Raw genomic sequence first — 144179 nt, 5'->3', positions numbered from 1 at the left:
GTCAGACTGATTTGCATATAGCCATGTCTGAACTGGGGTGGCTGAGTGAACTAAAGAATGGTGATGGATTAAACCCAGATCAGTTGACTGGGGGTGAGTGTTTGATTTGTTCAAACGCTCCGTCCATCATCCCCTTTTGTATCGCTTTGTTCGCCCTAAGTCTGGCAGGGTATACTCAGACGTGAGTCCCTTGTTCACTTGGCCACTGGATTCAAGATAGCCTGGCTGATGAGGATTATGAATCCGAAACCGGTCCCAGGATGCTTGTTTCCGGTCCAGGGAAGACATGGCTTGGCAGTTCGGGCTGGACTGTTCCCATAAGGCACAGGGTCAGACTGATTTGCATATAGCCATGTCTGAACTGGGGTGGCTGAGTGAACTAAAGAATGGTGATGGATTAAACCCAGATCAGTTGACTGGGGGTGAGTGTTTGATTTGTTCAAACGCTCCGTCCATCATCCCCTTTTGTATCGCTTTGTTCGCCCTAAGTGTGGCAGGGTATACTCAGACGTGAGTCCCTTGTTCACTTGGCCACTGGATTCAAGATAGCCTGGCTGATGAGGATTATGAATCCGAAACCGGTCCCAGGATGCTTGTTTCCGGTCCAGGGAAGACATGGCTTGGCAGTTCGGGCTGGACTGTTCCCATAAGGCACAGGGTCAGACTGATTTGCATATAGCCATGTCTGAACTGGGGTGGCTGAGTGAACTAAAGAATGGTGATGGATTAAACCCAGATCAGTTGACTGGGGGTGAGTGTTTGATTTGTTCAAACGCTCTGTCCATCATCCCCTTTTGTATCGCTTTGTTCGCCCTAAGTGTGGCAGGGTATACTCAGACGTGAGTCCCTTGTTCACTTGGCCACTGGATTCAAGATAGCCTGGCTGATGAGGATTATGAATCCGAAACCGGTCCCTGGATGCTTGTTTCCGGTCCAGGGAAGACATGGCTTGGCAGTTCGGGCTGGACTGTTCCCATAAGGCACAGGGTCAGACTGATTTGCATATAGCCATGTCTGAACTGGGGTGGCTGAGTGAACTAAAGAATGGTGATGGATTAAACCCAGATCAGTTGACTGGGGGTGAGTGTTTGATTTGTTCAAACGCTCCGTCCATCATCCCCTTTTGTATCGCTTTGTTCGCCCTAAGTGTGGCAGGGTATACTCAGACGTGAGTCCCTTGTTCACTTGGCCACTGGATTCAAGATAGCCTGGCTGATGAGGATTATGAATCCGAAACCGGTCCCAGGATGCTTGTTTCCGGTCCAGGGAAGACATGGCTTGGCAGTTCGGGCTGGACTGTTCCCATAAGGCACAGGGTCCGACTGATTTGCATATAGCCATGTCTGAACTGGGGTGGCTGAGTGAACTAAAGAATGGTGATGGATTAAACCCAGATCAGTTGACTGGGGGTGAGTGTTTGATTTGTTCAAACGCTCCGTCCATCATCCCCTTTTGTATCGCTTTGTTCGCCCTAAGTGTGGCAGGGTATACTCAGACGTGAGTCCCTTGTTCACTTGGCCACTGGATTCAAGATAGCCTGGCTGATGAGGATTATGAATCCGAAACCGGTCCCAGGATGCTTGTTTCCGGTCCAGGGAAGACATGGCTTGGCAGTTCGGGCTGGACTGTTCCCATAAGGCACAGGGTCAGACTGATTTGCATATAGCCATGTCTGAACTGGGGTGGCTGAGTGAACTAAAGAATGGTGATGGATTAAACCCAGATCAGTTGACTGGGGGTGAGTGTTTGATTTGTTCAAACTCTCCGTCCATCATCCCCTTTTGTATCGCTTTGTTCGCCCTAAGTGTGGCAGGGTATACTCAGACGTGAGTCCCTTGTTCACTTGGCCACTGGATTCAAGATAGCCTGGCTGATGAGGATTATGAATCCGAAACCGGTCCCAGGATGCTTGTTTCCGGTCCAGGGAAGACATGGCTTGGCAGTTCGGGCTGGACTGTTCCCATAAGGCACAGGGTCAGACTGATTTGCATATAGCCATGTCTGAACTGGGGTGGCTGAGTGAACTAAAGAATGGTGATGGATTAAACCCAGATCAGTTGACTGGGGGTGAGTGTTTGATTTGTTCAAACGCTCCATCCATCATCCCCTTTTGTATCCCTTTGTTCGCCCTAAGTGTGGCAGGGTATACTCAGACGTGAGTCCCTTGTTCACTTGGCCACTGGATTCAAGATAGCCTGGCTGATGAGGATTATGAATCCGAAACCGGTCCCAGGATGCTTGTTTCCGGTCCAGGGAAGACATGGCTTGGCAGTTCGGGCTGGACTGTTCCTATAAGGCACAGGGTCCGACTGATTTGCATATAGCCATGTCTGAACTAAGGTGGCTGAGTGAACTAAAGAATGGTGATGGATTAAACCCAGATCAGTTGACTGGGGGTGAGTGTTTGATTTGTTCAAACGCTCCGTCCATCATCCCCTTTTGTATCGCTTTGTTCGCCCTAAGTGTGGCAGGGTATACTCAGACGTGAGTCCCTTGTTCACTTGGCCACTGGATTCAAGATAGCCTGGCTGATGAGGATTATGAATCCGAAACCGGTCCCAGGATGCTTGTTTCCGGTCCAGGGAAGACATGGCTTGGCAGTTCGGGCTGGACTGTTCCCATAAGGCACAGGGTCAGACTGATTTGCATATAGCCATGTCTGAACTGGGGTGGCTGAGTGAACTAAAGAATGGTGATGGATTAAACCCAGATCAGTTGACTGGGGGTGAGTGTTTGATTTGTTCAAACTCTCCGTCCATCATCCCCTTTTGTATCGCTTTGTTCGCCCTAAGTGTGGCAGGGTATACTCAGACGTGAGTCCCTTGTTCACTTGGCCACTGGATTCAAGATAGCCTGGCTGATGAGGATTATGAATCCGAAACCGGTCCCAGGATGCTTGTTTCCGGTCCAGGGAAGACATGGCTTGGCAGTTCGGGCTGGACTGTTCCCATAAGGCACTGGGTCAGACTGATTTGCATATAGCCATGTCTGAACTGGGGTGGCTGAGTGAACCAAAGAATGGTGATGGATTAAACCCAGATCAGTTGACTCGGGGTGAGTGTTTGATTTGTTCAAACGCTCCATCCATCATCCCCTTTTGTATCCCTTTGTTCGCCCTAAGTGTGGCAGGGTATACTCAGACGTGAGTCCCTTGTTCACTTGGCCACTGGATTCAAGATAGCCTGGCTGATGAGGATTATGAATCCGAAACCGGTCCCAGGATGCTTGTTTCCGGTCCTGGGAAGACATGGCTTGGCAGTTCGGGCTGGACTGTTCCCATAAGGCACAGGGTCAGACTGATTTGCATATAGCCATGTCTGAACTGGGGTGGCTGAGTGAACTAAAGAATGGTGATGGATTAAACCCAGATCAGTTGACTGGGGGTGAGTGTTTGATTTGTTCAAACGCTCCGTCCATCATCCCCTTTTATATCGCTTTGTTCGCCCTAAGTGTGGCAGGGTATACTCAGACGTGAGTCCCTTGTTCACTTGGCCACTGGATTCAAGATAGCCTGGCTGATGAGGATTATGAATCCGAAACCGGTCCCAGGATGCTTGTTTCCGGTCCAGGGAAGACATGGCTTGGCAGTTCGGGCTGGACTGTTCCCATAAGGCACAGGGTCAGACTGATTTGCATATAGCCATGTCTGAACTGGGGTGGCTGAGTGAACTAAAGAATGGTGATGGATTAAACCCAGATCAGTTGACTGGGGGTGAGTGTTTGATTTGTTCAAACGCTCCGTCCATCATCCCCTTTTGTATCGCTTTGTTCGCCCTAAGTGTGGCAGGGTATACTCAGACGTGAGTCCCTTGTTCACTTGGCCACTGGATTCAAGATAGCCTGGCTGATGAGGACTATGAATCCGAAACCGGTCCCAGGATGCTTGTTTCCGGTCCAGGGAAGACATGGCTTGGCAGTTCAGGCTGGACTGTTCCCATAAGGCACAGGGTCAGACTGATTTGCATATAGCCATGTCTGCACTGGGGTGGCTGAGTGAACTAAAGAATGGTGATGGATTAAACCCAGATCAGTTGACTGGGGGTGAGTGTTTGATTTGTTCAAACGCTTCGTCCATCATCCCCTTTTGTATCGCTTTGTTCGCCCTAAGTGTGGCAGGGTATACTCAGACGTGAGTCCCTTGTTCACTTGGCCACTGGATTCAAGATAGCCTGGCTGATGAGGATTATGAATCCGAAACCGGTCCCAGGATGCTTGTTTCCGGTCCAGGGAAGACATGGCTTGGCAGTTCGGGCTGGACTGTTCCCATAAGGCACAGGGTCAGACTGATTTGCATATAGCCATGTCTGAACTGGGGCGGCTGAGTGAACTAAAGAATGGTGATGGATTAAACCCAGATCAGTTGACTGGGGGTGAGTGTTTGATTTGTTCAAACGCTCCGTCCATCATCCCCTTTTGTATCGCTTTGTTCGCCCTAAGTCTGGCAGGGTATACTCAGACGTGAGTCCCTTGTTCACTTGGCCACTGGATTCAAGATAGCCTGGCTGATGAGGATTATGAATCCGAAACCGGTCCCAGGATGCTTGTTTCCGGTCCAGGGAAGACATGGCTTGGCAGTTCGGGCTGGACTGTTCCCATAAGGCACAGGGTCAGACTGATTTGCATATAGCCATGTCTGAACTGGGGTGGCTGAGTGAACTAAAGAATGGTGATGGATTAAACCCAGATCAGTTGACTGGGGGTGAGTGTTTGATTTGTTCAAACGCTCCGTCCATCATCCCCTTTTGTATCGCTTTGTTCGCCCTAAGTGTGGCAGGGTATACTCAGACGTGAGTCCCTTGTTCACTTGGCCACTGGATTCAAGATAGCCTGGCTGATGAGGATTATGAATACGAAACCGGTCCCAGGATGCTTGTTTCCGGTCCAGGGAAGACATGGCTTGGCAGTTCGGGCTGGACTGTTCCCATAAGGCACAGGGTCAGACTGATTTGCATATAGCCATGTCTGAACTGGGGTGGCTGAGTGAACTAAAGAATGGTGATGGATTAAACCCAGATCAGTTGACTGGGGGTGAGTGTTTGATTTGTTCAAACGCTCCGTCCATCATCCCCTTTTGTATCGCTTTGTTCGCCCTAAGTGTGGCAGGGTATACTCAGACGTGAGTCCCTTGTTCACTTGGCCACTGGATTCAAGATAGCCTGGCTGATGAGGATTATGAATCCGAAACCGGTCCCAGGATGCTTGTTTCCGGTCCAGGGAAGACATGGCTTGGCAGTTCGGGCTGGACTGTTCCCATAAGGCACAGGGTCAGACTGATTTGCATATAGCCATGTCTGAACTGGGGTGGCTGAGTGAACTAAAGAATGGTGATGGATTAAACCCAGATCAGTTGACTGGGGGTGAGTGTTTGATTTGTTCAAACGCTCCGTCCATCATCCCCTTTTGTATCGCTTTGTTCGCCCTAAGTCTGGCAGGGTATACTCAGACGTGAGTCCCTTGTTCACTTGGCCACTGGATTCAAGATAGCCTGGCTGATGAGGATTATGAATCCGAAACCGGTCCCAGGATGCTTGTTTCCGGTCCAGGGAAGACATGGCTTGGCAGTTCGGGCTGGACTGTTCCCATAAGGCACAGGGTCAGACTGATTTGCATATAGCCATGTCTGAACTGGGGTGGCTGAGTGAACTAAAGAATGGTGATGGATTAAACCCAGATCAGTTGACTGGGGGTGAGTGTTTGATTTGTTCAAACTCTCCGTCCATCATCCCCTTTTTTATCGCTTTGTTCGCCCTAAGTGTGGCAGGGTATACTGAGACGTGAGTCCCTTGTTCACTTGGCCACTGGATTCAAGATAGCCTGGCTGATGAGGATTATGAATACGAAACCGGTCCCAGGATGCTTGTTTCCGGTCCAGGGAAGACATGGCTTGGCAGTTTGGGCTGGACTGTTCCCATAAGGCACAGGGTCAGACTGATTTGCATATAGCCATGTCTGAACTGGGGTGGCTGAGTGAACTAAAGAATGGTGATGGATTAAACCCAGATCAGTTGACTCGGGGTGAGTGTTTGATTTGTTCAAACGCTCCATCCATCATCCCCTTTTGTATCGCTTTGTTCGCCCTAAGTGTGGCAGGGTATACTCAGACGTGAGTCCCTTGTTCACTTGGCCACTGGATTCAAGATAGCCTGGCTGATGAGGATTATGAATCCGAAACCGGTCCCAGGATGCTTGTTTCCGGTCCAGGGAAGACATGGCTTGGCAGTTCGGGCTGGACTGTTCCCATAAGGCACAGGGTCCGACTGATTTGCATATAGCCATGTCTGAACTAAGGTGGCTGAGTGAACTAAAGAATGGTGATGGATTAAACCCAGATCAGTTGACTGGGGGTGAGTGTTTGATTTGTTCAAACGCTCTGTCCATCATCCCCTTTTGTATCGCTTTGTTCGCCCTAAGTGTGGCAGGGTATACTCAGACGTGAGTCCCTTGTTCACTTGGCCACTGGATTCAAGATAGCCTGGCTGATGAGGATTATGAATCCGAAACCGGTCCCTGGATGCTTGTTTCCGGTCCAGGGAAGACATGGCTTGGCAGTTCGGGCTGGACTGTTCCCATAAGGCACAGGGTCAGACTGATTTGCATATAGCCATGTCTGAACTGGGGTGGCTGAGTGAACTAAAGAATGGTGATGGATTAAACCCAGATCAGTTGACTGGGGGTGAGTGTTTGATTTGTTCAAACGCTCCGTCCATCATCCCCTTTTGTATCGCTTTGTTCGCCCTAAGTGTGGCAGGGTATACTCAGACGTGAGTCCCTTGTTCACTTGGCCACTGGATTCAAGATAGCCTGGCTGATGAGGATTATGAATCCGAAACCGGTCCCAGGATGCTTGTTTCCGGTCCAGGGAAGACATGGCTTGGCAGTTCGGGCTGGACTGTTCCCATAAGGCACAGGGTCCGACTGATTTGCATATAGCCATGTCTGAACTGGGGTGGCTGAGTGAACTAAAGAATGGTGATGGATTAAACCCAGATCAGTTGACTGGGGGTGAGTGTTTGATTTGTTCAAACGCTCCGTCCATCATCCCCTTTTGTATCGCTTTGTTCGCCCTAAGTGTGGCAGGGTATACTCAGACGTGAGTCCCTTGTTCACTTGGCCACTGGATTCAAGATAGCCTGGCTGATGAGGATTATGAATCCGAAACCGGTCCCAGGATGCTTGTTTCCGGTCCAGGGAAGACATGGCTTGGCAGTTCGGGCTGGACTGTTCCCATAAGGCACAGGGTCAGACTGATTTGCATATAGCCATGTCTGAACTGGGGTGGCTGAGTGAACTAAAGAATGATGATGGATTAAACCCAGATCAGTTGACTGGGGGTGAGTGTTTGATTTGTTCAAACTCTCCGTCCATCATCCCCTTTTGTATCGCTTTGTTCGCCCTAAGTGTGGCAGGGTATACTCAGACGTGAGTCCCTTGTTCACTTGGCCACTGGATTCAAGATAGCCTGGCTGATGAGGATTATGAATCCGAAACCGGTCCCAGGATGCTTGTTTCCGGTCCAGGGAAGACATGGCTTGGCAGTTCATAAGGCACAGGGTCAGACTGATTTGCATATAGCCATGTCTGAACTGGGGTGGCTGAGTGAACTAAAGAATGGTGATGGATTAAACCCAGATCAGTTGACTGGGGGTGAGTGTTTGATTTGTTCAAACGCTCTGTCCATCATCCCCTTTTGTATCGCTTTGTTCGCCCTAAGTGTGGCAGGGTATACTCAGACGTGAGTCCCTTGTTCACTTGGCCACTGGATTCAAGATAGCCTGGCTGATGAGGATTATGAATCCGAAACCGGTCCCTGGATGCTTGTTTCCGGTCCAGGGAAGACATGGCTTGGCAGTTCGGGCTGGACTGTTCCCATAAGGCACAGGGTCAGACTGATTTGCATATAGCCATGTCTGAACTGGGGTGGCTGAGTGAACTAAAGAATGGTGATGGATTAAACCCAGATCAGTTGACTGGGGGTGAGTGTTTGATTTGTTCAAACGCTCCGTCCATCATCCCCTTTTGTATCGCTTTGTTCGCCCTAAGTGTGGCAGGGTATACTCAGACGTGAGTCCCTTGTTCACTTGGCCACTGGATTCAAGATAGCCTGGCTGATGAGGATTATGAATCCGAAACCGGTCCCAGGATGCTTGTTTCCGGTCCAGGGAAGACATGGCTTGGCAGTTCGGGCTGGACTGTTCCCATAAGGCACAGGGTCCGACTGATTTGCATATAGCCATGTCTGAACTGGGGTGGCTGAGTGAACTAAAGAATGGTGATGGATTAAACCCAGATCAGTTGACTGGGGGTGAGTGTTTGATTTGTTCAAACGCTCCGTCCATCATCCCCTTTTGTATCGCTTTGTTCGCCCTAAGTGTGGCAGGGTATACTCAGACGTGAGTCCCTTGTTCACTTGGCCACTGGATTCAAGATAGCCTGGCTGATGAGGATTATGAATCCGAAACCGGTCCCAGGATGCTTGTTTCCGGTCCAGGGAAGACATGGCTTGGCAGTTCGGGCTGGACTGTTCCCATAAGGCACAGGGTCAGACTGATTTGCATATAGCCATGTCTGAACTGGGGTGGCTGAGTGAACTAAAGAATGGTGATGGATTAAACCCAGATCAGTTGACTGGGGGTGAGTGTTTGATTTGTTCAAACTCTCCGTCCATCATCCCCTTTTGTATCGCTTTGTTCGCCCTAAGTGTGGCAGGGTATACTCAGACGTGAGTCCCTTGTTCACTTGGCCACTGGATTCAAGATAGCCTGGCTGATGAGGATTATGAATCCGAAACCGGTCCCAGGATGCTTGTTTCCGGTCCACGGAAGACATGGCTTGGCAGTTCGGGCTGGACTGTTCCCATAAGGCACAGGGTCAGACTGATTTGCATATAGCCATGTCTGAACTGGGGTGGCTGAGTGAACTAAAGAATGGTGATGGATTAAACCCAGATCAGTTGACTGGGGGTGAGTGTTTGATTTGTTCAAACTCTCCGTCCATCATCCCCTTTTGTATCGCTTTGTTCGCCCTAAGTGTGGCAGGGTATACTCAGACGTGAGTCCCTTGTTCACTTGGCCACTGGATTCAAGATAGCCTGGCTGATGAGGATTATGAATCCGAAACCGGTCCCAGGATGCTTGTTTCCGGTCCAGGGAAGACATGGCTTGGCAGTTCGGGCTGGACTGTTCCCATAAGGCACTGGGTCAGACTGATTTGCATATAGCCATGTCTGAACTGGGGTGGCTGAGTGAACCAAAGAATGGTGATGGATTAAACCCAGATCAGTTGACTCGGGGTGAGTGTTTGATTTGTTCAAACGCTCCATCCATCATCCCCTTTTGTATCGCTTTGTTCGCCCTAAGTGTGGCAGGGTATACTCAGACGTGAGTCCCTTGTTCACTTGGCCACTGGATTCAAGATAGCCTGGCTGATGAGGATTATGAATCCGAAACCGGTCCCAGGATGCTTGTTTCCGGTCCAGGGAAGACATGGCTTGGCAGTTCGGGCTGGACTGTTCCCATAAGGCACAGGGTCAGACTGATTTGCATATAGCCATGTCTGAACTGGGGTGGCTGAGTGAACTAAAGAATGGTGATGGATTAAACCCAGATCAGTTGACTGGGGGTGAGTGTTTGATTTGTTCAAACTCTCCGTCCATCATCCCCTTTTGTATCGCTTTGTTCGCCCTAAGTGTGGCAGGGTATACTCAGACGTGAGTCCCTTGTTCACTTGGCCACTGGATTCAAGATAGCCTGGCTGATGAGGATTATGAATCCGAAACCGGTCCCAGGATGCTTGTTTCCGGTCCAGGGAAGACATGGCTTGGCAGTTCGGGCTGGACTGTTCCCATAAGGCACTGGGTCAGACTGATTTGCATATAGCCATGTCTGAACTGGGGTGGCTGAGTGAACCAAAGAATGGTGATGGATTAAACCCAGATCAGTTGACTCGGGGTGAGTGTTTGATTTGTTCAAACGCTCCATCCATCATCCCCTTTTGTATCCCTTTGTTCGCCCTAAGTGTGGCAGGGTATACTCAGACGTGAGTCCCTTGTTCACTTGGCCACTGGATTCAAGATAGCCTGGCTGATGAGGATTATGAATCCGAAACCGGTCCCAGGATGCTTGTTTCCGGTCCTGGGAAGACATGGCTTGGCAGTTCGGGCTGGACTGTTCCCATAAGGCACAGGGTCAGACTGATTTGCATATAGCCATGTCTGAACTGGGGTGGCTGAGTGAACTAAAGAATGGTGATGGATTAAACCCAGATCAGTTGACTGGGGATGAGTGTTTGATTTGTTCAAACGCTCCGTCCATCATCCCCTTTTGTATCGCTTTGTTCGCCCTAAGTGTGGCAGGGTATACTCAGACGTGAGTCCCTTGTTCACTTGGCCACTGGATTCAAGATAGCCTGGCTGATGAGGATTATGAATCCGAAACCGGTCCCAGGATGCTTGTTTCCGGTCCAGGGAAGACATGGCTTGGCAGTTCGGGCTGGACTGTTCCCATAAGGCACAGGGTCAGACTGATTTGCATATAGCCATGTCTGAACTGGGGTGGCTGAGTGAACTAAAGAATGGTGATGGATTAAACCCAGATCAGTTGACTGGGGGTGAGTGTTTGATTTGTTCAAACGCTCCGTCCATCATCCCCTTTTGTATCGCTTTGTTTGCCCTAAGTCTGGCAGGGTATACTCAGACGTGAGTCCCTTGTTCACTTGGCCACTGGATTCAAGGTAGCCTGGCTGATGAGGATTATGAATCCGAAACCGGTCCCAGGATGCTTGTTTCCGGTCCAGGGAAGACATGGCTTGGCAGTTCGGGCTGGACTGTTCCCATAAGGCACAGGGTCAGACTGATTTGCATATAGCCATGTCTGAACTGGGGTGGCTGAGTGAACTAAAGAATGGTGATGGATTAAACCCAGATCAGTTGACTGGGGGTGAGTGTTTGATTTGTTCAAACGCTCCGTCCATCATCCCCTTTTGTATCGCTTTGTTCGCCCTAAGTCTGGCAGGGTATACTCAGACGTGAGTCCCTTGTTCACTTGGCCACTGGATTCAAGATAGCCTGGCTGATGAGGATTATGAATCCGAAACCGGTCCCAGGATGCTTGTTTCCGGTCCAGGGAAGACATGGCTTGGCAGTTCGGGCTGGACTGTTCCCATAAGGCACAGGGTCAGACTGATTTGCATATAGCCATGTCTGAACTGGGGTGGCTGAGTGAACTAAAGAATGGTGATGGATTAAACCCAGATCAGTTGACTGGGGGTGAGTGTTTGATTTGTTCAAACGCTCCGTCCATCATCCCCTTTTGTATCGCTTTGCTCGCCCTAAGTGTGGCAGGGTATACTCAGACGTGAGTCCCTTGTTCACTTGGCCACTGGATTCAAGATAGCCTGGCTGATGAGGATTATGAATCCGAAACCGGTCCCAGGATGCTTGTTTCCGGTCCAGGGAAGACATGGCTTGGCAGTTCGGGCTGGACTGTTCCCATAAGGCACAGGGTCAGACTGATTTGCATATAGCCATGTCTGAACTGGGGTGGCTGAGTGAACTAAAGAATGGTGATGGATTAAACCCAGATCAGTTGACTGGGGGTGAGTGTTTGATTTGTTCAAACGCTCCGTCCATCATCCCCTTTTGTATCGCTTTGTTCGCCCTAAGTCTGGCAGGGTATACTCAGACGTGAGTCCCTTGTTCACTTGGCCACTGGATTCAAGATAGCCTGGCTGATGAGGATTATGAATCCGAAACCGGTCCCAGGATGCTTGTTTCCGGTCCAGGGAAGACATGGCTTGGCAGTTCGGGCTGGACTGTTCCCATAAGGCACAGGGTCAGACTGATTTGCATATAGCCATGTCTGAACTGGGGTGGCTGAGTGAACTAAAGAATGGTGATGGATTAAACCCAGATCAGTTGACTGGGGGGGAGTGTTTGATTTGTTCAAACTCTCCGTCCATCATCCCCTTTTGTATCGCTTTGTTCGCCCTAAGTGTGGCAGGGTATACTCAGACGTGAGTCCCTTGTTCACTTGGCCACTGGATTCAAGATAGCCTGGCTGATGAGGATTATGAATACGAAACCGGTCCCAGGATGCTTGTTTCCGGTCCAGGGAAGACATGGCTTGGCAGTTCGGGCTGGACTGTTCCCATAAGGCACTGGGTCAGACTGATTTGCATATAGCCATGTCTGAACTGGGGTGGCTGAGTGAACTAAAGAATGGTGATGGATTAAACCCAGATCAGTTGACTCGGGGTGAGTGTTTGATTTGTTCAAACGCTCCATCCATCATCCCCTTTTGTATCGCTTTGTTCGCCCTAAGTGTGGCAGGGTATACTCAGACGTGAGTCCCTTGTTCACTTGGCCACTGGATTCAAGATAGCCTGGCTGATGAGGATTATGAATCCGAAACTGGTCCCAGGATGCTTGTTTCCGGTCCAGGGAAGACATGGCTTGGCAGTTCGGGCTGGACTGTTCCCATAAGGCACAGGGTCAAACTGATTTGCATATAGCCATGTCTGAACTGGGGCGGCTGAGTGAACTAAAGAATGGTGATGGATTAAACCCAGATCAGTTGACTGGGGGTGAGTGTTTGATTTGTTCAAACGCTCCGTCCATCATCCCCTTTTGTATCGCTTTGTTCGCCCTAAGTGTGGCAGGGTATACTCAGACGTGAGTCCCTTGTTCACTTGGCCACTGGATTCAAGATAGCCTGGCTGATGAGGATTATGAATTCGAAACCGGTCCCAGGATGCTTGTTTCCGGTCCAGGAAAGACATGGCTTGGCAGTTCGGGCTGGACTGTTCCCATAAGGCACAGGGTCAGACTGATTTGCATATAGCCATGTCTGAACTGGGGTGGCTGAGTGAACTAAAGAATGGTGATGGATTAAACCCAGATCAGTTGACTGGGGGTGAGTGTTTGATTTGTTCAAACGCTCCGTCCATCATCCCCTTTTGTATCGCTTTGTTCGCCCTAAGTGTGGCAGGGTATACTCAGACGTGAGTCCCTTGTTCACTTGGCCACTGGGTTCAAGATAGCCTGGCTGATGAGGATTATGAATCCGAAACCGGTCCCAGGATGCTTGTTTCCGGTCCAGGGAAGACATGGCTTGGCAGTTCGGGCTGGACTGTTCCCATAAGGCACTGGGTCAGACTGATTTGCATATAGCCATGTCTGAACTGGGGTGGCTGAGTGAACTAAAGAATGGTGATGGATTAAACCCAGATCAGTTGACTCGGGGTGAGTGTTTGATTTGTTCAAACGCTCCATCCATCATCCCCTTTTGTATCCCTTTGTTCGCCCTAAGTGTGGCAGGGTATACTCAGACGTGAGTCCCTTGTTCACTTGGCCACTGGATTCAAGATAGCCTGGCTGATGAGGATTATGAATCCGAAACCGGTCCCAGGATGCTTGTTTCCGGTCCAGGGAAGACATGGCTTGGCAGTTCGGGCTGGACTGTTCCTATAAGGCACAGGGTCCGACTGATTTGCATATAGCCATGTCTGAACTAAGGTGGCTGAGTGAACTAAAGAATGGTGATGGATTAAACCCAGATCAGTTGACTGGGGGTGAGTGTTTGATTTGTTCAAACGCTCCGTCCATCATCCCCTTTTGTATCGCTTTGTTCGCCCTAAGTGTGGCAGGGTATACTTAGACGTGAGTCCCTTGTTCACTTGGCCACTGGATTCAAGATAGCCTGGCTGATGAGGATTATGAATCCGAAACCAGTCCCAGGATGCTTGTTTCCGGTCCAGGGAAGACATGGCTTGGCAGTTCGGGCTGGACTGTTCCCATAAGGCACAGGGTCAGACTGATTTGCATATAGCCATGTCTGAACTGGGGTGGCTGAGTGAACTAAAGAATGGTGATGGATTAAACCCAGATCAGTTGACTGGGGGTGAGTGTTTGATTTGTTCAAACGCTCCGTCCATCATCCCCTTTTGTATCGCTTTGTTCGCCCTAAGTGTGGCAGGGTATACTCAGACGTGAGTCCCTTGTTCACTTGGCCACTGGATTCAAGATAGCCTGGCTGATGAGGATTATGAATCCGAAACCGGTCCCAGGATGCTTGTTTCCGGTCCAGGGAAGACATGGCTTGGCAGTTCGGGCTGGACTGTTCCCATAAGGCACAGGGTCAGACTGATTTGCATATAGCCATGTCTGAACTGGGGTGGCTGAGTGAACTAAAGAATGGTGATGGATTAAACCCAGATCAGTTGACTGGGGGTGAGTGTTTGATTTGTTCAAACGCTCCGTCCATCATCCCCTTTTGTATCGCTTTGTTCGCCCTAAGTGTGGCAGGGTATACTCAGACGTGAGTCCCTTGTTCACTTGGCCACTGGATTCAAGATAGCCTGGCTGATGAGGATTATGAATCCGAAACCGGTCCCAGGATGCTTGTTTCCAGTCCAGGGAAGACATGGCTTGGCAGTTCGGGCTGGACTGTTCCCATAAGGCACAGGGTCAGACTGATTTGCATATAGCCATGTCTGAACTGGGGTGGCTGAGTGAACTAAAGAATGGTGATGGATTAAACCCAGATCAGTTGACTGGGGGTGAGTGTTTGATTTGTTCAAACGCTCCGTCCATCATCCCCTTTTGTAGAACTTTAAAAATACCCTTCTCCTTCTAAAATTTGTAGTAGAATGATTTACCTTTATATCTAAGATATTTATTATACCAACTTGTGGAGGATAAGAAACATTGAAAAGGGGTGAAATCATTAGAAAATATATTATATAATAAACTCTGAGAATATCTTAAAATAGGGTTATGTGACACCAAAGTGCTGTTGGACATAAAAAGTACATTTTGAAAAGTAAAATCCTTTAATAAAGAGCGTTCATAAACAATCCATCTAGGAATAGGGATGTCAGCAAAATCATAGGATAGAGCAAAGGCTTGCTTAATTAAAAAAGCTGAGTGATAAGCTCTAAAATTAGGGAAACGGACACCACCCTCAGATTTAGGACAAATAAGCCTGGTAAGAGCAATACGTGGGTGTTTCTTGTTCCACAAAATTTTTATACACGTGGAATTAATTTGAAAAAAAAGGAGAGAGGAATTCGAATGGGTAGCATAGATAATGTGTAGAGAACATGAGGGACAATCATCATTTTTATAGTATCCAGCCTACCCTACCAGGAAAGAAATAAGGGAGACCAAGGGGTCCATTACGATGTCGGACGGTTTGCCTCCGCCAGGCTGGCGGTGGCCACCGCCGGCCTGGCGGAGGCAAACCGCCCGACATCGCAAGCCCAAATCCCCCCGCCATATTAGGATGGCGGAGGGGAAGGTGGCGGTGCAAAATACCGCCCGCCTGTTGTCCGCCCCGGTCGCCTTACGGCCGGGGCGGAAAACAAGTAACATGCAGGCGGTGTCTGTTAGACACCGCCTGCAATATTACTATGGGCTGTCTTCAAGGTGATTGCGGCGGGGGCCCCCTGTGGGCCCCCAGAGTGATGGCCAGAGGGGGGTGGCACACGGGGGGGTACCTGTGGTACCCCCCTGCATTTGCATAATCGCAGCGGCAGGCACCGCGCGGTGCCTGCCGCTTCGATTGTGCAAATGCGTGAATTTGTCTTTAACATTGTGGCGGGCGGTGCAGTGAGCACCGCCCGCCACAATGTTAAATTGAGGAATGCGCCCACCACTGTGGCGGGCGCATCCTAATGGCAATGTCGGGACCCCCGCCCTTTAGGCGGGCGGTCCCGAGTTCCGCTAGGGTGGCGGGCGGGCAAAGCCCGCTCGATATCCTAATGTGCCCCCAAGTATGAAGAAGTGATTGAATTTTTGTGAGTAATGAATTAAACCTGTATTTAAGTGTGGTGTGCAGAGAGGAGGAGAACCAAATACCAAGGTATTTAATTTTAGTAGGGCACCAAGTAAAATTGGTATCATTAAACATAAATTGATAACAGATGGAATTTAAAGATAAAACTTCTGTCTTTGAGAGATTTCATTTATACCCAGAAATACTAGAATATAATTGGACCTCTTCCATAAAGGGCGGGAGTGAGTCAGTAGGGTTTGACATTCTAAATTAAGATATCATCTGCATAGGCAGATATTTTGGTCTCAATGGAATTATGAATATAGCCAGATATATGTGAATTAATACGAATACGCTCCAGGAAAGGTTTGAGGCAGGAGACAAAAAGTAAAGGCGAAAGTGGGCATCCCTGCCTTGTACCTCTGGACAAAGAAAAAAAATTAGAATAATGGTTATTGAAAAAAATACTAGCCCGAGGACAGGAATATAATAATTTAATAAAATATATGAAAGTAGGGCCAAAACCAAACCATTGAAGAGTTTTAAACATAAATTGCCAGTTAATCCGATCAAATGCTTTTTCGGCGTCCAGGGACAATGCTGCAAGAGGAGACTTATATGTTTTAGCATATGAGATAATATTTGCGAACATTCGTGCATTATCTGATGCCAATCTACCCTTGACAAATCCAACTTGATCAATTTTAACCAATAAAGGAATAATCGTTTCAAGTCTTGACGCAAGAATCTTGGCAAATATTTTACAGTCATAATTTATTAGAGATATAGGCCGGAAATGTTTACACTGAGTATGATCTTTATCTGGTTTGGGGATGATAACAATTAAGGCATCCATAAAGGAACCAGAAGCTTTGGCATCTTTAATAAAATAATTAAAAAGTGCTAGAAGGTGAGGAACAAAAGTGGAGGTGAAAGTAGTATAAAATTCAACGGATAAACCATCAAGACCAGGAGCTTTGGATTTTTTTCAGAGAATTAATAGCATTAACTATTTATTGAGAAGTAATCTCTCTCTCTAATTCATTACATTTATCTGGGATAGATGGGGAGAAGGAAGGCCCGAGAAAAAGGTATTGAAATTTTGATTAGAGGGAAATGTATCATCAGAATAGAGAGATTTATAAAATTCATGAAAGACTTCTGCAATATCTTCATCTGATGACACCATTTTTTTAGTAGATTCGTTAAAGATGGGGCCAATATTTTTACATTCAGATTTAACTTTCAGGTAATTGGTAAGCATTTTACCCGCTTTATTTTGACCACCATGATATTTGGATTTAATTTTGAGAAGAATATTACAAGCTTCAATCGTAGCTAGTTTATTGAGTTCAGATTTGGCCTTAATTAATTCATGGAGAGTAGAAGGTGATTTGGAGATGTAATATGTGTGTTCTAGTAATTTGAGATGGTGTAATTGGTCAGCATATTTTTTCCGCATAACCTTCTTTTTGGATCACTGAAAGAATATCGATGACACAAATATAGACTTACCAAAATATCGACTAAAAAATATAGAATGCAAAAATATCGAACCCCTATCTCCAAACAGGTAAGTACAAAAATATTGAATCAAAAATATTGTTGTAAAAAATATAGTTAGTCAAAATATCGAATTTTTTAAATGTCTTAAAAGTAATTGAAAATTAATGAAATAATAAATATAATTAACTTAAACATACTTAAAATACTTAAATAACCTTAAAATTAATAAATATGTAATGTAACAGAATTTTTTTTTAAATTTTTTAATACACATATATATCTAAACATAATATTAATAAAAAATATACAATATTTTTACCGTAGGATAGCGGGAGGGTTACATTTACTATTACCACTCCAGAGAGTGCAACAGTAGGGAAAGCGTTGGATAGCATAGGCATATAATTTACTATTCCCACTCCAGTGAGTGCAACAGTAGGGAAAGCATTGGATAGTGGGCGGGTAAAAATTACTATTCCCACTCCAGAGAGTGCAACAATAGGGAAAGCGTTGGATAGCATAGGGGTAAAAATTACTGTTCCCACTCCAGAGAGTGCACAAGTAGGGAAAGCGTTGGATAGGGTAGGCATAGAATTTACTATTCCCACTCCAGTAAATGCAACAGTAGGGAAAGCATTGGATAGCGGGAGGGTAAAAATTACTATTCCCACTCCAGAGAGTGCAACAGTAGGGAAAGCGTTGGATAGCGTAGAGGTAAAAATTACTATTCCCACTCCAGTGAGTGCAACAGTAGGGAAAGCGTTTGTTAGCGTAGGGGTAAAAATTACTATTCCCACTCCAGAGAGTGCAACAGTAGGGAAAGCGTTGGATAACGTAGGCATACAATTTACTATTCCCACTCCAGTGAGTGCAATAGTAGGAAAAGCATTGGATAGCGGGCGGGTAAAAAAAATTACTATTCCCACTCCAGAGAGTGCAACAGTAGGGAAAGCGTTGGATAGCGTAGGAGTAAATACTTCATATATGAATAAAAATAAATTAAATATTAATACCAATTACAAATTAATTAAAAGTAATTAATAATTTTATATAATATAATAATGAATCAATTAAAATTCAAATAAAAATGTATTATTAAAAATTATTACCTATTAATAGAAATTATTTACAAATTAACAATTAAAAAGTAATTAAAATGACAACAAAAAACAATAAATAAATTAAAATATTTAATTAATTACAATTAAATTACTTCCCACCCTATTCCCCTATAAACACACAACCCGCAACAGAAAATACATTAATAAAATTAACATAATTATCAATTAATTAAAATTAATTACCAATTATATTTTAATTACCAATTAAAAATTGAAATAACCAATTAAAAATTGAAATAACAATTAATTCAAAATAAATAACGATAAATAAATAATTTTTTAAAATTATTTATCATTAAATTACTTTCCACCCTATTCCCCTATAAACTCACAACCCGCTACAGAAAATAAATAAATTAATAAAATTAACATAATTATCAATTAACAAATAATTAAAATTAATTACCAATTATATTTTAATTAATTACCAATTAACAATTAATTAACAATTAATTCAAAATAAATACAAATAAATAAATTAACATATTTAATTAATTATAATTAAATTACTTCCCACCCTATTCCCCTATAATAAACCCACAACCCGCTACAGAATTATATTAAGCAAAAATTAAATACCATAAAATTAATTAATTAAAATAAATTATAAAATAAATATACACTTTTCACACATATACTAACATAAAAAATCACTTTGAAAATTGGATATTATTAAAAAATTGATATTAACTTACTTAAAATTCGATATTTTTGTTGTCTATATTCTTTCCATTCTATATTTGTGTTCTCTATATTCTGTTCATTCGATATTTTGAATTCGATATTACTGCTATTCTATTCGATATTTTTGCAGTCTATATTCTGTCAATTCGATATTGTGTACATTTTATATTTTTAATTCGATATTAATGCAAATCGATATTAAAAACTCGATATTTTGAGTGTATACCCTTCTTTTTGGTGGAGACATATGAAATAGTGAAAGCACGAAAAGAGGCTTTAAAGGCATACCAATTGCGATTCTCCTATTAAAATGACCAGAGAATCTGGATTTCATTAAAGACACGGAGGCTGACATTATGCATTATCCTTTAATAGCAACTCACAACATCATAAAGGATAAAGTTCTAGAGTTAACAACACTGAACAAAGGATGTATCCAGGAGATGATCTGCCTCTTTTAAAAGAATCCCAGCAGGAAAGAACTTCAAAAACTGAGAGATCCGGGTAACAGGAAAGAACTTCATAGGCTGAGAGATCCAGGTAGAGCTTGAAAACATCATGGAAGAAACTTCAGCAAGTCAAAGGCCAGCCGGTTAAACGGAATTGCCTGAAAGAAAGAAATGATTAAGAACCAAGAGCCTAAAGAGCTATCTCATCACATAGACATAATAATAGATTAAAAACAATTGAAGCAATCAATAAGATCATGAACAATATATCAAAAGATGTAATAAGTTCATAAAAGACATCCCAAAAGTTGTAAAAGGGAGGAGGGAGGGATAATGTCAGCCTCCGTGTCTTTAATGAAATCCAGATTCTCTGGTCATGTTAATAGGAGAATCGCAATTTCATTACAAGACCGGAGGCTACATTATGCATGTTTGTAGCCCCGAAGGACAACATCAGACATATGCTCGATAGGCTTGCAATAATGACGAGAAAAGGTATTAGCATTTGACCAGTCAGCAGCTTTCAGGATATCATCCAACTTACCACCTGACCAGAAGGATTTACTGGCCATAGCTCCTCTAATAGAATGTGCTTGAAACTTAGAGAGGTCGATACCAGCAAGATTCATGGTAGATTTAACCCATCTAGCTATGGAGGTGGAAGAAACAGGTTTAAAAGGTTTCACAAAAGAAACTAAAAGTTGATTTGCATCATTAGGGCGTAGGAGAGACATCCTAGCGTCATATTCTTTCATACAAGCAACCACACAAAGTTTAGGCAAACTGTCAAAACGAGGATAAAAGATAAAATCTGACATGGTTTTAGTTCTTCTTAGTAATTCAAACTTGACACCAAAAATATCATAACATCTATTTGAAATGTCTAAGCTTCTGATGTCAGATACTCTCCTACAGGAGACTAAACATAAGAGTGTTGCGAGTTTAAAGGAGAGAAACTTTCTATTAAGGGAAGAATTATCTGGCCAAGAACAAAAAAGGTCTAAAATACACTTGACATCCCAAAGGGTCTGGTATTTAGGTCTAGGGGGTCTTCTTAGCCTTATACTCTTGAGGACTCTATAAATGATAGGATTTTTACCTACCGATTTACCGTTGATAGGAGAATGACCCGCGGAGATTGCGGATCTAAAGCAATTAATAGAACGATAGGAAAGGCCTCTGTCAAATTGTTCGACCAGAAAATTTACGATATTCACAACAGGAGTCTCCACGGGATCCAGACTCCTTTCCAGGCACCAATGAAACCATTTCTTCCAAATGTTGTTATATCTAAGGTGTGTTCCAGGTGCCCAAGATTCTCCGAGAAGAGAGAGAGCTGTCGACGAAAGTCCAGACAGCTCGTTAGATTGCCTGACACTTTCCAGGCAAGAAGGTTCAAATTCCCCTCGAGAATAAGATGATGATCTTCCCCGTCTGCGTTTGAGACCAGACCTGGAGAGGCTGGGATCAGAAAGGGAATGTCGCATGCTAGTTCCAGGGCTGTCGGGAACCAAGCTTGGGACAGCCAAAAAGGAGTTATTAGGATCAGAAGGCATTGTTCCGATCTGACTTTCTGAAGGACCCTCTGAATCATGGCGAAAGGAGGGAAGGCATAACCCAGGAAGTGAGACCAAGGTTGGAGAAACGCGTTCACAGCAAGAACGCCCGGGTCTGGCATCCAACTGAAGTAGTTGGGAAGTTGGAAGGTAAGCCTGCTGGCAAACAAATCCACGTCTATGGGACCCCAAAGGTGGAAGAGGGAATTGAAGACGTTCACATCGAGTTTCCAGTCCGAGAAGTCTATAAGGAATCTTGAATTCCAATCTGCAGAAATGTTCGATTTCCCGGGAAGATATTCCGCCCTGAGGGAAATTTTGTGTTCCAGACAGAACATCCAAAGTTTCCTGGCAAGATTGGAGAGGTCTGCAGATCTCGTCCCTCCAAGGCGATTGATATAGGCCACAGCGGAAACGTTGTCCATTTTCAGAACAACGGACCTCCCTTGGATGGAGTGTTTGAAGCTCATAAGAGCGCATAAACCAGCCGTCAATTCCAGAAAATGTATGTGTTGAGAAGATTCCGACAGGGTCCAAACCCCACCGGTGTTCTGGTCTTCCAAACGAGCACCCCAGCCATGAAGACTGGCATCTGATTCTAGGACAAAATCCGGGGATGAGCCGAAGATAGCTTTGCCGTTCCAGGCGTCTAAGTTCTCCAGCCACCAAAAGAGCTCTGCTCTCGCATCTGGATCCAGAGACACAAGATCCCCATACCACAGACCTGAATTGAGGGCTTTTCTCTTTATTCTCTGAAGCGCGCGGTAGTTCAGAGGGCCGGGAAAAATAGCCTGGATGGAAGAAGAAAGGAGCCCAAGAAGTCTGGCTAGTTCGCGGAGAGTTAAAGACTCTTGTTTCAAGACGGACCTGATCTCCTTCCGGATCTTGGCAATCTTCTTGGCAGGAAGAAGGAGAAGGCATTTCAAGGTGTCTAGGGTGAAACCGAGGAATTCTATAATTCTGCAGGAAGAGAGAATGGATTTCTCTCTGTTGATGATGAATCCTAGGCTCTCTATTAAGTTCATGGAAGTTTCTAGATCTCTTAGGAGGTCTGAATGGGATTGGGACATGATAAGAATATCGTCCGGGTAAATGATGAGGCGGATACCTCTCTCTCTTAGGATTGTAACGACACACTTCATGATCTTGGTAAAACACCAAGGGGCAGAAGAGAGGCCGAAGGGAAGAGCTTGGAACTGGTAAAGACGTTCTTTCCAAGCAAATTGAAGGAAAGGTTGATGTTCCTTGTACATAGGGATGGTGAAGTAGGCGTCCTTCAGGTCTAACTTGACCATCCAATCTCCTTCAAGAAGGAGATCCCTCAGGAGGTGGATACCCTCCATTTTGAAGTGACGATAAACCAGAAATTTGTTGACTCCTCGAAGGTTTATTACAGGTCTCCACCCTTTGTCCTTTTTCTGAACAAGAAACAGTGTGCTTATGAATCTTGCATCGGACCAGGGAACCTCCACTATTGCGTCTTTTTTGAGCATAGAAATAATTTCTTCCTCCACGATCTTTTCTTGATCTTCTGAAAGGACGAAGGGCTGGGGTAAGCGTGATTGGAGGGGAATCTGTAAGAAGTCTATCTTGAAGCCCATGACGGTTTCTAAAACCCATGGATCTTGGGTAATTGAATCCCAAACGTGATAAAACTGTTTTAGTCTGCCCCCTACTATGGGAGGGAAAGAAGAAGAAGGAGTAGTACTTACTTGTAGAATTGGAGGTGTTGGGAGTACCCCGACCTCTCGAACCACGGTTTCTTGGACCTCTTCCTCTTTGGGAGAAGAAGGGTTGTCTAGGGGGGTAGAAGCCCCTTCCTGTTCCTCTGAAGGACGAATAGGGTCGTTGGTTGCCTCGGCCGGAAGAGCGACCCCTTCTACCGGCCTGACCAAAAAGGTTGGTGTTGAATACCCGTCTCAGGTTATTTTGAGCTCTATCAAGAGCAGTGAAGGTGGATACATATTTACCAATCTCCTTGATTATATCCTCTCCGAAAAGAAGGCCTTTGGGGTTCTGGGAGGGTTCCTTCTCCGCCATGTCACCTAATTTGGGGTTGATTTTGTTTAGAATGGACCTCCTCCTTTCAACGTTCAAACTTGAATTAGCGTTGCCAAGGAGAACGATGGCCCTTTGGCTCCATCCTCGAATGAGATCAACATTCAAGGGGGTAGAGGAGAGGTGGGATTGTTCGGCCATATCCAGGATTCTGAGAAGGGGTCCTAAGACGTCTAAAAGGCGGTCTTGGCAGCCTTTAAGGGCTCTCTCCAATCCTTTTCTGGGGTCTCGCCCTAATTTAAATAGGAATTTGATAAGGTTTGGATCCAGGTTTGGAGTTTGACAGACCCTCTCATCAATGGAAGGTCTGGGGGATTCAGATCTCATTGTGTTTCTAGTGTTTCTATCCAAAAGGTTTCTCAACCAGCGTGTGACAAATTTGGAAACATGATCCTGTGGGAACCACTTCGAACTATTAGGGTGAGAGATGTTTAGGGGAGAAAACATCTCTTCTCCAATAGGGTTCAAAATAGTATTTTTTGAGGTAGGTTCCGGATCAGATTGGGAGTTAAGATCATGTTGGACCTCATCCAGGTCAAAGACGAATTCGTCTGAGGGGTCTTTGGAGGAGTTGTCATCAAAGGAGGAGGAAGAGGAGTCAAGACCAATATTCTTTTTTTGATTAGCACTATTCCAAAGTGTGCCGCGAGGGACACCGTACATATTTGTGCCGCCATGGGCACCGGTCAAGGGAGTGTCCCGAGGGACATCAGGTTCAAGTGGGGCGCGGTGCCCTCCCATCCAAAGTGAGGTGCTAGGACCTCCTGTACTATGAAAGGCGCTAGGGAAAGAGGCTCGCCAGCAGACATATGAAATAGTGAAAGCACGAAAAGAGGCTTTAAAGGCATACCAATTATTAGAGACAGAGGTATCCATTGGATTATTAAAGTTAAAAAATTCATTGATAAATGTGGTGGCTTCTTTAATATAAGTAGTGTCAGATAATAAAAAGCCATTGAGTTTCCAGTGACTAAATTTAGGGGAAGAAAGTGAGAGGTCAAGTACAGCATGTATGGGGGCATGATCAGAGATAAAAATTGAACCAATTTCTGAAGATTGAATAGAAGGGAGCAGAGATTTACTAACTAGAACATAATCAATCCTGGAACGAGTATGGTGCACATTAGAAAAAAAGTATATTCAAGCACATCAGGATTATGTGTCTTCCAAACATCATAAAATGGACGAGAGGTGTTGGCTGATTGAAATGCTTTGTGAGATTTATCGGGGTTAAACTTACATTTAGATAATCTATCTGAAAAAGGGTCAATCCATTGGTTAAGATCACAGCAACAATAATATCAGGGCAATCAATGGAAGAGATAAAAATTTTAATTTCATTCCAAAACTTGGGGTCTGGTTTGACAGGACCATAAATATTCAACAGAATTTGGGTTTTGTTGTGTATAACAACCTTTGCCATCACCCAACGTCCACCATCATCACATTGTGTAGACAAAATGTGTACAGATAATGATTTATGAAATAATATGGCAACACCCCCTTTTTTATTCAATGCAGGTGAATAAACAAGTTGTCCCACCCAATTTCTCTTCAATTTAAGCGATTCTGCATCGGAGAATGAGTTTCTTGAAGAAAATAAACTTGAGAGTCAAGCTTGGATAAATGACATAGTACCTTCTGTCTTTTGACGGGGTGTCCAAGACCACGGACGTTCCACGTAACGAACGTACACATAATGGAGGGTTAGGAAGGTAAAATACATGTGGAGTCGAGACACATCAGGAGCACAGCTACAAAAAATGAAACAGCACTCGAGATACATACGAAAAAGAGTAATGCAAAAACAAAAACATACAGTACCATTATACACAGACAACAAATTGAATATATTGAAAAATTGAAAAAAAATTGATGAGATGATAGGAAAATAGAAAAAAGGCACACACGACCAGAAGAGAGGACTAAGAATGAAGTCAAGAAAAAGAAGAGAAAGAAAAAGAGAGAAGGAAAGAATAAACAACTCAGGAAAATTTAACGAGAGGGTAGGAAAAAAAAAGGATATAGAGAGAGGGAGGGAAAGAAAGAAAAGAAATTAGAGGAAAAATTGAAAGCAGAGAGGAGAGGAAAGGGTACAACAAACAAACAGATCATGGTGAAACAACCAGACCTGTAAGGAAAGAGGAAGAAAAAGAGGTGGGAGCATGTTGACGCAAAGGATAGCGGATCTCAGAAATAGAGATAAAAGAGAAAATAGAAAAAGAGCCTCATCTTAATAAGAAACAGAAAGGAGAAATAGGCAAAGCAAGAAAGAGAAAGGTGAATAAACATAAAACAAAGGAGTTTATTCGTTGTAAAAGAACATGACTGAAAGGTTAGAAAAATTAGATATTAGTGTCCATTCCATTGGAAGATAAATTGTGAAGAAAAAGTTTGAGTTTCTCTGAATCATCGAAGGAGCGTGAGCCGCCATCATAGGTGATCTTGCAAAGACATGGATGGAGTATTCCATACTGAATATTAAGATGTCTCATTTGAGGACACAGGGCGAGGAATTCCTTATGAAACGCGTTGGTTGCATTAGAAATATCCTGCTAAATGAAGATATTATGACCAGACCAAATAAGACGACGTTTGAGTTTAGCTGCCTTTAAAACAGTCATTAGTTCAGTAAATTCTAGAAAGAGCATGATGATACCACGTGGTTTTGCAGCATTAGTGGTCAAGCGTCCCAGACGATGAGCTCTTTGGAAGTTGAGGAGATTAGCTGAAGACGGAAGACCTAGAATCTCAGGAAGAAATTTCTGAAGAAATAGAACCATATTAGGACCTTCAACATTTTCCGGAAGGCCGTACAGGCGTAGGTTATTTCTACAATTTCGAGGTCCTCTGTATGGATTTTTAGTTTATGAATTTCTTGCTCCAATATTGGAAGTTTTGTAGATACGTCTTGTAAGTCACTAACACGTTGTTCCAATTCTGTCACTTTGCCTTCCATAACAATCCATCTCTCTTCAATTTGTTTTAGTTTTTCGTTTGTTGCAGACATAAAAGGTTGAAGACCCCGAACTTCACCTAGAATAGAATCCAGAACTGGGTTCTGAGATGAATGAATAGGAGACGGTGGATCATTTTTATGTCTCTTTGGTTTAGTACCCGTTACAGAGGACCTGGCAGAATGGGTATCATGAGCCATTGTGATAGAAAAAAAGAGACACCAAAAAAAGAAACTGCGCAGAGAACTTCCAAAATGAAAAATATTGCCATATAGCTGGGAAATACTTGAAAGAGGTAAAACTAGCAACAATGCAGACACAAATCATGCCATGTGAGCAGCAGGTCGAATAGAGCACACTTCACTTGAAAAAGAAAAAAAAAAGCTGTTTAGTGAGGATATATCTTCCTGTCAGAGCAAAGCGGAGGTACACGCTGAAATAATATAAAGTCATTGTCCAATATTGCTTTCCAGTAGCATTTTGCCAAAAATAGGCCACATACCAGGATTCCGGATGATAGGTTCCTCAGAGGAGAAATGTGGGATAAAATTGGCGGACCGATGCATAGACGCAAGTGCTGCACCTTAAAATGGCGGCCGCCCGCGATTCCAATGACGAGAATTTCGCCGCTAAACGTAGCGTTCAAACTAGGGCATTAGTGTAGTCAAAAAGCGGCCTGGAAACTCACCGCATTTTCCAATATAGAGCCCGGGACTCCAAGAGCAAAAGAGGCAAGAAAGAGGCTTCAAAGATGATAACGAGTTCCGCTAAGGAGCGGAGCTCAAGCTGGATCTGCCATTGTACCACCGCGTCCAAGCCACGCCAACCCCCCCCCCCAGTAGCCTCATATTTATGATTACTTGAAATCTGGGGCAGTTCCAAACAGCAATGAGTGTTCAGTGGGAACGACTACACCACCACACATTGCACACCCCTTTGATGCAGAAAACGGTGTAAAAGGGGACGATATTTACAAGGTGGCATTAGCCATGCAAAGTGGGATAGTGCCACCTTGTAAACATGGAGCTTGGCATTGCACGAACAGAGTATTGTAAGAAGGGAGACTCTGGTGGCGGAATGCCCTTGTATATATGCCCCCCCCCGCAAGTAAGATGCCCATTAGTCCTCCCCTCTGCCCTCCTATATGGTAACTAACTGTTGGTCTTGCATACCTGGATAGTTGAGGGGGACTCCTACCGGCCACCCGCTTTCTTTGCTGCCTGGTTGTTCTCTCTCCCGCCGCCGCGCACCTACACCCGCGGCCGCTGCGTGGAGGGAGACTACATCTCCCGGGCTCCTTTGCCGGTTCCGCATTTCTGCGCCCGGAGGCGCTTACAAAAGGAGAACAGCCCCCGCGTCGCGGGATCGCGGGCGGGCTGCGCCGGTCTAAGCCCGGGCAAAGGGCGGGCCGTCTGTGGCCGTCGGGGGCCGGACGAGGCCGGGCCGGGCCACCTCCCTTGGCTGTTGTGCTTATTAAGGTACTGTGAAATATCATTATAAGCGTCTCCCCAGTGTGTGATTGAATTGAATGTAGTTTGGGACAAGATATGGGGGCCGATTATGATGGCGGACGGACCTGAGTCCGTCCGCCACCATAGAGTAGGAGGGAACCTCCGCATTGCCTGCGGAGTTCCCTCCTGTGCAATTAGGATGTGACCGCCACCCTGGCGGTCACATCCTCTATTTTTACCATTGCGGCGGGTGCGGCTTCAAGCTGCACCCGCCGCAATGGTAAAAAATGCATACATCGCATTTGTATGCAGAAAGCGGCAGGCACCGTGCGGTGCCTGCCGATTTCTGCATACAAATGCAGGGGGGTATGCCACCCCCCATGTGCACCCCCTGACCCCCCTTCACCAAGGGGGCCCGCAACGGGCCCCCGAACCCAATGTCCGTATGCTTTTCCACGGCGGAAAAACGCAGTGGAAAAGCATATGATTTCCGCCATCCTAATAAGGCTGGCGGTGTCTGATAGACACCGCCAGCCATGTTAGAGCTTTTCCGCCGCGGTCGGAAGGCGACCGCAGCGGAAAAGCTGCGGACGGTTTTTGAGACCCACTGCCATCCTAATTTGGCGGTGGGTCTTTTGTGCCTCCGCAGCGGTTTTCCCGCATCCTCCGGGCCGGCGGTGGCTTCCGCCGGCCCGGAGGGTGCGGAAAAACCACGATCCTAATCGAGCCCTATGTCTGGAATGAACCAGAGGTCGGGGACAACAGGTTCCTTACATGATTTTATAAGTAGAGCAGAACAACTAGTGTGCCGTGAAATAGAATTTGCAAAGCGGCGACTCTCATTAGATCCATCAAGGCTTCCAACATATGGACAAACGCTAAGTAATACCACCAGCCAAATAATGACTACCGCAATAGTTACTGCTCCTTACCAGAATGAGGGTAGCAACATACTGTCATCACAGCAAAACCTAATTACTATCAACTTAGGCAGTTTACATAAAGACACTCATAAAGAAGCTGCAATAGCCAGGATTTTTACTAGATCACGGACACAGAAGACTGTTACAGAAATGGGGGCAACACCTAAAACCCAGTACAAAGAGAAAATAGTGGCCGGAAAAAAAGGAAAGCCAAGCAAACAAGAGGGCTAAAAGAGCGGGGATGATGAAGCTCGTAAACATGAAATGGCTACAACAATATGTAGATCTCTGGGAACCCAAACGGACTTCAATTATGATATGACCTTTGGAAACTCTATTGGGGTAGAGGTAAATGATGATCGCACAATGTTGGAAATATTTAAAAATACCCTAGACACAATACAATCCCAGATTGAAGATACCCTAAATTCCAGACTAAAAGTTTTTGATGATAAGTTGGAAAAACTAGACAAATTGTCTCTGAAATTAAGTGCAACTATTGAAGAGGGCAGGGGACTCATTGAGGATGGTACTTGTTTGCTGAGTGAATTGGAGAGTAGAAGCATTGACAGTCAGAAAGTGATTCATGCCACAGACCACATAAACAGACCAAGTCCCATTTTGGTACAGGAGGTTAGTACTAAGATAGATGGACCGCCAGTAATAGATAACAATACCGCCCATGCACCCGCTGCAGTACTTATTACCGCTGCAGCACACACTACTCATAATATAGAACCTAAAAGGTTGTATGGGAGAGAGGGGATCATCCACACCGCCAAGGGAATTGATCTGGTACCAAATGACGTTACCACCTGCTGCATCTCCTTATGTATTGGTACTATCTGGGGCCCGGTTCTACAAAGAGATCAAAAATAGCCTTGCACAATCTTAGGAACAAAGTTGTTGATTGGCTATGTAAATACAAGAAGTACAACCCCAGCAGAAGTGCAGAAATCCTGATGGTGAGAAGGGTAGGGTGGGTAGGTGCAACACCAAAAGATATTCACGGGGATTGTATAATTGTTAGTTTTAGATACCCTCATACGGTCCGCAAAATATTAGAAATCCATGAGGAATCCTCTATGCAAAGTCCAGTGTTACAAGCCTTACCACTGGGCTACTTTTATAGGCCAAATGGATTAAGGCCAATGCAAAATCTGGGAAGACTAGGCTTCTTGGAGAGTCCGTTGTGCACCTTAGAAACCCCATACAGATTTAATGAGTTATCATTCCTAGAGGCGGTTGACCGACTTCAACCAGCAATGTATATGACTAAGGCAAAGGTCATGGTAGAAGTAGTCTTACCCACGGAGGGTCTTTATATGTGCACCGGGGACGGTAGGGATACAAACCAATCCCATATTCCCACCTTAAAACCAGAATGTGGTATCTTGTCACAGAAGGAAAATGGTGGCACTGAAGTTGGGGTAGTAGAAAACACATCTAGTGCTGTTAGCGCCATTAGCTACTCCTCTCCAAACAGTGCTGTGATACCGAACGGTCTGACTGAGATTAAGCTTATATCATGGAACATAGCGGACATGAGATCAAATATAAGTGATCCAGAATGGAACCATTACATAAATACTGGTGACATCTGTGTTTTTCAGGAAACCCGGGCCACGAAACTCATACATAGGGTAGGATATAAAACTTACCAGATAGATGCTGTCCCATCGGCAAAGGGGTCGTCCTTCTGGAGGCCTCATTATCTGGGTTAGAGTGTCTATTGATATAATTATTAACAGATTAAGTATTGACTCCCTAGATATGCTTGGAGTGAAAATAGTTACCACTGATAAACGAGTTCTATATCTATACAACATTTATAATAAGCCATGTTCAGCTCATAGAGAGTCACCTACAATTGAAATGTTGGACTCAGTGTTAGATACACTGGACCCTGGAACAAGCAAGATTATATGTGGAGACCTGAATTGTAACTTCGAACCTATTGTACGGCTGGATAAATTACTAGAGGACGAAGACAGTGCCAATGGTGTACCAGCTTTAACTAGTAGTGGGACAGTTGCTGGCACTGTTCTAGCCCTCCAAATTACAAGGGTTATGACAGGCCATGGGATGAGGGCATGTAATGGGCGCCTACCATCTGATAGTCCTAAAGCCCCCACCTTCTTGAGACTGAACTGCCAGAGCAAAATCGACTATATTGTACTATTCTCTGACTTATGGTCATTTGCTGTAGATATGAAAGTAATAGTAAGGACTGACAGCGATCACCGCCCACTTGAAGCTACCTTTTCTAGCAGTTTATTATCGGGACAGAATGCTAAGGAGAGAGTGCGACATGTTACCCCCGACAATATCGTGGTTAGCAACAATCGACGTGCAGTAAAATGGGCATACATAATAGAGAGGGAAGAGTTAGTGGTAAAAATATATAATTGTTTCATCAAGACATTTGGCACATATAATATTTCCCAAAATGATCCGAGGATATTTTTAGATCTTCACAAAGTATTCTTTAATGAGCTCCTGTTATTATTAACTAAAAGACCTAAAAAAAGGACAGGAGCAACCGATTCTCAGACTTTAGGCAAATCCTGGTTTAGTAAAAAATGCCGTATAGCAAAATCGACCCTAGTGCAGGCAATAAAGAATAAAAATGGTTTGGCAGTTAAAGAGACAAGGAAAGAATACGAGAGAGTATTGGCTGATGCTAAATCTAGCTGGGACCAAGAAATTTGGTCTAGTATGCTGTCAGCAGCCAAAGCGAAGGACCAAAAGTTATTCTGGGAGATAGTGGCAAAAGGCAATAAAAAGGAGAAGGGCTCACGAGAGGTCTTTCATGGCGAGACCACTTGGATTGACCACTTCACCAATTTATATGCCATTCCAGAGGAGGTTTAAATCACACAGGATGGAAATAACGTCTCACCTGTAGATACTGAGAGTATGCCAATAGTTTTTGAACTGCAAGAAACAGAACAGGCTATTATTTCGATTAAAAATGGGAAGGCCCCTGGGCTTGATAAAATTCCAGGTGACCTATTTAAACACGAGTCAAATGTTTGGGTACCATATATAAATCATTTATGTAATGCTATCGCTGCTGGTGCCGAAATTCCAGACACATGGAATGGGGCGGAAATTATTACTATTTTTAAAAGGGCGACAGAAATGACCCTGCTAACTATCGCCCAATAAGTTTATTAGATATAACTCAAAAAATATTTGCAAGGCATATTTTAAATCGCATAAACACATGGATGGAAGATGAGTCAGTGCTCACAAAATATCAAGCAGGGTTCAGAGCTAAAACAGGTACCATTGACCAGGTCCTAAGGTTTTGCTGCTTATGCTGGAAATACGTTACCTTAAGAAAAGGCCACCTGTATGTAGCATTCGTCGACCTACGGGCGGCGTTTGACTTAATCCCACGAGAACTGTTATGGGAGTCACTCAAATGCCAGGTGTTACCAGCTGAATTACTGAAGTTAGTTGTAAAATTACACTCAAATAATTATGCAAAGGTTAGGTGGGCCCCAACGGGGAACTATCAGAACCAATACCTATAAAGCGAGGAGTCCGCCAGGGATGTGTGTTGGCTCTGACACTATTTTCCCTGTTCGTAAATGACATCCCGTCTTATATGGAGGCATGCGACAATGACTCCCCAAAACTGGGGGGCAAACGGGTTTCGTCCCTCCTTTTTGCGGACGATACAATTCTTATTTCTCAAACACCCCGGGGTCTACAGAATCTACTGAACAGGTTCCGGACATATTGCAGCTCTAAGGGCTTAGAGATCAATGTTAAGAAAACAAAATATATGGCTATAAATGCCCACAAAAATTTTAGGAAAAATCTGATTTTAAATGGACAAAAATTGAAATATGTCCAAAATTGTATTTATCTGGGGGTCTCTCTAGATTCAAACCTATCATGGAAAAGCCAGATAGAAAAAAGTAAAGTGGTTTTTAAACAAAATTCCCTTCCTTTACTGAAAAGGCATGGTAAGTGTCAGAACAAAGCAGTCACCCCGGCCCTAGAGATTTTTTAATTTAAAGTACAAGCAGCGGTACTTTATGGGGCAGAATTGTGGGGATCATCATGTAGAAACTCCTTTGAGATCGGAGAGAACAAGTTTTTGAGGGGGCTGCTAAGACTACCAGTAAACACCCCGCTGACTCCCCTCCTCTTAGATCTAAACATGAAACGCATAGACCACCATGCAACCCTGAGACCACTAATGCTCTGGGTCAGATTGTGGACGACTGTAGAATTGTCTGATTTCAAGGAAGGAATAAAAGAAATCATAGGTCTTGATTGTTGTAAAAAGGTTCATTGGCTTAAACATATAAGATCGTGGCTGACAAGAATTGGTCTAGCACATTATTGGAATGACCCGGAATCAATGAATTAATTGTCAAAGAAAATCTTAAAACTATCATTTTGGTCATATATAAGTTATGAGACAGTGAACGTAAAAATATATGGATCCTTGACTAACAACTTTTTATTGTTTAAAGATACAGCATTATTTGAACCTTTTATGGATGAGATTCACCCACCACTAGCAAAGTCAATCTATATGAAATTTAGATATGGCATGCTTAGGACAAATGTTTGTGAAATGAGGTGGTCCAAGATTAGCTGTAATCTATGTACTGTATGCGCAAATCAGGCGAGGGAAGATGATTTACATATATTGTCCTTCTGCCCGAGCTATGCAATACCAAGGAAAAGGTGGATACTGCCTCTTTGTCGTAACGTAGGTTCTAGATCCTATCTAGAGGCAGGAAGAATCTTAAAGACTGATACGAGTCAGGTGGTAGTCTTTGGTGTTAGTCGATTCCTCCTGGCCGTTAGTTTTATGAGAATGAAGTTGGGTCTGAACCTTTGATGCTATAGAAATAAATACTAACTGTGAATCTCTATGTAATCTGGTTGAAATTTATGAAGTAGAACATTATTAATATTTATATATGGTATACTAATTGCTCTAATTGATTGATCCTCAGATTTTTTTACTTTTAGAAAAAACTAGTTTTAAAGACTTATGCCTACAAATGTATATATACTCTTTTTAACCATTATTTAAATGTTTTAACATAACTATCCGCCCCTAGAATGGTGTCTGGTATACAAATGACAGGAAAACCACATGAATTAATAACACCGCTATGTGATACTATGATTTATCCCACTGTAGAACTCACTTTTTTGTACTGTGAATGTAATTTATTTTATGTAACTTTTATGATAATTAATGTATCAAAATAAAGATTTAATGAACTAACTATGAGACATTTGGCCGTTGCTGCCTTTATTAGAATCCTGAGAGCACAAGATGACCTCAGCACAGTCCCGGTAATTGTGCTGCAACCCTCCTGACAGGCATAACTATGGACCCGCCTGCTCACCTCCGACTGGCTGATCGTTTAGGGACAAAGTCGACTGCGAACCTGCCCGCTCGCCTCCGACCAGCTGATCACCTAAGGACATATTCGACATACTGCAGTGAGGTTGCGAAGGCTCCGTGAGTGCTGCTCTCCCTGCCCCGCTCTGGTGTTTGTCACATCTACCATCGAAATGGCGCTCTAACCAAGGGGGCATTCCGACACTGCTGCCCTGCAATGGAAAGGTCAGATGGCTAGCACCCTCATTAACTTTCGGCACTGCGGTGCAGTCGGGGCCCTGGTCTTACCTGTGTCCCGGGCATCCACAGCGGTGTGACCGGCCCAGTGTATTGCTCTGTCTGTGCCCATATGCCCTCTGATGTTGGAGGAAAAAGGAGCCTCACAGATTTCAAAGTTGCCCAAGCGCATATTCGCTCATGATTGGCCCTGCGCCTGCGAGCCTGAGATATTTGGAACTCTACTGTTCTGTACTGTTCACGTTGTTGCATTTGGGATTGCACTTGGCCTGACCCTCCTCTATTTTACAATTCTTCCTCTCATCTTCTCCACATACCCAGCAACACAATGGTGACCATAACTGTAGCAGTAATGTAGCAATCGAAATAGGACTCTTGCCCCTTTAATAGCCAAACAGTAAAGAAAGACTGCCATAAATACCCAGCCAACTTTTCTCTCTCTCTCTCTCGCTCTCTCTCTCTCTCTCTCATATAGGATGCCATTTTGTAATGGGTCTAGTCAGTTCACAATTTTCTATGGAAATTGCTCCCAACTTAATGCTGGTTGTTAACTCATCTACTCGAAGTGCACCTCGCACCCCTTGATACAGTAGCTTTCTGGAAATCACCTTTCCTGCCTCACACGCGGGAGAACCCCCCCTTGAAACAGTAGCTTTCTGAAAATCACTTTTACTTCCTTTCACGATGGAGAACCACCACCTCCACCAAAGAAATTAAAGACAGTCTACAGCAACTCACCCTATGCGAGTGAGCCTCTTCTGAGACTGCCATCTATAAGTGGTCAATAGGCACCCCCCACCCTTAAGGGTTCTATTTAAACATTACTTTTGCTTACTCGTCCACATATCAAAACCTTCATATGTCTCTACCCACCCTTGATGCCTATCTTTAAGGTAAAGCTTACTCAACTATTATGTCCTACCTTTGCCTATAAAGGGTGCACTTTCCTCAGTTCACATGCTCCAACCCCATTTCTGCATCCCCCTTGCCTGCTCTCTTCCCCACCCCTCTCTGCCTCCATTTCTAGAGCTTGCTTCCATAATGGAACCACAAAATTCAACCAACGCCAATCTGGAGCCTTCGGTACGTTATGCTTATAAAATTAACTTCCCCCTGAATCTATAAAAAAAACACCAAAGGCCCTAAAATACAAACTCCTCAAATCTCCTCCAGAAGCCCTGGTCTTGGACCCCTACTTCAGCGTGAACAAAGGAGCTATAATAAGTGACCTATCACTGCTCTTAATCTCAACAAAAAGAAAAACACCAGATGGTCTCAAACTGTCAGTAGCCCCCTCATTGATTTGCAGAGCAGCAGTCACCATCATTATCTACAAAAATGGTATCAACCTCATTCAGTCCTCAGATCACCACCTTAAATTATTTGAGGAATTCTCCCCTAACATCATGAAAACGGAATCTAATTCTGATTCCTCCACCACTCCAGTTCTTCTCAACACTCTAGACATCTCTAACGCACCTCCTTCACCTGCTAGGTCTGATTCCACCGCTCGCCACACCTATTTGCAATATCATCCCACACCTAGAATATTTTCTTCAGAGTTACACCACACCATCTGCCTCAAACACAGTCTCCTCCCTTTGCTGATCCTCCATTAACACCTAATAAGTTACCATTTTTACCCCATCTCTCCCCTCCTAATGTCGATCTTTCGCCTACCCCATCCCACCCTCCCTTATTCCTTCTCACCCACTATATCAGCACCCTAAACCCATTGACATCTCCCACTTGCCCCCAAACCCACAGCTACATGACCCGACATCCCGCCCCCATTCCACTCTAGAATCCAGACAGAACGAGATTACTAAAAACCTGACTGGTCTCAAAGCTGACCTACATAGACTCAGTCACCTTACAACAAAGATAATCATTTTCTGTCTTCCAATAGGAACCTCAGCCTCCATACTCTCACTAATAACCAACCCTACTACCACCCTGCATCATCTCCAACTCACCTCCCCTTCATCCTGACCTTTCCCACCGCTTCGCCCAGGCACTGGAAATGGAGAACTAGACCCTATCCCAGTGCGTCCACACAACCGATTAAACGGAACGCCCACATATCTGACATAGATATCCAATCCCTTCTCTCATCATATAACTCCCCTCACCTTGACAACATTGCTAACCAGGGACACAATCCATACCATCCCAGTGAACCCTCACAGAGCTCCATGGCTCAATTCTAGAGTGGTTAAAAAGCACAACCTCAGGCAAGTTACCCTCACACAGACTGACCCAACACACTTCAAACCCCCAGGAAATGCATGTTAATCAACTGCAGATCAGCTTCTTGACATGCTGTTGATATTGCAGACCTGATCTTGACCACCTTATTCCAGCCAAAACCTAGCTAAATGACTCCTTTGCTCCTATCCTGGACATAGTAGTCCCTTCCAACTATGGCATTGCCAGATTGGACAGACCTTTTGGACCAGATGGAGCATGCCTTGAATCCACAGCCTTAACCTATCAGTAAAACACACACTAACCCCATCTCTATCCACCTGCGAATACAATGCCTCGATATCTCTTCAACAACACACAACTTTGTAAACTACACACAATCTACCACCCTCCAGGAGACAGTTAGGGTTTCATACAAATCATGGAAACCACTGTAACAAACAATGGACCTCAATGTACTCAAATCTTCGTCAGAGACTTTAAACTCCAGTGGACTGACCTAAACGATCCTGCAGTTAACTGCTTCAAACCCTTTTTTGCTGACCTTAAACTGACTCACTTCTGTGACAGGCCCACACATAACAAAGGATCAACCCTAGAGCTTATCATTGTGAAGCCCAAATCAATTAAACTGGAATCTATCCTCCCCTGTGATTGGACCGACCACCACCGCATCACAGTCCTCATCATGCAAGCAGTGACAATCAACACAGCTCAACCAACGAAGCCTAAACTCTTGAAAAGGAACATGAACAACATCAACCACTATGAACTGACCTCTATCTACACAACATCCTGCCTCCTCCTGGCGAGATGGCAGATGTACACGATCTCACAAATCGCTACACCAGCTCAATGAAGACTGTCCTTGACTCAATCACTCCACATTAGCTAAAGAGAGTATCCACAATAGACTCCATACCTTGGTATAATGGCTGCCTTAACACAGAAAGGCGCAGCTTGCGTGTTTAGCTGAACGTCATTGAAGATCAGCTCTGTCACTTGAACACCCCAAACATCTGAGATCATTGAGAAATAGATATTACAAAAACATCAGAAATATGAAAGCAACTTTCTTCAGAAACCAGTTTTATCAAACCAGTAACTGCCCCCTAAAAACCTTTTCAGCTCATAAAAGGACAATCAAATGGTGCACCATACCGTCTCTCGCTGGATCTAGTCAACTACCAAACTATGAGGAATTCACCACTTTCTTTCTTCAGTAGTTCAGTAGACATAAAGCATGACAAAGGACCTGTAGACCTCCATAGAACAAGCACCTCAACCCATTCACTCAGCCCCCCGGACTACTGATCCTCTGTGTCCTTCTGGGTACTGCCCCAATAACAAGGCATTTTGAAAACCTTTCAAAATCTTTGAGGAAAGTGACATCCACAAGATTCTCACATCACTGATACCCTCAAATCATTTCAACAACCCTCTACCTCCCAATTTCTTCAATGAAATAAAACCCTCGATACTACAGACCAAGATTACTAATGCCTCCCTCCTTCAAGGCACTATCCCAGACTGCCTTTAATCTGGTCAGGTTTCCCCTATCCTAAAAAAAACCTAAATCACATCAAAACTGATTTAAACAACTTGAGATCTATCTAAAATATTCCTACCCTGGCAAAGCTCCTTGAAAGTGTGTTCACATCCAACTTTGCAACCGCATTGAACAATTCCGATTATTAGACCAATTTCAATCCAGCTTTCAGCCAGGGCACAGCACTGAATTGGCTATGACCTGGATAATGCACTAAAAAAAACAATCATGCCTCCTAATCCTCCCAAACTTATCATGGGCATTCGATATGGTCAAGCATGACAACCTTCTAGACCTCTTGGAACACCTCATGGGGCTCTCGAGAACAGTCCTTAACTGGTTCACCTCCTTAACAGGACTCAACGTGTTAAGGTTATCACTCACTATCGCAGACACTCCAGTCGCATTAGGTGTCCTCACTGTCGCCCACTCTTTTCAACCTGTTCATGGAGCCGCTAACGGAAATTCTAAGTTATTCCAATATCCACTACCATATGTATTCTGACAATACCCAACTATACTTAAAAGTCTCCTCCCCAGAAGAGATCAAAGCTCTCAATACAACTGTACAGATAACTCAGAATTGGCTAGAATCCAATCGCCTCATACTAAAAACTCAAAAAAACAAATTCCTCTTAATCGCCCCACCCACCAGTCACCTGTCATTGAAGATCGGTTGAAACACCTTTCAGCCCTCAACTGCATTCCTCAGGGCATTGACTCAGTGAGATCATTAGGACTAACTCTCAACAAGAAACTAAACATGCAGAAGCACATCAGTGCCGCCTCAAAATGAGCGAATCACCAAATGAACATTCTGAGAAAACGATTACCCTCGCTATCCCCCAAAGACTTCAAACATACAGTGCAAATCTTAGTGAATCCTCGGTTGGACTATGGAAGTGCTACCTTCTCTGGATTGCCTAAATCAAACTTGCACCAAAAGGCCCTTGCTCAACGCTGCTGAAAGACTCATCATCTGCTTAAAGAGAAACAACCACATCACCTCTCTCAACTGGCTCCCATAGGAAGCAGGAATTCATAAAAAATGGCTTCCATGACACATAAAGCTCTCCACTTCGATACACCCAGGTATCTAGCTCAAAAGCTCGTACTTTCTAACAGCTCCAGATCCTCCAGAAGCTCCAACACCTTTCATTTGAAACATCAGAGATTCCTCGAGATGAAAACCTATAACCGATACTTCTCTGGGATGACCCCTAGAATTTGGAACACCTTGCCCCTTGGAATCAGAATTAATCCTCAACTATTTCCATTGAGAAAGAAGTCAAAGTGCTCCTTATGAACAAATTCCTTCCCTAAATTCCAGGATACCCTTATTCCCTCATTCACACTCTAGTCTACTTTCACCGATGACCTCTTGGTTCTCATCTTATTGTCCCGGACTCTACCTTCCCGTTTATTGACATTGCCTATTCCTATAGTTTTACTCAATGTTATTTTTGGCTTTTATTGATGTTTCCTTTCTACATCACTAACCTTGTAGTATAGAATTCCCTCCCTTCCCTCGTTGACACCTATACATTGATATTGATTTTATTGTTGGCCCAGTGTTGCTCTCTGTAGAGCGGTCTGATACCCTTAAGGGTCAAGTGCGCTATATAAAAATCTATCTATCTAAATAAAATAAAAATAGTAGGTGCTTGCTGTGCATGTCGAACTGATACTCTGAATGGGGAGACATTGCATTGCAAGGAGGTGAAAAGGGAAATTTTTACTGCAAGGTACCCTCATAAATACACTTGCACTGCTCTGTCTGACTGGGTCACACTTGTGTAACAGCTGGTTAGGGATGACAGGCAACAGCCCATTGTGGTACAACCTTCTGCAAGTCATGTGGACCTGGGTGAAGATGTAGTATGTGCCAGGAGGGAATCTAGTCCAAAATTGTCTCAGTGAGCCACATGTACAAGTCAGAGGATGTCATACAGGGAACTGTAAAGGGATAGTAAGAACTACTTAGTAACCACAAAGAACACAAGTCTGGGAAGGTCAGGGGCTGAGGTAGATGGGCCCAGTTGTCTTAGAAAACTAGGTAGGTACATGTCACTATTCCCAGCCCTACTACCCTGTGGGGTGCTGCCTGACCCATATCACTTGTGACAGCCTACCTTGTCAGTCATAATGTAGGTGTCATAGGCACATGACAGTCAATGTATGGTCTTTGTCCCATAACTGTGTGGCAGTAAGTCAGCTGCTAGGACCAGATTGGGAACAGCCATTGGAGGCATGTACTCATACAAGTGCATGGGTCTGATTTAAACGATGCATGACACACTGCAGATAACCAACTGTGGTCATGATTAAATGGGTGGAACGTGTCTGACTAGTATGATAGGGCCCATCTTTTCAGAGTAGGCACACAGTGGTAGTGAGAACAATGGTGAGATCGAGTCATCTAAAAGGGAAACAGTGCAATTTACAATCAATACCCTTGCATAGCAGCTATCCCACACATCAATGAGGAACTGAAAGTGAAATGTATTGAACCTTGATTGTCAACAAGACTACTCATGTCAACATCTAAGAGAAATCAGCAATAGCATTTCTCCATCTTATTGGAGAGGATGAACCATCACCTCCAGGCCAGCACACTGTCCCGAACGTCAGTGATGATGGAGATGGAGGTGACAACCTGAAAATCATTGACCAGGACACCCTCCATGAACTCCTAGACTCCATCGGGACACCATCTCCAGTCACGGAGATAGTGGATCAACAGCATCATGAGGTCTCCACATCCCCTGCCTACCAACTAATAGGCACCACCTGCCACCCCACCCAGAGCCCTTGACTGTGAGGACCCACAGTTAACTTTACAGCATACTGCAGTAGGAGTCCAGCAGTAGACGGTAGAGCAGGTGCGGGCGGGGATGGAGGCAGTGGCGGACACCCAGAGGGAGTCTGTGGGTGCCTCAGTCCCATTAGGGACAACACTGCAGCCATCAGAGGTACCTACCCTCCTCTCTGTGGCCTCCAGCATTCCCCAGCTGATGTCGTTCATGTCATGAGGCAGAGGCATGAACAAATACCCTGGCAAAGTGTCACCAGTGGGGTGGCCAACCAGCTGAAGGCAATAAGAACCTTTTGGGAGACCATTAAGCAGAAGCAGGACTCCCACTTTGCTACCTACCTGCCTACCACCGTGTCGTTGCTGCTGTTTTGCAAAACCAGCAGATCCTCCTCGCTGCTGTGGTACCTAACTTGTTGGCACAGATTAATGCTGCTGCAGTCCTAGAATCCACATCTTCTTCACCTGATGTGTGTGTGTGCCTTCCTCGGCTGCTGCATCTACAATACCCCCCTTATGGGAGACACTGCATACATCAGAGGAGGAAGATGTGGACTGCACCTGTTTCACACAAAAAAGTTTCCAGTACCATTCATCGGTGCCACATACTCAGTTTCTCCTTTGCCCTGTGCTTATGACAATGCCAGTGAAAATCAGCTGGCGCTCTCCTCATTTTGCTTTCGCCCTGTTCACCTTTACCCATTTGTGGACTGTGCATGTGGCCTAACATCTTGTGGAGTTGTTGTCCTACGAACTGTACCTGTGAGACCCATAATTATTATCACATGTAAAAAAATTAGTTTAGTACTACCTGTGTTGTTGTCTGTCTGTTGGAGTCTGGACCAAGTTGACCATTGTGCATTCTGTGAGGCAAAGACACCAACTGCTTGCCAAAGGGGCATCTGTTGTATGGAGTCAGGGACAATGCTAGACAGTGAGAGTGAAACATAATTGGTTAACCTATGTTGACTAGCAAGTGGTTACTCAAGGTTGCAAGCATGAAGTGCAATAGGTGTCATGCAGTCAATGATATTGGTGAATGAAGTCACACCACAACTGCCAGTTCTACCCATGGATACTAGCAAGCAAACACAATTGGGCTGACAAGTAAACACTGCAAGTTTGAGTGTGTACAGGGCAGCCATCAGTGTGTGAGTCCAAAAACCTGCAATTTCAGAGAATGTTTTGACCACAACATCCCTCCAAAGCATGTTTCATGATGTACCCACACAGAGCAATTGTACGTGAATACATGTGTTGCACTGTGTACCATTTCCATCATGATTGCCACATGCACTGCTCAAAAATGTCTCTAGATAGATGTTGTGAAGCCATGGCCAACCTGACTGATCCATGTCCATAGGTAAAACTCCTACTCACATGTTGCCAAACACTGCTAGCAAAGACACATGCATGTACATAACATTACATAAGCACACATGCTAACTCCCACACAGTAAATCATGCTGTAACCCTATATGTAGCAAACAATGACATTTAATGTCAACAGAAAAATTAAAATGACGAAAGAAAACTAACCCACACTAACTACCTAATCTAATCTAAACTACACTACCTCAGTGGCGGCTGGCATGGGGGTGGCGAGGCAGGGGGGAGAAAGAAAAGAAATATACACTTACCTTTTCACCGCGTCTCTCCTACGTCATTTCTCCACGTCTCTCTCTGCTGGAACGGAAGCAGGAAGCACACAGACTCCCCTAAGTCAATAGTGACGTTGCTTTCAGCAGCGTCGTGATTGGTGTGAGTGCCGAGGTTCGACACTCAGACAGGGAGTGGGAGCCTGTGCATGTTGTCCACTGAGCCTGTGCATTACAGCCGGTGGAGAACTTGCAAGATGCACATGACTGTTTGGTTAGCCCGAGTCGGGCAGCCAAATTGTCTTGCGCATTGACAGAGAGCACTTGCCACTCCTCCTCCTGCTCTGCAAGCAGAGCAGCCCAGCCCAGCTCCGCCCTGCAAAACTGCTTCCAAAGGGAAAAATAAAATGATAATAAGATTGTTATTATCATTTATTTTTTACACTGCTGAAAATCAGTGGGGCGATGCTCCTTGGCCTTAGCAGAGGAGCTGCCACTGAAATACCTTATCCTACATACTATCTAAATCTACCTTAACTTTACCTAGTTTACTCCACATATTTATCATGACATGATAACCATTGAACCCCCACTCCCCATAAGACACGGCTTCACACAAGGACAGCAGAACCTACACCTAGACACCAACTAAAGACACATGGAATCCTAAACAATCATATATTTTTTTGATTTTTGTGAAGTTTGTATTTTTTCTTCTTTCTTTTTCATAACACATATATATATAACACATCAACCCCAAAAATCCTAAAACCCTACATCTATAATGTAACTACACTAACTAACCCAAACTAAGCTATACAACCATTAAGATCAACATTAAAACTATGTACAGGTGGGAGGGCAGAAAGGCTCCCTGTGGCTAACATGTGGCTAGGGTCTGGCCAATGCCTGCTTCACTTCCTGGAGCAGTGTGATAGCTCTGTCCATCTTGTGCTCAAGGACTGCTACCCTCAACTTCAGGTCCGACAGGTCCTTTTTTATGTCTTGCTCCAATTAGCTAGAACTCAATTACATTGCTTTAGCTTCCCTCATGAATGAAACAAACTAGAACTGCCATGGGGTCAGTGCACTCACATCTACAACGGCGCTGCCAACTGCCAATCTGCGCCGTGTACCACAGTGCAGGCAGGCGGCTGTGGGGATACTTGGGAGGGTTACATTTTACCATGCAGGTGAGTGCTGCAATTGGCTTTAACCACTTTGAAAAGGATGTATGGATGGCACCATATGATTGGTTGAGCTTAGGTCATTCATATTCAAGAGTCCATAACCCACAGGAAAGTAACAGAGTCATCGTTTGTGGTTCTCAAGATTCTCATTCATGCTGATGGTGATGCTAGATCACCATAAATGCCTTTGTGTTACCTCCTACATATTGCTGACAGTAAGGAGGCATACATCACACCATAACTACACTCTGCATCAAGGTGGGGCTGCTTGTGCATAGCTGTAGGTGTTGACATGCAAGTAGTTTGACACTGAGACAGGTCATGAGACGCACATGACCTGGCACAGTCCAAAACTTCACAGACATCCCCAGTAGAACCTGAATAAGGATGTATCAGTTGGTGTACCCTTGGGTAATCTGTTTCCACGTGTCCTGCATGCTGTTGCTCACATTGGCCATGTAGAAGTATTCCATGAATGGTTTATGTGCAGGGAAGATTTGAGAGAACCCATCATATCATGTTGTGGAACACAAACATCAGCTGTGTGGTCTTGTGTCTGGAAGGAGATGTGTGGGCCACGCTCATAGAAATTGCACATAGTCTTTACCACCAAGCATAGCCAATGATTTGGGGATCACAAGGCCAGCTTGTCTAGCCACAACTAGTCAGGTATAGTACATTCATGAATATGTTTGCCATTGGGACCCACCACAATATGTTTCTAGGTTGTGATGTTGTGTTCGATTACAGATTCCGAATGAATTTCCGAATTCATGCCCTTATAGAAGTACAATTCGTGTTGCCCTTATATAGGCATAGAAATGCAGTCCTTATTTAGGCATAGCCCATGCTACCCAAATACAGACATGGCTACTTCCATCCATTCATCTACGTCACAACGTTTTCTTGGAAAACCAGACTCTTAAGCAGAAGGTACTTCCCCTAACCTGGATATTGATTTCTCCAAGTAACTCATTATTATGCATGAACATCTATTCCTTTGGGGTTCATCCATGACGTTCATATGCCCGACTTGTACGTCAATACTGGCATTCCTAAACACCTTCAAGGTATAAATATACCTTTACTTGCTACAGCAAAGCACGGTGTGGTTCGGTGCAGTTCGACCACCCACTTGCCCGACGCAGCTCGCTACAGCAAGTGCGGAAGGAAGCCGACTCTCCAGCTGACGCACTGACAGAGAAGCTGACATCCTCCTGCCAAGAATCCAGCTCCAGTGTTTCTGACTCCCCTTTTCGCGGTGTTGGGAAATCGAGTGCCGAGACAGAGATATCAACCTCTTTCATTCTGAAGGTATGGAGCTGATTAGAACCTAGAGAAACCTTTGGCAATTCTTGGCAAAACTAAAAACCTATGCTAAGCAGCACCTACTTCTTCCCTGGTACTAGACCTAGGTTAGGTACATTGGGGTAGGCGTATTTTAGAAGCACCAGTTGAGTATTTTAGCCTGTGTTATTTATGTATGCATTTTTACATGTCATAGCAACAGACAATGCTATTACAGTCTTATTTTATACTACTGTTCTCGCTGTACACATTATACTTTGCATTCTGTCTAATGATTGTAGCAGTTCACCTCTCTTGCATGAGAAAGAAGACTTTTCAATAAACCCTTTTATTGAAAACGCCTGTCTCACTATTTCTCTGCAACTCTGTAGAAACGAAGCATGCACGATTGACTGAGTAAAATAGTTATCTATTGTTTCCACGACTCTGAAGATATTTGTTACAGTCCTAGGGAAACAAAGTTGTCATGTTTATGCGGTTGTCTGAAACTAATCCCTTCTTGTTTATTCAAGAAAGTTTCTAGAGACCTCTGAGTTAGTCGGCAGACACAATTAAGTTTAATACACTCGATAGAGACATACTGACCTCAGTCCTATGTCAAATCTCTAGTGTATATTATTCCAATGCGCAGAGCCTATTAGAAATATAGGAACTACACTACATGGCGCCCAACGGTTTGTTAAGGCACTAATTTAACACTAGATACTAAACTAACTCAGTCGTGCTTTTCTCAGAGACCCCTTTTCCCATAAATACTCCAATAGACGTCTGGAGTGGGTAAAAGGATAATATACGCCATAACTGAGTATGACGAAAATCCTATGTATTAGTTTTTGGTTTGTTCAAGGTTGAAGGATACAGTGTTCCAAAATGTTGTACACCTTATCTTTCCCTTGAAACTTGCTCTGCAGTTTTCATTAAACAATGTCGAATAACGGCAACAACACTGAATCCGCTGTAGCTGCGGCTGGTTCAGCCGATGCAGCTTTAAACTATACAGGTTTTCAAGAAACCGACGAGGATGCTATAGCCATTCCTCTAAATTTAAGGAAAGCCATCACTATAAAACTTATAAAACATGGCCTAACATCGAGAGGTGGTAAGGCAGCTTTTGTGATTGAGGTACATGAATATCACCAGACAGAGGTATTCTATTCATGGATAGTCTTCCCTGAAGCAAATCTAGTAACACGTGTTTCACTTCTACAAAGAAGATGAACCACCGGATGAGTATATTCCTTTCGAGGATATTGAGATTCCACTCACATACCGGGAGCATGAGCTCTGGTTTAAAGGCGCACTAAAACATTAAAATCACATTACCAGGCTCGGTCCACTAGGTAGACCAGGAGCAACATGGCCGATTTTAGCCGGCTATACACCACTTCCTGGCATTGAAGAAATGTCAGATGCGGAGTTACTAACTCAACTTAAAGAGTTACTCAAAATCTATAGACAATTGGTTCAATATGTCATGCGGACTCTCACAGTCCAACCTGCAATAGTGATTCCACAACATACATATCACCAGGGGAATACACATAAAATTACACCACAGACTTTACACTCAGTCATTGGTAAGTTACCTGCAAAAAAGGAACAAATTCCATTCTGGATAGCTCAAAAAATTACTCAAATCGAAGCAATGTTTCTTAATACTAAACCTCATGAGAAACACAGAATTTTACCAATCTGTTTACCAATGGGGTACAGTCTTCACTGCTATCTATACTAAAACACATGGTGTACCGTCTATGGTGGTAATACCTGATGTCCTGAAACAGATTCAAAATGAATATGGGCAGAGACTGCTTTAAATTTGGGTATGAAACTACTGAAAGATTTCAAATAGGTCTCAGCAATAATATTATCTAATTTTAAAGGAGAAGCAGCATCAGTGTCGATCCACCAAAAATTAGGGGAATTTGATGTAACTGAGCAACCACAAGAATGGCCAGAATAATTGAAAAATACTATGAAGAATTAGGCAGAGACAGTCTGGATGGGAAACCAGTGAAACCCCAACTGTCTGAAAGTCCTGAAAAGCTCTTTACTAAAAACACTCCTACTCCTTCTAAAAAGAAGTGGGAAAACACTAAGCAAACTTCTAAAGAGAAGCGTTCTCATTCCAGAGGTAGGTCTCCTCAAAAGGAGCCCTCTAAAAGGAGGTATAACCTCAGGAACAGGGATAATTGGAGAAAACCTGATAGATATCAAGAGACTGATACAAGTTCCTCTCGTAACTTTCAGACTTCGTCACAGAAATCCGAAAGAAGAGGACGGTCAGAAAACAAAGAAGAACGAGTGAAGTCCAAAGACGATCAACACGTTCAGAAAAACAAGAAACCTCAATTTACCAAAAAGAAGGTAGCAGGTCTAAAAATCAGACATGCCGAGGATCTTGAGGACACAACTCAAGAACGGAGAATGGGCTCAGACAATGTTGGACAGCGCAGCAGAAGTCACAATAGCATGCCAGAACCTGAAGGGTCTTCTGGAGACAGTGGAATTTAATGAATTCATTCAAGTTGAAACTGCAGAAACCAGGGTTAGTTCTCCACATAGGTTATATGAGATAACACTCCGGATGGAGGGAGACATACCAAGAAAAGTGAGAGCACTCTTTTGGGAGCGACTTTCTAAGGGTTATGACATTCTTCTAGCTGAACAAGACTGGCCACCCCAATTTGTCAGAGAGTGCCCACATGGCGAAGACATCATTATGAAGTGAGGCCTGTTTAGACCCCGTTTAAGCTGCACAGCCATGTCATCAAATAAGTCCAATAAATCAAACTTATATTTTGCTTCAATTTAATCCATTTTCTCCATGCTTTTATCAATCCTTTCATCCTTAAATTTCTTCGATTTATTTTACTCATTTTCACTTCTTTCTCGACGCCTTCGTACACAACACAGGAGAAACTTGTTTCCACATGTCACCATTTATTTTAGAATACCCAATGCATTTCGGGATTTCCCTTCGTCAGGGGTTTATCTGCCAATCACCATGCTCGCCCTGACCCATTCGGGCGAAAGATCCCAGGGGGAGACCGCACGCGCTCCGCTCCCCCTGGGGCCCACATTCGAGCGTAGGAGACGGCTCAACCCGCTACGGGCTCTAAACAAACCTACAGTGGTGCGTGAGCGATCTTTAAAGCTTGCTGGCACGATGGCAAATTCCGACCAATGGTCACTAAAACTCAATCTCTAGGAGATTGTACAGCCCAGCGAGCTGAACTCCAAGCATTCAAGATGGCACTTGAAAACACGGATCGCGAATTCCCCACAGTCATAGTGTGCGATTCGTATTATTGTGTTCAATCTTACACTGAATACTTGCAAAACTGGATTCAAAACGGTCACAAAGATACAATAGGTAGCACAATCAAGCATAAACTGCTTTGGAAACAAGTAGTTCAGTTACGACAAGGACTACAAAAGACTCACATGATACATAGGCTGAGTCATCAACGTGATGGCGTTCACGATGCAGGGAATTGGATGTATGACGTTACAACGCAGGCTATTACAACGCCTGCCTTTACAACGGGGTTTTTACATCGCAAACCTTTACAACGCATAGCGCTTAGAGGTGCTGGATAGTGGTAAGTATAATTTTCTATTCCAACTCCAGTCCCCGTGGACACTAGGGAAGGTGTTAGATACAAAATTAAACTTATTCCCTATCCTAGAGCGCCCCCCAGCGCAATGCGTTGTAATGGTTTGCGTTGTAATGACCACGTTGTAATGGTAGTGCGTTGTAATAGTTTCGTTGTAAAGGTTGTTTACCCAGGGACTTCATTGGCTGATGAAGCAGCGAAGGCAGCTGTGCAAACGGCTTCCGTATCTGCAATCACTCTTTCAAAAAAGAAAATAGACAACAAAATAATGCTGGCTGTCAATTGTTCTAGCAAAGACAGGGGAAAAACGATACCTAAAGGGTTTCCACTCAAATACTCATATATAACTGATGCAAATAATGTTCCGTTTGCTCGAATCCCTGGAGTGGGGGATTGGGTAATTCCAAACATGGAACATAGATTAGGACTAATTTTAGCAGCACATGAAGGGCTTGCCTCTGCACATGCAGGTGTTTCCGCCACAGTGTCATTATTTAACCCCTTCACTGCGGCAGCTATTCTGCCGCAGTGCTAAGGGGGAGGGGCGGCCGCGCGGCGGCCGCATGCTGGTGACGGAACCGCTCCGTCACCAGCCGTGGTTGAGCTGTGCTGATGACGGAGCGGTTCCGTCATGGCCCCGCCCGCTCAATAGAATGCCCAGCACAGACGCGGAATCCGCGCCGTGCAGGCGCGTCGGGCGGGCCATGACGGAACCGCTCCATCATCAGCACAGCGCCACCGCAGCTGATGACGGAGCGGTTCCGTCATCAGCGTGCAACGGGTTAAACAGAAATACTGGTGGCCACGCATAAGGAAACAAACCAGAAACTATGTTTTGGAATGTGAAATATGCCAAAAGATGAAAGTCTCTACTGTGAAACGTCCTGCGCAGACGCTCCTGTTAATTTCAGATAAACGATTAGCTTGCATTTACCTGGACCACTGTGGTCCCTTACAGAGGGATGGTAATTACAAATATATCATGGTCGCAGTGGATTCGTGCTCAAGGTTCATTTGAATGTGGCCTCAGCACTCGGCTGACGCTCGAACTGTTATAAAAGATTTGCAAGTCTTTATCGGTACATACCCAGTTGGCACGCTACATTCTGACCAGGGTCCTGCGTTTAGCTCTCGAGCTTACAAGGAGGCCATGGCCAGTTTGGGCATTGCATTGCGGTACTCTAGTCCATTCCATCCTGAGGGAAATTTGGTTGTGGAGAGAAAAAACCGGGACATAAAGCAATCTATAACAGCTAGGGTATTAGGCTCGGGTGACGGGTGGGTCAAATATCTAATAAATGTCCAACGTAGTCTTAACAATTTGCCAAGAAGTTCTCTAGGGGGTATCACTCCATATGAAGTCCTTTTTGGGACCAGAATGTTAGTTGCGGACCTCGAATGTCAGACTTCAGTGGTAGACCAAAAAACATTGGATATCAAAGACCGTTTGGCTGTTTTACAGGACTTAAATGAAATAAGAACAAAACAAAGCAACGTGTTCCTGAAGCTAACCGCCACTGAAGAAAAACCGACCATCCCAGCAAGGCCTGTCTGAATCCCAAAGCTCGGTGATCTAGTCAGAGAAAAGATCGCAGACAAGAAGGAATTTGGGCCTTCTTACAGACAACCAGTACCTGTCCTAGCATTCCACGGATCAAGAACAGTATTACTGCCGCCCATTGCTGGTAAAAAGGAGAACAGGTTTGTGTCCATCGACCTGGTCAAAGCACATCATGTGGCTGATACTAAGCAGTAGGCCAAGTGGACTCCGCCAATGTAGCAAACGCCCTAATCTAGCTACTATCCAAGAGATTCAAACTGAGAGACTCTTCACCTTTGAGGAATCTACAGTGTGAAATGAAGGACTAAGCAACAAAGCTATGGAACTTGTACCTCTTGAAACCCAAATAAGAGTTCGTCAAGAAACACCTGTCTACAACAAAGTAACAAGTGAGGTATAGAGTCAAAATATCGAGTCCATAATATCGACTAGACACAATATCGAGTTAAAAATATAGTATGGACATAATATCGACTAGACATAATATAGACAACAAAAATATCGACTAGAAAAAATTAATATCGAATAGAATGGACATAATATCGAATCAAAAATATAGAATGGACATAATATCGACTAGACATAATATAGACAACAAAAATATCGAATTTAAGGTAAGTTAATATTATTTTTAATTGTTTGTGTAATATAAATCTGTAGCGGGTTGTGGGTTTATAGGGGAATAGGGTGGGAAGTAATTTAATTATAATTAATGAAACATGTCAATTTATTTATTGATATTTATTTAGAATTAATTGTTAATTAATTATTAATTGGTAATTAATTAAAATATAATTGGTAATTAATTATAATTGATTAATTGATAAATATTTTAATCTTAGTAATTTATTTTCTGTAGCGGGTTGTGGGTTTATAGGAGAATAGGGTGGGAAGTAATTTAATTATAATTAATTAAATTTGTTAATTTATTTATTGATATTTATTTAGAAATAATTGTTAAATAATTATTAATTGGTAACTAATTAAAATATAATTGGTAATTAATTATAATTGATTAATTGATAAATATTTTCATTTTAGTCATTTATTTTCTGTAGCGGGTTGTGGGTTTATAGGGGAATAGGGTGGGAAGTAATTTAATTATAAATAATTAAATATGTTAATTTATTTATTGATATTTAGTTAGAATTAATTGTTAATTAATTACTAATTGGTAATTAATTAAAATATAATTGGTAATTAATTATAATTGATTGATTGATAAATATTTTAATTTTAGTAATTTATTTTCTGTAGCGGGTTGTGGGTTTATAGGGGAATAGGGTGGGAAGTAATTTAATTATAATTAATTACATTTGTTAATTTATTTATTGATATTTATTTTGAAATAATTGTTAAATAATAATTAATTGGTAATTAATTAAAATATAATTGGTAATTAAAATTAATAGATTAATTTTTAAATTGTAAATTAATTTATTGTTAATAGTTAATTAATTAGTATTAGTAGGTAATTTTTATAGTTAAATAATTTTAATTTGTATTTATAAATAATTATTTAATATGTTTTATCCAAGTGTTAAATATTTTAATTAATTTGTAATTGGTATTACTATTTATGTTATTTATATTTATATATAAAATATTTACTTTCCCTACTATTGCACTCTCTGAAGTTGGAATAGTAATTTTAACCCCTACGCTATCCAACTCTTTCCCTACTGTTGAACTCTCTGGAGTTGGAATAGTAATTTTAACCCTTACGCTATCCAACGCATTCCCTATTGTTGCACTCTCTTGAGTGGGAATAGTTATTTTTACCCCTACGCTATCCAACGCTTTCCCTACTGTTGCACTCTCTGGAGTTGGAATAGTAATTTTAACCCCTACGCTATCCAACGCTTTCCCTACTGTTGCACTCTCTGGAGTTGGAATAGTAATTTTTACCCCTACGCTATCCAACGATTTCCCTACTGTTGCACTCGCTGGAGTGGGAATAGTAATTTTTACCCCTACGCTATCCAACGCTTTCCCTACTGTTGCACTCTCTGGAGTTGGAATAGTAATTTTAACCCCTACGCTATCCAACGCTTTCCCTAGTGTTGCACTCTCTGGAGTTGGAATAGTAATTTTTACCCCTACACTATCCAACGCTTTCCCTCCTGTTGCACTCGCTGGAGTGCGAATAGTAATTTTTACCCCTACACTATCCAACTCTTTCACTACTGTTGCACTCTCTGGAGTGGGAATAGTAACTTTAACCCCTACGCTATCCAACGTTTTCCCTCCTGTTGCACTCGCTGGAGTGGGAATAGTAATTTTTACCCCTACACTATCCAACTCTTTCACTACTGTTGCACTCTCTGGAGTGGGAATAGTAATGTTTACCCCTACGCTATCCAACTCTTTCCCTACTGTTGCACTCTCTGGAGTTCGAATAGTAATTTTAACCCCTATGCTATCCAACGCCTTTCCTACTGTTGCACTCTCTGGAGTGGGAATAGTAATTTTTACCCCTACGCTATCCAACTCTTTCCCTACTGTTGCACTCTCTGGAGTGGGAATAGTAATTTTAACCCCTACGCTATCCAATGTTTTCCCTACTGTTGCACTCACTGGAGTGGGAATAGTAATTATTACCCCTACGCTATCCATCTCCTTCCCTACTGTTGCACTCTCTGGAGTGGGAATAGTAATTTTAACCCCTACGCTATCCAACGTTTTCCCTACTGTTGCACTCTCTGGAGTGGGAATAGAAATTTTTACCCCTACGCTATCCAACGCTTTCCCTTCTGTTGCACTCACTGGAGTCGTTACAGTACATTTAAACCTCTTGCTATCCTACGGTAAAAATATTGTATATGTTTGGTTAATAATATGTATATATATATATATATATATGTATACAAAATAAATTACTATTTTTAAAGTTATATTCTTTATTTTTTAATGTTATGTTTATTTAAATATTTTAAATAAGTTAAAATTTATTTTATTTATTATTATATTACGTTTAAGACATTTAAAAAAAACGATGTTTTGACAGTCTATATTTTTTACACTCGATATTTTAAAGTCGATATTTTTGTACTTACCTGTTTGAAGATAGGAAGTCGATATTTTGTCAGTCTATATTTTTACCTCGATATTTTGACATCTCGATATTATGACAGTCGATATTATTTCAGTGATCCAACAAGTGATCAAGTGGTTACAGCGATTTCAACAAATCCTGATGAAATCCCAACAATTGACAGAACTGCCTCTGGCTATTTCATTAACTTTGATACGTTTTCTGAGGATCCCAGTGAACCTGATACGACGCCAGCAAAAATAACTTTCAAAGAACAAGCAACAGGCCTTTTTCATCACCTGGAAAAGACTTATCTGGTTTCACCATGGATAGAACTTTGGATTGTGTTGGGTGTGCTTTTTCTTCTACTTTGGTTGACTCTGGTAACAACACTGGGAATGCTGATAAATGGAAGATATGTCAAAATGGACACAGCAAGTAAGAACATCAACTTACTAGTCAAGCCGCACAAATCATCTCATTGTGAACAAAGAGACTTGACATCAGTGAACATCACAGCCGTTCCTATACCTGGCGTTATAGCTTGGGACAGAACTGATTATGACATTTTTGGCCCATTTGAGCTGTTGAAGATTCCACACCAAATCAAGATTTCATTAAGTGACTTTGTTTCATCTAGTATCTTTTCTGATGAATGGGAATTCGAGACTGTTAATAATATGATGTCAGACTTAGAAATGCCTACGGTATTCACAAGTCATGAATATTTAGTAGGTTCATCAGACTATGAAAAAGGTATTGTTATAATCATTATGGTCATCATTTCTTGTACAAATCTGCAAATCCTAGAAATGTATTAATGTAACCAATGGGCACATTGTCCTACGCCACCAAAGGGTAGCTCAAAAACTTTTGCCAATAAGTTTCCATACTTTTCAGGGTTCAATGTATCCAATCCAGAATCATTTTACTTTAAGAACGTAAACAAAACAGACATGAAAAGTATGTTGGCCAATACAAAACAGATTTATTCATGCAGCCTTTTAAAGGCCAACTGTCTAAACTAGGTTTCGACTTTTGGAAAGACAATATTGAGACAAAAACTGTCTGGGGTACAAAAGATTGGCAAGTACAGGGTATAGAAGCTGTATTGCTTTATTTAGAGCCTGCATCATCCCTGAGCAAATTATGTTTTTGAATGACACTGTCCAACAGACATCTTGCCTTGGGCTAGCCAAGATAAAAGACCTGAACAATCCGTCCATACCTACACCTACACCTGATAGTAATAACACTTCAGAGGGGAGGTCGACGTACATACTATTATTTTGCATCACAACAGAACAAATCCAGATTGGAAAAATGGTTGATCTGTCCCACAGACACAAACAACTGTCAAGATAGATTCCTGAACAAAACACAGGGTTTCATAATCAATAGGCCAGACCCAAGATATGTTCAAAGACAGCATCCTGGAATAGTAACAACATACAGTGTAGGGAAGCTCTGCCTTGATTGGCTACATAGATCTACACTTAAGGATGTAAAACAACACTTATCTTTACTTAAAGATGGCGCAGACGTTAGCGAATTCTTGCTAGGACCAAGAAAAACGCGTCATAAACGTTTTACATATGCCGGTATCTATGCTGCTTATAATGAAGCATGGAAGATTACACAAGCAGAGACTGCAGAACGAATACGAGAAATTGATTGTATTAATTTAGAGAAAACTCTCTCTGTGGTTGACAATGGGTTAACGACTCTGTCGTCCAGGATATATTCATTGGACAGCATAGTGTCTTCTGCCATAGACATCATGGAACAGGACTTGGTCATGCTGCAACATGGTCAGTCGCAATTAGGTTCTATCATGCTATTAGGTTGGATGTTGCAAAACCTTCATTCAGGCTATGTGCCTTGGCGTTTAATCAATACTACTTCACTGTTTTCAGAATTCAATCTCACTGTTAAGCAGATGAAACTGGCACAGAGGGGAGCAGACTATACGGTGCTGTTCATTGAAAAACTGGAAAGATTGCCATTTACAGTCGCTGAAAAGCCAGCTACAGAATGTATTATACATGGAACAATCACTCTGCCTGTTACAATTTTCCATTTTTAGTATTGCCTAAAATACATACCAGCAGGCACATATGAAAGGTTGGGTAAAGAATACATCAAGACATCCTGGAAATTACCATACACACACAGATGTTGGAGTTGGGGAAGGGAAGTGTTTCTTAGTGGTAAGAACTGGGAAAACGCACTAAGCGGTTCTTTCCTTTGTCAGGGTATAAACTTACATAGGGCCTGCGAGGGTTCCTCTAACAACTTATCCTGCCACCTGCAAGGTTCACCAGCTGCAGTGATTGATCCAATTGTTAGACAGCTCTCAAATGGGAGTTACCTCATGTTGAATGATCACAGCTGCTGTGGCATGTTGCCAGGCATACCATATCTAGTAACTGTGTCAGCCAGGGTCACTTGCTGTATGCAAGTATTGTTTCCTAAAACTATGACTGACAGGGAGTCACCTTTATGGCCTTCACTGAACATCTTTTCTACACGAATTGATACTTTAAGCAGAATGAAAGCACTTCTTTTGCAAAAAACTGTGCCACTGACCTCGGCCAAAGAGACCTATGATCTGCAAGTCGCAAGGACTTCTGCCGAGATACATGACCTCTTAACTACAAACTGCCCTAAACATTTCTCGGAAATGTTAAGTTGTATCTTAAACATGTCTGATACGAGTGGTATTGTACATCTATTTAAGAACGTATGTTCCGTACTGTTAGCACCTTTTCAAGCAGTCCGAGGAATATTTCCAAACTTCGTGCACTCTGTGTTTGGTAGACTGCCTCTGCTTTTGGGACTCGTTGCAGGGATATTATTTTTGCTCCAACTGCTACGATATGGCAAGCCAAATCACCAGCGCCACTCCAAGCACCATAGAGAGCCCACTATTGGAGATCAAGTGTCGTGAGCGCATCGTCCAAATTTTGAGATTAACTCGTTTACGAGAATTAAATACCACATGGTTTCTGTTATTCAGACCAATCTGGCAAGATTGCATCTTACCTGTTCTACGCAGCCTGCTATGCGGAGAAGAATGCGTGCTAGACATCTGACTAACACTCCCATCAGTCATGCCAACGGATGTTGATACTTTGCTGGACCCGGTAAAGGCCCATGCGCAGTGTGGTCCCCAGCGGCTACCAATTCTGACGGCATTCATTGAGATCTCACAGACGCAAAATACTGATGCTGAGGTACGAGAGAAAACTTCAGGCACACAGGTACCATCCAATTTGAACATTGCTAATACGATCAATGCTGAAGGCGATGCTTCACATCTATGTGCGGTTAATCTTCTAAACAAGGTAATCCAACTGTCACCTACAATGATAGATAACTTTTTTACAGACTTAGAAGATTGCATGTTTTCTCCAAGCGCTAACACTGACTTTTGAATATGGTTACGCAGTGTTCTGAGACTTTGAATTTGACCTTCATTTTTGATTAACTTTTTTTTTTCATGGCACAAAGTAATCTGCTTAAAGTAGAACTATTCATAGAGAACAAGAATTCTTTAAATACTTCCAAGAGACAATATTTGACCTTGTCCACATACAAACAGTTTTATGTAATCTGACATGATATGTGGAACATGTTTAAGAATTTAGTAACGTCGTACATAAGAAAGTGAAGTGGGTGTTGTGTTCGATTATAGATTGCGAATGAATTTCCCGATTCATGCCCTTATATAGGTACAATTCGCGTTGCCCTTATACAGGCATAGAAATCCAGTCCTTATTTAGGTATAGCCCATGCTACCCAAATACAGGCATGGCTACTTCCATCCGTTCATCTATGTCACAACGATTTCTTGGAAAACCAGACTCTGGTCATGCTCTAGTGTTAACATGGGCTTCTATGGGAATTAACAAGGGCGTATTATCAAGCCCATTATCGCCGTTTTATCGGCAGTTTCATGCAGATAAAACGGCGATAATTTTAACACCGGTCCTTGATAATATGCCCCATAGGAACTACACTACAGTGTGGTCACTTGAGGTTTAATGATGGCTGTGTATTCAGACATGAAGTTCACCTACTATTTCCTAGCCACATTGGAACGCTATATATTGGCTTGCATCGGTGCATGGCACCTTGGCTGTATTGACCTTGCTTTTTTTAACATTGTTTTTTATTGAGCACTGCAAATCATACACAGGTGTACACGATAAAGTAGAAAGATTTTGGAGGCCTCGCTCAGTAGCAAGGCTACCCGGATCCTGGTCACATGTTAAGGGAATGTGTACAGATACCGTACAGTAAGTACAACATAACTTGCAGTATAAATGTACAGTTTGTAAAAACCCTGACATATAAGTACGATACTAATGAGTGACATCAAGTGCAGCACCCGTTATCTCCTCCACCCAAACCGACCCACCCCGAACCATACCCCAACAAACAAGTAACTCAAATGCTGCTATACAGACTACTCACTGCGCTGATGTTCCTGCGTTCAGTGCGCGTCTAGTCTGCAAAACCCCTCCCCAAAACAAAAAAAGGGGGGTAAAGAAAAGAGGAGGGAAGAAGAAGAGGAAAGAGAATTAAGAAAACCCCGAAGGGGAACAAGGTGAGAAGGAGGTCCGAAGTGGGACAGGGACTAAGGAACCCAGGCCGGGGATAAGGAAACTGGAAGGTTACCCCAAGGAAAGAGTGGGAAAGTATGAATCCATCTGCTCCTATGAAACCACACCACTGTCCCGCCCACTACCATGCAAGCCCGATGGCTCATCATCTTCCATGACCCTGAACTGTTCTACGAGATATGCCCAGTCCAACGAAATCGGCTGCTTTCGCAGTCCCCTGTATTCTTCACGGTGCAACGATTCCCTTTCTTCAATCGCCCATCTGACCACTTCTTCGCGCCAATCATCCACTCGCGGCACCAGCGTAGACTTCCAGCGTCGCGTAATTATACACTTGGCCAACATCAACGCCAACCCCGCAAACCTGAGTAATAGCTTAGCCTTCTTAGGGAGGGGGAATAATCCTAAAAGGCAGGCCTCAATTGTATCCCATGATGCTCGCTCCGTCAACGCCTCCAGTCCCCGAACTACCTCTGCCCAGACCCTCGAAGCACCCGACAGGACCATATCATATGTAGAAAATCAGCGTCGTGCATCTTACACCGCGGACATACAACGACCGCCGTGGAAACATTTTCTGTATCGTGGCCAGGGCTAGGTATGCTCGAAGTAATACAAATAACTGAATCGTTTTTAAGCTGCAATTCCGAGAGACTCGCCGGGGATGATCAAGCATCTGGGCCAATTCTCTATCCTCCAGCTCCCGTCCCAAGGTCACGGCCCACTTCTGCCTAAGGTGTGTTAACGGAATATGCAAATGTTCTCTCAGGCCTCTATAAAGCCATCGTACCAAGTGTCGGCCATGCCCCATAATGTGCAGTGACCGGAGTAACTGGAAAGTTGTGGGTTCCGTTTGGTCTACATACCTGTAAGTACGAATGAAGCACACTACAGCCGCGTGAGTAAGAAATAACGCGTCAGGCAGCGAGTTAGCACGTACAAACTCATCATGGGGCATCAAATAGCCCTTGTGAAATAAATCTCCAACCATCCCTATTCCCTCCCGGGTTCATCCCTGTATCCGGGTCATCGAGAGCACCCCACGCCTAGTAGGCAAACCACATATGGGGATATTTGGAGTGTACGGAAACGGCAACCGAGCCAGTCTCCTCGTCTGTGCCCAATAAGACAACGCAACATGTAGCAAGTACGGAGGATCTCGCATTTTCGGTGCACCCGGACAGAGCTGGGACTGAAGTAGCCCACGTCTCAAGCAACCTGAGCAGTATCCCATTTTGAATAAATTCTTACCGGCCAACCAATATGCCATCCACTGCAGCTGCCCCACTATATAATACATCTTAAAATCAGGTGCCCCCATACCCCCGCTGTGCTGGGCAGCTGCAGTTTAGCCAGTGCCAACCGATGTCTGCCCGCTCCCCATATAAGAGATGTCAATAACGTATCAAGTACTTTAAAAATCCAAGCCGGCAGGACCACCGGCAAATTCACGAAGTAATAAAGGATGCGGGGCAGCATAACCATTTTTGATACCGCCACGCGGCCCACTACAGTCAATGGCAACGTCTTCCAAAAGGCAATCTGGGAGTGCAACAAATTTATGGTGCGTACCACATTACCGTCAATAGTGTCAGCGTTCAATCTATAAATATTAACCCCCAAGTATTTAAAAGTGACAGACTCAACACGGAAGTGCATTCGGCCAAATTGTAGAGTAGGAGACACACAAGTGTTATAGAAAGCAAAGGCCAACGACTTAGAGGCATTAAGACACAATCCAGAAAGCTCCCCAAATCTCGAAAATACAACAGCTACCTCACGTTTATCCACTTCCTAATCATGAAAGTATAACAGCATGTCATCCTCGTATAAAGACACTGAATGTATCTCCCAACGCATCTGTATGCCATAAGGAATCATAATTTGATGCAGGTACTGGGCAAGAGGCTCTAGAGCCAACACGAAAAGCATGGGGGATAAGGGGCAGCCCTGGTGCGTACCGCAGGATATCGAATAAGAGGAAGAAATGATTCTACCAGTCTTAGCGTGTGCCGTGGGACTAGTATATAACAATTTAACCCATGCACAATAGGACTGAGGCAGACCAAATTTAGCCAGCACTGCAAGCATATCTGGCCAACTGACAGTATCGAAAGCCTGTCGTACGTCTAAGGACAAGCATCCAGCAAGAGGGGAGGAGGCGGACGCCGCGTGCATCAGGGCATGAAGCCGACGGATATTTAAAGATGTACAATGCTGGGGTACAAACCCACATTGGTCTGTATGAATCAGACGGGGACGGAGTGGAAGGAGTCGCGATGCCAATACCTTACTTAGCACCTTATATTCTGTGTTCAAGATAGAGAGTGGTCTATAAGATAAAAGATCAGCTGGTGCCCTACCCGGTTTCAATAAGGGCGTGACTATCACCTCCCTGGTAGTAAGAGGCAAGACCCCACTGTCTAGGGAAGTAGTATAGAGTTGTAACAACCTCAGGACTAACTTATCGGCAAATGTAGAATAAAACTCCACAGGGAAGCCATCGGAACCCGGTGTCTTGTTGCGGGCCAACGCCTTTAGTGCCATCCGAATTTCTGCAACAGTAATCGGGGCCGCCAAGTCTTTGGCCATTGAATCAGAAACTGTGGGGAGCTGGACCTCGGACAAGAAGGAAAGCATGGGAGCCAAGATGTCACAACTCGGGGCAGTATATAACTGAGCATAATACTCCAGAAACGCAGCATTAATCTCCTCTTGTGACGTAACCCGTACATCACCAACCGTGTTGATAGCTAAAACTGGGCTAGGACTCATCGTGGGCTGGATCAGTCTCGCCAACAATGTGCCCGCCCTGTCCGCCTCCGAGTGTGTACGTAATGTGTAAGCATCAAAATCTAACAGACGCAATCGCTCCAACAAATCCGCATGTCGAATCCTAGCGGTTTGAAGCGGCTCTGTACCGTCCTCACTCCTCTGAGCCGCTACCTCTAAGGCAGGCAATTCTCCTTCCAGGTCAGTAATGTCCCGAACCACCTCCCTTCGTGAACCCACCAGGGTCCCCATTGCCACCCCACGAACTGTCACCTTGAAGGCCTCCCATTCGATAGCCCTAAACGAAGCAGTACCCTCATTCTCCACTAAATAGACGTCAATAGCTGCAGACAAGGCCTCCTGATAGACCTGGTCCTCCAAATGTAGAGGTCGCATCCTCCATGTTGGAATTGGAGCAGGTGCATGGCCTCATGACAACCGCAATTCTATAGGATTATGGTCAGAGATTGTCTTGCCCAGAAACTCACAATGCGTAATTTAGGAGGAAAGACCCGGGGAGCAGAGAAAATAATCTAGACGTGTATGCAACTTATGGGGGTAAGAATAAAATAAATATTCCCTCATGTTCGCATGCATTGCCCTCCATATGTCTAACAAATCCCAACCCTGTGCCCATCGTGTCAAGGTCACAGCCTGTGCCCTTGCCGCTGTGTTAAGTAGAGGAGGATGGGAACGATCCAGGCCAACATCAAAGACTGCATTCAGGTCACCCCCTATAAGCCAAGGGACATGGGACCAGCCAGCAAGCGCCTGAGACAGCCGCACAAAAAATGCCTCTTGATCCGTGTTCGGTGCATAGAGGGAACCCAGCACTATCTGCCTACCATCCAACGTCCCCAAAAGTAGGACAAACCGGCCCTGATCATCTAACTTGCTCTCAGTAAGTGAGAATGGAATGCCCGCCCGAACTCAAATAGCAGCCCCTCTGGAGAAGGCCGAATATGCTGTTGCAAAAACCTGACCATGCTGTCTCCTTTGTAGTTTCGCAGTTTCAGTGGGGATCAAGTGGGTCTCCTGGAAACAAATTATGTGTGCCTTACAGCGATGCAACTGCGCAGCTATTCTATGTCGTTTTGCCACAGACCCCATACCTCGTACGTTCCACGAGATAAGGGTATAAGAATTAACAGCTGACATCGGCAAATGCAATCTCCCCCCACTCCCCTGGATCCCACCCCCACTCAATCACCCCCATCTTCCCCCACAAACACCAGACCATGCAGCATAGTTACATAAAATCCAACAAAATCCCAATACTGGGTCTAACGCCTAAACATCGTTCGACCAAACCAGAAAAACAATGTGAACATACTGTACAATCAACCGGTGCTACCGCCTTTGGCGGAGGTCGCTAACACCATCAACAGTCGCTAAAGTGTAATGAAGCTCTCAGTAAACCGCCCAGAACGTGCACCGTGCCTGGCAGCGTGACCATCTGTTCCCACCTGTCAAAACACACAAAGTCTATTATGGTCTGCCAGTCCAGTAAAGACACAGATAATGGATTATAGCTCTATTATCCAATCAGGAAACCAAACAGGAAGCCAAGCATAGCCTGCAAGGCAAGAGACAAAGAAAGCAAGAGTCCGCCGAGGCCAGAGGATCCCTGCTGAGTTGTGAGGTCGCAGAAGGAAACAGAGCCACACTACCATCGGAATCAGTGTCCGTATTTATTCCCTCCAACGAGCTAGAGGTGATCTCTGGCGGGAGGCGCGAAAAGTGGAAGCAGCATGTAGAGCCTTTCGCCTGCCCTCCAGTACCTTCTGACGGCCCAAGGTGCCGGAGACCGAGCTCTGCGTGAGAATACCCCTCTTACACCTCCGAGGGGGACGCTATGGTTTGGGCAGTGAGGAGTCCATGCGGCGCATGGGCTGGACGTCGGGGAACATCTTGTCCAACCAATCCCACGCGTCAGGGGTATCAAAAAACAAGGAGCGCTGATTGTGCATGATTTTCAGGTTTGCGGGGAATAGTAATGCAAATGACAGGCCTGCTGCTCGAGCCCGTGCCTTCACCTCCATGAAGGAAAATCTTCTCCTCTGGCCTGCCAAGGTGTAATCCGGAAATATTGAGATCCTGACGTTATCAAGCTGTAGAGGACCATTTCCTCTCGCCGCCTGTAGGAGATGATCACGATCCCTGTAGTTTAAAATCCTAGCCAGGATGGGACGCGGGGCAGCACCCAGAATAGGACGTCGTGTGGGAACCCGGTGCGCTCTCTCAACCGTGAAATGCGCAGACAATCCAGTGGGGGCCACAGTCGTCTTTAACCAGCTTTCAGTGAACTCTGTAGGTGCAGTACCCTCCCTCCCCTCTGGGAGGCCTACGATTCGGAGGCTATTCCGTCGTGCCCGCCATTCCGCATCGTCCGCCCGAGCCTGGAGGGAGTCAATCTGTTGACACATGTGCTGCAGTTGTTCTTCATGCGCCTTCACCTGAGGGATCATGATGTCAACCTGCCACACGAGCCCTCTCAAGCAATTTCTTATGATCATCTTTCAGCAAGTTGAGATCCACTGAAATGATACCCAGCTGCGCCTCCAAAACGGAACGGGAATCCCGAATCTCCCGCAAGATCATGTCCAGCTTGTCCCCGGAATCAGTAGGCTCCACGGCACCCCTCATCTGATGAGACAGTTCGGAAGACTGACCAGAAGTCGGAGAGTGAGATCCTGCCCTCCCGGACCTCGTTGAGACCCTAGGCTTTCCCTTACCCATAGTAGGCAGCTTGATAGGGCCAGGCAGCACACCTCCAGCCACAGCAACTGAACACCAACCAGTATATGTATTGCGACTTATATAGCGCACGTATCACCCGAAGGTATCAAGGCGCTTGCTTAGGGAACCCGTCCTGGTATTCCCCTGTGAGATACCCCGGCAGGGTATCCACAAGGTGAAAGCCAGGCATCCCGCCGCGAGGGGCCATAGTGGAGATTAAGCAAGCTATTGCCCAGAGTCGCAGAGTGTGACCCCGTGAGTTGAGTAGGCACCGGAGCGAGAATTGTCGAGTCCGTGGAATTTTTGAGCCCGAGACCCGCCGAGGCGGGGAATCGAACCCTGGTCCACGGCCGATCTCAGCATCCGGGTCTGCCGCCTCTAACCACTGAGCCACGCTTCTCCACCTCACAGTCAGCAGACAGTCGCACCGGAAGCACCAGTGGCTACCTCCAAGTAACCGCACTGGAGCACCGCAAGGAGTCCACTCACATCAGGCGGAAGGGCTACCCAGACAACATCATAGGGTGAGTAAGCCAATGGGTAATATGGCAACGATCTCCTTCTTAGCTTTCCGAAGTGTAGATAAAGGGAATGGCACCAGCAAGGGTTCGTGGAGCCTCCGTGTTACCAGATCCGAGCAGCCCAAGTAGATTTCCGCATAGCTTGGCACATTCAAGGAATGTACTCCCCGCAGGGCCCCAATCCTAAGCCTGTGGCAGTCCCAGCCCGTCCCATGTCCCAACACGGTAACAGGCAGCACCAGTCCAGATAAGGCACCGCAACTTCCACACAGCGTGAGGGGTCTCCTACTCAAGGGTACTGTCACCCCCGCTCCATAACTCTCAGTCCATGCGGCAGGACAAGGGAGGCCCCTTCGAGCAAATTCTAAAGACAGCAGCTCCAGAAGAAAACTTCAACCAACACGCCACGCAGGGAAAGGCGTACTGATTATAAGGCCCAGCACTCGTCCTGCGTGGCCTCACCTCAGCAGCAGGGGAGGGGGCCCATCACACCAACTCCACCAGTCCTCTCTGCGACCCACCTGCAGCTTATGGCAGTGACCAGGGACCCACCACCAGCCCGCCGCACAATGCGGCCCCCGGGGAAAGCAGGTCGACAGACCAGTCTTTTCCCTGGGGTGTTCGCGCGAGAGGACGGCAGGCAGAGGGTTAGGTTAGGGGGCGGGTTTTAGGGGGTGGGGGATAGGAGGTTACTTAAGGGGACAGGAAGGGAAGGACTTCCTCTTCCTGTCCCCAGTGCCTCAGGGAACAGGTGTAGTTTTTATGTGCTCGTGACAGTTTAGTTAGGCGGGGTGTGATTTAGTGACAGAGCGTGTCGCCACTGGTGCCCCGGTGCTCGGTGCAGTCCTCAGGTGCAGCGGAAGTATCGCACGAGGGGAAAGAACGCCTTTGGAGCCGGCATGGATACGCCCAATACAGCGGCGGTGCGGGCGGCGTTGCAGGTGCTTGGCCGGGCTGGGAGGGCCGACCTTCTCCAGCCCGGCGTTCTGGAACAGGAGTGGGTCGGAATGACCCGCACGCCTAGGCCTGCTTCGGCGCGAGTTGCTGCAGCCGTCGTCGCATGCATGGATGAGCCCTCCGGGGCTCGTGGAGGTAGTTCAGGGCGGGGGAGGGGGGAAAAGCAACAAGATGCCCCCAAGCGCGTCAGGAAGAGGTCGAGCCTCCCTGAACAGGCAGAGGTCGTGGGTGTGGCCCCGGGCGGTGGGGGAGGCCTTGTGGAAGGGGATAGGGCCATGCAGCAACTGGCTGGGGACCCCGGGCAGGTTTTGGTGGTGTCAGCCTCACCGGCTGGGGGGCCAGGCAGCGAGGTGCCCTTGGTGGACTATGGGGATAGCAGTGAAGGCGAAGGCAGTGGGGGGGAGGACCTGGGTGATTGGGAGGTGGCAGCTGGGGATGAGTTTGCCCTCATGCTGTCGGGGGGGAGTCTGGGGGAGGTGGGGGCCCCCTTAGTGAGCAGCCGATGGACCTTTCTGGGTGTAGGAAGGGTGTGGTCAGGGCACAGGGATCCAAGGGCAAGGGCCCTCTGAAGGCACAGCAGCAGGTGGGACCGGGTCCTGCGGCGGGGATCCCCCCGCCACCCCGCCTGGGAAAGGGACACTGGGGGACCTGGAGGGTAGGAGTTCGTGGTATGCCTGGTGGGAACACATGATGGAGGAGGAGAGGGTCCGCGACCAGCGTCGCATTATTGAGGAGACGGTGGGGGAGTGGCTGCACCTCTGTGCGGCCAGGGAGGCTAAGGCGGGTGGGGTGCCCAGGGGCAAAGGGGCCTCGGCACCTGCGGGTGGCAGGGGTGCAGTTGGCGGTCGAGGTAGAGGCGTATCAGGGGCCTAAGGGGAGTGGGTCTGGATAGAGGGGTCAGGGACTGCCTTGGCGGCGCAAAGACCTGGTGGCACTGGGGCCTCCCCGGGCGCATACGGCTCGGGGGGGGTGGGTACAGGCCAGCAGAGACAGCTGGCAGAGGCCGGGGTGGGCCGGCGGGGCACAAAACAGCCTCCAAACGCCAGGATGAAGCAGCAGGGGGGTCCACGGCGGCCTGCCCTCCACCGGGGGAGCGGGCACCGGCGATGTTGGAGTGCGAGTTTGTGCCTGGAGTGAAAGGGAAAGGTGCAAAGAGGGTGGTGACTGAGGTGCGTGAGTTGGTGGCGCCGGATGTGGAAGATGAGATATTGGATTATGAGGATGAGGAGGATGAGTTGGAGGAGGGTGAAGTGCGCGAGGTTGAGAGTTGCGGGAAGGGCAGAGCGGCAACGAGCAAGTTTGGTGTTTTCCAGGAAACACGAGATGGCGCCGGTCGGGCCATCAGAGGAGGGTTGAAGCCGGCGGAGACGCGGCGGACGGATCGGGACGCCCCGGTAACTCTATCAGGTGAGGGCGCATGGTGGGACGCATGGGGGGAAGGGACTAAAGGAGGGAGGAAGAAGGCCTGCCGGTCGGTGGGTGTGGGGGACGGATCGGTGAGGGAGACAGGGCCCCCAGGTGGGGTGGGGCCTGTTTCGCTGGAGGGTAAGAAGCAATTGGCAACAGTGAGTGTGCAGACTGATAAGACTGAGGATCAAGGGGGTAAAGAGGAGGGTGTGGAGAAATTGCGGAAGAAGTTGCCATATATGGGTTTGGCGATGCCTCTCGGGTCGCATTTGTCTGAGAAGACGAGGGCAAAGATTTGGCGGCATGAGTACTTTGATGCGTTTAAACTCTTGCACAGGGAGATTCAGGCGAAGGAAGGGTCGAAGGAGGAGGAGTGGGAGTTGGCCTTTCTGATCTATGCGAGTATCTATTGCGAGAAGCACGCGGATCGGGCAATTGGGCTGTTTAAATATATGGATGTGATCAGGAAGGCGCAGTTGCATTTTGGGGGGTTTGCCTGGTTGAGTTATGACGAGGAGTTCAGGGCAAGGATCAGTGTTAACCCGGACAAGCCGTGGGGGGATGTGGACCAGGAACTCTGGGTCCAATAGATATCATCGACGCAGGCGGCGGCGTCTACGCATACGGCTAGGGGTCTTCCGGTCGACTATCGGTCTTTTCAGTCGCGTCCTGCCCAGTCTGGGGAGGGTGGTCAGGGTGTTGCCGGAGGTTGTTGTACAAGACAGGGGACCCTAGTTATTTAGGATCATTTGAAAGAATAGAGATATACTGAATAGTATATAACCTCTGTCCAGCCGGACAGGAATTTATTAATTAGATATTTTGTGATAGTTAATTTTTTCATCAATACAAAAGTGGGCACGACCTGTGACCCACAGAAAGCAAGACAAAACAAGTGACAAGAATTCATGTGGAAAGCGCACAAGGCGGTCTGCACTAGTACTCAGTATCACAGACTAAGATTCATTTCTAGCAACCCATTGTTGGCAACATTACTGTGAATTCATAGCAACATATGGTGCTTTTAAAGTCGACGACGTTTCGATGCAATTCAAAGATACATGCATCATCTTCAGGACAAAGCTATTTAAGTCATGTTTGTCTTAAGATTATATTGCACATGTTACATAACCACTTTTGCGATTCACATAAATACAAGGGGAGAAAAAGGAAAAAACATAAACAGAAAAATTTCCATTAGAACGCTAGGCATGACTTAATATATAGTCTGGTGCTAGTGTCAAGGTTTAGAAGTGACATGGTTATTTTTTAAAAAGACATTGGTGATAGTTGTAGGTCGTGTCGGTAGTAGCATGCGTTCACCTTAAAGAGTTTCCGTGTTGGGCTTTCTACACAAGAGTGCGAGTGATATTGGTGGTTTAAAAAATCTTTGGGACCGGTTTCCTCTAGTGGAACCACTAGGGGTGTTTTTTCGTGGTTTGTAGCATTAGTTATTGAAGACTTTCATGAGGGCGCATGCATGCATGTCTTTTCAAGTTGTTTCTGTTCATCGGTATTTATTTTGTACTCATATTCGTACTCACGGGTGGAGCTATGCGTAAAGCCGTGACAACTTTATGGTAAAGACATAAAAAATACAAGTGAACGGCGCGGTGAAAATTAAAACGGCGCAGTGAACTGGGTACAAGGAGGTAGAGAAGAGGGAGTGCGGGGGCTACCGCGGTCGACCGGGTCATACCTGGTAGGGCTGAATACTGTAGCCGTATTCCAGCAGTGGGTTGATTTAGATTAATCGTAAAAGGCCGCTGGAATTTCGCACGGCGTCTAAATGTGCGGGAAAATAGACAGCATTACTAAAGCCATTTCATTTAAAGTAACCCGAGCTCATAAAAAGTGCGGCCATAATACTCACTTAAAGTCGGTCAGCACGGGGAGTTAACCTGAAACTAAGGAGTAAGGGGAGGGGTAGTTAGCAAAACAACATTCTAAAATTGGCGAATATCCAGAAGGATAGATTATGGCTTACTTGATAACTTGGATGACTGGATCTGGAACGCGGTGCTGCCGGGCTTCCAAAATGGAATGCTGGGAAGGCAAGAGGCGTAATTAAAGGGGGGTCGGAGTGGGGTGTATTGCAAGGTCAGAGTGAGAGGGGCTCAGGTATCTAGAGTTACTTACTGTAACGGGTCTAGCTCGATGGCAGGCCGAATGGGGTTCAGGCGGTGATCGCTAGCCGGTAGAGGGAGGGACTGGGTTTAAGAGGTATCAGAAATAGAGAAGGGACTAATAAGTCCGTGAACGGGCAGACATCTTGGAGTGGTGAAAAAGATATTTGGAGATTTTTGAAAGCGTGACCAATAGTGCTCATGTGACATGTGGTGATTCATACATGCTTTTTCTAAAAAACATATTCAAAGACATTTATAACAGTTCGGTAGATTTCAACAAGGAGGCGGTCCTGCTTTCATAAACAGGTTATAGTAAAGAAGTCCAGTCTTCAATCCTGTTGAGCCCTTTCCTTATACTGTCTGTCTTCAGGATCCAATGCAACTCCTCTTTATTTAAGATTTGAGAAATGTCTGCTCCTCGTGGAGGGGCTTTGATCTGTGTTATTACCGTCCAAGTGAAGTCATCTTCCGTGTGTCTCATTTCTTTGAAGTGTTCCACAAGGGGCGCATTGGCTGTTTGGCATCGGATTCTGCTCCTGTGTTGTCCTATTCGTAGCTTGACCTTCTGACTTGTTTGTCCTATATATAGTAACATACATGGACAAACGATCGCATAAATCACATTGTTGGAATTACAGTTTGTGAAGTACTGTCTGTCATATTTGATTGTTCCATAGGAGAAGGTCTTGCCCTCAATGGTAGAGTTACAGGAGACACACTGACCACACTTGGCATGGCCCTTGAGGGCCGGTAAGTCCCACATATCATCTAGTGTGGTTCTTATGTCAGGCTGAGGGAGTGATGCTCTTACCAGGTGATCCCTTATATTTTTCGCTCTTTTGAAGGCGAACATTGGTCGTTCTAAGTTAAGGACCCCTGCATTAAGTACCGGCCAATGCTTTACCACACTCTTCCTAATTGCATTGGATGCAGGTGAGAACGTTGTTACACATGTAATTCTTTCTGAGTTGTTTTTTATGCGTGGTTCTAGCAATGTTTCTCTGGGACAGTACCATGCTCTTTTGAGGGAGCGGCGTACCAATTTACGTGGATAGCCTCGTTGTCTTAGTTTTTGGCTCAGTGTCTTTGCCTCTGCAAAGTAGTCTTGTTTGAAATAACAATTTCTACGGATACGTAGAAACTGCGAATAGGGCAGAGAGTCTCTTAGGGCACGAGGATGGTGACTACTATAATTTAGTAGCGTGTTTCTTTCCGTTGGCTTTCTGTGAAGGCTTGTGATTAATTGTCCCTCACAGTGTTTAATCTCAATGTCAAGGAAGGGCAGGGATTCTTTGCTAGTGTTTAGGGTGTATTTCAGGCCCCCACTGTTGTTATTTAGCCAGTGTAGGAATTGATTAAGTAAGTCTTCAGAATCTGTCCATATCATAAAGATGTCATCAATGTACCTTTTCCACAGGGCAATGCCACTGTGGAAAGGGTTTGATGCATCTAGGATGGTAAGGTTTTCAAGGTGGTCCATATACAGTATGGCCAAGTTGGGGGCAAAAATAGCCCCCATGGATGTCCCACGGACTTGCCCATAAAATTGTCCTTCAAAAAGAAAAAAATTTTTGGTTAAGCAAATCTCTAGCAGTTGCAGGATGAAGACAGATGGGACGTTATGAGGCCGAGGGCGTCTGTCTAAAACAGTTTCAATCACTCGGAGGGACTCAAATTGGGGTATATTAGTGTATAATGATTCCACATCCAGCGTACACATAGTGCTGGATGTGGGATCAAAGGGGTATTCCTCAATGAAGTTAATCATAGACATAGTATCTCTGATATAGCATGTGGTAGTAGGGACAAAAGGTTTAATGAAATGATCGATATAGTGTCCTAGAGGTTCTAGAATAGATCCACACCCGGACACTATAGGGCGTCCTGGGGGTTGTTCAGAGTTTTTATGGATCTTTGGAAGGCAATATATGACCGGAGTCCTTGGGGCTTTGACATTGAGGAACACAAATTCCTTTTTAAATAGAAAGCCTGCTTCTAGGCCTTCGTTGGTCACTTCAGATATTAGTTTCTGAATTTCAGCAGTAGGATTTCGGGGCAATTTACAGTAGTGTTCTTGAATTGACAGTTGGCGCAGAATTTCATTTTTGTACTGCCCAATTTCTTGAATTACAATCCCTCCGCCTTTATCGGCCGGTTTGATGACTAATGATTGATTGTTTTTGAGGGTAGAGAGAGCGTCTTTCTCTTGGATCGAGATATTGTAGGGGATGAAAGATCTTTTGTTTTCTAACGAAGCCAGGTCATTCAAGACTAATTTCTCAAATGTGAGAATTTCCGAAGGAACCATGGCGCTAGTGGGTGAGAATTTGGATGGAGGTTTAAATGGGGTATTAGCATATTTTTGAGGGCTAGGGTTCAGGATGAAGTAGCTATGTAGCCTGACTTTCCTGAAGAACCTAAGGAGTTCAGTCTGAGCATCTAGAAAGTTAGGGCGGACCGTTGGGACAAATGAGAGACCCTTGCTAAGCAGTGACATTTCACTCGATGATAGCGTATGTTTGGTAAGATTAAAGATAGGGAGAAGTGTGATATTGTTTTGGGCAATTTCATGATCCAAGTCGTGTTCAGTTACCATTGGTAATGTTGACGACGGGTGGAGCGTTCGCCTGGGGGGGTTCGGCCATCTCTGTGGTTGTTTGCCTCTGCCCTTCCCGGGTGGCTCTGGTTGCCCTTGGCCTCTCGATAAAAAATTCCTGTTTGAGGGGCCTGGACTGTCACATTGATCAGAATTACCTGAGGAATCAGCCGAACTGTCTGAAAAACCTACAAAATTTCTCCGCCTGTTAAACCTGCCCCACGGTCTCTGGTTTTGTGGCCCACTATATGCGCGATTGGTATAGTAATCTTTGGTGAGGTAGGGATATGCTCTTTCTTGGGTAAAGTTTTTTATATCCTTTCTGACTTTAATGTTTTTTTTGTCAGTTTCAAATTTGTGAAAATCATCAATAGTTTTTTGGACCTGTTCTAAAAGTTTTTTTGCCTCTGAGTTTGTATTGTCATCATTTATTTGTTTCTCTAAGTTGTTGATTTCAGTAGCCAATTTTTTAAGTTCCTCTGTCGCAATGTCGATCCCTAGCACCATCCAGTGCCGGGAGCATGTGGTACTTATATAACTAAATCCATTGAGGTATTTCGGATTGTCTGTAAAGACACCAGGGATATTACGTACTTGTAGCCCGATGGGAATTATATTGGCCTTGAGGTAATCTGTGAGTAGTTTTATCATTAATGTGAGTCTGACTTCTTTTTTCTTTGCTTTCTCCAACTCGTCTTTGGAAGAAGAGCTTGTAGCGTTGGGGGTGTTGCCTGAATCAGAAAGTAGAGAAGGGCCTCCTAGGATTTTGTTGATATAATCAAGATTGTATAAGGGTGGGTGGGGGTCAGACATGCCTAGCAGGAAGTGTTTTTAAGAAAGGAAGGATTTATAAGTGAGGGAAGTAAGGGTAGGGGCCCACTTTTAGAGAAAAAAGGGGGGGAGGGATTCCAATCCCTTGCAATCATGCGATTGCGCTTAATTCTGTTTTTGAGACAAGGGAAACCCGAAGGAATAGCACTAGGGTCCTTGGGCGGTAGTATGTTGTACAAGACAGGGGACCCTAGTTATTTAGGATCATTTGAAAGAATAGAGATATACTGAATAGTATATAACCTCTGTCCAGCCGGACAGGAATTTATTAATTAGATATTTTGTGATAGTTCATTTTTTCATCAATACAAAAGTGGGCACGACCTGTGACCCACAGAAAGCAAGACAAAACAAGTGACAAGAATTCATGTGGAAAGCGCACAAGGCGGTCTGCACTAGTACTCAGTATCACAGACTAAGATTCATTTCTAGCAACCCATTGTTGGCAACATTACTGTGAATTCATAGCAACATATGGTGCTTTTAAAGTCGACGACGTTTCGATGCAATTCAAAGATACATGCATCATCTTCAGGACAAAGCTATTTAAGTCATGTTTGTCTTAAGATTATATTGCACATGTTACATAACCACTTTTGCGATTCACATAAATACAAGGGGAGAAAAAGGAAAAAACATAAACAGAAAAATTTCCATTAGAAAGCTAGGCATGACTTAATATATAGTCTGGTGCTAGTGTCAAGGTTTAGAAGTGACATGGTTATTTTTTAAAAAGACATTGGTGATAGTTGTAGGTCGTGTCGGTAGTAGCATGCGTTCACCTTAAAGAGTTTCCGTGTTGGGCGGGTGTTGCCGGAGGGCATGGACCTCAGGCGGTGTGGGCAGGGGCAACAGGACAGCAGTACAAACCGGGATCCACTGGGGCCTGCTGGGGTTTCAACAAGGGATTCTGCAATCGGCCTTCCTGTAAATTTAAGCATGAGTGTTCCAAGTGTGGGGGTCGTCACGCGGTCACGCAATGCCTCACACTGGCTACGCCCTCAGAGCAGTGGAAGATTGCAAGAGGCAGGGGACAGCCTGGGCCGAAGGGCCCATACTCCGGTTAAGGTGGAGGCCATGGGTCCATGGCTCTCCCGGTACCCTGATAGAGAGGCGGCGTCGAGATTGTACTGGGGTTTTGTGGAAAGTTTTCGGATTGGCTATCAGGAGCTGAGGTGAAGCGTTGGGCTGAGAACTTGCGGTCTGCAAAAGAATTGCCGGAGGTGGTTTCGCGAAAATTGGAAAAGGAGGTCTTGGATGGCAGGATTGGGGGTCCGTTTGAGGTGTGGCCGTTGTCGGATCTCATTGTCTCTCCTCTGGGGGTGGTGCCCAAGAAGGAGCCGGGCGAGTTCAGGTTGATTCATCATCTGTCTTGGCCGGAAGGAGGTTCGGTGAATGACTTCATCGCGGAGGAGGACTCCAGGGTCTTGTATGCGTTGGTGGATGATGCCGTGGGTTTGGTGCGGGCATGCGGAAGAGGGGCGGAGTTGGCCAAGTGCAATATCAAGTCGGCTTTTCGCCTCCTTCCTATTCACCCGGCGGATTTTCCGTGTTGGGCATGCAGTTTGGCGGGGCCATTTTTGTTGACCGGGTTTTGCCAATGGGTTGTGCGATTTCCTGCGTGCTCTTCGAGACCTGCAGTTCCTTTTTGCAGTGGGCCTTTGTGGACCGCAGTGGGCACCGGCTGGTGTCTCACTATTTGAATGACTTTCTGTTTGTTGGCGTGGGTCAGACGGGAGAATGTGGCGCGGCCTTGGGCCAGTTTCAACTGTTAGCAAAGGAGTTTGGGGTGCCGTTGGCACCGAAAAGACGGAAGGGCCTAGTTGCTGCCTGACCTTCTTGGGAATCGAATTGGATTCGGTGGCTTGGCAGGCGCGTTTACCAGTACAGAAGGTGACGGAGATGCAGGAGGTTTTGAGACACGTGCTCGGAGTCCGCAAGATTGAGTTGAGGTCTGTGCAGCGCTTGCTGGGTTTGTTGAACTTTGCTTGCAGGGTGGTGAGGGCCGGGAGGACATTTTGTAGGCGCCTCGGCATGGCCATGTCGGGGGCGGTTCTCCCTCACCAAAGGGTCAGGGTCACGCTGGGAGTGCGGGCTGACTTGCGGGTCTGGCTGGTATTTCTGGAAGACTTCAATGGTGTCTCATTGGAGTTTGCGCGGGACAAGATGGTGTGGCAGGTACAACTCTACTCTGATGTGGTGGGAGCGGCAGGTTTCGGGATCTTCTGGGACGGCCGTTGGTGTGCGGAGCAGTGGCCGGCTCATTGGCTGCGCCAGGGCAGGAGCATCGCGTTTCTGGAATTCTTTCCCCTGTTGGTGGCACTGTTGGTGTGGGGCCCGGAATTCCGGAACAGGTCGGTGTTATTTCATGTTGACAACAGGACAGTGGTGGACCTGGTGAACAATCAGAAGGCTAAGGACCTGTGAGTGCTGCGCTTGCTGTGAAGTTTCATGCTGCTGTGTCTGCGCTTTAATGTGCTGTTCCGCGCGCAACATGTGCCTGGCGCGAGTAATGAAATTGCGGATGCGTTATCTTGTTCGCAGTGGCAGCGTTTCAGGAAGCTGGTGCCGGGAGCGGAGGCTTGCAGGACCAAGGTGCCGGAGGGTATTTGGGCCTGGGGGAGTGAGAGTGGTTGGTCTGGTGGAGAAGTCAATAGCTGAGTCCACTAGGCGGGCGTACAGGTTGCCATGGTCTGAGTTTGGAGCCTTTTTGGGTTGGAAGTAGGGTGCGTGGCGGATGCTGAGGGACGTTTGTGAGCAAGGGGTGGTTCGATTTGTGCTGGATTGTCTCAGACGACGATTGCTGGCAAGTTGGCAGGTGTTTAATTTTATAGCATGGTCTACTTGGGTTTTGATCCGGCTAGGACGGATCTGCTGAGCCGTATGTTGAAAGGTTGGGGTAGGGTGAGGGCGGAGGGAGGGGGGGAGTTGCCTCGCGAGGCGATTACTTTTGAACTACTGGAAAGGGTGTTGGGGGAGTTACCTTTTTGCTGTTACGATGGGGATGAGGTGGCATGGTTTCGTTTATGCATGGTATGGATGTTTTTTGGGGCGTTTCGAGTGTCGGAGTTGTTGGGGGCGCGTGGGGCGCCGGGGCGGATGTTTGCGGATGTGCGGTTGGACGGGACCAGGCTGGGTATATGGTTGGGACGTTCCAAGACGGACCAGGTTGGTCGTGGCAAGTGGGTGTGGCTGTCAGAGAGTGGTTGTGCGGATGTGTGCCCGGTGCGTGAGTGGACAGGGTTCTGTGGACGAGTGCGGAGGTCGGTTGGGGAGATTTTTGTGCATGCTTCCTTGAGGCGTTTGACGCCCTTTCAATTGCTGGCAGTGTTACGGTTGGCTTTGCGGAGGCTTGGCAGGGATCCGGAGCGTTTTGGCATGCACTTGTTTAGGATTGGGGCAGCCACGGCCGCGGCGGGGTTAGGTTGGTCCTGGGAGGAGATTCGGCGGATTGGTCGTTGGCGGTCTCGCTGCTGTGAACGCTATGTGCGCAAGTAGGGGGGACGCGGGCTAGCCTTGGTGACTGCGGTTGTTGTTGCACTTTTGTTTTGCCGTGGCACTAATCTTCTTCTCTTTGTAGGTTGTGTTCGGGGGCCGGGGGCCAAGACGGTCACCTCGATTGTGGGACACTCTTTTGTACACTGGGCCTCGAAGTGTGCGGACAGGCAGGTGTACGGTCGTAGCCTGGGCCTGAGGAGCAGTCATCATGAGGTCCAGTGGTGGGGTAAGAGCGGAATGCGTTGGGGCGAATTGTTGCCATGGCTCACGAAGAAGGTGTCGTAGCTGGGCTGCCCGGACATGCTTGTAATCCATTTGGGGGAGAATGACTTGGTGAAACAATCAGGGGTGTCCTTGTTACACCTGATGTAGCGGGACTTGGAGGCAATGAGGGGCAATCTGGCTGGCGCCTGTATTGTTTGGACTGAGTTCATACCACGACGGATCTGGAGGGGGGCTCTTAAGCCCGCGGCCATTGAAAGGGCCCGCAGGAAGTTGAACAGGGCAATGAGACTCTTTTGTGCTGATCATGGAATTAAAGTGCTAGCTCATGGCGGGCTCAGGCTGGAGGAGCCACTTCTCTTTCGAGATGATGGTGTGCACCTTTCGCACATGGGGAATGCGTACTACCTTATGGAATTGCGGAATTTGCTCCGTTTTTTGTGGAACGAATCGATATGGTGGAGGCGTGACTGAGTGCGAAAGGTGCATGATTGGTGAGGCAGGTAACCGCCCTCCGGGGGTTCCCTGGGTGGCGGGACCTGGGAGGGGTGGGGAGTCCATGACGGGCAGAATCACCCTTCCGGGGAGGGGGTTACAGGTGCAAGATGGGGGTGTGGTAGATGGGAGTGCGATGGATGGAGATGCTGGAGGAGTTTGGAAGTGAAAGGGGATGTGAATGGTATACATGGAAAGGTCGTGGGGTGAATTGGGAGTGCCCAGTGGAATACGTGAGTGGATGATGGTTGAAAGGCAGGATGTTGGGGGGATTGTTAACTGTTAAAGATGTTATGTTTGATTATGGTCTGTCATGCCTGTCCTAATAAATGGCCTTTTACGCTAAACTGATGCGTGGAGTGGTTATTGCGCGATGCGGCCCCCGGGAAAAGCAGGTCGACAGACCAGTCTTTCCCCCGGGGGAGAGGACGGCAGGCAGAGGGTTAGGTTAGGGGGTGGGTTTTAGGGGGTGGGGGATAGGAGGTTACTTAAGGGGACAGGAAGGGAAGGACTTCCTCTTCCTGTCCCCAGTGCCTCAGGGAATAGGTGTAGTTTTTGTCCGCCCGCCCACCCTACAAATGGTTCAGGAGTGAGGTGCGGGTGTTTCGTTGGACAAGTTGTTCGGAGTGCCAGTTTAGGACAGTTTGACATGAGGGGGTTTGCGGGACCTGGGAGGGGTGGGGGGTCCATGACGGGCAGAATCACCCTTCCGGGGAGGGGGTTACAGGTGCAGGATGGAGGTGTGGTAGATGGGAGTGCAATGGATGGAGATGCTGGAGGAGTTTGGAAGTGAAAGGGGATGTGAATGGTATATGTGGAAAGGTCGTGGTGTGAATTGGGAGTGCCCAGTGGAATACGTGAGTGGATGATGGTTGAAAGGCAGGATGTTGGGGGATTGTTAACTGTTAAAGATGTTATGTTTGATTATGGTCTGTCATGCCTGTCCTAATAAATGGCCTTTTACGCTAAACTGATGCGTGGAGTGGTTATTGCGCGATACGGCCCACAGCTACTCGGGACCTCCGCAGGGGTTCTCCACAGCGATCGGGCACAGCAGCTCCACACCCCGGTGCAGCCCCCGCCTCGGCGGGCAGAGGCAGGAGATCAAAGAATGCCCGTTCGGCCTAACCGCGCCACACTACGGGGGGGGGACAGACAGCCACAGCGCCGCTGGGGCCCAAAGCCGGGGACTCACGTGCAGTAAGGGTTGGAGCCCATTCCTGGCACGTGACACTCTGTCATGTGGCATCAGCCCAGCCTGCTTCCAGGACAGGCCGCGGCTCGAGCTGGTCAGCAGGCCTCGGCAGAACCGGAGATCACCTCCGCCGTCGGGACCTCGCCAGGGGGCCTTAAACGTGCAGCAGTCGTCGTCGGAGCAGCCCCGCTGTCCACGCCCAGTCACCGCTCCCATTCTGCCGTCCAGAAAGGCAGGGATGTCCGGATAAATGAGTCGGAGAAATGTCCCAGGCCCGGAGCTCATCGACTATGCGACTGCCATCACGGGCTGCCGACCACGCCCCCAGTATTGACCTTGCTTTATGTGATTTCTGAGGCTCAATTGTTACATATTCGGAATCTGGGTTTTGTGTCTTCAGATGCACACTACGACTGTACTGAAAGGAGTGAAGCCATTGTCTGTATCTGAGTACAATAAAGCAACATGGTAGGCTACATCACTGCATGTCCCATTGGCATCTTAGCCTAGTGGGTCAAGTGTGGATACATTCTCACTAGGTAGACAGAGTTGCACTGGCAAAGTGTAGTATGTAGCATTTACATGTGTGAAAATTGATGCTGCGGCGGCACTAGCTCCTTGTAAGTATGCCCCTTTGTGTGGGGAAAAAAGCGACTGGGGCTCAAATGTAATGCATAAACAAATTCCTTATCAGTAGTGAATTCAGACTTCTGTCAGACCAGAAAACATCAACACACTCGGTATTGCAGGACCAAGGTTATCATTAAGCACTATTGTCAAGCTTCAACTAAGCAACACGTGGTGTCATTCATAATTTTAATTGGTTGGGTGAGTTTCTTAAATGTCTCTCTGCCTGACTTGTCTGGCTCAGATGATTACCGTCTTCAGTGCATACTGGCAGGTTCTCACTGAGAGAGATGGGCCTGTCTCAGGTAGCAGCTGGACCACACACCTTTTGGAGGCCCTCTAAAGTGGGAAATGGTTTGTAAAGTACAACTCTAACAGAAATTATTTGAGCTCGCTCGCTTACGGGTTTCATACCATCTTGGCCGCACTGATCTTGATATTAGGTGAACTTGAGGTTTTTACTGGCTTATCGTGAAATTAAATAAGTAGCCAGGAAGGTGTAAGAATTCTCTGTCCTTAAGTCAAGTATTTGATCCTGTCCTGCACTGGGTGCATAACAAGTTGGCAGGCCTGGGGTAGGATAGAGTGGAACTGGCCGAGTGGTAGATGGTAAACAGGACTTGGAAATGGAGCACACTGTATGGAAGATAAGGTGGCGAGTGGACTGTCACAAGAGCTAGTCTCCACTTTAGTGCACCTGAGGTGCATATAAAGAAGACACAGAGATTTCTCAGGCGGGATGCATCTTTGGGTGTGAGAGGGGCGATATGGAATGTCACACCCCTCTAATAAATGCATAAATGCAGTGTCTGGTTGTAGTCAGACCCAGTGCCAGTGGCGTAACACAACATTATTGGCACTCCCTGCAAAATGTGATAAGGAGCCTCTGAGTCTCCCATATCTTATAGATATTCATTAGCCTTGGGCTGAATAGGGGCCCTCTGAAGGTTTGGGGGTCTCTGAAGAGCTGTGGCCCTTCTGCTCAGAAGGTACCTACGTAAATCCCCTGCCCAGTACCCCTGCGTCCTGTTGTGGCAGACTCTCAGTTAGTTTTCTATATAATAGCAGCCTTCCATGAAAAGATACCTGTCCCCCCAGACAGTGCTTAACTTAAGTGGGTGGTTGCCAGGGGTGGGTGTTACTGGCACTCTTTTTTAGGGGCCGGCACTTATCCTTCCACAACACACATTTACTCATAGCAAGAGCGGAGAACACAAAAACTGCGGAAAAACGGGAAGAAAAAGACATAAACCTGTCACAAAAGGAGAAAGCAGTGAAGCAGCACGATTTAGGCTGCACCCTTATACGCAACAGAAATGCAATATTTATGTGCATTTAACACTGTGGGCCAGATGTACGACCCACCAATTTGCGACTAACAAATTGCGTTGCATTTGCGACTCGCAAAGTGGGTGTATAACATTGTCTGATACACAATCCTAAAGGGGTCGCAAATTGCATACCTCATGAATATTAATGAGGCTGTCACAATTTGCAACCCCATTAGGAATGGCTAGCACTCCCAGAGATGGTGGCCTGCTGGAGTCAGCAGACCACCATGTCTGGGACAGCTTTTAAATAAAGCAGTCTTTTTTTCTTAAATGTAGCCCATTTTCCTTAAAGGAAAACTAGATGCATTTAAAAAAGAAAAATTAAACTTTTCAGTTTCACTTTTATAAGGGCAGGCAGTGGTCCCTGGGACCATTGCCCCTGGGGACCCCTTCCCGTTTGCCAATGGTTTACCACCTGCTTGAAGTAGGTGGTAAACTTCAATTGTTTTGCGGTCGCAAAACACTTGTACATGGCATGGTAACTCGCTATTAGGAAGGACACCCATTCCTAATAGCTGGAGTGGCAAATGCTATTTTGCGAGGAAGTGACTCGCAAAATAGCATTTGTACATGCCATTACCCTTTTTTGCGTTCGCAAACCAGAGGATCTCCCTTTTGCGGCCGCAAAAAAGGGTCGTACATCTGGCCCTAGATACTTTGTGTGGCTTAACTTTATTAACATGGAGTGAAGCCTTCAAATGTACTTCTGAAGTGTATTCACTATAGAAAACTGGAAACTCATGAACGTGTGCTCATTAATGTTTAGTTTAATCATGGAAACTTATAGTTCTCCCATATATTTACACCATGTTTTAAGGCGCATTATAATTCAATATACGGGCACATATAATCATGTAATCGAAATGCATACTGAAAATGCTTAATTAAAGTTAGCATGGCTATGCCTTTATTGTCTAACATGAAATTTATTTTGATTGCTCTGTGTGTTCTCTCCTCTCCAAGTGAGTTCTCAAAGTTTGTAGCTTGAGAATGGAATATTATTGTATTAGAGATAGTGAGGCCTGTGAAGAGAAAGCTAGGCAAGTACTGAACGATTTAATGAACCGAAAAAGCCTTCTATTCATGTGGAGAAGTGTGGCTCACTGGTTAGAGGAGGCAGACCTGGAAGCAGAGGTCAGCCCGGGACCAGGGTTCAATTCCTGGCTTGGTGGGGTCTTGAGTCCTAAAATGTCCACGGACTTGACAATTCTCGCTCTGGTGCCTACTCGATTCACGAGTTCACACTCTGCGACTTTGGGCAATAGCTTGCTTAATCTCCACAACGGTCCCTCGTGGCGGGATGCCTGGCTTTCACCTTGCGGATACCCTGCTGGGGTTATCTCACAGGGGAATACCAGGACGGGTTCCCTAAGCAAGCGCATAGAAACTGCTTGGTGATTTGCGCTATATAAATTCCTGTACATTTACATGTATCAGGAACAGAGGGAATCTCAAGGTTGCCGAGACTATCCAAGTTATGTGGGAAGTTAATGTCTAGAGATGTTGCAATTGTACCTGTGGAGTTGAACACACGATATAGTTGATTATGAGTTTTTAATTAGTGTTTACACTGCTAGACAATAAGAAAGATATCTCTGGACTTTGAGAGGTACAGACCCCTCTGATTCCCTATTATTCCTGCATGAATGTGGCTTTATGCCAACACTTATTTCCCTGTTTAGAAGACTTCTACTGCAACTTCTACGATGCTGACACCTTCAAGCATTTCAAATTTCACTGAGACCTTTTATCCCAAACATCCTCATTTTAGACTTAAAACCAGTTTAGATGACTTTAAAATCTTGCCATGTTTAGGAAGGAGGAGCAGTGCTTCTTAAAAGAACACTGATTCGAAATTCTTGGCATCTGTATTATTTTGACTGTTGATATTTTATGCTTCATGCTAGTGAGTCGGAACTTGCTTCAACGGCTTAATTCACTTGTCATACGTCTATGTTTATAACATGTTCCTGATTTTTGATTTACTGGAATGATTATTAACTTTTAACAAACCTACTTAACTTTAGTTACCAATCCCTGGCCCTTATTTTTTGACGAAATGGGTTACATGAACTTAAACTTGTTTATTTAAATGTTGACTCCCTTTTGCCTCAGTCAACCAAAAAGATCTATCAGGTTAGAAATAGTAACCAATTCTGAGGTTCTGTGGTTTTCGACTTCGCTTCGTATTTAGCCGCCATTTTATGACCGCCGCCATTTTGTGTTGCCTTTACTCAGGCAGCACTGCGAATGTAGTGTTTTTGCTTTTCCAGCTGTTATGCGTCTCTTCTGTTAAAAAGTAACCCCTTGTCCTTGTTTACGAAACCGATGTCAGGGTCTGGCCGAGTTTGTTAATCCATGTCTAGACCGATTGATCCTTGTCTTAGTTGACTATTTGGGTCCCACCATTCTTCCTTTACTTTATCTTATTTGACTGGCCTGCGCTATTCTCTCCTTGTATTCTCCTATTACACAACTATCGTTTGAGGCACGCAAATACGTCTTGCCACCTGCAAATTGAATTACATGCACTAGCATTGATTAACTTGAGGGGAGGAGAGAACACGGGGTCTGAAAGAAGGGCGTATTCAAGATACTTGATAGCTTGTTTTCAAACTTTTCCTATTTGTTAGTTTTGTATGTTTTGGGAGTAGACATTGTAAATATTTGTGCTATAAAAGATTGTGCGCCACGGAATTAAGTGGCAGTCTCCTAAGAATATACAACTGTACTTCTTGGATAACTGTGCTTAGCTGCAGCTAATACACCTGATTTTCTACGCCTAACAGAGTGTCTCGTGTCTCTGTCTGACAAGGCAGGTGAACCCGGAGATATTAGGCGTGCCCTGCACCGCTCGTCCCATAAGGCCCGGTTCTCCAACTGGGGCCCAATGTGGGGCGGCTTCAGTGGTAGCGGTACAGCCCGAGGGTCGTGAGGAGCCTCGCAAGAAAATTCTGGAGGATTAGCGAACCACGTCAAGCGACCCCTGTATGTCGAAGTGGACCGAAAGTCTTTTGCAGCGCGGCTACTCCTTTCCGACGGCCGCTGACGACTGCTGCCCTGACTGCCGCCTGCCTTGGCCCTCTGGTGATGATTGGTATCGCGAGACGTTAGTCGGACATCTGTTGGCGTGAGAAAACATTTAGTTAAGTATTCGTGGGTAGGGCCCACTCTCTTGTCTTGTTTTTGCTATTCGACTTTTGCACTAGTCGAAGCCAAGGGGTAAGTACGTTTGTGCTGTGATCATTGCTTTAACCCCCTTGAAGTTTGTGAACAGTCCAGTTCGTTACGAAATGCCTGGGCTTAGTAAGTTTAGGAAGTTTTGCTCCTTTGACTGTAATAGGGATTCCCGGCTGGAGGATTCTTGTCCAATTCCCCTGGTTGGAACTCCCACTTATGAGCTCTATTCGAAACATGGTCTTGGCCCTACTATTTATAATGAAACATGGATCCGATATACGAAGAAAGATGGTGTTCTGCAGTGGCCACAAAATGATAGCTTTGAGCCTGACATATTAGATAATCTAGAAGCAATTTTGTTTAAGAGAAAAGCCCGGCCGGCAATGTTTGACTCTTTCCGCCTATGGCATAAGGAAGCCAAACAGAAAGAAATTAAACAGGCAAAAAGAGATAAGAAAGCGCAAGATATGACGATTTTACAGGCTGCCCAACAGCTTAAGAATAATGAGACTGATCAGATGATTGAAGTAACAGGAAGACAGCATCGTATGGCAATAGATAGATGTTATCCTGTATTGCCTACTCCCCCACAAAATAAAGATCTTGACGAAGATCCCTTAATGTCCCATTTGTTGCGATTGCCTCCACCCTATGTACAAGGTGCTAATGCACCCCCACTGTTGCAGCTTGTTCACCCGCCTGTCGGTCTGCCACATGTCCCGGCTCTTCCATAATTACCTCTTCCAGTATTTCCACCCCCACCTCCTTTGCCACCGACTCCCGTTCCTGGGACTCCTATACCTCAGTCCCCTTTACCGTCAGTTCCTCTTACAACTGTTAGTTCTTCTCCTACTGTGCTTAATACATTGTCTCCCGTTCTACTGTCAAATTCCTCTACAGCTCGAAGACGATTGGTCGATACTGTCTCTGGCCTTTTCTCCCCCCTCTTTGAATCCTTTAACATGACTCCTGCTTTGTCTCGAAGACAATCTCGTAGTCAACTTCCAGGTACTGACGAACAAACTGTGTTGGATAATCTTCCCCGTAAATGGATCACGAGTGGTCCACAGTGTAGTGTGCCCGATATCATGAACACCTTTTCTCAGTGGGATGAGCCCAGACAGAGATATGCTTTTAATGTCATGTGTGACACTCTTGTTAAAGGTTGGGAAGATATGGAATTGGGTCTCGCTCCCCAGGGTCTGTTAGATGTACAGGCTACGTTTGATAAGGGACTCATTGTGGGTTCTGAGGTTGAAAACGCCGTAAGAACACTTGCACCTTTCGGTCTTTATTTTCTTCTCAAGCTTCTCTTGAACCCGATCCTGCAGTAAGACAAAAAGTGAAACATTACCCTATGAGAGAAATTCCTCCAATATGGAGAGATGCAGTTCCACAAGCAGGTGCTAATCCGCCTGTCCCTGCTCATTTCCAGCGTATATGGGTACATGTCCCCTGAAAATGGTCTGAAGTTTTGGAGCTTAAACAGTCTCTACCGGACCCTCGTAAGAATCCTGCTGGGTATTATAAAGAGCTGTCCCAGACTGTTGATGCGTGTGTCATGAATTTGGCCGATATTTATTTGTTGATGGGAAATATAGTCCCACAAGCATTATGGGCTCGGATTCGTAAGGAGGACCATGATCAAGCTTTAGGTGGTGCGTGGGCTGCTATAACTGCCACAGATGCAGCACCAGTAGGTGGTGCTAAACCAGATGCTTTGATTACAGAATTACCCGGTGGGATCATTGCCTTAATGAAAATGATGATGCCTGCCTTACGTGTTAACTGGGATAAGTTATCTACGTGTAAACAGAAGAAAGATGAGAGTGTCTTCGATTTCTTTACTCGTTTCGAGGAGACGTTCATTGACCATAGTGGTCAAGATATGAGTACTGAGGGTGGACAACGATTATTTGTGGACAAATCCGTATTTAATTTACTTCCAGAATTATCGCATAAATTAAAAGACTCCGAGAGTTCGTGGGCCGTTTCATCGTCTGCCCAGATATTAGCTACTGCTCAGTATTATGAGAATAGGGATAAGGAAAATAAGGAGAAAATGGAGAAAAAGACTAAAGAGTTGAAAACGAAGGTTCTTTTGCAACAAGCTTATCCCCCTCGTTATGCTCAGCGTCAATTGCAACAGCCTCCACAGTTTCAAAGATTGTTACAGAAACCTGCACCTTTTGTTCCGCGACCTTTGTTGGGTCCTAATCAATGTGCCTATTGTAAAGAGGAAGGTCATTTTAAGAGTAGTTGTCCGGTTTTATTGCAGCGTAATGGTGGATTGCCAGGGCCACTAGGCTGTGGTGGTTTTCAGTCAGCACCTAGGGGTAGAGGATGAGGTGCGTTGTCTCAGGGACAGCTTTCTTTTCCCCCTCAGAATTCTATGAATTATTTTGATCAGCAGAATTCTCAGTCTGCACAATATTACAATGACGATTATTGCACTGAAAGCGAAAATCAGGATTTTCATACTAGCTAGGACAGCCATGGACCAAGCAAGGGAGTGGTATCAGTTCCAGTGGATCAAAATGGGCCCTTATGTTGACGTTGTTGCATTGCGTGTTTCAGAACAATTTATTTTGGATACTGGTGCAATGAGAAGTTCTATCATTCACTCCAAACTCCCTGGGGCACCTTTGTCTGGCTTAATGGATGTTTCTGTAGGATTCTCTGGCGCCCCAGTTCGCAACCTGGTTTCTTGTCCTTTGCCTATCTCTATTGGTCCTTATGATTTGGAAGCCCCGCTCATTTTAACGACTGGTTGCGGTGAGAATTTGTTGGGTTTGGATCTATTGAAACGTCTACATGCAACATTGTATTGTTCCCCCTATGTATTTGTCTAAGGATCAACTGCCACTTGAATTGCGTTCACTTCCTGCTACGCTTTGGCCCACGGGTCCGAATGATGTTGGTTTGCTCAAGATTCCACCTTACGTGATTACTGTCAAGCCTGATGTTAAATTGCCACGCATTCCTTAGTATAAGATTTCTAACGATGGCGAAAGAGCTTTGTTGTCTATCGTTTATGATTTAGTTCAGAAGGGTGTGGTTGAAGAAACGAGAGGAAATGTTTGCAATAGTCCTGTTCTGCCTGTTCTTAAACGTACTGATCCTTCTAAGCCTCCTGTATACCATTTTGTGATTGATCTTCGAGAGGTCAACAAAATTGTTGTCCCTCAGTTTCCTGTTGTCCCGGATATTACTGCTTTGCTTACGATGATACCTGCTTCGGCTGTTTGGTTCACACTTATTGATCTTAAAAATGCTTTCTTTAGCATTCCTATTGCTGAGGAGAGTAGGGATCTCTTTGGTTTCTCTCTTGGAGGCCGAAGTTTTCGATTTAAACGTGCACCTCAAGGCTATTGTGAAAGCCCCTCCATTTATAGTCAGGCTCTCAGCTTGACGCCTTTTCTTTGCCTCCAGGTGCTACCCTTATTCAGTATGTGAACGATTTGTTAGTGGCTGCCGATTCAGAGGATGTTTGTAATAATGCGACTGTTTCGCTTTTGCGTCATTTGTCAGATTTACATCATAAGGTGTCACCTTCTAAGTTACAATATTGCCGCCAAGAGGTTACCTATTTCGGTCATCTCTTGTCGAAGGAGGGAAGGTGATTGACCCCAGAATGTATTCATGCAATTGCACGAATGTCTGTACCATCCACACAAAGGGAGGTGCGTGCCATTCTGGGCATTACCTCTTATTGTAGACAGTGGATTCCGAATTTTTCCCTGTTGGCTAAACCTTTGTTGGCACTTACTTTGAAAGATACACCCCAACCTCTTCCTTGGACTGATGAATGTCAGAAGAGTTTTTCTGATTTACGTACTGCTTTGTGTTCTGCTCCTGTGTTGGGTACTCCAGATTATAGTAAGCCTTTCACACTCTATGTGCATGAAAGAGAAGGTTGTGCATTGACAGTTTTAACGCAACAATATGGAGACAAACAAAGGCCATGTGCCTATTTTTCGGCTACATTGGATCCAGTAGCCAAGGCATTGCCTAGTTGTCTCAGAGCAACAGCAGCAGCAGCGATCTCCATTCGTCAATCTGCTGGATTGGTATGGATCACACTCTTGTTGTTATGGTACCAGATGCAGTGGATACTCTCTTGAATAAAACGAAAACGCAACATCTCACGAGTGCTCGCTTGTCTGGGTATGAGTTGACGCTTTTGACTAGTCACATACATATCATGCGATGTAATGTTTTAAATCCAGCAACATTGTTACCCATTACAGAAGAGAAAGATACCCAAGTACAGCATGATTGTTTTCTCCGTACAGAGGAGGAAACGAAAGTTAGAACAGATTTAAAAGACACACCACTCGTGGATCCGGATGAGATCCTATGGGTGGATGGGTCTTGTTTCAAGCTTCCTAATGGCGAGACGACTACAGCTTATGCTGTTACTACTTTGTATACAGTAGTAGAGACTTCACGCATTACACAGAATTCAGCACAAGCAGCTGAGTTGATTGCACTGACGAGAGCATGTGTGTTGGAAAAAAGGAAAGAGAGTGACTGTTTACACCGATAGCCAATACGCCTTTGGCGCGGCTCATAGCTTTGGTCGTTTGTGGAAGGAAAGAGGATTCTTTACTTCCCATGAGACCAAAATACAGCATGGTCAGTTTGTAACTGACCTTCTTGAATCACTTGCCTTGCCTACCCAGATAGCGATTGTGAAGTGTAGTGCGCATAAGAGGATCACTGATGATGTGGGTCGCGGGAATGCTTTTGCAGACGAGCTAGCGAAAGAAACAGCGAGAGATGCTACAAGTCGCATGTATGTTGCAGACCCTGCAAGATGGGTAGGAGAAGCAGGTATGTGTGAAGACACAGTAGAAAGTGTGAAAATGATCCAAGAAGAAGCAACTGAGAAGGAATTGAGTAAGTGGAGAGAAAGTACGGGAATGTTGGACGCAACAGGGTGTTGGACGGAATTGTCAGAACACCAACATTGGTTGTTACCATATGCCTATGTACTGCCTGTAGTTACTATGGCGCATGGTCCAGCTCATATCAGTGCAAAAGGAATATGTAAGCTTTTGGCTCCAGTATGGCAGAATGAAGGTATTCCCAAATGTGCGGTAAAGCATTGTATTGTTTGTTTGATGCACAATCCAGGAAAGGGAACCCCATCTCCAGCAGGTCATTTTGCTCCCCCTACGTATCCTTTTGAGGTCTTACAAATTGATTAATTCATATGGAACGTTCCAATAACCTCAAGTATGTTCTGGTGGTGGTCTGTGCCTTTTGCAGATGGATAGAGGCCTACCCCCTAAAGGATAATACTGCTTTGTCCACTGCCAAAGTCCTCTTAAAGGAATTCTTCCCGAGGTTTAGTTTTCCGCGCATTGTCTGGAGTGACAATGGAAGTGAATTTGTAGGTCAAATTATGCAGAAGGTGTGTGCGGGTCTTGGTATTAGGCAGAAATTCCATGCGGCAAACCACCCTCAGCCAGCGGGTTTGGTAGAGTGCTATAATGGCACTCTCAAGCTCAAATTAGCAAAGATTCAGGCCAGCACGGGCTTTGCTTGGCGCGATGGTTTACCTTTGGCACTTCTCTCTACGAGAACAACTGTACATTCTCGTTTAGGACTAGCAGCCTGATTCATGAAGCAAAATTGCGATCGCAATAGCTGCGAAAAAGCTATTGCGAGCGCAATTGTCAAAATCGGTATTCTTGAAGAAAAAAGCAAATTCGCAAACACAGAATAGCGCAATCGCAAACTTATTCGCAGAATCCCGGCAGGAGCCTATTAGCGAATCGGAAATTGCGAGAAACCCACGTATTCTGCAAATAAACTTGCGAAATCGCAATCGATATTCAAGAAAACTCGCAAATTGCGGCAAAACCCGTAAATCGCTGTTTGCGAGGCGCAAATTAAGGACAACCCAAAGCAGGTGGTAACAATCAAAGCCTAGGAAAAAAATATTTGAAAAACCGTTTACCAATCAGTAACAGGTGCTGGCCTGACCAAACACACTTAAGGAGATGCAGCAGCAGCATTAGGAGTCTCACAATGCCAGGACTCTACATGGTGGTCAGGCGGCGAAGGCTACAGCGAGCCGCACGGAGGAGACGTAGGATCCAGGAGAGGATATTCCGCCAGCGGGTCACCCTGCTGGGCCAAACCAGAGAGCAAATATACGCAAAGTACCGCCTGAATGGGCCAATGATCATCAAGCTAATTCAGGACCTTGACCCCCTGATACAGCACCCAACAAGGCGGAGCAATGCCGTGCCCACACATGTCCAGGTATTGTGCAGCCTGCACCTTCTGGCCTCCGGGAGCTTCCAGGGGATAGTTGCCGCTGCTGGGGGGATATCCCAGCCCACCATGTCCCGCTGCCTGAGGAGTTTCCTAGATGCAATGCTGACCCAGCTACACCACCACATCAAATTTCCCACCAGCCAACATGAGTTGTATGAGACCAAGCATCAATTCTACAATGTTGCGCATTTCCCACATGTGATAGGATGCATTGACTGTACCCACGTCCCCATCTGCCCACCAGCTGAAACGGAGTACATGTACCGCAACCGCAAGTTCTACCACTCCCTCAACATCCAGATGGTGTGCAATGCTAAGAAATACATCACGGACATAGTGGCACAGTACCCAGGGAGCACACATGACTCCTTCATATTCCGGCACAGCGGCCTCCACACACGACTGGCCAGGGGAGACTTTGGTGAAGGACACCTACTTGGTAAGTACACTTGGACCACAATGTTACACTGTGATGAAGTAGCTGCGCTGCACAGGCACTCACCCTCTGCACAGGCACTCACCCTCTGCACAGGCACTCACCCTCAGGTGACAGTGGCTACGCCCTCCGTGAATACCTCCTCACCCCATACCTCAACCCTGCTACACCACAGCAACGGCGCTACAATGTAGCACACATACGCACAAGGAATTGCATTGAGAGGACATTTGGGCTACTAAAGAGCAGATTCCGCATACTGCACAAGACTGGTGGGGCCATGTACTACAGTCCTGATGTGTGCTGCCGCATTGTGGCTGTGTGTGCAATACTACACAACATTGCTACCAAGCGCCGGATACCTGTACAGATCTCTGGCAGTGAGTCGGAAGGGGACGACCGGCCAGCTGCACATGTGCATCATGCACGCAGGGAGAATCCAGCTGAAGGACACAGACGCCGCAACCACATCACAATGAACAGTTTCTAGTGCACCCACTCCCCTCACTCAACAATTCACAAATGCATGCCAATGGAAATAATGACAGGAGGCCGATGTACGATGGTAAAATAAAATTATTGTTGAAGGCACAATGATAATGACTTTTTGCAAATCTCAACATGTGAGCAGTATTGCGCCATACTGCTCTTAATCATACACAGGACATGCTTCTATCATCAGCATGTCTCTGCCAATGGACAGTAAAGTCAAGTGCGCCTCCGGCGCGCGGCACCCAATCGCCGTTCAGGCTCATCCTCTGGGACGGCACGTGAACCCGCAGTGGGCCTGCTGCTGCGGCGTAGCACACCAACCTGTGAGGCAGACAGGCTGCTGACACTAGAGTTCCCCTCACTAGTGTCGTCCCCACCACCATTGGCTGGGCCGGTTGGATAAAGTGCCAGTACGGCACTGGTGACCTGCTCCAAGACTCGTGCCACATCCTCGCAGCATTGCACCATCTGCAGCTGCATAGCTAGGGACCGACGTGAGAGCTGGGAGGTGGCATTACCAATGACATAGTTCGAGCGCATGTAGGCAGATAGCCGCGTAAGTAGCTGGCGGTGGCGGCGGCGGGTGGTGTTGCGCTGCTAGATGATGGCCGCAGTGTTCGCCTCCATAGCAGTTGTCATCCGCTCTAACCTGTCCGACACATTTGGGACATTGCGGCCAATGTTGTGGAGCTGGAGTTGCATTGCCCCCTGGCGTCGTGCCTGCAGTTGATGGATGTGCAGCATCTGGCGCTCTATGCTCAGCCCTGGCACGCGCACAGTCATCCCCCTCCTGCCGCTGCGTGCTGTGCTCTGCTGGTGAACCCTGCCATGCCTGCTGTGCTGCCTGGCCACAGTGGGTGTGCGCACTGTCACCGCACTAGCAGCACCAGATGTTGAGGGTCCCGCTGGTGGTGGTGTTGCGGTTGACAATGGTGCAGCGCCTGATGGTGCTGGCGCAGATGATGGTGGTCTGGCAGCAGGGATTGGTGCAGCGCCTGATGGTGCTGGCGCAGATGGTGGTGGTCTGGCAGCAGGGATCGGTGCAGCGCCTGATGGTGCTGGCGCAGATGGTGGTGGTCTGGCAGCAGGGAATGGTGCAGCGCCTGATGGTGCTGGCGCAGATGGTGGTGGTCTGGCAGCAGGGATCGGTCCAGCGCCTGATGGTGCAGGATGTGTGGCTGTTGGCACCTCCTCTGCATCCTCTGGTGCCTCGTCTATGAGCAGCCTGTCGCTGTCGCTGCTGTTGTTGTCAGCGCCACCTGTGAGGGGAAGTGGACGTGGATTAATTGCATGTATCTGTCACACGTGCAGTTGCTACATGCATGCTGGCTGACATTCCCTGACTGGCTGTGGCATTGCGTACTTTGGGACATGTCTGGCTGCATTGGGGTTTTTGTACATTGTGGGCAGACTACATGTCCCACAATGCTTTTGGGCATGACCTAATGTGCATGGATTGCATGACTTGGGTTGATTATGGGAGGCTATAGGGTCATGGCCATTGTCAGGGGACAGGGTCGCAGTCGCATGCCACTTACCTTGGCTGTCTTGGGTGGGTCGGGATGAGTCCAGAGTGATGACCCCTATACACGCCTCTGGCTCAAGTGTGTCCTCCACACGGTCAATCAATCAATCAATCAATCAATCAATCATGCCATTTGTATAGCGCACTACTCACCCAGGAGGGTCTCAAGGCGCTTGGGGGGAGGGGTATGCTACTGCTCGAACAGCCAGGTCTTGAGTTGTTTCCTGAAGGCGAGATGGTCCTGGGTCAGCCGAAGGTGGATGGGGAGGGAGTTCCAAGTCTTGGCAGCCAGGTAAGAGAAGGATCTTCCTCCGGCGGTGGCTCTTCGGATGCGTGGTACGGCTGCGAGGGCGAGGCTGGTGGACCGTAGCTGGCGGGTGGGCGTGTAGAAGGTCAGGCGGTCGTTGAGGTACTTGGGGCCCAGGTCGTGGAGAGACTTGTGTGCGTGGTTGAGGAGCTGGAACGTGATCCTCTTGTCGACGGGGAGCCAGTGCAGGTTCCTCAGGTGGCTGGAGATGTGGCTGCGTCGGGGGACATCCAGGATGAGTCGGACGGAGGCGTTCTGGATGCGCTGGAGTCTTTTCTGTAGCTTGGCTGTGGTTCCGGCGTAGAGGGCGTTTCCGTAGTCCAGTCGGCTGGTGACGAGTGCCTGGGTGATAGTCTTCCTGGTCTCGGTCGGGATCCAGCGGAAGATCTTGCGAAGCATACGCAGGGTGTTGAAGCACGATGAGGAGACGGCGTTGACTTGTCTGGTCATCGAGAGGGAGGGGTCCAGGATGAAGCCCAGGTTGCGTGCGTGGTCGGTTGGCTTGGGTGCGGTGCCCAGGGCTGGGGGCCACCAGGAGTCATCCCAGGCGGAGGGCGAAGATCCCAGGATGAGGACTTCCGTCTTGTCCGAGTTCAGTTTCAGGCTGCTGTCCTTGATCCACTCGGCGACGTCTTTCATCCCTTCGTGTAGGCAGGTTCTGGCGGTGTCGGGGTCTCTGGTGAGGGAGAGGATCAGCTGGGTGTTGTCGGCGTAAGAGATGATGTTGAGGTTGTGCTGGCGTGCGATGGCTGCGAGAGGTTTCATGTAGATGTTGAAGAGGGTGGGGCTGAGTGAAGATCCTTGCGGGACACCGCAGATGACTTCGGTTGCCTCGGAGCGAAACGGGGGGAGGCGGACTCTTTGTGTTCTTCCGGCGAGGAACGAGATGATCCACTCCAGTGCCTTCTCTTGGATACCGATGTTGCTGAGGCGCTGGACTAGGGTGCGGTGGCAGACCGTGTCGAACGCAGCGGAGAGGTCCAGGAGGATGAGGGCCACTGTTTCCCCCTTATCGAGCAGGGTCCGGAAGTCGTCGGTGGCTGCGATGAGGGCGGTCTCGGTGCTGTGGTAGGCTCTGAAGCCGGACTGCGAGGGGTCGAGGGATCCGTTCGTCTCAAGGAAGGCGGTCAGCTGTCTGTTGACGATTTTCTCAGTCCTCCAAGGGGGTGTTGGGAGGGACTGTAGGATCTCCATCTCCAGTAGCCAGGGTCTCGCCCAGCCTCTCTGCCACCCTCTCCTTGGCACCACCTCGGAGGTCGTACCACCTCTTTTTTAGCTCCTCGAGCGACCTGTGTGTCACGCCCACAGCGTTGACTTTTGCGCCGATCCCCAGCTACAGTCGGCGTTTCTCCGCTTCAGGCACCCTCCTGGAGTCCTTTCCAAATAGTTTTGGGTGGCTTTCTACCACTCCCTCTATCAGGTGCTCCAACTCCTGCTCACTAAATTTGAGCTTCCGCTTGCGCCCGGTGTCACTGTGCCCTGGTGCTGCATCCTCTGCCATTGCTGCAGTCACAAAAGTGAGGATTTGAAAGTTTGGAGGTGTTCTGGAAGGAGCTCTGTGAGATGCAGCCTCGAGATCTGCCTCACTGTTCTGTATGGGGGTGGGAACTGCCTGCTTCCTGGTTGTGATGTCATCACTGTGCTCGAAATGCGACTTCCCGTTTTTGCGATCCTGCTACTTGCGAGATCGCATTTAGCTATCTCGCAAATAGCGATATCACAATTCCAACACGGATTTTGACGGAAATAGCGATTTTCCAGCGGTTTTTGAAAATCGCTAACGCTTTTTGCGGCCGCGTGTGAATCGCTTTATATTCCCGCAGATTTTGATGAATGCCGGTCTGCGAATTCTAAATTGCGATTCGCTGTCACTCGCAAATTAGAATTCGCAGAAATCGGTTTTCATGAATCAGGCAGTTAGTCCTTATGAGGTCGTTTTTGGGCGCCCAGCCAATGTTTGGGGAGTCCCTCAACCTAAAAAATATTCCGATATTCCTTACCCATTGTTGGTTGATTACCTGCATGACCTCACCACTAAATTATGTGTTATTCATCAACAGGTTCAAAACGCTTTGCCTGAGGCTTCCTCAGATCCAGGTCATTCCATTCAACCTGGAGACTTTGTTTGTTTGAAGAATTTCCAGAGGAAAAAGAACCTGGAACCTCGTTGGGGACCGCCGCGTGCTTCTCATCACACGTACAGCAGTGAAGGTCGTCGGAAAGAAAAATTGGGACCACGGCGTGCACTGTAAGAGGGTACCCTTGCCTTTAATTTTATGACCAGTGGGTCCGAGAAGGCGTAGGTGACAGTGAGAGTGAAAAAGTACCCCGATTTGTACCTTTCAGTAGTGCACGCCTGGACAAGTTCTGAGAAAGAAGATGACGACGTGTTGCAAGAAGCTGTACCAATACATTTGCGATTGAATACAACGAACCCAGAGACTTTGTTTCGAGACCAAATGATACCTGGCAAGACACGGTACAACCTAAGACCTAGGTTGACAAAAGACAATTTAACTTTTTTTTCTTCTGGTTACTCTTTTTGTTTTTGAAAGACATTTCCTTTTCGCTATCCATCAAGTTGCAGGGTCACGGTATGAGTCTTAGGCTGTGACCTGAGTAGTGACCTAGGTCAGCAGGACTTGCAGCGTCATTGGACGGCTAATAACCACAACTTATGATCCAGGAAGATTACCGTTAGCAACGCTTTAGAGAATGGATAATAAAGTGGAAGGGAATGATAAGAAAGTTGCAATGAAAATGAAGTATAAGAAATTATTGTTTAATCGATGTGGCGTAGCATTGTGTATTTTAGTATGTTTATGTATTTTATTAGCTTGTGTGGGTTGGATTGTCCACACTATGCAGCAGGCACCTGCTCCAACTTCTGTTTCTTTGCCTTTTTCTACTACTACCTCCCCGCATAAGTTCTATACACTCCCAGATCATGAACAAATTAGGAGAACAGAATACTTCAACAATTCATTCATCCAGTTGTTACATCAGCATCAACTGGTAGTCAACACTACTGATTGTTGGGTTTGTGGGCTTATGCCCCATAACGCTGAGAAAGGGATGCCATATTTAGTCCTTCCGTTTTCTTATGAAGGTCCCGCTTGGGCTTATTTGGCTATGTTTTCTAATGCATACCAGAATCAACTACGACATCCTCTTGGTGGTCCATATAATGGTGGAGCAGATTTTAGTCATAGTTCTTTGATAAAGGGAATAGTGACTATGGCTAAAATTGCCGAAATTGGTAAGATTCCCGTTGATGAGAAACGAGCATATGATGGTTGGAACGTGACTCGTTACGTTACTAGCCTTACTGATAAGGCTAGACAAAGAAGATCTTTGCCAATTTGGACCATACCTCATAAAGGCAACTTATGTCTGGAGATAAATGATCAGAATAAAAAGAATAAACAGGAAAAGAGTGTTTGTTCCCATACATACATCTATTCACCCTTGATTTCTTCAGCGTTGGTACCATCTCAAGGTACATATTTTGTTTGTTATGATAGAGCCTATACATGGCTTCCCACCTATTTTTCAGGAGCATGTTATGTGGCTTTCCTTTTTCCTCCTACATACACTGCTCCTTCAGTTCATCACAGAAAAAGATATGGTAGAGGCGTTATTGATTCTAAAGATACAGTTGGACAAGAGGGAGGAGACTTTATCAAAAGGTTTCTTCCTTTCTGGGGCCCAATGGCCAATAGCAGAAACATTAGACAGCTAGTTCGTGTTGTTGAGGCTACGATAAATGTAACTTCCGGAGCCTTGAGTAATCCGACAGCCGAACTTCAGGCGGATCGTCTTATGACTTTGCAAAACCGAATGGTTTTAGACATTGTCCTTGCAGATAGAGGAGGAGTCTGTAAATTGATTGGGTCTAGTTGCTGCATTTACATTCCTGATAATGCCCCTACAGTATACCAAGCCATTTCTAAGTTACAAGTGATTTCCGAGTCCCTTCATCAGGACACAGGAGATTGGTCTGTGATGGGATGGTTTTGGGGACTACTGTCCACATGGGGATGGAAAGTGTTAACTTTCCTTGGAATGATTTTAGCCATCATGTTCTCTTGCTGTCTTTGTTTGCAGTGTGGCCCCACCATCTGTGGTCTTTGTGCCACCTTGTGTGTCCCAAAGCCTGTGTCACAGAAAACAGAGAACATTAAAATGATGTTGCAGCAACAGCTCAATGACCTCATGACCATTGACATTGACTCAGACTCAGAGGTTCTGATTTTTTCGACTTCGCTTAGTATTTAGCCGCCATTTTGTGACCGTCGCCATTCTGTGTTGCCTTTACTCAGGCAGCACTGCAAACGTAGTGTTTTTGCTTGTCCAGCTGTTATGCGTCTCTTCTGTTAAAAAGTAACCCCTTGTCCTTGTTTACGAAACCGATGTCAGGGTCTGGCCGAGTTTGTTAATCCATGTCTAGACCGATTGATCCTTGTCTTAGTTGACTGTTTGGGTCCCACCATTCTTCCTTTACTTTATCTTATTTGACTGGCCTTCGCTATTCTCTCCTAGTATTCTCCTATTACACAACTATCCTTTGAGGCACGCAAATACGTCCTGACACCTGCAAATTGAATTACATGCACTAGCATTGATTAACTTGAGGGGAGGAGAGAACACAGGGTCTGAAAGAAGGGCGTTTTCAAGATACTTGATAGCTTGTTTTCAAACTTTTCCTATTTGTTATTTTTGTATGTTTTGGGAGTAGACATTGTAAATATGTGTGCTATAAAAGATTGTGCGCCACGGAATTAAGTGGCAGTCGCCTAAGAATATACAACTGTACTTCTCGGCTTACTGTGCTTAGCTGCAGCTAATATACCTGATTTTCTACGCCTAACAGAGTGTCTCGTGTCTCTGTCTGACAAGGCAGGTGAACCCGGAGATATTAGGCGTGCCCTGCGCCACTCGGCCCATAAGGCCCGGTTCTCCAAATCCTGCATCCTCCTAAGAGGGTAGCATGTCGGATGGTTAGTTACTGAAGTGAAGGGAGTTAGTATAGAAGATTCTAAACCTGTGCAAACCCAGCCCTAGTCTCTAAAGCTCATGTCTTCAGTTAGAAAACCAACAGAGTTCCAGCAGTTCAGGAGACACTTGTAACATCGGAGAAGTGAGTATCAAAAGGGCATACGTTGCAATTGTTTATATGTTAGATTGCGGTGTTTTACAGAGTTTGAATAGTATGATGCAGTCATGTTTTGAGTTGTTGTATGAGTGTGGTGTTTAATGCAGAGAAGTTGAAGTTGAAAGATCCTGGGATGATATTAAAAAGTGTAGAAGGCACTTGTTATATTTTGTTATTATTCATTTAAAGCTACTACATGTTTTTCTTTAAAACACTGTGTATAGACTGTTGCTAGTGTTCTGGAATGTAGAAAGTAGAGCCTGATTATGATTCCAGGAGGCCTTGTTGAGGATTGAGAATAGGTTCAAGTCCACTTCGAGTGTGGCTCTTAATAGATTCAAGTTCTATACAAGGTCTCGGAAGAATGAAAACATGTTTGATTAATTTCTTACAGCATTTCAGGGGATTTTATTAGACTGTAACTTTGGGGTAATGTCATACGAGATGGTTAGAGATCAGATAATTGTTCATGTAAAAAGTAGAAAAATTCGAGAGTAGCTGTAGGCATTGGGGAATCTGAAGCTATAGGATGTCATTACCATGGCCAAGGCTCTTGATCAATCTGAAAAGTGGATGAAATCTGTGCATGATACTGATAAAGTGAATAAGGATGAATGTGAGAGTGTGTGTGCAATCTCAAATAGCAGTTCCCGAAGTGCAATACCAAGTAGCAGTTCCCGAAGTAATAATCCACAAGGGAAGAAGTATGATAATCCCTCATATTACCGTTATGGTAGTACAAATCATTTTGCTTCTTCCTCTCAGTGTCCTGCAATATGAAAGGAGTGTATGAGGAGTGGTAGGATTGGGCACTTTGCCATGTGTGCAAAGATTTAAAGAAAAAAAATCACTACTTTAAAAAGCAGACTGTCTCATGGAAAGAAGTAAGACCTCCAGGAAAAGGGAAATGGGGTTGTGATTGTGGTATGGAGAATGAGAGTGGAATAGGTGTGTTGTTACCCCTTAAGAGTGCGGAAGAGGAGGAAGAAAGTATTGGGGTTAGAAGTCCTCCAAAGTGTATATTGATTAAAATGGGTGAAGAACTTGAACTTATGGCTGACTCCGGCTCTCTGTGGACTATCATTACCCGTGAACATTTTCTGGAAATATTTGAGAGGATGTGAAGTGTGGACAATTTTAATGTGTTCAACATTATGGCAGAGAGCTTTGATGGTACCACTATAGATATTGTGTGTTTTTTCGAGGTTGATATAAAGTTTGAAGGGAATTGTGCAAAAGTAAAGTTGTATGTTGTGCCTAAAGTGTGAATGTGTGGGGATGGAGAGACCAGTGGAAATTGGGGATAAAATTGAAGCCCAGAAGCCGTGAACCAGTTTTAATTGTTAAGAGCTGAGGTGAGAAAGAGTGTATTATATCTCAAATTCCAGAGATATATATTGAGAAGCTTGGAAAATTAGAAGGATAGTTTCATATAATAAAAGTGAAAGCAAGTGCCAAACCAGTGGTACAAAAACTTAGAAATATGCCCATCAACGCAAGGGAAAAGTTGAAACAAATTTTATTGGTGATGGTAAATGATGGAGTTATAGAGGAAGTGGAGTCATCTGAGTGGGTGTCTCCAATAGTTTTGGTCCACAAGGCAGATAACTCTTTGAGGCTGTGTGTTGACCTCAGGGCTGTAAATGCCAATATTGTGGTAGATTGTCATTCCCTAACCAATATAAATGAGGTAGTGAGCATGCTTGGTGGAGCAAAGATTTTTTCCACCATAGATTTTAGGTCGGCATTCCATTAAAAAGAACTTACTGAAGATTCTTGCCATGTTACAGCATTTCTTCCACCGTACGGGTTATTCCAATTTAAGAGAATGCCATTTGGATTACCCTCTGCAGAGTCTGTGTACCAAAGATCTATGTTTCATCTATTCAAAGATACGGAGAAATGTGTTAAATGTTTCCAAGATGAATTACTTATCTTTCTAGGGATGAAAGAGAACATATGGAACATCTAAAAAAGGTATGCAATGTTCTAAAAAAAAAAAAAGGCCAATGTTGAAAGAGAAGTGTCTTTTTTCCTAGATCAGTGGAGTATCTGGGACACACTGTCAGGGGAAGGAGTGGTACCAAACAAGTCATTAGTAGATGTCATTATCAAGGCTCCTACCCCTGATAACCATGAAAAATTGCTATCATTTGCACAGCTTTGTGAATGTTATAGCAAATTTATCAAGACTTTTGTCACAAAGATAGAGCCTCTTAGAGAGCTTACACAATAAAATAATGATTTTTTTATTGACTAAGACACAACGACTTGCTTATGAAGTGATTAAAACTGAAATTTCAGAGCACCCATGTTGAAGACTTTTCACATGGGTGTGGAATGCATTGTTACTTTAGAAGCTAGCTTGTATGCCATATTGGGGGGGAGGTTGTCCCAGAGGTGTGGAAATGAAATATGGAATGTCACATTTGCCTTTCGCACGCTCACTGACACATTACAGAAGATACTCTGTAATGCAAAATACGTTATCTGGGGCACTGAGCAATTACATTTGGGGTTCACGTTTCGTTCTTAGAACAGACCATACACCCTTGGTTGAGACACTGTCCCTAGTAGGTGGTTGGAATGCCACTTTGCGTATTGCAAGATTTGTGTCAAGGTTATTGGAGTACTGTTTCACGGTTGAGCATGTGCCAGGCAAAAGAAATATTATGGCTGACTGTTTATCACAGTTGCCCTCTGAGAATCAGAAAGATGGATTTGGAGAAGTTGAAGTTGATGTTGCTGACAAATTTAAGGGCATTGAGAAGGAGAAATGGAGGGAGTGAGAGGAATATTCGACCACCTCTATTCTCCCCTGTGTTTGGTCGGATCATTCTATGATCTCCTTTTCCATTCACTTGGGCCAAGCCGAGAAAGCCTCCCTGCCTAAAAACATCTTGGCTCGGAGCTGGAACAAGACTGATCTCAACGATCTCTCCTCCTTATTGTCTTCATCGGCTCCCACCCTGACCGACCTGCCTTTGGAAAGTCAGGCGGATGCCATTAACATCTGGCTCTCTTCTGCTTGTGACCAGGTCGCCCCACTTAAAAAGATCAAATCAGCTCGCCTTTATGACGCCCATAAGTGGTTTTCCAACGACCTCAAATCCCTGAAATTAGAGCTCAGGCGTTCGGAGCGTCGCTGGCGCCGCAACTACTGCCCTACCCTCCGCCTCCAATACAAAGCCCTCCTCAATAACTATAAAAAAGCCATCCTAGCGGCCAAGTCTCAATATTTTACTGAGCGAGTGGCCCTTTCGGCCAATAAACCTCGTGAGATTTTCTCACTGGTTCATAGTCTTGCCACCTCTGACCGTGCATGCCTTTCCCCTGCCCCCTCTCAATCTCTCTGCCACTCTTTGAATGATTACTTTATCAATAAAATCACTACCATCAAGGCCAATATTCCTATTGTGCCTCAACCTGATCTGCCTGATCCCTCTTACCCGTCTCCCTCGGCTTTGGATCATTTTGAACCTATCTCATCTGAGCTTTTCCTCGACCTGCTTGTCAAGGTCAAGTCCGGCTCCCCCGCGGACTGTGCTCCAGCACGGATCCTCAGAACTCTCTACACCAGTTGTCCCATCCCTCCCCTTACTTTTCTCAACTCTTCCCTGGTTTCGGGTTGTGTTCCCTCTTCCTTTAAATCTGCTATTGTTTTTCCTATCTTGAAGAAAGCCGACCTGGACCCCTCCCTTCCATCGAACTTCAGGCCGATCTCCCTTCTCCCCTACCTAGGGAAGATTCTCGAAAGCTACGTGACATCCTGCCTTTCCACCTACATTGAGGAGAATAATATCCTGGCCTCTCACAAAGCTGGTTTTTGTCCCGGCCACTCCACTGAGGGTGTGGTCCTCGCGGTCCTGGATGAACTTAAGGGGAAGGCCGACAGCAACCTCCCCCAGGCCTTGGTCCTTTTGGATCTGTCCGCTGCATTTGATACGGTCGATCATGCCATCCTCCTCGACCGGGTCAGCGCAGCGGGCATCCAAGGCACTGCCCTCTCCTGGGTCGCGTCCTTTCTTCAGGGCAGATCACAGGCAGTTCACCTTTCTGACTTTTCTGCTCCCCCCCATCCGGTCACATGTGGGGTACCTCAAGGTTCTTCCCTTTCCCCCCTTCTCTTCAACCTCTATATCCGCCCCCTCATCTCTTCCCTTCTCGAGCTGGGGGTCTCTGTGTATAACTACGCAGATGACCTCCAGCTCGTCTTTGATCTCTCCTCCCCAACTGACTCTCTTCCCAAGTTTTGCTCTACTCTTATTTTCATTTCCCAGTGGATGAGCTTCAATCATTTGAAGCTCAATCCCGATAAGACAGAGCTCGTCCTCACTGGTGGCTCGTCTAATCCCTGGTCCTCAGTTCACTGGCCCCTTTCTTTTGGCCCTCCCCAGTTTCCTCTGTCCGGACTTTGGGCATCAAGATCAGTAACGATCTATCTATGCATGCCCAAATTAGTTCCGTTGTGTCCTCCTGCTTTTCTTCCCTCCGTCTCATTCGCAAAATTTCCCGGTTCTTTTCTGTTGATGCTCTCAAAACCATTATCATGGCCATCATTACATCCCGCCTGGATTATGGAAACGGCTTGTACGTAGGCATTCCTGCCTACGAAGCTCGCCGTCTCCAGGCCATCCAAAACCAGGCGCCCGTCTTATCCTCCGTCTTCCCAAATCCTCCCACATCACTCCGGCCCTCAAATCCCTTCACTGGCTCCCTGTTCATTTTAGATCCCAGTTTAAACTAGCCTGTTTGGCCTTTCGGGCGCACGCCCGTTCTGCCCCGCTCTTCATTAACTCTCTAATCTCCTCCCATGCCCCCAGCCGCTCTCTCCGTTCCTCCTCTCTTTCTCTTCTTCACGTTCCCCGCTTCCGTAAATCCCGTACTGGGGGCACCTGCTTCTCAGTGCGGGCCCCCCAGATTTGGAACAATCTCCCTATCTCCATTCGCTCTATCCCTATCTTCTCCCACTTTCGTAAAGCCCTCAAAACTTTTCTTTTTCTCCAGGCTTTCCCCGGCTAATCCCCCTCGGACTCTCTGCAGATACTGATGTGTTCCTCAGCGCCAGGAAGCCGCTCGGCCGCAGTGCGCTTTATAAATTTCTTTTTCATTTCATTTCAATATCTTGTTGCAAACTGTGAAGAAATATGTAATGGAAGGGTGGCCTTGTTAAAGAACAGTGCCAATGGAGGTTAAGCCTTTCTGCAAAGTAGCTGAAGAATTGGAGGTGAAAGGCAATTTAATTTTCAAGAATAGGAAGTGCATTTCACCCAAAGGAATGCAGGATGTGATTCTGTTGTTGGCACATGAAGGGCATCTGGGTAAGTCTTCCATGAAAAGGCTTATACATACATGTTTTTGGTGACCAGGGCTTGACATGATGGCAGACAAGGGGTGAGAGTGTGTGACATTTGTGGCAATAGTTCACTAACGCCTGCCCCAGCTCCCCTTCATTATGTGCCTTGGCAGAAGATGGGTTTTGATATATCAGGATCATTTTATTCTTTGCATTGTGAATCTCGTTTTGCTTTGGTTCTTGTGGACTACCATTCAAAGTGGCCGGAGGTGAAATTAGAGTGCTATTGTTGAGTTCTTCAAGGAAGTTTTTGCAAGGGAAGGTTATCCAGAAATTATCCAGAGGTGTTAACATCAGATATTGGAATTCAATTTATGTCTAAAGAAATGCAGTTTCCTCAAGTACAGCAAAATTTGGCACGCGCGTCAGACCTACAACGTAGTTTTTTTCTATTATTGAAGAGACGTGAGTAGCAGGACGGGGAGCGCGAGGGCAGGGGTGGCGGCAAACAACAGGTAAGTGCCTTTTTAAATCATTTTTAAAGGAATTTGGCAGGGGGGGGGAGCGGCTAACCTCCTCCGCCACGGAGGCGTAGTTTTTGCCTACTCTGCGTTAGCCACAGAGCGCAGAGTAGGCAAATCTCCACAAACTCCGTTGGCTGAGCGAAGTTACCTGCCCAGGCTTAGTTATTGGTTGACTATGTCATAGAGTGTTGCACCTTTATTGGTTGTTGACGTCAAACAAAAATTGTGGTTAAAGAATTATTTCCTGGTTTGAAAAAAAAATTGTTTGCGATTCTTGATATTATTGCTTGCAAAATGGAACTCTTTAAGGCAATACAAAATATAATAAGGGGAGATGTGGGTATACCTTGTCAAGAGGAACAAGAGGCACCCGAAAATATGAATGTGGGCCTTCACACATGTATTTGGCTAACGATTACTGAGAAAGAAGGTGCATTGATGTATCCACTCTAAGACACATTTAATTTAAGAACAATTAAGAATTTGGAGAAGAGTACTCTATGAAATGAAACTGCCTCCGAGACCCACACAGCACGAGTTGCATAATGCTTGGGAGCAAGCAGTTCATGCTAGGCAGAAGGAAAAGATCACGGAAGAGCTAGAAAGGCAGTATGCACTCATAGGAAGAAGGAAAAGATCAGGGAAGAGCTAGAGAGGCAGTGCGTACTTATCTTGCTGCTAGGTGGGATGTAGAACAAAAGAAGTGGAGAATAGATATGATAGAGGGAGCTAGGCAGTACCCTGCAATGACGAGCAAAGGAACAGGGAAGGAAGAGGAGAAGAATAAGAAAATGGGGGTCGAGGATGGAACCAGTGATAGTAATTCTAGTGTTGATTTCCTGGATGTGTTGCTGTCAGTGCGTCCACCTCTGTACAATGAGGCCCAATTGGAGGGAATGAGGAGAAAGTGGGAGCCCAAGAGTAGCTACTGCACCAGGTAATGCAAATTCTAACCGGTCGGGAAAGATTAACCCCTATTATTCCAATTTTTTTGAATTCCTGTATGCACTTATTGTTCCGTTCACTATCGGTCCTGTATTGTATTTGTATAAACCTGTATTGACAGGAAAAACAACACATACTTTGGTAGTTCCTACTGGAATGGGTAACTCAGGAAACACTCCTGTAGGTCTGAGAATGGGAGAATTTCCTCAAGTTCTTTTAATTCCAACTCTGATGAATATCCATTGTGCTGCAAGTGCAGATCCAGCCATGAACCAGAGAGAATTTTTGCAGATTGGAGGGTTTGTCCAAAGATTGCAAAATTCAGACATGTCTATTTGGAAATCACTTCTGAGTGTTAACAATAGTACTCCGAGAGAAGGGACAGTGTCCAATGCCCCTGTAACAAGAACCGGCTTAGTGCTAAAGATTTGATTATTGGCTTAAAAGTGTAGTTGAAACTTTGAAAGAAGGTGCACCCTCGGGATCAGGTAAAGAAGTGATTCATTCCCCGGTAAGAGAGAATACAATGGATGTGGCAAAATTAAAGTTAGAATTGGGTGAGATGATACTAGGTAACCGTGATCTTTCCCGATTAGATGGCTATCAAGAGAATGAACTAGAGTTTATGTGTAAAGATGATATCAAAGTGCAGGACAAGCTCATGAAAAACTGTCTGAATTAGCTCAGAAGCATGTAATCGATCTGAATAGGACCAAGTCACTACAGAACAGTTGCAGTGTATGTTTTTATGTGAATGATATAACTATCATGAGAACATCAGGAATGAAATTGAAGAATGAAGAATTAATTAGTAACATCCGAAAGTGATGTGATTTAGATAAGTAGGAAGGCACAGAATGTACAGAGACCAAGAATACAGAATTTTAATGCGGCCCAAGGTCCAATGATGCAGGTTCCACAAGCCCTGATGCCACAGCAAAATACGAATTGTCCTGAATTGAATTCAAATCAAGTTACAAACGTAAATCAGAATCTTTACTAAATCAGAGTATGTTTCAACAGTTTGCTATTCTTGAAACATTTGAGGGTTACGAATCTTACTAGTCCTTATGACGGCGCCTGAGGTAGAAGGAAGATTCCGTTCTTGGCGCATTCTTAGGTGTAGACCAGAGTAGTTCATTTGTAGAAGATGAGGTGAATGGCCACTCCATGTCATTTCTGATTGATACTGGTGTTACACACTCTACTGTTATAACAGTGGAGTTTCCAAACCTACCCCTCTCGGGGAAAAGGAATCAAGTTGTAGGAGTCGCAAACAAGCAAATAACAAGCCCAGTGACAGAAAAAGTACCTGTTGAAATAGGGTCTTAAGAGGAGAATCCCCAATTTGTGGTGTGGGATTCAAGCCCTGTAAAGCTATTAGGCCGCGACCTGTTGCCAAAACGGAGCTGCACCCAAAGGGTGTAGAGTTCCAGACACATGATGAAGACATTGCCTTCAAATTGGCATGGCATGGTCCAGACATTGTATTTTATCCCAAGATGACAATTGATGAACTACCACCAGATCTTAAAGATACTGTGAAATTTGAAGGCGGGGGCCTCATTTAACGTCACTTTTTGTGACGTTCCTTGACGCAGAAGCCTGCGTGATCTCTATCAGGCAGCACTAAGCCACTTTTATTGGCTTAATGCTGCCTGATAAATATCAGTCCCTTTAACGCAGTGTTCTGCGTTAAAGGGGCATGCAATGGGTGTTGCTGGGGGCGTTCCCAGCAACATCCATGGCCTTTTGACACTGCCCCAGATTTACGAGAAATCGTAAATCTGAGGCAGTGCCAAAAGCTTACGAAGGGAGGCACACCGGGGAGAAATATCTTTATTTCTCCTCGTTTTACCTTTTTTCCTTTTTCTATGTGTGCTGCACACATAGAAAGAGGAAAAGCCTCTTGTGATTATTTTTGTACAGAAAGGTTTCCCTTCCTGTACAAAAATAATCATCCCCGCAACACAGGCACCCTTGCACCATTGTGCAAAGGTGCCTGCATTGGCCCAGGCAGCCCATTGTGCACCGGAGCAGGGGAATAGGATAGGAATGCACTGTAATTTATAGATATGGTGCATTCCTGTCCTTTTCTTTTGCCGTAGGGAAGTGTAGCAGGAAGGCCTGCTGCGCTTCCCTACGGCAAAACCTCATAAATGAGGCCCTGGGACTTTTCAGAAAAGGACAGAATACTCATCAAATGAGTTGAGCCTGTCCACATTAAAGTTAAACCCAATGTTGAGTAGCCAAGAACCTAACAGTATAATTTGACTCCAGAAACAATTGCTGGAATTACTCCTGGTACAAACCGGCAAGATCTCTTAGATCTGGTCAGCAGACATTGGTTTCGGTCCCTAGAGTCAAGAAAGCTAGATGGGGAGGCAGGAGCTTCTCCCTAGGAGCTGCAGTAGCCTGGAACAAGCTTCCCCTCTACATTAGACAATTGCCCGATCTCTTATCCTTCAGAAAGGCACTAAAGACTTGGCTCTTCACCCATTAAAGCACGGTCCCACACACACCAGTTCATTCTGCTAGCGCCAGGACACCTCCGGGTAACAGTGCGCTCTAGAAATGTAAAAAATAAATAATAAATAAATAAATAAAATGATGCAACAAGGCATTTTGAATGTAATAATGGGGAGTCCATGTAATTCACCCATTATGTGCTTGCAGAAGCCTGGCGGTAAGTACGTGAAAAAGATAAACATCATAGTTGTTCCATGTTGTCCGAAGGTACCAAATCCAGCTGTGATCTTAATGTAAATTCCATGCGAGGCCGAGTGGTTCAATATCATTGATTTGTGTCAAGCCTTCTTTCCATACCGTTGCATGAGGACAGTCAGTTCGTCTTTGCTTTTCGGGTAAATAAAATAAAATATACCATGTATAAGTAGTGAAATGTGATAGACTACAACTTGACAGATCTATGTAATAACTGGCTGATGTTGTCGAGAACAATGGTATAATGTTTACAATGTCGATGTTTCTGGACTGTGTTTTTAAATGTCTTTGGACAATGTTGTAAATAGTGTTTTTATATACTTTTGTAGCCCTGAAGAAGTCCGTGTATGGACAAAACGCGTTGGTGGTTTCAAAAGATTTTAAAAAATAAAAATAAAGGATCAAATTGAAAATGAACACAACATCGGCTCTTCTTTGGAATACTTTGGCGTTCTGATTGCTTAATTATTATATTTTCATGTAAAGTGTGCTGGGCTACTTTGTGTATTGTTGTGTCACAGATGTGTTGTGTGTCAACAGATGAAGGTAGGGAAGAGAACCGCAGTGACACTGAGCCACATAGGAAGATCAGATGGTCCCTTCAAAGGATGCAGTTGGACTTTATCAAAATGCCTGTGTGCAGTGGGCTGAGTTACAACCTAGTGACTGTGTGCATCTTCTCTTGTTGGGTTGAAGCCTTCATATGTATATGATTGAAAGGAGCACTCCCCCTTAATACGTTTTAATCTATTTATGTTGTTTTTCCAGGCCTGCTGCTGAAGCATGCACACTGTCCCTGTGTGCCTATGAACTAAACAGATTTGACTTCAAGAGTTTCCACTTGGCTTCTGCGCACTGTTGCACCAGTGCGCAGAAGCCAAGTGGAAACACTTGAAGTCAAATCTGCTTAGTTGAAGCCTACCTACCCAGAAGAAATGACAGTCTCACAGTAGCTAAATTGTAGTTGAGGGAGGTTATACCAGGGTTCGGCTTCCCGACTTCGCTCGAGTCAGACTGAGGGACTCATTTCAATAATGATGTTCTGAAGATGTTTTGTGCAGCATTTCAAGTGGAGTAGATGCTTATCAGCCTGAGGCTTCAGGAATCGTGGAGCAAGTGCATGGCACGCTGAAATGCAGACTTGCTAAAGTGTGTGCTTTGAAGTCTTTGAAATGGCCTGATACTTTGTCCCTTGTGTCTTCGCAGTATTTCTGATCGGAGGACAGGATTGTTCCCTGATGAAAAAATCATGGGAAGAGCGATGAGATTGCCAGCTGTACTTTCAAATGCGCTTGTGAACATTACAGATGACATGACTCTTGATTACTGCAAAGGACTGGCTGACTTGGGACGTTCTTTGTCTCATCATGTTGGAGCCGCCACTGCACTGCCACATCACGAGCACGGCCATAACCTTAGTCCCGGTGACTCTGTCCTGGTAAAGAAAAATGAAAGGAAAACATGCTTGGAACCTCGTTGCCGTGGAGCTTACCAGGTTATCTTAGTGACAACCACTGCCGTTAAATGTGGAGGTCTCCTCAACTGGAGCTATGCTGCCCATACTCGCTGAGTTGAGTGTCACCTTGATGATGTGACAGCAGAAGTATGAACACAAACAAGCACTGTTTGGAAGCGACGCACTATTCACATGCCCCCTAGGGGTGCTTTATGTCCAAAAGTAATACGTAATTTCACCAGACTTTTAAAAAACAAATTATAAACAACCCATAGTGCAAATGCATTCAACCAAAATCATGTGCACATATCCATGTTGTTCAAAAACACAAATTAAATGAAAAGCATTTTGTTTTTAATTGCTCTTTATCTTTTATCTTGTGCTTGATTCTTCAAAAAGATGATACATTACATCATGTACATCCCTTCTTTCTGTGCAGTCAGTCCCAATGCATTTCGGTATGGTTATACCTTCATCAGGGGAATACTACAATAAAAATCAGTACAATGACAATAATCAAAATCTGAATTGAAAACGAGGGAGCCCCAGTCCCCACCTCATGTACATATCGACCATCGTGCAAATTTGTCAGAACGAGTACCATCTTAGCTCAACCCTCACCTCCGTGAACTTGACATGATCCTATTGAACCCTCACCACCATGTGCAAAAAAGAATGTATATGAAAAACGTGCACTGTCCCAAGTTCATTCACTGTGCACTCTAAGTGATGAATACCTGACTCTGCGCACTGGTGAACTCGAAGCTTGAAAAGAGTGGTGTTCCTGAATGAAAAATAGCGTCTTAAGTAAGCTTTATCACCTGACTACTATCAAAAAGCCAACATGACCAAACAGCGTCCTCCGCCTACCTTGTTGTGTTCGTACTCCCGTATACCAGCAGTCCGCCCAAGTTCGCGCAATCACTATCTCTCTATCTGTAAAAAATATGTGTTACCATCACTAAACGCCCATTGCATTCTGTAACAAACTGTCTTGCACATGGTGGTGAGGGTTCAATAGGATCATGTCAAGTTCACGGAGGTGAGGGTTGAGCTAAGATGGTACTCGTTCTGACAAATTTGCACGATGGTCGATATGTACATGAGGTGGGGACTGGGGCTCCCTCGTTTTCAATTCAGATTTTGATTATTGTCATTGTACTGATTTTTATTGTAGTATTCCCCTGATGAAGGTATAACCATACCGAAATGCATTGGGACTGACTGCACAGAAAGAAGGGATGTACATGATGTAATGTATCATCTTTTTGAAGAATCAAGCACAAGATAAAAGATAAAGAGCAATTAAAAACAAAATGCTTTTCATTTAATTTGTGTTTTTGAACAACATGGATATGTGCACATGATTTTGGTTGAATGCATTTGCACTATGGGTTGTTTATAATTTGTTTTTTAAAAGTCTGGTGAAATTACGTATTACTTTTGGACATAAAGCACCCCTAGGGGGCATGTGAATAGTGCGTCGCTTCCAAACAGTGCTTGTTTGTGTTCATATTTTGCTACTGACGCGAGCCAGTCAGATGAGGCGGCAGCACCATTAGATGAAATAGATGATTTGAACAACTACGAATATTTATTGAAAAACAGGAGTGCAGAGTGTCTACCACTTATACATATTTGTGACAGCAGAAGTGCCAGTCGTAACCAAGAGAAATAGGGGGAAGGTTAGACTAGCTGTGGGGGACCACGTAGAGTCTGAAACAGCACATATTCAGCATGAAGGGGGTCTTGATAAGTTGACAATTGAAGTAGGGGCCGGAGAGTCTTGTCCTGTGGTGTTGCCTGAACCAGATTCAGACTCTGACGACCGGCCTAGTGCTGTGGTAATGCGAATGGGACCTGAAGAACGTAGTCACGAAGGCAAGAGAGAGAGGGCAAGTTTTCGGAGGAATGTGTGCCACCAACCATTCCAGAGGATACTGAGGATTCTGACCTGATTGGCAGTGAATGTTAAGGGATTACACTCAAGAGATTGAAAAGAGCTAGTGTGCCTTGTCGAAGGTAGTCATCCCCTGAATGGGCATACTTTGCCATAAATGAAAGGGAGAGAGAGCTTTGGCACCTGGAGGATCAAAGTGCAATTCCGGCTCAGCCTCTGTGAATATACACTTGTGGCTGAACTGTGTTTTGACTTTAATTTGCCACAGAACAGATTGACATTAATTATCATTCGCTGGATTTCTAGACTGATGTTTGAAATGCGCTTTTGACTAAGAGACAATTTAATAGACTTTGTTAAACAACCTAAAAAGATTACCTAGGCCCCAGGCTGCTGCAGGAGCTTAAGGCTGTCATTTAGAAGAATACGGAGTAGGGTTAATGAAGACTCATGAAGACTTTGTAAATAGGTTCATTCCGCATTGTTGAACTTTGTTTTGCCGTTCGCACAGGTGGAACCCAACATAGAAGACTCTGCTGCTGCTATTTTTCACTCAGCAGTCTGATTCCAGAGAAATTATGAAAAGGAACAACTATAGTAGGCATAGGTACATATTAGAAGGCATGTTAGTATCTATAGTTACTGTTCTAATTATCTTACTTGTGGTATTGTGTCTACCCACATCTTCTAGTTTAGTGAAGATTAAGGGGGTTATTAGGAGTACGGTGGTCCTGGGTCCTGGGTCCGCCTGCCATATTACGAGTGTTGGGGTCGGACCGCAGCTTCTGCTGGGATCCAAGATCCTGTGGCGGTGTGGAAAGTTGCAATAACATGCTGGCGGTGCCGATACCAGCACTTCAGAGAATATTCCGAGTTGCATTTCTACTGCCCATTTCATGGCAGTGAGCCCGCCATGAAAAGGATGGCGGACAAGCAAGTAAGGTGGTGAATTTGGTCATGGGGGTGCGCAGGGGGGCATCTTTGTTCCTGCACTGTGAGGGGTGCACAACATGGTACATGCCACACTGTGCAGAAATGTGTAATAGGCACTGTCACGGGCGGTATTCTTGTTAGGCTCTCCTATGAGCCGAAAAGACCGCCACTGTACCACCAGCCCTGGATTCAACTTGGAATCTGACGGGCGGGTTCACCACGGGCTTGGTGGTCTTCCTGTGTGTGCAGCAGTTGCGGTCCTACAGTAGGACTGCCAAACTCTTAATTGGCCCCTAGGCCTACAAGTATCCCTATAGTCCCACTTCCTGCTGATGGTAGTTTGCATTCATTGAATGTTAAAGAATTGCACGTAGATTCATCTAAAGGAGATTTTTCTTCAAATGCTTATTTTTTATTTTTTATAGACTTCTTTTTATTAATACTTGCTGGGTGATCAGTACAATTTAGGAACAGTTACATCGGATTGTTATCTCATTTTTTTCTTTACAACCCATAGTACATAGGAATTTACAATAGCAACTACAGAATGCAATGACAATATTCGGCCTACGCTACTCCCACTACAAACCCTTATAAGTCTGACAATCCCCCCATATCTTCTCCCATTTCATCGGGCCCCCTCTACTCTTGTATATCGTTTGTTCTGCAATTCTTAAGGTCCTTCAACTGGATTAGTCGGAACCTTGCCCTTATCGCCACCTCTCTTGGGACCTGCAGTACCTCTACCCAGTCCTCATCTTCAAGTGGGCCGACGTCACCCTCCCAGGTTGCCCTCAATGAACCCAATACTTCCGTGTGTTGTTAATTATTTTCTTATATAGTAAGGAAATTGCCTTTTTTTCTGTAGTGGTTCGGACAATACTCTGTCCTCTACCGGTGAGGCCGCCTCCAGCGTCTCCCCTTCACAGATATACTTAAAGAGGGCATGTCCTTGTTGCAAGTACCTCAGCCATTCCAACTTCCCCATCTCAAATTCAGTTTGCAGGGTCGTAAATGTGATATATGCCTGTCCTCTCCATATGTCTCCTAGATTCTCAAGGCCCAACCGCTCCCATTTAGAGAAGCCCTGTAGTTCGCCTATCCCTTTCAGTCGATCACTCTCCCAGATGGGGGTCATCCCAGCCCAGGTATTTCATTGCGGCATACCATGCCTGTGTCATTGTCCGAGTATACTGTGGTAGGTCTCTCACTAATCGTTTAGTGTACAGTATGGAGCAGAGTCCCCTGGTGCCCATGGCCAGTCTATCCACCCTATATGCTGGTTCTGCTCGTTCCCCAAACATCCACCCATTTACTATTACTAATTGAGCCACCCAATAGTAGCCTCGGATGTCGGGTAATCCTAGCCTTCCATGATAGATCCCTTTCTGAAGTTTACGTAGCTCTATCCGTGGTGCACCCCGCACCATAGTAGGGATCGCCACTCCGCATCTACTCTTTGAAAGAAAAGATGGGGTGCTTTATATGGCATGTTTTGCATTGCATACAACAGTCATGGAGGGCCATCATTTTAAATAATGCTGCCCGCCCCATCAAGGTAAGAGGCAGGGCCCACCAGTGTGTGGCATCTACAATGAATCTCTTCAACTGCGATCCCAAGTTATGATGGTAGAACTCCTGGGCATCTTGTGTTATATAAATCCCTAGATACTTGAATCCTTGCTCCTCAATCAGCACCAGATATCTGGAGATTAGCTTGGGGGTGCCTCCTGCCAGAGGGAAAAGCAGTGATTTATCCCAATTGATTAGATCCTGTCATGTATAACCCTATTACATACATTTGTCCCATCCACACAACAATAACGATTCATTCTAAACAGGTGACCTTTTACCTAGTAGCTTGCTCCTGTCTCTTTGACACCAGGCTCTTAGTATTCTATCATGACTATCATGACCCCTCACCTGATGAACCATTAGGTGAGGGGTCTGGTTCATCCCTAGGGGTTTCTTTGCTACACACATATATACATATACATGCTACATATACAGATCTAGGCTAGGCACATTTAGGCAAATTACTTAGAGCACGCATTTTAGGAATATGAAGGTCCTATTGTTTTTATCTGAACTGCTTATGTTCATCTTATTAGCACTATAGTAGAAATGTATCTATTATTTACTATATTGGTACTAGGAATCTCTTTCGTATGCTTCTGTCTCCTGATTGTCGCAGCACATATGTTTTACATGAGGCTGTCGCTGGACCAATAAATTCTCATTGAAACGTCCTAATCACCATCCTGTGGATTTTCTGAGAGAAAGCAAGCACGGGTGTTTGAGCGAAACGTATTGTCCTGTATTCCACGATCCTTGAGGATTCAGGGTTGTCATGTTCCGTGGTTGCCAGGAACTACCTACACCACTGTAGAATACTGGGGGGTGGTAGTGGCACTGTAGAGCTAGCCGGTCTAACGGCTGACATATCCTGTGAGGGTGTCCGGAAGTGTTCGAGACACCAAGCCCTCAGTTTAGGTAATCTAAAACGCGCAGGTCCTGGGGATTCCTAGGAACTACACGATAGTACGCCAAATACTCCCCATAGATGTGGGAAATCTGCAGTATCCTATCAGTTGATTGTAGTGGTCTTCTTACATACAAGAGGATATCATCCACATACAGCGAGATACGTTCTTCCCACTCCTCCCCAACCGGCATTCCCCAAATCAAGGGGTCCCGATGTATCCATGCTCTCAAGGGCCCAGTGCCAGGGCGAATAAAAGTGGGGATAGTGGGCATCCCTGTCTTGTTAATTTCTGGAGAGAGAATACACGGGACACCGTAGCATTGACTCATACCCTGGCCAAAGGCTGCTGATAGAGGAGCTTAACCCACCCCACGACCCCTAGTCAAACCTACCCAGCACAGCAAAGAGGTAGCTCCATTCCACGTTCTCAAAGGCCATTCTGAGTTTAGGGAAAGGAGAGCCGCCTGATCGTCTGGGACTGCACCGATGAGATGAAGGACCCCAAACAGCCTATGCAGGTTTAATCTAGTTCCCCTTTGGGGCATGAACCCAGACTGATCCAGGTGTATGGGGGAGGTAGACACCCCGCCCAAGTACAAGGACAGAAGTTTCGCTAGGACTTTTACTTCATAATTAAGCAAAGAGATTGGTCTGTATGAACTACAGTCTAAAGGTGGTTTGCTGTCTTTTCCCATAGAGTAACTTTGGAGTCTACAGATCCCACATTGCCCATGAAAAATAACTCTGCACCCTTCCTCATGTCCTCCTTAAAGGCACCATCTTTAAAGTACCATGAGTCTAACCAGGGGGGCAGTGCATATTCTCTCTGTGGACCGGTCAATCTAACTTCTACCGGGGAGTGGTCAGATACCCCTCGGGCCATATGTACTGCACCTACGAATTTCCCAAAACATGTAAATTGTGTATATAGTCACATCTTAAGAGACCCGCTTGCTGAAGACAGGTGAGTGTATTGTTTCTCGATGGGGTGTTGGTGCTCCCATATATCACCCAGGCCCATAGCTCCTAGGAAACCCCAACGGACTTACTCTTCTCCCTGACGCTGCCTTCCCGGCCACATCCATCTCCGCTGATATAATGTCATTCATGTCACCTGCCAGAATCAGATGACTTTCTGGGAGCTCCAAGTGCAGGGGACTTAGTGGCTCCAGTGTGGCAGTTTGTAACCCTGGTGGAGCATAAACGGAACATAGGTTTAATCTCTACCCTTCCCATGTGCCGCTAACCACAACATATTGACCCAATGCATCATCCCATACCCTCCCTTGAATGAATGGGAGCGTTCTTCTACAGAGCAACCCTACACCAATAGATCCAGTGGTATACCCTGCATGTGCCATCACAGTATAGCCAAATCTGTTTAGAGCTTCACAGTGGTTACCCTTCAAGTGTGTTTCCTGTAAAAGAACAATATCTAGCACATATAGTTTGATATATTGTAGGACCACTGAACATTTTAGTTTGCCATTCAGTCCATTCACATTCCAGGATCACACCTTCAATGGAGTCATCATTGTCTTATGACCGGCCATATATAAGAGTCCCTGAGCTAATTCCTTCGGCAGTGTTCCTTGCTCTCGCATCATTAAAATGCTGTCCTTACATATTGGATGTCGATAGTCTCCTTTGAACTCTCCCGTAGCATTTAACTTCACCATTAGGGTCTCAGTATAAACAAACACCTGATCCCCCTTCCCTTCCTTCCTCCCCCCTACCCTGCTACCCTGTTAATAAGGTTGTGCCAACCCCAACTTCCTAACCCACAGAGCGCCTGTCACCTTAAAACTTGCATAGGACAACTATGAACAGGGTGTCTCTGCTGCCCCAATGTGGATATGAGAATAAAGGAAAAACAGAAACAGAAAAGCACAGTATTTAGATAGATCCCTCATTAGCACTATCAAATGTCTAAGACCCCTGGCTGAGTTTGTTGAGTTGAGTTAACACCTAGTTTTTACCCTATCTGCAATAGTTCTAATGTCTATATTGATGTAGCCTCTCACTACATTAGTCCCACCACCATTCTTTTGACCCAGACCCACTTTTACCTTTGCCTCGGAGTGCTGGCCTCACTCTGTGACATTTCCACTTGCTCCACGAACAGATTCTGGGATCTCCTCTGTTGCCTGTAGTTCCTGATGTGTATTGCACTTCTCACGGCCTTGACATCCCTGGCCACGACCCAGGCCCTTGGCACTGTTTCGGTTTACTGATCGCCAACCTTCCAGCCACTCCCAAGTCACCTCGGGGGTTGCAAAGTGCTACATCTTGCCCTCTGCTATCACATCTAGCTTTGCCAGGAATGACATCATATATTTGAGTTTTCAGTCCCTCAGTTCCAATTTTACCACTTCAAAACTTCTTCTTTGGTGCTGCACATGTAGCATGAAGTCGGGAAAGAAACAGATCTGTCCGTTTTCAAACTGTATGCTCCCTGTGGATCTGGCGGATTGAAGGATTGCATCGCAGTCCTAGTAATTAATACATTTTGTGATGATTGTCCGCAGGGGGCCTCTAGTCATGGTGGTGGTACCAGGGAAGGGTATGCTATTTCAATGGAGATTAATTTGGAGAGTCTGTTGGGCTTCAATGTGTTCACCATAGAATCCTCAAAAAAGAGATCAACACTGGACCCCTCTGACCCTTCCGGTACCCCCATCACCCTGATGTTGTTCCTTCTTGCCCTCTCTTCCTGAATTTCAGTGGCCTGTTGACTGAGCGTCTGGACTTGATCTTTTAGGCATTTTGTCATGGACTGGAGCTGGGTTATGTGTGTCTCTGCTGTCGTGACTTTCTCAGAGAGTTTGTGGAGGTCTGCTCTGATCAAATTCACTTTGGTCTTCCTGGCAACGATTTTGGGCTCTAGTGCTCCTTTCAAATCCTGGATAACAGGCATAATTGCTCCCAGTGAGGGCACTGCTGCTTCCTCTTCTTCTGGTGCTGCAGGGGTTTTGGGAACTGCGTAGTTGTCTATCTTGTTGGACTGGGGGACTCCCATGCCTTTGAGTTTCCCTATTCCACCAGGGTCCATCCATTGGGATATCTCCAGCACCCTGTCTCAACACCAAACAATCGTATTCTCCTTCTCCTATAGCGTAGGTTATCTGGTGACGATCAACTGCCTCCTAGTTTGTGATGTGGGCAGAGAATCTGTGCTGGCTGCCCCAGTTGAGCCGTGTCCCCCTGTGTAGCTAAACCCCTGGACCTCCTGATTGTACCTTCAGGACATCCGCCATGGGCCCTATCGTGTTTTGTGCACTGTTCATTTTACTTACTGGTGCCGCCCTCCCCGCACACCGTCACTGGGCCTCATTGTTCCCCAAGCATCCGGTGGGCCCAAGCACGTCACCTCTCTATTGTGGCTGGGCATCTGCTCCTATCATCACTCTCCTGTCCAGTGTATGGTCTCGCTCATCCTGTTAGGCCTCCCCTCTATTTGGGCTCAGGGGCCAATGTCGTATCTTGCCCCGTCACCCGCTTCGCTATTCACCTTGCTGGCCCACTCTCCTGCATGCGCATCAAGACGGCTCTTCACCGGTCTCAAGTTGCCATGCACCTAGGCTGCCAATGGGCCGGCCACACATGATTGGCTCCTTCCGATGCCCGGTTCTCCTATTCTCGCCGCTGCCCACTCTCTCCTTGGGCATAGGTGCGGTCGGCACTCGGTACACCTCACTCACCTGAGTCGCAATACAAGTCTTCGGGCCCTGGCGCGAATCTCCCACCTGCCTCCTTCTCAGCTTCAGAGCGTACACTTCGCCCGTCACGTCTGTGCTCATTCCTTGTAGGGATCAGGCATGGACTGCACCTAGCACAGCCCACTGCACCCGGGTTCACCGTCTTATGTTGTGAGGCTCCAGGGCAAACCGCCTTACCCCCTCCTTCCCAGCTTGTGAGAGTTCATGCCGTATGCCGCATCTGTGCTGGATCTTTGTAAGGATCCCCCCCGTGGCCCAGCTCCACTCGGCGTTCTCCTACACACCGTCCGGCCGGGTTAATACCAGTTATTCTTCTGGTGCATTGCGGAAGGAAGGAGCCCCATGTACTTCTAACATCTATCTATTTTGCCACACTCGGTGCCTCGTTTTTGGGGATGGATAACAGGGTTGTATCCCTCGTCAGGCGGAGCTCAGTTAAGATGCTCCATCTTCATTTGCGGCCAAGCCACACCACCTTCAAATGCTTATTTTCAATTGCTTTATAAATATATTGACACTATGGATGCAAGGGATTGCTATGTCTTCACGCAGCTGCCTTCATTAGTTGCAGAGGGCATCATGTACTATCATATCCCTTTGACTTATGGTGTCGCTTGTAGCCTTATGCTGAGCCTTTACTAAGGACAGGGTTCTTTCCAGTATTATTTTTTGAATTATGATTTAGTTCTTTCAGAAGTTCCCATACTTAAGCATTTGAATCGTCACCCCAATCCTAAAGAGATAGGGATAAATGAAAGGTTCTTTAAACCCACCATGACATTAGACACCGAAACAATGTGACTTGCATTTTACCAGATGTTGAAAAGAAATTTCTAAATTTAGTTGAAGACAGAAGGAGAAATATGGAATTTAAGTCAAAAGCAGATAAGAACATTAAGAATTAACATAAGTGGACTAGAAGAAAAATTGAGCATTTAGAGGCAGGAAATCAAGCATCATTGACTTGGGATTGGAAACATAAAGGGAAAGCATGTATACTTTCAGATAAATCTTCCCTTGACACTGTCGCAGGGATTCCGTCCTCCTACAGAACTGTGCATAGAGACTTGGAACCTCAGTGAGTTAGGGTGTGCCAAAACTCACCTTAGTACCCAAAATCCCCTACCAGACTAGCTACAGTGTCTCATTGGTCATTACAAACTCCCAATGCTTAGACAAACCAGAACATGGACTTAGAATACCTCAGGTAATGAGGAACACATGAACACTCTTTCGTTATACAATCAGTTCAATCCAGATTTCTTGGGACATATTATGCTAAAGACTCGTACTCAATGTGCATGCTGGTACTAGCGCGGCTTATGCCATCAGACATTGATTTTAAAAATACGCCGACGGAGGCTCACTTAAGCAGGGCTCCTAGCGGATTTTAAAAGTATTCTTATTTTGTTTTGCACTATCGTTTTTGCACAATTGTATTTTGATTAATAATTTACCTTGTGTGTACTGTTGTTCAGGCGCGATCCCCGTTCCACCACTGATTATTCAGATTGACGTGGAGGGATAGATGGCCATAGTAGGAAGTGCTCTACTTCACTTCTGGTCTACAGAGGTTAGCAGTCTAGCTGCTCGCCTCCACAGGTACTTAAACCTCATGCCCTCTCGGACGCGCAGTGGACAAGCGCCTGGATCGGGCCTAGGGCCTCTCCCCCTGTGCAAAACCTTTTCCCGCTTCACGTCGCTCGCATCTGTTATACCTCTGAACAATTAAAGGAGATCAAAGTAAGGGCTCCCTCACCTCATTGTCGGCCTTTGCCCCTTGTTTCTTGTCACACAGCTTTACCCACACCTTGTTCCTCATGCACTTTTATACTCCCTGTCCCTTGCCCCCTTACTCATCCCCCCTCACTTAAGCTCCGGTCCCCTTACCGTGCAGCCCTCATAAATGCACGTTCCCTACCCAAGCACATTCTTGAAATCATGGAGCTGATCACGAACCAAGAGCTGGACATTCTGTTCACCACGGAAACTTGGGGTGATGCCTCATCAGGGCCGGATTTCTGCTCGGCTATACCAGAGGGTTTCTGTGTGTCAAGACTAGATAGACCCTCAGGCAAGGGCAGTGGACTCGCCATTATTCATAAAGCCCTTTACCCTATAAAAACAGAACCCATTCCCAATCTGGACTGTGAGGCACTTAGGTACTCTATTTCTGTGAACAACAACCAAGTGTTCAAAGGTAGACTCCTCTATCGGCCTCCAGGCTCACGCAAACGTTTTCTCTCAACCCTGGATGAGATGATAGAACCATTGATAGGACCATCGGACTATACTATTCTAGGAGACTGCAACTTCTACCTAGAATCCCCCACCGACAAAGATACGGCCCAACTTACCACTGATCTGTTAGCGGTAGGTTTACATCAGATAGTATCAGTTCCGACACACCAAGCAGGCCCCACTCTTGACGGGCTGTTTACTAACAGCCCTGAAATATCGCTGCTTAAGGTGCTCACGACTCCAACCCACCACAGTCTAAAGCGCACATTGTGCAAAGTATCCGTGATTGGAAAAACCTAGGTGCCCCTCTTCTTACCCATATCCTTACCACCTCCCCCTACGAGGTGTCCTCAAATCCCACCCAGGCTTTCAACAGGTACCAGGACTGGCTCCTGGACGCCCTCAGCTCGATAGTCCCTACCAAATCAATTTTTCCAAATCGATCCACTCCGTCTGCGCGATGGTTTTCAGAGGACCTTAAACTGCAGAGGCAGCACTGCAGGAACCTCAAGAGACACTGGCGCAAACACTATAGTCCTCAGGACAAACAATGTTATAAAGATGCCTTAGCCATATACAAACATTCTATAGTCTCTCATAAGAGTGCCTTTTTTCTATCCCAAATCGAGTACGCCCAAAACTCGTCCAAGAAGCTGTTTCAAATAGTCAACACCCTCTCTATTCCTCCATCAGGCCCCCCTATTGAGCCATCTCAAGACCTATGTGACTCCTTAGCCGATTATTTTGCTACCAAGGTCACCAATATATACTCATCTTTCTCCTCCCTAACCCACTCAGAAGGTCCTGTCCCCCGACCTTTGCCTACTTCTGCTAGCCCGACCTTTCTACTCTTTCACCCCGTCTCGGCTGAAATAATCAGTAAACACGTGGCCACTATCAGATCTGGCTCCCCCCTAGATCCGTGCCCACCTTCTGTATTCAATCTTCTCTCTGAAACTATTACTCCTCCACTCACGGACATCTGTAATTCAATGTTCCTCTCAGGTGACTATCCGAAGATATGGAAAAAAGCAGTAATTAAACCTCTGCTAAAAAAAAACATCCTTGGACCCCTCGGAATAAGCCAGCTACAGACCTATAGCCTGCCTCCCTTTCCCAGCAAAGATATTCGAATCCCTCATGAACCATAAGCTTTCGGGATACATCAATCAACACCACCTGCTGGATGATACCCAGTTTGGGTTCAGGCAAGGCCACGGTATAGAAACCGCATTGATAAAAGTGTCTGACGAGATCAGGACAATCCTAGACCAAGGAGCGCGGCGGTCCTCATATTGTTAGATCTTTCCGCCGCCTTTGACACGGTCGATCATTCTATCTTGATCGACCGTGTCTCAACCTTGGGGGTTAATCACCTAGCCAGAGATCTTGTGGCTTCTTTCCTGGTGAACCGCACCCAATCTGTGAAACTGGGCACATTTTACTCGCCCATCTTCACCTTACCGTGCGGACTGCCCCAGGGATCATCGCTAAGTCCGACGCTATTTAAAATCTATGTGTCGGACTTGGCGAGGGTCATAAAATCACATGGGCTGAGTTTAACCACCTATGCAGACGACACCCAATTGGTGTTGGCCGTGCATAAGGATGGGGCAGCGGTCACCTCTAGATTCCAGGAGGGCATGTTAGCCATAAGCTCCTGGATGTCGAGGAACTGCTTAAAATTAAACTCAGACAAGACCGAGGTCATGAACTTTGGCAACCTCTCCCCGGGATGGTCTGACAACTGGTGGCCAATTGAAATGGGCCCCCCTCCAGAACCGGTTGCCAAGGTCAGAAACCTTGGGGTCATGTTTGATGCCAAACTGACATTCCACCACCACGTCAACACAGTGGTTTCCTCCTCTTTTTTCACGCTAAGGAAAATTAAAAAGCTACTTCCATATCTACCTGCAGCTGCAGGAAAAACCCTCATAACCACCTTAATCTTTTCCAAATTGGCTTACTGCAATGCCCTCTTGCTGAACGCTCAGGAAAAGGTTTTAAACAAATTGCAGTCTATCCAAAATGCGGCAGCTAGAGTTTTACTTTCCATTCCCAAACACCAATCCGTCTCGGCAGCCATACGTCAACTCCATTGGTTGCGTGTCAGAAGCTGCATAAAATTTAAGGCCCTCTGTATTGCCTACAAGGCTATTCATAATTACGGACCACGATTTCTCAGAAAGGCTTTCGCGATCTATACCCCCAATAGGCCTCTTCGTTCATCATTGACCTGCCTCCTACCAGTCCCACACGCCAGAACAGTCGCCTGGGGAGACAGACGCTTCCTAGTGGCCACCGCGAGGCTCTGGAACACCCTCCCTTTCCCCATCAAGACCAGCCCCACCCTTTTAATTTTCCGGAATCAGTTGAAAACCTGGCTCTTTGACCAATGATCTCCTTCAGCGTGATGTATGTCTACTTGACAATCCTATGCGCCGAGACAACTTCGGGTATTTGTGCGCAATACAAATCCAATAAACATAAACATAAACATAAACAGAACAAGGAGTAAAAGAGGACGCGTGCACATTTGAGATATTTATTTACTAATGCAGTGTTCTCAAACGCAGTATCTTAGCTAATACAAGCAAACATATTATAAGAAACAAAGTAATCAGCATAGTTACTAGTCGATAGAAAACAAAAGGTGAAAGCATATTAAAATGCTAAAATGAATAGGTTTAAACACCTAATTCTCACCCTCCCTAGCTAGCATATTATATCATATCTAAGACGGTCTCTTTGGGTTTTAGCAGGGCGGGCCCATACCTCAGATCTTAGTGGTAAGGTATCACATCATCTTCCACCAGCTCTCTGCATGCGAAGCACCATCAAGTGTGTATGTATGCTCTGTGCAAAGCAATATAAAACGCGCCTAGCGCCTGAATTTGGCCGCAGCTGCATGTATGTTATGTCTAGGAAAGTGCGAAGATCAGACCTCACAACAACTGTGTCGAGATATCCTTGAAGGCTTCAGCACTCACTGTACAGACACGGCTCACTAAGCAAAGTTGAAATCAGAGTAATAACATATTATTCGTGTGTGAATCAAAACACTCTACCAGGCTCAAAGTTACAATAACAGTTATGTGTCATGTGCAGAAGCAGCAGAAAGGAAAAATGGCGTTTAAACTCCTAATAAGCTCATGCTAACTTAACACAGCATATAGGCAAAGCATAACTATATGACATCCCCCCATGATCCGAGCACGGACAGGAAAAGATAAAAAAATAAGGGGTTCATATTTGAAATGCAGAGTTCAAGAAGGAGATTCAATTCGAATTTGAGGAAATGTGAAAAAATATTTTCAATACCAAAAAAAAATCTCACTAACATGACAATTTTGTGTTCAATTTCAACAAAGTCAATAGTTCTGGGACATGAAAAGTCATCCATAATTTAAAAAAAATATAACCAAAAGTTTAACGTCAAAATAGGCCTTGATTAGACTCAGCCCAGGACTGAATATGAAAAATAAGCAGCAACAGCTTCCAAAAGGAAGTCACTGTTATCATCCGAAAATAATTCAGCCATCCAATTTAATATTGGGAAAGAAAATTCATGCTCTTCATTTACCGGAGCCTCTAGCACCATCAGAGGACAACTCAGCGGTGTTTCAATGAAGCTGTGTGCCAAGAAATTTTGCGCCGCTGAAAATATATTCCAACGACCCAGTACTCCATGCATCGCTGCCAAGCCCATAATCCCTTCGTCGGAACAAAGCAACCCATGAGCAACTAAGGGACTCATGAGGTGATTAAAATCCACATCAGGAGACACCATCTTGCAGAGACATAAATCCAGGGCCCAGTCGAAATCGCATCTCAGGCAATGAAAGACAGGCTGGACATATGTAAAATAGGAAAATCGAAACGATAATGTATATGCTGCACTTAAGGTGGCGAGCGGCAGTGCGCCATAGTAATCAAGCATCCTGTTGCGAAACAGCACCAGTAGCGGCAGTTCGTTTTGGAACACAGGACGTGCATCCATTTTTAATAAAACAAAACAGCACCAGAAGGCCCATAGCCAGCGCCAGTAAAACGGGAAATCCACCAAAGAGGCTGGGAAAGATTGAATGGAAGAAAGCAGGAATGACTCCAAATATCTTTTCAAAAGAAGTCACAAGACCACTGCTAACTACTTTAAAAAAATGTGCCAGGCCCGAAGTGGAGGACGCGTTAAAGATTGTGTGAATCAGCTCACTTAAATGTAACGGTAGGTCAGTATTTAATAAAGCTTGCACCTCTGTGCGGGTGTTAGCTACGTGAAGGACAAATGTTTTATGAGCCGAAGTCAGCGCAACCTCTTTTTGTGACAATAGGGCTCTTATTCTACTCATTCCATTGAACTCTGTCTTCAAGGTCGGAATCCTCGGCCAGATGGAAACATTCAGATTCCCATGCGGGGGCGGATATAAAACATTTTTACAGCAAACCACCCTTTCACTGACTGTTACCACATAAGCAATGCCTTTTATTAACCCACAGCAATCATCATTATTTAAAAGTAAATAACTGCCGTTTGCCAGTAGTGTAAAAGTGGGAACGATAGCGGGCACGGGGGTACCTTTTAAAACACATGCTAAATTAGGCTGTTCTTGGTTGCAAGAGCCGTGTAATTGTATATGTCTACACATTAATGAGTGATCTGGTGTTTCCGTGCACTCTTCACCTTTGAGATAAACTTCCTTTCCTTCCCTAAGGCATCTGTATGCAAAAGGAAGCGACCAGGCTTCATGAAGGTAGGAACTACCAAGAGGCTCGTATCTACCAATTGCAAAATATTTCACACAATTTGTAAATTTAAACAAAGCAAACGGTAAAGTAATTAAACCGTGGATAAGCCAAGTTGCAGCAGCAGCCTCTGCCACAGAGAATGGTAAAGACTCTAAGCGTTCAATGTGTAACATTGAAAAAGCTGCATCTCTCATTGAAAGCAACTGCTGCTTGTCAGTCAAATTAAACGGGGCAAAGAGGGAGGAGACATTCATGTAATTCCAAGGCACTTTTCCGGCCTTAAGCGTCTGCAGGGTCCATGCAAATTGCATAATGGAACGCAATTGATTCTCACCATGGTATAACACAGACACTTCATCTTGCACAATATCAACAACAGATGACACAATATTATCCAACGTGTAAATGCGGGAAGAAAGCGTGTTAATGCTATTGTCAACAACTGCAAGCACTATCTCTAATTTAGCTCGATCAATAGCCCTAAGGCGGGTAGCCGCCTCAATCTGTGATGTTTTCCAGATTTCATTATAAACCGCATATATCCATCTCTTTGATCTACCACTAGCCGGGCCTTTTATAAAATCATTTAAATCAACATCACCAGTCAGCTTAGATAGATGCAGTTTAACTGATGCCAAGGTAGAATGTTTGAGCCAATTCTGACATAATTTGCCTATTGAATAAGTGGTGACAGAATGGTCATTCTCAAAACGGGGATCGGCTCTGACTTGTGTAAAACCATTAGCTAAACCCAGAAACGATGTTGGCACGAATCTGCACTTTTGTGCCACATCAACCAACCCTTGGGATCCAAACTGGATATGTTAAAGGACGATTTTTGCAATAGAGTTTGCAACTCTCTAATCGAAAATTTTGTAGTATTACTCCAACCTGAATATTCTTCCAAATCAGGGAAGGAAGGAGTATTTAATTTTTTAGAAGTAGCCAATCCAAAGCACGTTGTCTGTGAAATGGTAGAATTCAAAAACAACATATGATTCGGGATGAGACATGCACGGTGCAAAGCCTCAGTGCCTTGCACCTGCCAACTTTTAGAAGCCCAAACTGATTTAAGGTCAACTGTTTCCTTACATAACTCGTAGCCTCCAACAGCTAGCTGGTCTAGAAAGGACTTCGAGTACAATAACTTAGTATCGGTAAGTCTAACTTTGGACAATGACTTTTCTGTCATTTTAAAATAAAATGAAGCGGGATTGGACTGATTAAAGTCGGTAAAATAAGTGTACTTTTCCAAAAAGGTACTTGAACTGCCTTGCAAAGGAGCTGGACAATGCTCCCACTGTGTATAATTGACAGCACTCCTTCTGGAATTAGTTTTATGTAGATAGTGATTCCCAAAATGTTGGAAGCAAAATAAATCACCATAATTAGCAGATTCCAAATACAAATCTTCAGCATCAAAGGCAGCATAATATTTCAAATCAGAAAACAACGCCTCTACGGCCTGAACATCCCAATCATCAGAACGTATGTTTTGTTTAACTACATCCCACATGTTAACTCTAAGCACATTAGGGACATTAATGACTTCAGTGGGGCCATGGATTTGAAATTTAACAGCATCCCATACAATCCCATCTAGGACAGGCCAAGCAGTAATATTAACAAATGCCAAGTCTCTCTTCAGTCTGTGGGCAGAATGTGACGAGGAAAGTGGTGCCAATGTTCCATTGAGATGTCGAATGCATGTTCTTTCTTCGACATAGTATCCGTTGACAATTCGGAAAAAATAAAACACAAAACCAATTGACGTAAAAAGGTAAATTGAAAAAAGTACCAGCCAAACATATGTCCAAGGTGGAATTAAAAAATGTTTTTTAAAAAAACTTGTATAAACTGCAATCAGAGAGGGCTTTCCTGAAGTGTGCGAGACAGTGTCAAATGAAAATCTGGATTCTGTGGCCAAATGGGTTTGCAAATCAGGCATCGATAAGTCAGTTGGGTAAGTGTAGTCAATTTCATCAAGGTGAGTACCAGGCAACGTACTCAATAAAGGACTGGAAATTTTAGGCATCTTGATGGCCACCTCCGGCTCAGGACTAGAAGCAGTCGCCAAAACAGAATTTCTCACAATCGAAGGACAGGAGACTGCCGGTGTCATACTAAGAAGAATCGGCCACTCTGTGTATCTTGACATTGTCAATGGAGATATACCTGCTTTCCTTACGACCTGGAAGTGGTGGTAAAATGACTGTTCTCGTGCCCTTCACACCAAGCACAGGAACTGGAGCACGGTAAGAGGGAACAAATTCTTTCTTGTTCTCGATCTTCTCCCGAACCAGTTCTCCAACTTGGGGTAGCCAGCCAACTACCGGGATCAGCAACGCATCATCCGAAGTGGAGGGCAAATGTTCCTTTGCAAGACTGTCTCTCATCTTTTGAAGGGTCTGTAAAACATTGCAATGTTTATCTATGTCAAAGGAGGTAGCATCAGCCACCGAGTCTAGACCGTCAAGGTCCGGTACATACATCTTGATACCAAAGAGCATTTCATATGGGGTCCGCCCACCCAGAGACCTTCTAGGGAGATTATTAAGAGCACGCTGCACGCCATTGAGATGGGCCAGCCAGTTCCTGCCAGTGCCTATAACTCGAGCTGTCAATGATTGCTTTAAGTCACGGTTCATTCGTTCCACAACACTATTACCCTCAGGTCGGTATGGAGACGAAAACTTGACTTGGACCCCCAACAAAGTCATGGCATCCTTATACGCCTTAGAGGCAAAAGCAGGACCCTGATCCGAATGGAAGGTTCCACAGGCAAAGATCCCTACAAAGACACGCAAATCTCTTATGACAGTCCGTGAATCAGCGCTGCGGTGCTGCCAGACCCATACAAAGTGTGTGCATGAATCAACTGCTACTAAGACGTACTTATATGCAGTATCAGAAGAAAAAGGACCGCAGTGATCTAAGTAAACACAACCTAGTGGTTTATTAGATATGAACAACTGTGTTTGGGGCGGACGCGCAGCAGTTGAAGGTTTAATTTGCTGGCAAATGTCACATTGAAGGACATAATCACTCGTCTGTTTGTACAGTCCCCGAAACCAAAAACGCTGTTGTAATTGAGACACAGTGGCCGAAACGCCCGCATGCACAGACGCAACACCTTCATGAGCCGCTGTGATCAATGTATTCCTTCGTTCTGCGTTGGGAATCAATCTCTCCCCAACGTCAGGTATTTTCACATAAGGAACCTTATCGGGACTTAAGTGGTATGTATACTTCGAAGGGAATCCTTTAGGATATTTACCTCCCTTCTCAGTGGCAGCAACAGCCGCCAAGATATCATCATCAATCTTTCTTTTGGACCGTGTAACAGCTGCAACTAAATATGTCGATACCGCTAATTTTGCCGCTTCATCAGCTAGCGAGTTGCCAAGAGCGTGGACTCCAACGCGCTGATGACCAAGAGTATGAATTACAAACACAAGAGGCAACTGCTCTTTGAGCTCAGCCACTCAAACCCAGATCATTCTATGTTTTATTGTGCTACCCTTGGAATCACGAAAGTCATTCTGAATCCAAAAGAACAAGTTCTCATTGTAAGACTGAACACAGTAGTTACAATCACTCACAATAAGAGTCGTCACACTAGGATCAGCGTACTCCAATGCAAGCATCAAAGCACGAAGCTCTGCCAATTGTGCGGTGCAGTCCCCTAGAGTCTGCGTGTGCACAACTCTGGACTTGAACTCATCATTCACCATGGCACCTACCACAATGGCGCATGCGGAAACGTAGGTGTGTTTATAACCATGCGCAACCTGCGCCGTACCATCAGTGTATATGATACAAGGGAAATCCTCCAAAGGCCGCATAGCCAAAGGCGCAGGATGAACAAATTCATACTGTAAAAACTCCTGCGACCGTAAGGAGACATCAAAAATGAACGTGACATCCGGAGACGTCAAAGAAGCAGCCCATTGTATCCACCGAGGGTTCAAAGCTTTAGAATTCGGTACACTGGCTTTCGTGACTGCCTCCAAAGCAGGACACGGGGTAACAACCAACATGCGTTTTCCCTGTGACAGAGCACGTTCCTTAAGAATTGCCATCTGTACAGCCGTTAAAACTTTCTCCACAGTGGAAAACCGCATTTCTGCCGATGTGTACAAGTGTGACTTGTAGGCAATAGGTACTGTGTCTCCTTCATTAAAAGTAAGGTACGTGAAACCCACCGTCCCAGGTACGATTCTTATCACCAGGTTGGTGTGGTTATCACGAGTCAGTAAGTATTTAGAAGCGAGCAGATCAGCCTGCAATGAATGCAGCGTAGCTGAGTGCTCAGGCAGCCAGCACGATTTGGTGAAAGTAGGTTGTATCAAAGCATACAAAGGCTTGATACGCTGGGCATATTCCGGAATGTATGTCCTTACGAAATGTAAAAATCCCAGCAAGGACCGTAATTTTTTCAGTGTTGTAGGAGCGCGCAGTTGTGCGCATTTCTCCAAGAAGTGAGGAGCCAAACCTCAACCTTCATTGTTGAGCTCATAGCCCAGGAACAACACTGTATACTCTGCAATGTGCGATTTTGCAAAATTAAATTTGTAACCAAAGTCCACAAAGATACAAATTATGCGGTCAACTCAACACAAATGCTCCCAAAGTTCGTTGTCTGTGAGATAAATGTCATCCGCATACGAGTAAGCATCAGGGTCGATCCTCTCTAGCAGAGAGACAATGCGGGCGGCAAATACCCCAGGACTATTATTGGTAAACAACGGAATTGTTTTTGGACGCCGCCGCATGTAAAACTTGTCCATTGGGAACTCAGACCATCCAAATGGTGGGCATAAAAACCGTTGGATATGTCAAGCGTGGTTTTAAACCACTTACGCACAAGACTATCCACTAAGGCAGAGCCGTGAGTATTCTGTACTGAACAGGTATGGCAATGCGAGTTTAAATGCCGGTAATTCAATACCAAACGGTACGATCCGTCAGGCTTGGTCACAGTAAAAAGAGGGTTATTCATTGGTGACACACACGTTTCAATTACACCTTGATATTCCAATTGCTCAAGGATTTCCGCAACGGAAGCCTTTGCTTCTCGTTTAATGGGATATTGTGGTTGTAGCTGTGGCTGTGACTGCAACGGAATTTCGTGGTGTGGGGAAAATTTATCCCAACCACAGTGAGTACGGTACAGAGCCAGCGCAAGGTCTCTAGCCCACTCTTCTGCAAAATTCAGCGCATGCTCCTTAGAGACCGTGTGCGCGAAACTAGGGAGGATTACCTCCTCCCCTCTCGGAGCTGCGAGAACAAAAGGTGGGGGCCAGTCAGCCTCTGCTAACAAAATGTCATAGGTAGTTGTAAGATTTTCCCAAAATACCCCTTTTATGGTACGTTGTATGTCACCTTCAATGAACAGAACTATTTCATAAAGTCTGTCAGGGGGAGCAACCCTAGTGTCAGGTGTCTCCACGACAACATAACGGTCAGTCGCTGTCACCTTCAGTAGTGGACGGAGCGCCTCTCGTACAATGGTGATCTCCGCCACGCTGTCCAGCAACGTCAGAGCCCATGTCTGATTCCGAAGCTGCGTTCTCACTATCTGTGGCATATCTCGCTGTTAAAGCGGCGACTTTCTTTTTCTGAAACTGGGGTCTTTTTGGTGTAGAATCGTCCTGCTTGCCTTTACCGTCTGTCGTGGCGGGGCTGGCCGCGTCCTTGCTGACCACCTCGGGCCCTGCCGCCTCCTCCTCCACCGGTCGTTGAGGCCGATGACTCCTGAAACGAACGAGGAGAACATTGATCAGAAACCTGAAATCGATCAGGTGATTTTATCATTGCGCAATCATGCAAGTCATAAACACGTTCTGTGGGCGCAGGCAAAGGAGACGCAGGACGAGACTCCTGTCTCTGTTGTTGTTGCTTACCCTGGTTTTTTTTCCGGCCAATTTTGTTTTTTTGGTCTTGGGCTGTTCGTCAGCTTCTGACTTCTGCCCTTGGGGTTGTTTTTTCTCTTTTGTAGAAAAAGGCTTAAGACCCCTACTGTTGCGGCCCACGGTTTTATAAGCCGTCACACACAATAATTCGTGCTAACTGTCGGGGTTTCTCGACCTCGGGTATCGCCTGCAAAGCATTGGCTACCTGAAAGTTCACCGCATCCCCCTTGACATTAGCAAGTATGAGATCGTAAACTACATCAAAGGAGCCACAAAGGCGCATACCCAATTCAACAGAAAGCCTCAGGTCTGTGCTCATCCTGAACACGCTTAAGGACAGTCGGCAAAACAGTCTTAGACGGTGTGCCATAACACCTCGCATAGACTGCCGCAAATATTCTACCCCAGGTCTCACAGTCACCGATCTCAGGGGTCAAGTCTTTCGGCATGCTAATTGTCAGAATCCTGTGTTTCTTACCAGGAGTCGTGTTAGGAAACACTGCTTCCAGCTGGTCAAACTTCTCGGCAAGCCAGAAAGGAAATTCATCCCTATCCTGGGGGCGCTTGCCCATCACAGCGTTGACCATCACGGGACTGAGCTTCATACCGCCCTGTCCAGCAGGAAGCGCCGCAGCTCCTGGGGCCCCGCCCGGGAGATTACAGGTTAAGTATTGCACTAACGACCTAATCACGCTAATTGCGACTACATGTAGTCGTCTAAGTTCAACAACGGTACATGCGCCGTGTTGAGGATGAGGCGTAAATCCAGCCAAAACAGGACAATTTGAGCCTGGAATGGACAAAGGACCTCCTAACCTCGGGGCTTTTAAAGGGTGGGGTAGGGCGCCATCGAACCAAACTCGGTGCTGCCAAGCATCAATAGGTACTTCCTGTGCCCTATATGGAGTATATTCTTGCGGCACAGCAGTGGGAGTGTACGGCTGGAACACACCTGAAGTTGCGTCCACAGCTGGGAAGGTCACCCACGAGTAAAAGATTTCGTAAGGGTAAGCTACCTCTGCACTCACCACCATTATCACTGCCATGCCATCCACGGGAACATTATAATGCTGCAAATGGTTGTGCACCGCAATGCGACTATGCTGCGGAATGTTCACCACGGCCATAACGACACAGAAAGATTGAGGGACAAAGTAAACTTTGTAGCACAACTGGGTTGTAATTCAAGGAAATCGTTTAGAAAGATTCAAGCTTGAAAAGACCTATTACAAAAAATAGGTAGGTTTGTCCGACACCACCGTTTTCCGGAAACAATAGTGAAGGGGTTAAGGATCGAATGATGTACTACTCAAGCGTCATGTAATAGGACCACCAAAACCGTTGGGCGCCATGTCGCAGGGATTCCGTTCTCCTACAGAACTGTGCATAGAGACTTGGAACCTCAGCGAGTTAGGGTGTGCCAAAACTCACCTTAGTACCCAAAATCCCCTACCAGACTAGCTACAGTGTCTCATTGGTCATTACAAACATCCAAAGCTTAGACAAATCAGAACATGGACTTAGAATACCTCAGGTAACGTGGAACACATGAACGCTCTTTCGTAATACAATCAGTTCAATCCAGAACAAGGAGTAAAAGAGGATGCGTGCACATTTGAAATATTTATTTACTAATGCAGTGTTCTCAAACGCAGTATCTTAGCTAATACAAGCAAACATATTATAAGAAACAAAGTAATCAGCATAGTTACTAGTCCAAAGAAAACAAAAGGTGAAAGCATATTAAAATGCTAAAATGAATCGGTTTAAACAACACCTAATTCTCACCCTCCCTAGCTAGCATATTATATTATATCTAAGAAGGTCTCTTTGGGTTTTAGCAGGGCGGGCCCATACCTCAGATCTTAGTGGTAAGGGATCACATCATCTTCCACCAGCTCTCTGCATGCGAAGCACCATCAAGTGTGTATGTATGCTCTGTGCAAAGCAATATAAAACGCGCCTAGCGCCTGAATTTGGCCGCAGCTGCATGTATGTTATGTCTAGGAAGGTGCGAAGATCAGACCTCACAACAACTGTGTTGAGATAGCCTTGAAGGCTTCAGCACTCACTGTACAGACACCGCTCACTAAGCAAAGCTCATATCAGAGTAATAACATATTATTCGTGTGTGAATCAAAACACTCTACTAGGCTCAAAGTTACAATAACAGTTATGTGTCGTGTGCAGAAGCAGCAGAAAGGAAAAATGGCGTTTAAACTCCTAATAAGCTCATGCTAACTTAACACAGCATATAGGCAAAGCATAACTATATGACAACACCATATTTATGGGAAAGAGTGAATTTGATCAGACATTTATTTATTTAAATACTTATAAAGTGTGAACAGCTACTGACTCGAGGTTAGAGGGGAAATTGGGGATTATTTTTGGCAGGTGAAGATCCTATTATTTGCCGAATTTATTATATTTGTGAAGAGCATGCATATTTTAAGTTGCCCAAAGGATGGTATGGCATATGTTATTTAGGTGTTGTTTTCCTGAAACTATACCATGTGGAACTTTTTGCAGGGCTATCCCCGAACTTTTTGCTTCTTCCTGCATATGCTCTCTGTGTAAATTGTTATTATGATTGGTTCTCCCTGATTGGCATATTTGATTTACTGGTCAGTCCCTAGTAAAGTGCACTGAGTGTGCTGGAGCTGGTAAATCAAATACTACTAGTAGGCCTGCAGCACTGATTGTGCCACCCACATGAGTAGTTCTGGAACTGTAACTCAGACCTACCACTGTAGTGTCTGTGCACAGTTGTTAACTGCCATGTTGACTTGGCAAGTGTACCCACTTGCCAGGCCCTAACCTTCCATTTTCTTGCATATCAGTCATCCCTAAGGTAGGCCCTAGGTGCCCCTGTGGGCAGGGTGCGGTGTATGTGAAAATTAGGACGTGCCCTGATGTGTGTGGCATGTCCTGATAGTGAAATACTGCCAATTTCGTTTTTCATTATTGTAAGGCTATCTGTACCCATAGGAAAGCAAGGGAGTTAATTTATAACAACTTATAACTGTAACTTACCATTGGGACCAGATAGGAAAATAAAGTTTAGTATGCCTGAACTCAGAATCTAATGATGCATCTGTTAGGAAAGGTGATTTTTACATTCTGTGTTTGAAAATACAACTTTTAGAAAGTAGGTATTTCCTTGCTTTGCCATCCTGTGTGTTTCTGCTAGGATGTGTATTGACTGTCTGGCTTTGGAGTGACAGGGGCTGGGGATGTGCAGTGGCTCCAGAGAGTCTAGATGAGTCAGCGCTAGGCTGAATAGGCCTGATCTGCATTTGGAGTGGTGGGAGGAGTAGCACCTGCACCTAAATAGGGCTGTGTATGCCTTCTACAATAATGGCTGTGCCCCATGTGGTGTGTCTGGAGCCAGGGCTCACACTGACAATGGAGGTTGTTGTGCACTTGCAAAGTACCCCTCAGAACTGGTCTTGACTGGGCACAGGGCTTCTCTGCACAAAGAGAACAAAGACATTTTTGGGTATAAGTATTAGACCCAAAAGCCCTGAATTTTAGACTACTTCTGTACTCAAGCGGAACCTTTGCCAAGGAGAGGAGCGGGAGAAACTGAGGAGAAGTACTGCCCTTGCTGTGTGTCTGGGGTTGGCCTACAGTTGCTATTTAATTTGTTTATTTTTTGCCCAGCTACTTGAATCAGGCTCATAGATACATAGGGTCCAATTTCAAGATATTTCCTACTACAAACATATGTGTAGGGCACAATCAACCCCCATTTACGCCAGCCAGTAATTCACAAAAGGATTCCGTGCACGTGTGAATAGTTTTAATGCTATAGATTTCTCCACCATGAGGGCAGAGAAATCCACTGTGGTAAAATCTCACACAAGATGCGAAAAGTGGACATTCAACGGTGTAATTAGCCTCATAATTTTGGGGCTGCCCACAAATGTACATGTTTGTTGCAGTCCCAAAATTGATCCAACCTTTTTCCTCTTTGGAACGGATAAGACGTACACTCAAGTGAAGGGCAGGAGTAATTCCATTTAATGATGGAAAGGGAAACAGATTACCACCATATTTGGTGGGGGAAACGGTTTTTTTCAACAGGGAAAAATGTGTATTAAAGATGTATGCAGTCGCAAAGCAGGATCAATCCCTCTGTGCACAATTCTGTGCTATGTAGAATTCTGCACAGCTGGAATAGGAATTGAGGGGAGATATCACATGACATTCCCAATGGTATACCTGAAACCTTCACCTGGTGCATCTTTCCATGCCTACCACTGGGAATGTATATGAGTTTCAAACAAGTACAGCTGTACCTGGAATGTAGGAGTACATTTACAGATGTAGATGTACTACTTTTTTCTGTGAACTGTCTCCACAATGACTATATAGACTTCATGTTATGAGAAAGGATTGAGGGGAGAAAATAATGCCCTTTGTTCCGCAGCTCGTCTATTTAAAATATGTACAATGTAAAGATTAACTCAAGGTTGTATATTGAAAAAATGATGGAATGCCATGTTGCTATTGCTCACCTCCTCATCACATTCAGTTGTTTCTAAAGTGATTTTAATCAGACCTCACTGCTAAAAAATGTTTCCATCTAATGCAACACAAAACTGAGATGGTCCTGGTAACATGAAAATGTTTACAGTAACATGCTTTACAGTTTTTTGTGGATACATCTTCAGATATTTAGTATCAAATAAAATTGAACTTGAGAGAAACTTGCGGACACATCTTTCGTGTAGCGGCTAGATTAACCCACCGAGCTCTCTCACTGACAGGGGAATCTGGAACTTGCAGCATATATGTAGTTCACTGTAGCAGACACGCGGCATCCTCCCTTTTGGGTTTGGCGTTTGCAGCCTGGAGGTGAGACCCTCCAAAATCATACTACTTTTCACATCTTTTTTATTTGAGTTCACAGCGGTGGTTATTAGGCATTCCTGGTGTATTTGATACAATTCTGGAGGCCTCATCTGTAGTGCGGTGCCTATTGTACTCCAATGAACTATTTGTTTCCAGCATTGGAAGGGGCACAAGTGGAGACACTGAGCAGGTCATCAGACCCAGCCCCACTACTCTGTCCAGTTTTAGAAGCCTCACCCGGAGTACTGTGCAGTTTTCTAAATCTTGCCAGAGCCACAGCCATAAAAAGTGCAGCAGGCGCTAGAGTACCTGGACCCACTGCACTCCAATGAAGTTATTTTTTTATTTACTTTGAAAAAGGCAGATGGGCGCATTTAGCTCGCTTGCGCTGTGGCCCATGGCATCCTTGCTAGGCCTCTGATTCTGGGTCATGTCTCAAGTGTTGTGTCCAGTCCAGGATACCACATATGGAGTGCTGTGCAGTTCTGCATAAAGGCAAATTGGAGACAGTCCAGAGACAGCGACTGGAACCGTGCATGGTTTATACAACAAATCCTAGTAAGAGAGGCTCTGGAATGTGGACATGTGTACACTGGAGGAATGGCAGGATGGGGGAAGCATCCTCGAGAGTTTTAAATTCCATGCAGAATAAACAAAAGACACAATGCTGCATCTCCCAACGAATCTATTGTGCTAGATGGAATGATGTGCAACACTCGGGAAGAGCTGGACCCGACAGTGCCATTAAATGTTATCTCTTTTTAACTGAAAGGGTACAAAAAGCTTGGAACAATGTCAAAGCAAAGTAGTGGAGACATAAAAGCATATGAATTAAAAAGGGCTCCGGACTTTCAATGTATTTAAATTAATTCTACCTGTTACTAGGGCCTGCTTGTTTGTCACCACTTAACTTTGAATATTAATTAGGTCAGTGACGAAAAAAGCCGATTGAAAAATGATCTACTTACAAAAAAACAAGTATCTACTTTCAAATAAATGATGTGCGTTTTGGGTTGTACTTTTAAGATCAAGGGTTCCGGTTGCAGAGATATTTTAAAAATAGGATAAGCGCCGAGAACACCTTTATAATTCTTGCTCTCCCAATCACAACAAATTGTAGGGATGTGAAGGTACAGTATTTATTTTTAATTGTTCTTTCCCATTAAAAAAAGTGTAAAAAAGTGCTACCGTGCAGAAACAGTGGAAACAAATCCACGCTACCAACGTTTCACCTACATGTTTGGGCTCTGTCGAGGTCGTAGAATTAAAACATGTTTCTGTGTTAATATATTTTACACCTACCAAGTTGTACACTTGAGTTTAGGACAGAATGCCGCTGTTATGTTATATGCCCTCAGAAATACCAGGCTTGAACTTGAGTAGTCGCGCTGTAGAAAGTGCACTCCAATCAGGCGCTGGAATTCCATGCCTTCTTTCTATTGTGTGCAGCCTTAGCTCTGGTGGAATGTGCATGCAATCCCTCTGGAGGCTACTTTTAAGGCAATATGTGAGAAAGTGGCTCTTTTGTCATGGTTAGCCCCCCCACTTTTTGCCTGGTTTTGATGTAGATTCGATTGTAGTGCATAGAGTTCCTGTCAACCAGGTTCACTGGGCCAGTGCTTCGTCCCTAGAACATATCCACAATTGGTACTTCTTCCCCCTTGTAAGTTCCTGTTAAGTGGTACCCTGGGTACCTAGGGCGTAGGAACTGAGGTGGCGTCTCTGGACCCCCCCTTCTCTAGAATATGCCACTTCCCTGGCACCATACATGCCCCTGTGAGGTTAAAAATGACAAAGGCAGACACCCTGTGTGCCACGCCAGCAAGCACTGCCTAAGATATAGGTAAGTCACCCTTCTTGCAGGCCTTACCAGCCCTAAGGCAGGGTGCACTATATATCCCGGGTGTGGGCATATCTGCATGAGCAGATATGCCCCCACAATATTGGGTCTATTCCCCAATATTGTAAGTGCCAGGGAAGCCATAGAAAGGGCATGGGCTGGAAACTCGACATCTCGAGTTCCACAACACCATGATGGCTTCACTGAACCCAGGAGTAGTTGGTACTAAACTACTCCTCACAATAAATCCACACTGATGCCAGTGTGGGATGTATTGTAACATGTACTCAGAGGGCACCTCAGAGGTTCCTCTTAAAAACTAACTGACCCTAGTGTAGGCACTGACTGGCTTTAGGCAGCCTGCCACACACAGACATGTTTCTGGACCGCTGGGTGGAGAGCATCTGCTCTCTGGGACCAGAAACAATGCACATCATGGGAAGAGGTGTCACATGTCCACCCCCAGTATAGGCCAGTGCTCAATGGGCAAGCGTCAAAGGCCTGCCACCTTTGTAATGCAACCCCCAACCTCTGCTGCTAGCAGCAGATGGCAGCCCCTGGTTTACACCCCCACTGTGGGTGGGAAAACTTAGAAAGGCTAGGTGGTGTGCCCACCTTTGCCAACTCCACCGCTACAATGGTGGAGGCAAAGGTAAGCACACATTTCAGTCCCTTCATCTTGAAGATGAGGAGACTCATCCAATTAGGACTAGGACTATGCCTCTTCCCACAGGAGGGTGGCATAATAGTGGGTGTAGTCACCACAGGTAAGGTGCCCATTGGCCCTACCTACTACTCCCCTAAAATGCTCCCTAAATATAGTAATTAGAGGGCTCCCCCAGACCTTGAAACTAGTTCTGAGACGACCTAAGAAGAAAGAAGATACCCTGCAGAGAAGCCTGAAGAAGACGACTACCATGGTCCCATCCCTCCCGTCCTGTCTCCAGCTTTAACGACCCTGTGACCTGTCTTGCAGCCAGTGACCTCTGAAAACCCTGAAGGAGCTGTTGCCTTCGAAAAAGACTCCAATCTTCCAAGGACAACAGCCCTGTCCAGAAGAAACCTACTACAAACCCCAGGATCCCGGCAGATCTGTGTCTCCTGCCCACTTGCCACCCGATGCCCGAGTCTGAGTGAACCTCCTGCCCAGTAAAGTCACAGCAGTGATTTAGATTACATATCCAGTGCTAGCCGACCTCTCCTGACCTCCATGACGGCCCCTTCAGTGTAAACCTGAAGGTTCCCCCCATGCGACCAGCCCGGTAAAAATAAATCAGACATCTAAAGGCACCCCTGCACCCGCTGCCCCAGGTCTTTGAGGAGCTTGACCAGTGGTGCCCTGTGACCCCCAGCATCCCCACTTACTATTGCTGTCACTGGAGTTCTCCCTGCACCCTCCAGTTTGACACCTGCTGCCTGTTTTCCAAAAGAAGAATCTCCATTGCACAGTAGTGGGTGCCATATGCGGAAGTAGCACCCAGCACACAACCACCCCAGTGCCGTTGGTGGTGTATGTTTAGAAATTCTTAGTGGCTCCCCCCTGCGTTTGCTCTAACCCTCAAATCTTGGCCCCTGCAACCAATTCATGTACCTGCCAGCAGTGTGGCTTCGAGCACCCCCGTTCTTTATTGTAACGCATAGGGCCAAACTCCGATTTTGACCTCTGCACCTGGCCGCCCCGTCCCGCTGGTGGTGCACTTTTGGTACTCACGTGCTCCTTGCTGACCTTTGGTCCAGAAGACTGGAATTGTAAGTGTTGGACTTACCTGTTAAACAACATTATTGTTTTCCTCCATAGGTGAACAGTGAACTGATCAGAAATTGCACTTGTATTGACTTTTTAAAGTGAAAAGTATTTTTAGTTAAAAATGAACTTAGTTTATTGCGATGATCTTGGTCTTAAAATAAAATAGAGACAAAGCTTGCTTTTCTAAAATTGGTGTGGATCTCCTTTTTGAGTCGTATGTCCATTATTGGTCAATGTTGTGCAATAAATGTCTAACACTCCTCTGTGTTAGGCCTAAGGCTACCACTAATAGAGCACTTTTGTTTTTACATTGAGCCCTGTACACTTTTGGGGAACCCCTGGACTCTGTGCATGGTATACCCAGCTAGTGGCGTACCATATACAGAGTCAACTTTCAACACAATGTATAGTAGATTATAATGCAAAGTATGATCCAATGGGAGATAATCCTCTTCTGCACTGTCTTGCTCTTCTTCATTCCAGTGAATCCAGTAAAGAGCTGATTGTTCACTCGGGGTAAACAACGTTTACCACAAATATTTCTCACCGCAGGGAATCACAAAGCGGTCGTTACAACGACCTCGTTGTGGTTCCGCATACCATTACTCCGCAAGTCAGAACAACAAGAAATACAGTGAAATAATGTCATACATTCTTCACACAGTTTTGTCTGGTATGATCGATGTAAAAGCTAACAACCCCTTTTGGATCCAACCAATGGAGTCTCTGCTCATAGTGGGGTGAGGCGAAGGGAAGAATATTGGGATGTTGTTGTTTTGCCCAATGTGGAAAGGAGTCATCACTTTTAGAAGAAAGGAGGGTTGTGTCCTCAAAACCAGTTTATCTGGGAAGAACATGATGGATGGTGTTTTGGAAGGAGAAGGCTGGTAGCTCACTCACGTGCTGGACCAATGCTATGGCAATGAGGAACACTGTCTTGAAGGTGAAAAGCCATGGAGGACAGCTTTGCATAGGTTCAAAGAGAGTACATATAATGAACTTAAAAAACAAATTTAGGTCCCTCTGGAGCATAATGAACAGAAGGGGATATATATGTTTCAAACCTTCCAGAAACCGCATCACAACAGGTGACAAACACCAGAGGCTGACCCTGCAACTTCAAGAAAGCTGAAAGCAAAGCTTTGCTGGTCAAGGAACAATGCAAATAGCAACATTTTGGAAAATTTGGCCTGAAGTGAGTCCATCTGGCAGATGCTACACAGAATGAAGGGCAAGACACGTGGAGGAAAGGACACACTTCTTGGATATCTCAATCCTTTTTGATTCCCTATTTGTTGGCATTGTAGGTAACAATTTGGTGCTAACCTTAATTGCTGAAGCCTGCAGAACAAGACTTTTAGGGATGGGGTGCTGCAATAAAAAGTATGGGTCACCTGAGGAGGGCAATGGTGCTTCACAATCAGTTGAATGACTGGAATGCCAGGGAAGGGGTGTGTCCACGTCCAGATATTGGTGAATGGTGTATGGTGTCAGGAGATCAGAAATTGTTTGCCACGGTTGGATGACCTCAATCAATATGTTGGCCTTGACTTCCATGGCAGGCATATGTGGATCATGCACCTCAGATGCCCTACACATGACCATTGTGAGGGAGGCACTCTGTTCTGGTGCAGGGCCAGCAGGTGAAACCAGCACAGTCTCTGGTGAAATGTCTAGTTCACTTGCATCCTTGAGGTCATCATACCAATTATCATCAGTATATGGCTGGGCGAATCCATCCTCAGCATTATAGGCATGGTACTGGAAAAAGGGGCAAACAAAGTTTCGAGGGATATGAGCCTGTACACGGTTGAAAGGCAATGTGTCAGAATCTGAAGGTTACTAACAGGCTGTGGCCCATGAGGAGTAGGGCGCAGCCTCGATCGAGGTGTAACTGGATCAGAGTTGGACAACACTATGGGTTGTGCGTCACCGTCCAGTGTCAACATCTGCTTCAATATGCCATGCTCCGGCATTGGTTGTGGCGTTGGGATAGGATTTGGTATCAGTGTTGAACTGGGGTCCAGAGGGCTTGACTAGTGCTGAGCGCTGACTCGTTGACAGAAGCTCAGTTGGGAGGACTCTCAGGTCCTTGGGGCCTGGAAGTGTGACAGAATGAGGCCGAAATTTGCCAAAGAGGTGACACATGGCCTCAGGAAACTCCTCTCTTAGTTGCAGAGTCTTTATAGGCCCTGGAAACTTGGGTTGCCGCAGGACAAGGGATCAGAATGGACTCAAAGGATAGACTTTAGAAGCGAGACTAGGAGGCACGTTGTTACCCTTGAACCTTCGCTGAAGATCGGGTGCGGGAAAAAGGTGCAGAGTCCCAACTGGACTTCTTTAGCTTCTTCTTAGAGTTGCCTGAAGACTTGGACTGCAATAAAGATCTGTTGCAGGAATGACTTAGGGAACTGGACCTTCTCTTTGACTTTGACCTGTCATTGTGTGGAGTCTTTCAGTGTTGTGCGATGTGGAGCCTTAGGATGCATCAATGCACATTCACTCCAGGCCTTGGAGTTGTGATTGGATACCACACACTACAGGCAAACCTGATGTGGGATCTGTTAAAAACATTTGTTTACGACAGTCCCTACATTCTTTAATTCCTGTAGTTTTTGGAGGTGACATTTCCCTTGCACTTTTAAAAACAGTCTCAAAGAAACAAGGGGTATATCCAGATCCACGTCTGCAGGCGCAAAAAAAACAAAAATTGAATTAGGTGTGCATGGGTGGCACCTGTATATGCGTGAGAAAATGCAACTTTTTGTATGCTCACCCCCAAACTATTGAATGATGCTGCTGGTTTTTCGACTTTGAGTACAGTGATGCCTGCTAACCAGACCTCAGTGAGAGTGTCCTGACCTTAAAACATGCCTGTTCTGATTGGCTTATACCCAAATGGCATAAGCTCACTTACCAGTAAGTCCCTAGTATAGGGTACCCAGGGCCTGTAAGTTAGAGGGTCACCCCAAGGACTGCAGCACTGGTTGTGCCACACTGAGTGTGACCAAGGAAAAACATGTCTGTCAGTGTAGCCTGGAAGAGCAGTGTTCATTCCCAGCTCACTTTGCCATCTAAAACCATGGCAATGCCCAAACCTCCCCTTTTAATATGTGTAAGTCACTGTAGGAAAGGGCCCCTTTTTGACATAGTCACCCCCATGTTTTGCTGGTAATTGATGTGATTTCTACTGGAAGTGCACTGAGTTCCTGCGCACCAGGTCCCCAGAATATATGAAGTATTATATACAACAAATCACTGTTGTCTTGCAAATTATTATCTCCCTGTTTCTCCTCTAGTGCTCCTAGCAATTAATTGTCACCTGATAAATTGTCTTTTTAGTTACACCCATAGATTAGCATTCTAAGGCAGGGGAGCTTCAAAAAGCCCACCGCCTTTGGTATGCGAATCTGGCTACCCTCAGAGGAGAGGATGCCGATTTCCTTTGTTCAGAGCCCTTTTGCACCTGGACAGGTGGGAAAATTAGCTAGTCACATAGGCATGTCGACTCTCAGGCTAGTACCACCCCTAAGGTGGGCTACCTGAAGTGGATGAGACTTCTCAGAGTTAGCCATCTTGGTGATGGCAAACTTAGGATCTCTCGCACAAGGGTTATGCCCATCTCCCACAGGAAGAGGTCATATAGAGAGTGTAGTGACCCAAGGGATAAGTAGCCCATTGGCTACTACCCTGCACTCCCTAATGCCACTAAATGTAGTATGGAGGGGAGCCTCTTGACCCAGGAAATTAGATCCTGCCCACCTAAAGAAGAAGAAGAACCGAAGACCAGCAAAAAAGCAAGTGCAGCCATAGGAGCAACTGACTTGGCACCAGCCCTGCCGGCCTGTTCACCTCTCCTCACCAATTGCGCCAAAGTTGACTCACCCTGCAAGCTGCTAATCCTCAAAAGCCTGGTAGGACTGCCAGGAATACTCCAGAAACTCAGGAACTCCTGTGGAGTACCAGTGCTGCTCCCCAGCATTCTGCAGGTAACAAAGACAAGAACTGTGAGGCTCCAAGACTGCAAAATACACAAGGCCAGAAAGCACCACTGCACCCGACCCACCTAGTCCGAGCTGAAGTGGGCCAACGGTGCCAACATGGTCCCCAGACCCGAAGCCCACCTTGGGTTTCCCCACTGTGGACTTCTCAATGCCGCCTACAGCCTCTGTTTGCAGGCCCACCTCTACCGCGACTACTCCTGGTGAAGAAAACATGACATTTTAGAACACCTCTGCACCCGTCACCCCTGGTCCATATAGAAGACGACCAAAGGTATCCCTACATCCTCGAGCATTGTGAGGCCTGAACCCTCCTGTTGGTTCAGCCCAACTGTCTTCCCAGTCCAAACCTGCAGCCTTTTTTCACTCAGACCGATCCCCTTTGACTAACACAGGCCACCCGACACTGTATAGCACTCCTGCACCCGTCCATCCTGGTGCTGTTGGAGATGACTTGCTGGTGCTGCCTTAGACCTTGCCTCATACTCGCCCTTAAGTCCAGGGTTTTGTAAGTCGCTGTACTGTACGAGAATGCCCTACTTGTTTTTCTTCCCAAAGGATACCATTGCAGCTTTTGAAAAAGGTAACGCGTGTCAACTTTTTAAAATGCAAAAGTATTTGTCTTGCAAAACGTACTTACCTGATCGTATTCAGTCTGGTGCCTAAATATATATAAAGATACGTGTTGTTTTTATAAATTGGTGTGGATCTCCTTATTGAGTTAAGTGCATCATTTATTGACTATGTGTATAGTTTGCAGATGTTTAACACTCCTCACTGATAAGCCTAAGGCTGCTCGACCACACTACCCCCTAGAAGAACATCTTGGAATTGCTAGAGCAAGCCTATGTCCACTCATAAGGGAATACCTGGACCCTTTGCATGATATACCTCTTTTTTGTATATCATATAAAGAGGCAGCTTCTTACAGTCACGCCTACAGCATGCCTCTCAAGCGCTAAGGCAGGCTTCATCATATTTAAAGGCAGAAAATGTTTTGTATGTGTTCTGGCAGTAAAAACTCGAAAGTGTTGTTTTTACTGTGAAAGGGACTGGTAGCCCCATTGGGGAGTACGAGGGTACATACAGACCCCTCAGCTGTGCTACTCCTAAAGGTGTCGACCAAAGTTCATACTCCTAGGTATCACACAACTCGCTACAATAAGCCCGATTTAATGCCAAAGTTGAAATTAAAGTAACTTGTCGCTGTGTGCAACTTGTAAAAAGTTGCCACTTTGTTTCCCAAAGTCTTCTGTGCCTGTTACCAGTTGCACACAGGGTCTGTTCCCAAGACAGCTTTCGTCCTGCCAGGAGATACATGTAAATGACTTCCATGAAAAGACACAATAGAAGCCTGCGGGAGGGAGAGCAATTACCTTTTCCTGGCAGGAAGCCACATGGGTGTTAGCCCCCAAAAATATAGTTTTAAAGTGGAAGCCGCCTTTGAAGAGCAAATGGCAAACACCTGGGAGAGAGGCTGCACTATTGTTTAGATAGGCAGGCTCATATTTGTAACAGAGGGGGAAAAACCATTGTCAGAATGGTTATACAAGTGCGCATAACCCCCCTAATAACCACACCTCTGGGTTGGAATAGGAAGTTCTGCCTCTCGAGAAGTACTCATCAGGAGGGAGTGATCCTGGTAGCTCATTGGCTAATTACCGCAACCCCCTCCCCCGAGGGCATTTCTGGGCATAACAAAAGGGACCCCTGGAACCCAGATCATATTGGATTAGCGAAGAGGACCAAAGAAGTACCAAAGAAGGACTCTCGTGCTACAAGAAGGACCTGGTAAAGAGAGGTTGCACCGAAGTTGGACTGCACCTTGGAGCTAGAAAAAAGAAGAGGACTGTGCCTGCTGTGTCCTGATCATGGAGGATTTACTGCCTGAGCCCAGCCAGCAGTAAGAAACTCCAAGGGTCAGGTGGCTGACCTCCTGTTTCCAGCACAGGGCCACAAAAGCGGAGATAGCTTGCCTGGAGAGTTAATAGCCAAAATCTCCGGAACATCAGTCCTCGCCGCTGCAGCCTAAAGGATCAAGACCAGATACTCCAAAGGTGAACCAGAAAGTCAGCGGAGTGCAGCTAAGTCACCCAGAAGGCAAGTTACCACCAAAAGAAGAAAACTGCTGAAACGGCTGGACCGGGTGACTGGTAGCCCAGGGGTGACTGGGCCTCTGCCATGCTCGAGAGGGTTTCGAGGGACGTAGACCCCTGCGGCCAATATCGTCTGACCAAGCCCATGAACTGAGTAGCAGTTCCAGAAAGATTCCCCCCGACCACAGAGCATCTTCAGCATCCTTGAGCATCTTCAGCATTTGGTATCCCTTGCATCAGGAATGTTCCAATAGAAGTCAATGGCAAAGGACCACTGACACTGTACTGGACACCCCTTTGCATGAGTAGGTAACGGTTTCTGTAGACCTTGCTATTCCCACTGACAGGCTCCCTGTCAGATTTCGCTGTCTAAAGTAATTCAGTAACCGTATTGATATTTACCCATGTTTCTCTTAATAAAAGTTTCGAAGTGTCTCAT

Source organism: Lissotriton helveticus, chromosome 3_1, assembly GCF_964261635.1.
Source record: "Lissotriton helveticus chromosome 3_1, aLisHel1.1, whole genome shotgun sequence".
In the NCBI taxonomy this organism is placed as follows: Eukaryota; Metazoa; Chordata; class Amphibia; order Caudata; family Salamandridae; genus Lissotriton; species Lissotriton helveticus.
Note: the sequence above shows the minus strand (reverse complement) of the source record.